General features: G+C 48.1%; 10 protein-coding genes and 1 pseudogene across 12 annotated transcripts; 1 reads left to right on the forward strand and 10 right to left on the reverse strand.

Moving 5' to 3' along the window:
• Window positions 1-3,136: 3,136 nt before the first annotated feature.
• LOC131269422 (moesin/ezrin/radixin homolog 1) lies at window positions 3,137-31,927 on the reverse strand. 3 transcript variants are annotated; one of them, XM_058271775.1, is made up of 9 exons: window positions 31,846-31,927; window positions 29,078-29,642; window positions 26,201-26,321; window positions 12,492-12,671; window positions 7,616-7,890; window positions 7,229-7,535; window positions 6,589-7,161; window positions 4,393-4,608; window positions 3,137-4,311 (listed from the first exon to the last, which is right to left on the reverse strand). In XM_058271775.1, the coding sequence occupies exons 3-9, from the start codon at window positions 26,210-26,212 to the stop codon at window positions 4,147-4,149; spliced, it is 1,728 nt and encodes a 575-aa protein (XP_058127758.1). In that variant the 5' UTR covers window positions 26,213-26,321; window positions 29,078-29,642; window positions 31,846-31,927; the 3' UTR covers window positions 3,137-4,146. The 3 variants fall into 3 exon arrangements, with proteins under 3 accessions (XP_058127758.1, XP_058127756.1, XP_058127757.1); XM_058271773.1 differs by lacking the exons at window positions 26,201-26,321; window positions 29,078-29,642; window positions 31,846-31,927 and adding exons at window positions 15,108-15,317; window positions 16,793-16,855; XM_058271774.1 differs by lacking the exons at window positions 26,201-26,321; window positions 29,078-29,642; window positions 31,846-31,927 and adding an exon at window positions 15,108-15,558.
• A 2,679-nt stretch (window positions 31,928-34,606) lies between these two features.
• LOC131269416 (kinesin heavy chain) lies at window positions 34,607-51,202 on the reverse strand. The gene is made up of 8 exons (XM_058271764.1): window positions 50,626-51,202; window positions 44,569-45,407; window positions 43,211-44,464; window positions 43,023-43,124; window positions 36,279-36,396; window positions 35,856-36,195; window positions 35,632-35,766; window positions 34,607-35,564 (listed from the first exon to the last, which is right to left on the reverse strand). Exons 1-8 carry the CDS (start codon window positions 50,770-50,772, stop codon window positions 35,551-35,553), a joined length of 2,949 nt encoding a protein of 982 aa, XP_058127747.1. The 5' UTR covers window positions 50,773-51,202; the 3' UTR covers window positions 34,607-35,550.
• A 2,991-nt stretch (window positions 51,203-54,193) lies between these two features.
• On the reverse strand, window positions 54,194-57,265 carry LOC131269418 (paraplegin). The gene is made up of 3 exons (XM_058271768.1): window positions 56,921-57,265; window positions 54,809-56,850; window positions 54,194-54,741 (listed from the first exon to the last, which is right to left on the reverse strand). Exons 2-3 carry the CDS (start codon window positions 56,822-56,824, stop codon window positions 54,388-54,390), a joined length of 2,370 nt encoding a protein of 789 aa, XP_058127751.1. The 5' UTR covers window positions 56,825-56,850; window positions 56,921-57,265; the 3' UTR covers window positions 54,194-54,387.
• Window positions 57,266-57,555: 290 nt separating this feature from the next.
• Window positions 57,556-59,838, reverse strand: LOC131268766 (uncharacterized). The gene is made up of 6 exons (XM_058271042.1): window positions 59,178-59,838; window positions 58,832-59,095; window positions 58,650-58,747; window positions 58,455-58,577; window positions 57,883-58,000; window positions 57,556-57,818 (listed from the first exon to the last, which is right to left on the reverse strand). Exons 1-6 carry the CDS (start codon window positions 59,836-59,838, stop codon window positions 57,556-57,558), a joined length of 1,527 nt encoding a protein of 508 aa, XP_058127025.1.
• Window positions 58,188-68,924, forward strand: LOC131269431 (uncharacterized). The gene is made up of 5 exons (XM_058271786.1): window positions 58,188-58,326; window positions 60,741-61,268; window positions 61,358-61,638; window positions 67,481-67,669; window positions 67,745-68,924. Exons 2-5 carry the CDS (start codon window positions 60,887-60,889, stop codon window positions 67,958-67,960), a joined length of 1,068 nt encoding a protein of 355 aa, XP_058127769.1. The 5' UTR covers window positions 58,188-58,326; window positions 60,741-60,886; the 3' UTR covers window positions 67,961-68,924.
• LOC131269435 (uncharacterized) lies at window positions 62,519-63,475 on the reverse strand. Its single transcript, XM_058271790.1, has 2 exons — window positions 63,274-63,475; window positions 62,519-63,135 (listed from the first exon to the last, which is right to left on the reverse strand). Exons 1-2 carry the CDS (start codon window positions 63,473-63,475, stop codon window positions 62,519-62,521), a joined length of 819 nt encoding a protein of 272 aa, XP_058127773.1.
• Window positions 68,925-69,224: 300 nt separating the features above from the next.
• Window positions 69,225-71,160, reverse strand: LOC131268767 (putative fatty acyl-CoA reductase CG5065). Its single transcript, XM_058271043.1, has 4 exons — window positions 70,537-71,160; window positions 70,120-70,435; window positions 69,903-70,035; window positions 69,225-69,816 (listed from the first exon to the last, which is right to left on the reverse strand). The coding sequence occupies exons 1-4, from the start codon at window positions 71,158-71,160 to the stop codon at window positions 69,225-69,227; spliced, it is 1,665 nt and encodes a 554-aa protein (XP_058127026.1).
• A 4,839-nt stretch (window positions 71,161-75,999) lies between these two features.
• LOC131268768 (sodium-independent sulfate anion transporter-like) lies at window positions 76,000-78,043 on the reverse strand. The gene is made up of 3 exons (XM_058271044.1): window positions 77,707-78,043; window positions 76,868-77,596; window positions 76,000-76,793 (listed from the first exon to the last, which is right to left on the reverse strand). Exons 1-3 carry the CDS (start codon window positions 78,041-78,043, stop codon window positions 76,000-76,002), a joined length of 1,860 nt encoding a protein of 619 aa, XP_058127027.1.
• Window positions 78,044-79,996: 1,953 nt separating this feature from the next.
• LOC131269433 (uncharacterized) lies at window positions 79,997-81,163 on the reverse strand. The gene is made up of 4 exons (XM_058271788.1): window positions 80,984-81,163; window positions 80,563-80,901; window positions 80,186-80,500; window positions 79,997-80,113 (listed from the first exon to the last, which is right to left on the reverse strand). The coding sequence occupies exons 1-4, from the start codon at window positions 81,161-81,163 to the stop codon at window positions 79,997-79,999; spliced, it is 951 nt and encodes a 316-aa protein (XP_058127771.1).
• Window positions 81,164-87,697: 6,534 nt separating this feature from the next.
• On the reverse strand, window positions 87,698-106,008 carry LOC131268769 (protein kibra). Its single transcript, XM_058271045.1, has 9 exons — window positions 105,884-106,008; window positions 91,916-92,217; window positions 91,671-91,830; window positions 89,799-91,597; window positions 89,460-89,759; window positions 88,824-89,118; window positions 88,563-88,723; window positions 88,167-88,491; window positions 87,698-88,079 (listed from the first exon to the last, which is right to left on the reverse strand). Exons 1-9 carry the CDS (start codon window positions 106,006-106,008, stop codon window positions 87,698-87,700), a joined length of 3,849 nt encoding a protein of 1,282 aa, XP_058127028.1.
• A 31,561-nt stretch (window positions 106,009-137,569) lies between these two features.
• Window positions 137,570-139,883, reverse strand: part of LOC131268770 (ionotropic receptor 25a-like) — a 2,893-nt pseudogene continuing 579 nt past the window's right edge.

Genomic DNA, 139,883 nt, shown 5'->3' on the forward strand with positions numbered 1-139,883 from the left:
CTACCATCAGCAGTTTATCAAAAAATATACTTTGTTCGGTTCGCCTAATCGGTTCGTTCTGCTAATCTTCAATCACCAGAGCTTGTCTTAAACCGCGCTTTTAAAGCCAGCGCGCGAAGGGCAGGCCGACGGAAAAGTATCGTACAAAAACATACCCTGCCATGTTTCATCCGATCATAAGCATACGGTGTTACAAACTGGTACTCGTTTTCTTCTCATTTGAATTTCCTCGCGTCCTGACAAGCCAGTGAGAGGTTCACCAAAAAGCTAATCCTATCCTTGATTTGAGAGCTAGTACAAAAAACGTTGCTTTTAGAATAAGTCAGCTCGGCTCTGCTAACTTTCCCCTCTCACTAGAAGCGGCGACCGCTTAGGCAAAGAATTAGTCTTGTCTGGTTTGTGGCTTTCAGCTTGTTCTTGTATCTCTTTGCACATCAAATGCACATTTCTTTATACGGATATTTTTGACGCATCGCGCTTGTCTTTTCTTTTCATTAGATCAAATCATGCTCGTATGTTTCTGATACCTACCAAATGCCAATAACGAAGAAGAATAATTAACGCAATCAACAAACCCAATGTGCAAACGGGACAAACGAAGCGAATGTATAAATTCAAACGAAAACAGAATAAACCAGACCTCAACCGTGAAACGAACAAACCAAAAACGAAAGGTGGAGGAAGCACGTCGACGAACATTAGAACTTTTTAAACCAAACGAATAATTACTTCATAATTAGGCATCGTTATTATCACCTTCGGAAGTTTTTGCTTAAACCTTTGCGAGCAGCTTTGTATTCCTTCGTATCCTCGACTCGACTTTTCCTTTTTTCCGATCTCTCAGCCTTTTTATATGCACGGAAATTAATATATGTAGGGGGTATGTGTTTCGTTTTGTTTTTAATATAGGTAAATATATTGAAGAATAATATAAAGATGGGCTCGCAACGGGCGTGTGTTGGGTTCCTGTGTGCATCAGTGTCAGTTGTCTCGTGTCATGCAAATTAAAGTGTGTGCTTATCTTTTCGTTCTAAAATAATCATTAAACCAACTCAAAATGGCAGATTATAATTACGCTGTTGTATGTTGTTCGCTGATAGTTTAAAGTTATCCTCCTATCTACCACTTCCACATTTCTGCACTTTCTCGATCTTACTTTCTTAGATAGTTCTTCGCTCATCCAATTAACATCTCCAAACCTGCTTTTGATTTTAAGTTTTTACCAAGAGTTTCATTTATACTTTATTGAAATTACGTCGATTGCGTTTAGTTTTGATTCTTCCCACACAGAAGGCAGACGCGTTCTCCAGTCTATTTACGCTTTGTTCGTTCACTTTCATGCTTTGGCGGGTTCGCCTATAGCTCGGCAAGGGATTGATTTATTTTGTGGGGTTTTCACTGCAGCAAAAGAAGGACCATTTGTTCTTCACATTCCTTTTTCCTTTTTTTTATTTCGAGGCTAGTTGCGACCGATTTCAATTTGATTACTTGATTACCCTTAGTCCCTATACGCGCGTCGAGTTATTTTAATGGATGGTAGGTAATGTGTTTGTGTGTTTTTCTATCTGCTTGTAATTTATTCTCCTTTTCCGGTACCCATCTCTCTATCAAACTAAGGAATACAGAGGTGTTTATCCTCGTTCTCTAACGATATATTTTGAACAAGCACGTTTTTGTTTCTATTTTATTTTTCTGCGGCTCCCGCACGGTGCACTCACAATCTCGCGACTTGGTTAAGGTATAAAGGTGCTTCTTATATCTTATACAAAAAATAAACGGAATTTCTTGCAGCCAAATTGAAAGATTCTAGTTTAAAAATGTACGGCATAATAATACAGATAAAATAAAATCAACCTGGGAAAAAGTCGAACAAGGAAACAAGGATGCAAACCTTCAAAGCCACGAACGTTTGCAATTTAAAGAGGGTTTGGGTTTTGCGCAACGCAAATTTCGAAAACCATTCTCGTAAACAACACTCTCTCACCCTTAGTTAACATGTTTTGCTCGTTGCTTGCTCTTCTTTTAATATGTTATCTATTGCTTTTTTTTCTCTATGCGCCAGCGTTTCCTCGTTCCTGCGCAACCTCTTGCTTACTTTTCTTACTTTAATTAACGGTTAACTCTAGATGCAAACACGCTCCATTCGGAAACCACATGTTTTTTTCTTTTGATTGTTTTAAGAATATATTTATGTGTCTGGGGCCAACAACGGTCCCTCTTCTACAGATGTTGGCATCACTTACAACTATCCACCCCCTCTTGCAGCAGTATGCTGCTGCAAAAGTGCACCATCTTACAAAGTACAATCAAATATAGCTCTACCTCCAGGTATATATAGTAACAAAGCCAATAGTGTATTTTCCTGGACCATTTTACGCTCATCTGATTTTCTGATATTTGTTTCTATAGTAACTCTGCGTCTATCTCGTACCAAACGTCGAACGAAAGGGGTCGAATATGCGCTCGGGCATATACTTTCGCCGAAGTTGGGTTAAGAAAAGCCCCGCCTGCTACTTATTATTGCTGCTCGTTGTGTTATCAATATGTTTAAATGTTATTTCATCCCATTCTGGACGGGGTTTTCCTCCGGAATTCTCTGTATTCAGCCGTGTGTGGTACGTATAAAGTGTAAAGAGCGTTCATTTTAATCGGGTGTATTTTCGTCGATTGAATTCGATTGAATTTGCTGACAATGGCAAAGAGCGCGTTGACAAAACAGAAAAAAAGTGCCGTTCAAGATGCAAGCAAAGGAAAGCAAATACAGGACATGAAGCCATCGGCATTTTGTGCTTCTATGACCCAAGGATGTTCGGGCAACGAAAACGCAACGGGGTCGCAAGGATTGATTTTACTAGGGAAAAAAACAAAAAGAAAGAAGGAAAAAAACACCAAGCTTCGTAAAACGACAGTTCCATTTACATCCATGATAATTCATTCGTCTACGTAAAACGGGGCAATTATTATGTTTTATCATTGTCAAAAATACATGTGTGTATATATGTATATATATATATATAGTATAGATAAGAAAACTAACATTTGTGGTCATCATGATTGCTGAGACGAAAACGACGGTATCTGTCAGTTTTCTCGACGTTGTCCATTTTTTCGCTTTTTTTCAGTGTTTCTTTGCCTTTAGCGTGGGACCCCGCCGAGAAAACTGAGAGGTACCGTCGTTTTCGGTCCTTTCAATCATGATGACCTCAATTATGGACTGTAAACCACAGGATCGTACGAGGAAGAAAAAAATAGATAATAGCAAATAGAAATCAAAATAGAAACCAAAACTTCTAACCGCATAATACCCAAACAACACCCTCGCTTGGACTAATCGTCTGTAGCTGTATTTTAAACTGTATAATCCTCTTGCCTAACACATAAGTCCACCTTGCGTCCCCTAACCCTCTCCCTAATTTGTTATGTACTTCTACAGCGTTTTTTTATTATTTTGCTGATCTTCGATGATGCTACCTCTGCCTATTTCACCATCTAACTGTGTAGAGTGTAGCGTGGTGTATAATTTTTCTGATTACTCTATCATTTCAACATGTGTGTTATCAACTCGCTTGTTGTGTCAACCTCTTTTTTGTGTTTTGTGTGTGTGTGTTAGTGTGTGTGTATCTGTCTGTAGTTTGATTACTTCGTACAATACTAATCCTAGGTGAAAAAAAAACAAAGCCAGAACACGACGCGTTCTGCTACGCTCTATATACTGTGTATGTAGTAGTTTACATCGCTAACATCATCGCCCATCGGCGCCACTGCAATGTAGTCCTGCCAGCCAGCCAGCCAGCCAACCTAATCGAACACACGTCATATTACATCCTCCATAGCGTACACCTTATCCTTTGATTCGTTCAGCCATCGTCATCACCATCACGTTAACATTCACTTGGAGGGAGAGGCTTATTTTAAGTCCTGCAGGGAAAACGGTGCGGGACATGTTCCCCCAGCCCGTTCAAACGAGGACATCGACGACGACGATGATGAAGATCGCTGCTTGTGAGTGTAAGTTGTTCCTGTCGTGATTCGGTTTCCTTGCGAATGGTTGTTGCTTGTTGTTCTGAGACGACCCAACTACATCGTATCGGGTCTGGCTGTGGTCTTGGCTGGCTGCTGGCCTGCTGCGTTCGTGGCGAAAGCCGCTTACATATTCTCGAACTGGTCGACGCGGCGCTTGGTATTGCCTTTGCGGATCTCGCGCAGCGTCTTGTACTTGTCCCGACCCTGGCGCACGTTCTCGCGATGGATCTTGTCGTTCGCCGTCTCCATCGTGTCGTCGCGTGAAAGGGCGAGATCTTGCTTGAGGGCCTGCCAACAAAAAAGGAGAAGCAAACGTTAGAGGGTTTCCTTGCAGGCGATGATTATGGTGATGGTGGTGGTACACGTTACCTTGAGCTGGTCCTGCAGGCGCTCGTTGCGCTCGGCGAGCGTGCGTCTCTCCTCGACCGGATCCTTGATATGCTCGTCCGTGTCGAAATCTTTGGAGAAATCCTGCGTACCGTTCTCGCCGTTGATCAGCTCCTCCTCGTTCTCCTCCTCTTCCTCCTCCACGTGATGATGCTTCGGGGTGGTGGTGGCGGCCTGGAGTGCAGCAGCCGCTTCGTTCTGTTATTGTGTGTGCGTTTTTTGTTGTTTGACAAATGAAAAACAAAGGGATGAGTAAACTGCCACTAAATCCAGTGCACTCACAAATTTTGTTTATCGTGCACGCCGTGCGAAACCAAAAATGTAAATTCAACTGAAGAAGAGTTAATTGAAAAGCGTGTTCTGGCAGGTAAGTAGTAACTACATACGATCTACGTGAGTTATTTGTTTGGTTTTCAATGCATAAGAATTTTGATGGGGAAAACATGATTTCGAAAAGAAACATACTTTTGTCTAATTGGGTAATTATTGGAAAGGCCGAAGCATAGCTGAATTTGGAGGTCTAAACATCTAACGTATGCATTTGAATATTTACAATTTATACGATATCCTATGTTATGGATGCACTGCTTATCAACAATTTGAGGATGAAAGATCTAGTGCTCACCATACTGGAAAAAGTTGACCAACAGAGGGTGTACAAACATTGAAATTGTACTCCTCATTTAAGGCATTATATATATATATGCTTTTTTTTTACACAAAGCAACACAGTTTAATCATCTCTCCTCCTTTTCCTCTCATGTGTTATTGACTTTTAGAATGTCTTTTAAAAGCGCAAATCCAACTGCTACTCGGTCGAGTCTGTTCCAACAAACCTGTTACACCCTGGTAAATTCGCTCTGTTCATCTTCGAATGTATAAATCCCTTTCCCCCAGTGGTTCCACCCAGACCAATTCAATAGAAAAGCATTCCGCAAATGCAAACACTCTGAAAAACAGATTAGTAACACCCAACATTTGTTTAGCATCGGCGCCAACTGGAAATGATATACGATTATTTAAGTCAACGCACTTCTGTTACACTGGAAAACATCTCACTTCAAGTACGAAAGTGAAAAAGCCCCCGGCGGAGGGGGAGGGGATCAAGCAGAAACATTTATAGTAAAAGTATTCCGCAAATACAAGAACTCTGGAAAATAAATTAGTAACAATCGATATGTTTAGCATCGGTACGAATGGAAATTAGATAACTAACAATGAACCAATGTTCCCTCAAATGGTTCGGGCGAATATCACCAAATTTTTTTGAAAAAAATGAATAGTTATAGGGCAAAGTTTCTATACCGATTTTTGTAAAAACGAAACCATAAAAAACAGAAAGAAGTTTACATCAACAAACTAAAAGTAGTGGAAACTAAAAATGAATGAATGGAGGATTATGAAATTCTCAATTGATGTGTTGTGTTGACAAATTAGGAAGAAACATTTTTACATACACCAACGTTTAGATTTGCCAGTTTTAATAGCAAAGCAAACAAACCATTTAGGTAGTATTTTGAGTATATATGAGGTGCAATTAATCGTTCAGATGATACGACTTCGAATCGGAAGCTAGTAGTTCTTCCAATAAAACAAAGCGATAGAAAATAATTACACAACCCACGAATAAATGCCCCCACCCACCCATAGCATTCCCCTTCCGTTCAACTGCTGCCTCCAAAGCCTGCCAATCCTTTCTTTTACATTCACAAAACAATCCGGACGCGAGCCAACTCTTTCGGCTGGAGGTTTTTTTTCACTTTCAAGCATCCTTCTCTAAACCTTTCGGCTGCGTGTATGAATGAGTGTGTGTTGGTTATATTGGGGTTGCTAATCCTCCCCATTTCGATTCATCAGGAATGTTACGTGTACAAGTGGCAAAGTGGAGTGTTTCGCTGAGGGGATTTGATTGTGATTTGTATTCGGTGTTTACATGTGTGCGGTGGTTGTGCAGACGAATCGGGGCACGGGCGTGTGTAGAAGGATGGAGAGAAAAACAGGGCACACACTCAAACAGTTGCACGTTAGAGAGAATGTTGGAAAGATTATTCGCCCCCCGAGAGATGGGGGGTAGGGGTGCCGGATGGTGAAACGAAAGGTGAGTGGCAGGGTAAAGCGCGTGAACGAGCGCGGAAGAAGGGAAGGGGAAGCGATACATACACTGCTGCGCCCAACTACCTGTTTCCGTATCGCCTCCTCGACCTCCTCGTGCAGGCGCTTCGTCTCCGAGTCCTTGAGCGACACCTCCTCCTGGATCTTCTGCATCTCGAGCTGCTTGATGCGGATCTCCTCCTCGAGCTTGGCCCGCTCGGTCGCCTCCATGTTCTTCGTCTCTTCCAGGCGCTGCATCATTTCGTGCAGCTCGTTCTGGCGCTGCTCGAGCTCCTCCTTGGCCGCCTGCACCTGGTTGAGCTGCTCCTGCAGCCGGCGAATCGTGTCCTGCGCCTCGCTCAGGTTCGCCTGCTTGCGCTCCATCTCCTCCTGCATCGACCGCAGCCGGTCCTCGTACTCCTGCTGCTTCTTCTCGGCCCGCTCGCGCGCCGCCAACGCCAGCTGCAGCTTCTCGCGTTCCTGCTGCTTGGCGTTCTTCTCGTCGCGCGCCTGCGCCTTCATCTGCTGCACGTCGATCGTGTCTGGCTTGCGGCGGCGCATGTACAGCTCGTGGTTGCCCATGCACAGCGCCAGGATGCGCTTGTTGATGCGAACGCGCGGTGCGAAGAACACAAAGTCCGGCGCCTTCTTGTCGATGGGCTGCAAACAAGAGAACCAACATTCATTAATACAAGGCCGGGGAAGAGGTGTCGGAGGATGCACCCACCTTGATGATGAACTTGCGATCGTTGAACGAGATGTTGCGGATCTCCGACCATGGGAAGCCGATCTTCGGTGTCAGCCGGTCCTCCTTCTCGTAGATGTTCAGGCCGAGAGCGTCAACGCCGAGCCACAGCTCCGTGCCCTTCTTGTTGCGGATCTCGAAGTAGTTCACACCGTACATCTCCAGGTCCTGGGCGATCTTGAGGTACTCCATCATGGCGTCCTCGCGCAGCAGCCCGCGATGCTCCTGCCACCAGGTCGTGATCGAGTTCTCCCACTCGTCCTTGGACATTTTGTGCTGGTCGATGACACTACAGTACACACAGATGTGTATGTGCGTGTGTGTTAGAAGGATTACAGTGGAAGAGACAAAACAACAATCGCATCTTACCGTTGCGGTAGCAGCCGATCCTTAGCGAGGAAGCCGGGAATATGGGTGCCCTTGTTGTAGTCGCCATGGCGCGCCTGGACCGCGTACGACGCGAGCAGCACCGACGTTTCCGGCGGACAGTAGATCTCGTCTGAGAGGATGGCGTTCTTCACCTGCAGGTAGAACAAGCGCAGCGTGATGTCCTGGATCAGCTCCTCGGCCACGTCCTCTGGGTAGAATTTGGCACGAAACTTAAACAGCAGCGGATCGCCCTTCTGCACGTCCTGGCTCATGACCTGGGGCGGAACGAAGAAACATTGGTCAGTCAGAGAGGAACGAAAGGTGGCATTTTCTTCGCTTGTAACTCCAATGTTTTGGTTTACTTTTTCAGTGTATTAAAGCTAAAATTTAACCAGTGTACTTCATATGCATTGTAGCTCCCCACATTCGTTTTACCCATTTGGAGAACGGTGTCGATCCTGTCTGTGCTCGCGATGTGTGTGCAAACACACATGCCATACAGAGAGCACACCAACATTCAACGTGTCAACGGATTCAAACGACGATGATGAGGTGATGAGGAAAAACATGCAGCATGCGTAAAGTAAGAGTATTGTAAAAACAGAAAACAGAAAATTAGTGCCTAGTGAAAGAACGACTACCGATTTGGGGGGGCGAAGAATTTGTCCTTCAAGTAGCTGCCCCGCAGCTGGATGATGAGGTTTGTGGTCCGGTACAAAAAGATCTTATGGTGCTAATTTGTTCGCAAAATTAGCGTCTCCTCTCACGGACAGTTGGAGGACGGCGATTCGTTCCGCGATGACGACAAAAAAGAGTCCACTACGAATTATGATTGCTTGCGATGGCGGTTTCGGTTGTTTTTCTTAGCCTTTTCTATCTTCAGGAAGAGTTCCATCGTGACGAGCGTTATCCATCCAGGTTGATGTTTGACGATATCTGTCCGGAAATTCCACACACGGAGTGACTCAAGTGCACTCTCTTCCGTGTACGAACGGCATAGACGCTCGCGATGTTAGAAGTCTTGGAAGCGCGTGGACGCAACTACCAGAAGACTTCTCCATCAGTGGCACCCACTTGGAGCGGCGCTATCAGCAAGCTATCAACGAATGCGTAGGCTTGATCCGTGAATGAAATGTGCGAACCTTGGACCTGCAATCTGCCTCTCCGGTGGCTGGAGGTGAGGTAAACCTCAAATGACCCGTCGACGTCTCCGTCATCCATGCCGCCTTATCTTAGACGTCTCTTTTTTTCCTTCTTCTTCATTGGTACTATACTGAAGGGCAATGACCAGATACCAACTTAACGTGTTTCAATAGATTAGGAGTATCGCAAAAAGTTAGAGGCGTTAGGACTTCCTAACTAACCTCAACCGTCCATGATCAGACATAGTAATATCTGGAGACCTAAACCGTATCTGCCGAGAGCGGCACAGAGTACCTCCACAGTGCTCCGTCTTCGTAGATGGTTGGATCTATGATTGCTCTTTAATTACCGTTGTATCATTCGCCATTCCACCCCACCGTCCCGCAGTTCTCTCTCTCTCTCTTTGCCTATCTGCATGTACGGTGTATGATTTTTTATTTCTCTTCTGCCATTTAGTACATGTTCCCGCAAACTCTGTCCAGTCGCCGGTGATCGTGGTGGTGGTTTGCGTCATATCTCTCGAAGAAACGTTAAATAAGTAGGAAGGAAAGCACAAACCGGAATATAACTCAAGACTGCAGATAAATTGCTGCTACCACCCCGGTTGTTGTAGGGGGCTGGCTGGGAGATCCCCTAGCGGGTGGTAGGTGTTTCTTCTAACGCTTCATTACATTGCCGCACAGCCAGCCTATTTCCGGTCCGAACAGGTTTCGTTCCACTCCAACGTTACGCCCCTACTCCAACTTCGATTCCGGTGCATCCGGGCTCCGAATGCTGCAGGTGTCACCCGCTTCGTACATCGAGAATTTTGGCTAGATCTTGCCTACCGGTTTCCCTTTAACCGGTAGGTTGCAGCTATATTGGACTGATGACGTGGGATGTCTCCTCCTCGTGAGAACCTTTGATCTATGAGGTAATGCTGCTTCAACCTGACGTCTGGTGTTGGTGGGAAGGTTACTATTGGCCCAGGCCAGCTCCGATGGCGATCGTCCGTTACGACGATCCCTGGCCCGTGTCCGATGATGCGTTTCGCCACTGCACCGTAAGCTGGTGCTGCTTCAGTTGTAACCGGTAGGTGACGTAACCGGTCTCAAATGTTTATCTCCCTCGAACCAGGTTATTTTCTTCTGGCTTGCTAGCGCTCTCAGCACGAAAAGACGTATGAGCGCGCTTTACAGCAAACATTCGTTCCGCGACAGAAACCCCACGGGGTAGGAGGAGGAGCAGGAGGCGGTACTAACAGTCTTCGTAAACATCCGGTTTTTCAGCGCACTGGAACAGCTGCCAAGGGTCTGTCGACGTTTACCCCACACACATGTGACTTTCGGCGGGTCTGCTTTTAACGCCAAGTACGCGGTTTAGGAGTCACCGGCATCACACTGCCGAAACCGTTCCTGGCTTTCTACCCGCTTGGTGGTTCCTGTCCCTCCTAATGGCTCAAGTGAGAGGGAAACCCTTACCAGATCGTCCTCGTCGGAATCGGTATCCTCTTGGACGTTGGCCGAAGAAGAGCCCGCCGTTCGATGACTTCCCCCGTTCATGTTGCTGCTACCTCCGCCGCCGCCACCACCGCTCCCGTTGCTCCCGTGCAGACTAGTGCTCAGCAGCCGATGCTGGTGATGCTCAATGTTGCGCTTGATTATTTTGCTAATCTTTTTCATATGCTTACAGATGATGTTATCCGGCTGGGAGTGCATTCGATCATTTTACATAATTGTGGCGTGGATGTTTTAGTCATTGTCAATCCACATCCCGATCCAGCGGCAGCAAGAAAGCGGGGGGAAAAGAATGGTTCGTCAGACACTGCGACCACTGGACGAGCCCGAGCGAGTCCTTGGAGTAATATCTGGCGGTACGTTGTGCCTACGCAGGAGCAATTTTTATGTTTCGAGATGGGCGGAATTCTAGAAAAATGTGCTAAGTACATCTATTCCAGTGTTCTGGTATTCAATCTACAAAACACATGCATACACACACACACAAGCCTAAAATACAGAACACAGAAACCTTCCCTCACTATATTGCATGAACACCAAAAATCCTTGTTCCATAGATTGACCCGGATCATGGGGATAATCGCTTTTGCCTGAAAAAACTTGCAACCCAAAACGAAAACATTTGCGGATACGCGGCGGCGAACCGGACTGATTGGTTTAACGGTGGGCTCCAAAGCCAAAACCAGAAAAAAACAAGAACGCCTCTAAACCTGCCTGAATCGTGCACGGATTTTCCAGCTACAGAAGTACTAACCAACGAACGCCGAATAGAATAAAAACCATTCAAGTGCCGAAAGGCAGGTTTTCGTGTAAGTGGTTCCTTTCGCACGATAGTTAACTAATGGTGAAATTTTGGGGGGAAATTAGACTGACAAATTGGATTCTGTGGTGGTATAAATGATTCCCTTCTACGTTGTAACGAAATGCGATACAGGTCCCTAGAAAAGCTGATTTCGTTGTTTCCAGCTTTTCCTCTGCTCTGTTTACAGGAATCTCAAACCTTAGTTGCAGTTTAATTAGCTGGGAATATGCAAACCGTTTTAGGTTTTCTCCAATGGGTTTTCGTTTGTTGAGGCCGTTGGCTCTGGAAAATGGTACCGTACCTTACTTATGCTGCAATCATAAATCTAATCCCACCCCACAGCAGGACCTTTTATCTCAGCCAGGGGTCCCCTGGCAACCGGGGACGGGCCCGTCGATCCAAAGTATGGTAATTAGGTTGGTAAATAAAGTGCGCATACTGCCCCATCGCGCTCCTACACCATCTTCGCACCAGACAAGGGCGTGGCGACTGAAACTACCACTGCCATTTACTTCAAGTACCAAGTCCGCTACCGACTACTACATCATCATCGTCACCGCGACCGGTAGAGAGGTGTCAAGCCTCATATACAGTAGCCTCATCCGCAGCGTGTAATTTCCGGTTCTCAAGCGAATGGTGTGTGACGGTTGATAAGACCTGCGTCGCTCGCCGCATGATGTAACTAGCTGGTGAGAAGGGTTTGCAGCCTACGAGCCAACTGCCAGCTCAGACCGGCCGCAAACAGACATAAACTGGAATTGCCGTTTGCCTACTGCATCTCCAAAACGCTCGTCAGGATAAATCAAAACAAATAGCAAGCGGCAAGAAAAGAGGTCTGTGTGGAACCGATTGGACGTGCTTGTTGAGCCAATCTGGGCAAAATTTGTCACAGCCTCGAACAGTGGATGATCTCACCGACGTTGAGCGAGAGGGCACCGGTCAGTCAGGCTGAAGCACCTGTGCACACAACAATTGCAATTAATCACCGACGGGAAAACGCGAACGACATCGTCACTCCTGGGTTCTCCGCTCGCCAACCTCGTCTCGACATTCCCGGGACGGTTTGCTAATCATCTTCTCCTTTACCGGCAATAGGCTACTACTGATCCGGTGACTTTAAAGCAAACCGGAAGGATGATTTACGATCATCGCTGGCTACGGCGAGCCTAATTAAACGAACGTTTTCGATAACCGTTTGGCGGGGTGAACCGTTTTCATCTCCCTCGCGCTTCGTTCGATTGTTGTGCGCCGCAACTGACCCCACCAAGCCTACAGCCAAGGTTTACTTCAAAGGCTACTGCTATAAAAAGGTACATAAAAAGGGTATCTACCTAAAATAAAACGTTAATCGCAACTGATGGGGGAAAAAAATGCAAACGACACACAAACTACCCGGAGAGAGCGGGGTGGTGGTTGCGTTGGATGATGCGCCTACCTTTTTGTACAGCTTGATCCACGTGTTGTCACCTTTCGAGTCTGTGTACTGTAGCCCGAAGAACCAGACCTCCCGCAGGCCGATCGTCTTCACGACCTGGTCGAACAGCTGCTTGCCTGTGGTGCCTTGCTGGATGGCGAACTCCAGCTCGGCGTCCATCGTCGTGACGCGCACGTTCATCTGCAATGGAGAGTAGAAGACATTTCATTGAAGGATTAGACGATGCTTCATAAACGATGAATCTGTGAGGTTGATTGCAAATGCTAGACAGACTCGACTCAACTTTAACGATACCGAAAACCGAGTCACACATTCCATAATGTGCGACCAAGGTGCTGGAGGCGTATATTGCACGTGTTCAGTTTTCCAGGAATTTTAATGGACACCGTGTCTCTGGCGATTTGGAGGAGTTGTAAAACGGCAGGCACGAAGTATCGATAAATAAACCCTATAGTTTGCGCAACCATCATTAACTGGCGATGGAGAGGGCGGGGGGGGGCAACCCATTCGCCGATAAGAACCGAACAGAGCGGAGTTGGGATGGTGTTTTGTGGAGTTTTTATACTTCGAGGAAAAATAGGGTGCTTGTGACAGGCGTCAAATGGCATTTGACTGCAGTGTTCGATTACTATTTTTAGTTCACTTTTTATGGCTGACCGAATGGACGATCCAGCGAACACCTTCCCGGTCACGTGCGCATTTCTCTCCCTTCCCTTCCCACACGTTTGCCCTTCCCACACGTAGGATGAATCTTCGCAAAGAAGGTGCAAATTGCTCGACTCATAAAGCACACAAACACACAAACAAATGGCGGCTCTGGTGAGCTCAGGGTGCAAATATGTGGCTCCCAATCGACACACCGCAAGGATGCGGAAAAGCTATCGGAAGAAGTGTGAGGTAAGACGACACGTCATTTGCCGCCATTTCAGCTGTATGTTTCTTTGAATTGTACCTTTTTTTTTGCACCCTCCGCAACCCACCTGATGATATCATAGCTGATGCCTTTCATTGCGAAGCGAAGTCTTGCACCATTGCTTTTTAATTAGTCAGCCGCAGAAAGCAGAGGTCGGGAATCGATACTGGGCCGCGCAAAAGACACTATAATTTTTGTTCGTGCGTGCAATTTGCGTAATCAAATCGATCGATCCACGCTCCCAGTGCCAGAGCCGTTGATAATCCTGGCGATAATAAATAAAGTACACACACACACACACACACACACACATAGACATCCTTGTCATACATCTGCGAAATGTGTCGTATGAGGGAGAAATATAATTCACCAATTCGAATGGCTCCGTGTGGTTTATCGATTACTAATTCCGGGCACATTCGGCAAATCGTGTAGCCACGGCCTGCCCTTCCCTGCGCCCAAAGCCACCATCTGTCACGTGATCGTGGCGCCAAGTAAACCGCCAAGGCTAGTCCAGAGACAAATTCCTCCAGTATCCAAGTGTCACGTTTTTGCAGCGAATGGCGCTCAAGCGGACAAGGTGCTTTCACACTTCGCTTTGTTTCACGCACGTCCGATTCATTTGGCATTGCACTGATGCTGCAGAGTGGCTCGTATCAAGGCTGGTGCTAATGGATGATAAAATGCTGTCTACATTTGCATCTTCTTAATAGCATTAGCTCTTAGCGTCGTTCTGCTAAGAGTGTAGCAACCTTTCGAGGTGATTGGGAAAAGTCCTTTTGTAAGGATACATCTTACTCTTAAAATTACGATTGGAGTAGAGAAGAGGAAGTCATGGGGCGGCATTGGCAGCCAAAAATCCTTTTATTGTGTGGAGACTCTTCTGTAACTTATGCAAATTGGTTTAAGATTGCAAATTATCCTTCACATGGAACCACATTTACAAAGGGGCACATGTGTGGGTCGTTTTATGTTTCACCCATGCTCGATCGATCTTGGCGACCTCCCGCGTATGTGGGATCCAATCCATCCAACACACACACACACCGAGATACGGAGACTTTCCATTTCGATCTGGATAGTTGGAGCCCCGATGAGGACCAAAGACCGAAGCTGACCGAGATACGTGAGACCAACTTAAAGTAACATGTGTGCGATAGCGTTGTTCGTTTGTCGACGAAAGACGCTATTTGCAGTTGGAACACTGCAAAAGAAAGGGAAGAAGCTCAATTCGAAAAATGCATCCCAGGGCGTTTTTCCCCCTTTTTCCTTTTCTTCCGATGCCGATGCATTGCGTTTCGTTATGCAGCCACAATCTTGACAGGAGGTCCAAAGAAACGATACCCTGGAAGTGAGCACATTTTTAGCAAACATATTCATGCTGAGATGGAGTGGCCCGAAAGGTAGGAGCCTCTCACAGCTGCCATGTTTTTTTTTCCGCCTCGCATCAACCATTACTTCTTCACACGGTTACGATCCTTCATTGGAATTTACCAGCATGGGCCGAATTTGCAGGGCCGAGTTTTGACCCTATCCTGCCGTTGCATGTAAATGTGAATGCGGCTTTCCGTTTCGTTTTCCAACACAATTTTCGCGCGTTCTTTCGAAACCCACGCCTTCCTGGGTTTCAGCATCCTGCGATCCACCTTTACCGTACCGTGCCTCCTTCCTGCCGCCCTTTGGCTCCACGCGATGGTTCTTACCATTTTACTGCTGGCCACCATTTTGGAGGTAAGTCAACTTCGCTCTGCTTCAACGGCACGTCGTCACGGGGGAAATGCTGTTCACTATACTGCCGGACACGCGTGTACTTTCGGCAAACGATGGTCGACACTGTGACACTCGCTACTTAGCGCAAAGGGAGAAACCCACACACACACGCACTCGCAAACAGGAAGGGCTATATTGTATTACTTAAAACATAAAAAACGACGTTTTTAACATCCAACCCGGCTGATAAATAAAAGCTGATCGATGCGCAGCGCGTGTTGAGAGCTGTTGAGAGTGGACGATGTTCTTGATCGTCGAGCTGATTGGAGATTGATGCAGACGAACACACACTCGCACGCGCAGACTCGCTGATCGTACTCAAGCACACGCATACACGTACACACGCTCCGCAGCCGAGGGATCCTGGAGGATCGAAGGACTCGTGCTTCAGTTTTTATTCCTACCGGGATCGTCTTATTAGGAACGAATGTGAACTTTTATTCTTTAACAGTGGCACGCGAAATTCACAATCCCAACAGGACACCGGCAGGCTCTTGTCTCTTCTCGTCGTTGAGCCCTTCAGTTTAGACTAGCATCCAATTGTCCCAGAACAAAGGGCGCAATAGAGACAGAGACAGAGACAGTGAGAGAGAGAGAGGGCTGGATTGAGAAAATGGCATCGAGTTGCACACGGTTGCATTATGCCAAGGTGAGAAAAGGATCCTGTGAGCAGAGGTAAAGGAAAGAACACAGACACACGCAAAGGATCCGGTGGGCCGTTCGAGTCGCCAACAATAAGGCGAACCTAACCTAAAAGGGCATCGCATCGCTGCAAGGCCATCCGTTGCGCAACCCGCGACCGGGCGCCATTGTTGCAGGGAGCCATCTTTTACATCTCGCTGGAACCCGATCGTCGATCAGGCGAGCCACGGTGATTTGAAGGTACCGCTGTCACATGGGGCTCCCCGATCCCCCTACCGCTCCCTTGGAGCTCTACGCAGGAATGATGACAGTGATGATGATGCTTCGTTTAGCAGAACGGGCCAATATTCCATAGTTTGCGTGCGTGTGCCAAAAAAGGCTGCCGAAACGCCAGTGACACGCAGCTGGCCAGCGTTGACCCGCGGTTTTACAAAACAAAAAGAAGCGGATCCCGCGTCCCGTGACGCTATTCACCGTACGGCGGATCGATTGTGTGCCGGAATCGAATGTTGTGTGCTGGAATGGAATGTTCCAAACGTTCCACTGCGCTCGGTCAATCGAATCGAATCACAATTGCAGCCGGAATGTAAGGTGAGTTATTTCCAGGGTCAAATGTAACACAATGTGCCTCGCCGATTGCTCTCGTTCTCTTGCCCTCTATCTCTCTCACTCAATCTCTATGTTATCGCCCGTACAGGTTTCGGTTTGGTCCATATTGCTCTGAACGGCACGTTACACCGCGTATAAGGGATTAGCGGAAAAAGTTGTTCAAGCATTAGGGAAAGAAAACCCCCGGTGCAAATGTAAGCGACCGTATGGATTCGGGATTCGGTTTATGTTCTTCTCCCGTCCCGCAATGGCACTGCAAAGGTTTCCCTTTTCGTTCAGCACAAACCACACAGCAAGCACCAAGCACAAAACGGGTCGACGTTCTGGTCTGGAGCTTGAAACGCACGAACAGCTAGAGCTTACGCACCACACCACAGCACGCTTTCCAAACCACGAGACTGTTCCGCACGCTCCGAGGGTTAAAGAAGCACTGACGTGCGGATGTGGGATGCCGGCTCGCAGACCGCGCGAAAACCGGTATTAGCCCAGCGCCATTTGCCAGCAGGGGGATGAGTCGCGAGTCGACGGTTCTAAAAGTGCTCGCGGTTTGGTCCAACAACCACCACAACACGATGATGATGACGACGACGACGACGACGCCAACGACGATGACGGGTTTTCTTTTGCCGCGCTACTTGCAGATGTGCGATATATCACACGGACATGATCATACACACACACACACCCGGGTGCCCTCCCTAACCATCGACCGTATTTCAATCTCCCGTAGCGAAGGTTCTGAACGAACGAACCATCTATAAAACGAAATGCAGCATCAACCGTGGTGTCTCAACATCTCGCCCGGGCTCACTTTTCTTTTCCTTGCCGTCGTACACCTTTGCCACAGTCTTAGCCGCAGTTGCGTCTGCGTGTATGTGTGTGTTTTTTCTTTTCCTCCAAAAAAGGTCTATCTTCTTCGCCTATGATCTCATCGTCGGGCAAATTCCCCCCGGAGCGCTAAACTGCAGGGAAGGCAAGCAGACAGGCAGGCCCGCGTTGCTCGCAAACGTTCTTGCATCCTTGCCGGACGAAAAGAAAACGGCCGCGCAACAACAACCCCCGAGCCGTCCCGTTTCTTCTCGTGCAGAGGACGAAAAACTGCTACGCGACAGCAAGCAACGAGCTTCGGGTGGAAGTAAAGCCAAGAAATTCAAGGGCAACCGCCCGTTCGTTCGGGGTATGTGTTTTTCTTTTCAAAACGAAATGCTAAACCAAGACTAACGTTGAATCGATGCATTTTTGCAGTTTCCATCCACAGGTGGAAAGGCTAGCTGGGAGCTTCTTGCTGTGCTTCTTCGGCATCGCGTCTGCAAGAAGGAACATTGTTGCCGACCGGACTTATTTTATCGATCTTGGCTTTTTATGGCGGAATAGAAGAAGGGGGCGTTGTACTATAACAATAATTTTCTTAAAGAACTGTTTGGAACGAGATGAAAAATTAGATATCTTATGTGAACACATCAATTACATATACGTATCGACATCTTGTGGTATTCGTTCGGACTCCAACAGCTTTCTCCTAGTGCTCAAGACCCTCAAAAGAGCTTTTCTCTGTTTGAGCCAATGATCAACTAAAACGGACAACTTAGTGGAAAATGTCTTAATGGGCTACGACAATTCCGGTGGATCGAAACAAACGACAGTTGTTGAATAAGATAAGGCAAATACATCTACACACACACACACACACACTCACACATAGACAAACGTACAGATCACACGCTCGATGGTCACAATTTGCGCGTTTACGTCACCCAGCGGTTTCGGGTACCGTCTTTTTGGAGCGCCCGAAATTACGCCAGAGAAGCACGTCTTTTATCTTTTTATGCAAACATCTTTTTTTTTGTTTCTAAAGTCTGATGAAAAAAAAAAAACTCAAAGCTTGTTGGGACGACGGTTTTTCTTTGCTGGTTGTCGTATTTATGTAACCCATTTGCTTGCTGGTTGGTCCAAAGCAAAGCAAAGCCAGCGTTGTACCAGCATTTTACCGGGCTTGGAGAGGAGGTTTGAGTAGCTTAGGTTTTGGTGTTTTTTTTTTTGTTTTGTAGCTTTGAGGATGGCTTTTTGCATGCACTATTCTCATTCTAATTAAACTTCGTGGGTAAAAAGTAGGCAATCAAAAAAAGAAAACCATGCATTAACCACTGTGCAGCTATAACGTGTTGAAATTGGTTTGTACGGTCTGCATGCAACATCTTTCCGGTGTTGCTAAGGGACCTTCCGAAGAATAAATGTTGCTTTTTGGATGTTTGTCGGGATTTAGGAAGATGTCATATTAGTTTTCCTTTTGTGCTCCCGCCTTTCTGTCGATCATTCCCTGTTCCAACGAGCCGAACGGGAGGATCTCGAACGAACGGAACTGAATCAGCCTCCGGCCAGTCAGACCATCGTGGAAGTGATGCAAGAATGTGTGTTTTTCGGCGGATTTTGTGGCGTTTCTTTTTTTACTTTCGTTGAATGACACAGCCCAGTATGTGCCGCCGTTCGCGTAAACTACACTCCATTACGTCATTAAGACAACATGGGAGGGAAAAAAAATCAACTTGATCGCACACATGTATGCACAAAATAGAGAGGAAAAATGGTAAAAAAGCGGTAAGATAATAGTCTAATTTAACTCGCTACGATTTCGGGCTACTCGACGCACAGGGCCATATGGTGCGCAGGTTTTTATCATTCGACTTTGCAGCGACGGGGTTACATTTGCGCTTCTTTCCCTTACCTACCACCCACCCCATCCCACCGACATCATTTGCGGGTTGTTGGGCGGAACAACCCGCTCATCGTCGTCACATGTTGGCCGAAGCGTAGGGCATTATTTGCTAATGGATTAGTCACGGCCAGGGTCGTGCACGAAAAGTTTCGACAGCACCAGCACCACTGCTTCGGGCAAAAAAAAAAACACTGAACGGTGATGGCGATGATGATGATGATGGGAGGGAGTGTTTTTTAAGGGATAGTTACTAAAACCAGCAGCAACAATGTGCAACTCCCCGGTTGGTGTGGTGCGTGTTGTAAGTGCCAGTGCTTTTTAAAGTATCTCGTTGCCAACAACTGCAAACAACATCAACAACACCAACGGAAAAAAAGGGCCAAACTAAATAGTTAGTATCAGGCACGCACCGGAGTGAGCGGGGAGAGAAAAAAAAATGAAATGAAAAGCCTCCCGCCAGGCACAAAGAGTGGGATCATCACGGGAACGGGGGCGAAAATTCGTGCCAGTAGCTCCTCATTACATTCACGGTCGCACGCGGGGCGGGAAAACAGCTCGTCGATTTGTTCGGCTGCCGCGCAACTGCAACTTTTCATGATAATCAATGGGAACAGTTCTTTCTCAAAGAGAAAGAAAAGGTTAACAGAAAGCACACACACGAATCCAACGGTTGGATTATATTTTGTACTGTTTTTAACATACAATTCTTCCGCAAAAACCCATAAATGTTTGTACATCCCGTGTAGCATATAAACCATGTTTAGAAATGTTTTAACAAATACAGGGATTTGCTGGTTTTTTGTTTTGGCGAATCTTATTCCAACTGGTCTAAAATTACCGTTGCACTTTCAGCGGGCGAATGGCACAAATGCAGTGCGATCTCTTCAAATACGGCACATGTTCTTGCGTTGAAGCTACTACAAAGCGAACCCGAACGAAAATATTTCAGTTGCAGCAGCAGCTTGCAGCTCCAGCTGAACCAGCAACAACAGACCGGGAAACAGAAACACACACAAATATTGGGGCCGTCTTTCTTTGAAGGATGCAGGCAACAAAGGTGAGCACAGTGAGATCAAAAACTGAAAAATAAATAATGAATCAAAATAAAAACATACGCCAGCGGAGCAACGCAAGCCGAACCGAGGAGCAGCCAACTGAGTCACGCGGATAAATTTAAAAATGATACCCAGACGGGATGCTGCTGCTGACGCTTCTCCACAGCCGAGGTTAATTAGTCAACTCATAGCGTTTGTACAGCGCAATGCAAGGAGGACAACAACGGTAGCAACAGCAGCAGCAGCGAAAGGAAAACAAACGGAATTACAGCAAACAGTGAAACGTGCGGGAAAACAGAGAAATCGTTTTATCTGCACTTCGTGTTGCCGCAGTGCAAACACCATACATCCATATTGCTGTACGCCGACCAGTGGAGGATATTTTAATCAAAGCCACAGGACATGACATCATGCTTCGCCTTTGGGGGGGGTTGTGCGAGCGACGGAAGGGGGAGGCGCTGGTGTAAGAATCAAGAATTTGACATAAATCACAATCGGATCCACACAACAACTGCAGAAAGGCCGTGCATCCGGGCACGGTTCGACAACATCATCTACACCCGGCTTCAAAACCCGGTAATCTGCAAAACGTGTCTCCCGGCCGCCGGTGGAGAAAAAAGCAAAAAAAAAAAATGGGAAACGTCAGAAGACGAACTCCTTCCTTTCTCCTTATCGTCCCGGGTGTACGAGTGCGTGTCTGTGTGGATCCAACAAGTAGCCATCAGCATCGGAAGCACGATCATTTATTCTCGATCGATGGCTTCGAGAAGCGGATCCGGTCGCGTCGCAAAAAGGCAAAAGTTCTAAAAAATTATTCGAAACATCATTTTGTTGTTTTTTACTTTTTACTGCAGCTGGCTAACCTTCGTTATCTCTGATGCCTGAGCCAGTTGTTCCCGTTATTTGGGGGCGAGAGCAGCCTTGTGGATTTGTGACTCCTCACAGTTACTGAGCGCTACATAGTGTATGCCTTCATCTACTGGAAATGACTGAGTTCGCTTTCGGTACAAGGACAGCCTTATAGAGTATAGCAGATGCTAACACTTCTTCTGGTAAGTTTCTTTCTACTCCTATGGTTGTTATATTTCATATCTTGATTACTCCAACAGTCTGATCAAAATACACATTCATCCGTTTGCTTTTCTACGCTCCGATCTCCAGGTTCTAGATCATCATCATCATTGGGGACCATCTGTCATGACAACATTTAAACATTTCCAAACAATCACAGCGGTTTTGGTAACACGGCAAGGCATTAAATAAAACCCCTGCTGTGATTGGGGAGCGTTACAAAAAAATAAAATGGGAATGGGAAAGGGAACGAAGCCGAGGAAAAGAAAACGTTACTGAAATAAAATAAAGTGCCGGGACATGCAGCGGGGCCACAGCCACGGCCGGCGATAAGATAACGATGTTCGCGCGGCTCATACACAAGACACGCACTAATCATAAATGTGCGCCAATTGCAACGGGTCCGAGGGGGGGGCGACGAGGGGAAGGAGACGCAGTGTGGACAGATGAAAGGCGAGCCTGAACGAAGACGCACCACGGGCGATAGCGCGAGCCCGATAACAGCGACGACCATGCCGCCGCCGCCGCCAACGAATGAATCGGGCGGGTTTATAAGGGAACGAAAACAAATCACTCGCGGCGCTCCGGTCCGGTGGTTGCTCGGTTCATTGTGACATAAACCCTTAGCTGCCCCCTCCGTCCACCCAACGTCCCAATGGCGTTGGGGAAAAGGTGCGAGAGCAGCTTGTTGGGGAGGCAATAACCAGCATAAACCCACTCGAACGCCACGCGTGACGTGAATGGCTTGGCTTGGATCTTCACGTCGACTTGCAACCGTCTAATGGCAATCGAGGGCCGGAGAGCCCAGAGGTGGCCGGTACGAAGCGATTGTCTCCACTCGGAGTCACTTTCCAGCCGAAGTTCGAAAAAGAGTTTCGAGTTACGCTATGTTCGGAGTTCGGGCAAGCCGTCCCTTATCAGCGGGACCAAAGAAAGATGTTATCGCCGGCATTGCTACACGTATCGATTGGTACGAGTATGTTTCGAAGTTCTTCTTCTTCCCATCTCGGCCTTTTACTGGGCGATAACAAGGAGGAAGTGGGATGTCAGAATGTAATGTAAGTAATGAAAAATGCTAGCGCTAGCGGGTGGAGTTCGGGGACTTCAGCGCCATAGGCAGGGTCTTCCACGTTCACGAAAATCCTACCCGCCAGCACTTGCCAACATGGCGGCGGTTAAGGCCAACTGGTGTTAATTATTCTTCAGAATCTCCGGAAACCAGCATCTAGTCTAATTGTCCGGTGATAAAAACATCAACCTTGTGGGAAACGCTGGCATCACCATCCGTTGATTGGACTACTCCACGGTGTAACTTAAGCCTGAGTTACACTTTTTTGGTTCATCGCGATCCCACTCAACCGGAGCTTCATTCTCGTGGTTAGCTAAATTACTCCGGAACTGTAATATGCTGTGCGTAACGCTCTATGCTGACTGTTTCCCAATCTGAACATACAGTCATTACCATGAAATTGTGTCTCATAAGAACATAAGAAGAACAACACATAGTTCCGGATAAACAAACCAACCAGGCGAGAGGATGGGAGGATATGATTCAGCAGTGTAAGAGCGGAAGCGCACCAGGAATAGAACATTATCCAACCTGATACATTTACGCGAACAATGTGTGTCATCCATCACATGTGATGGAGGCATCGGCTGGGGGTGTGGGGGGGGGGGGGGGGGGGGGTGTTTATTACGAATTAGAATATGAGCGCAACGCGGAAGTTTCCTTCCTCCCCCCCCCCCCCCTAAACGGATGCAACGACTACACGCAGAGTTACCAAGCGTTACCGACGTCAGCAAGGCGGTGACTTCTTCGGGTCAGATGAACCTTTTCGGATGGACCTGCTCGGATTAGTTTGTAGCGTTTGATGTGCGCGAGGATTCCCCGCGAGGCAGGGGGAGATTACAGTGGATCAAGGTACCTATTGTGAGCGTAAATGAGCCTTGCTATAAAAATACTTCTGTCAAACGAACTGATGATGTCATGAAAGTACGTGTCGCTCCTCCCTTCGCTGTTTATCATTTCGTCGGTTCCATTTCAGCTCTAGCAACAACACACAAACAGCACGCTATCCTTGCCTCCGATCGATCGGTAAGGTCAAACCATGCGTACGTGTGTGCGCACTGTATTTTCATTGCGTTTCCATTTCGAATTACCCGACATTCGACAATCGTGGCGGGGGGTGGTGCGGTGTAGTACAACATTCACCAACGCCCCAATGCACGGGGGGTGGTGTGGTGCTCGATCTTTGTTGATTTAAGCTGTCGCTCCAAATTCCGCTCTACGACGGGGAGGTTGGCAACGAGGCGTTGGAATATTTCAAAGAGCGTTACGTGCATTTTAATAGACGAATAATAATCCCATTTGCGATAGCAAACCGTGCAACCGGACTTCGGATGCAAGATAGTTTGTCTACGGCCCTAAAGTCCATCTTTGGCACGCTGCCATCGGCAACAACTGGCGGGCGTTAGTAGTTCGCACACCGATGCAGATGTGTTTGAATCATATTGATATTTGTCGATTTCAAAAAGGGCGCACGGCAATAAACCGGACGAACGGTTCGATCCTAAAATTAGCTGCGACGAAGCCAGATGCGACCACAGAGGGGGGGGGGGGGGGGCTGGCTGGCTTTATCTGTTTTGGATAATTAAACACGACCAACTGACGGAACACATGCGCGTCATCCGGGTGAAGGGAAGCACGAATAGACAGCCAGCCGGGCGGGGGCTTTGTGCTGTGGGTGGGGTGTGGGAGCACATTTCCATACGTCCGGCTGAAAAACGGCTGAACCCACTCCCAAGTCGCAACATAAAAAAAAACACACAAAACAAAAACCATGGGAAAACCCCCGCGAAAATGAGATAATATACGCATTCGTGGCGGGGAGGACGCCCATGTCAACACGTGATGCGAGCGACGGTCCAACTGAAACACACACTCTTCCTGGTTTTGTGCGGTGGGTGGAAAATAGCTCGTTTGTTTTCCTCCCCACAAGCAAGTACGGCTCTCTAGCGGTACACAAAGGAAATGATCTTCGAGCAACCCCTTTTTTCCGACACACATCCGGAGGAAGGCAGGCAAAAAGGAAACGAAAGTGACCCCAACACCAACCGACTCTGCTGCTGGTTTCTCCTCAGGTTGTGCACCAACCTCGTGCTCTGCTACTGCTGACTACTAATGAGCTTATGGCGCGGGTCTGCTGCCGGGACTAAGTAAGAACGGCGAGGAAACGGTGCGGAGTTGTGACAAAGAAACCTTACTTATGTGTGAAGAAAACAAGACGGTTTCCAGAGGAGGGCAGGTAAGGGGGAGGGTTGGGGTTAGGACAGTGAAGGACGTGCGAAGTTGCTAATGGCCGAGAAGAATTGATTGGAGGCCACGAAAATCGTCGTTCGTCACCAAACCGTCGTCATCACCACTACGGACTGGAGAAGTTCCCAATCCCAAGAGTCTGTGACAGACCGACGCAAGCAATCTGGCTCGTTTCCAACTCTGGTGAAGTAAGAGCTCTCCCATAATAAGATTAATGCAGTCAAATATATAGACAGGACCGAACGCAAAGGCTAAAGGCATCAGGATAGTGTCTACATCCTTTTTCCATACTCTGTTTGGATTTTTGGAACAAACCAGCGATCGATATATCCTTATATACGGCAGGCGGTTGGGTCGTCATACATACAAACGTATGTATGTTACATTGTAACCACACCAGTTCAGTTCGTATCGATTGGCAGAGTTGATGTTTGCTGCCGCAGCATCAAGGTACCAGCCCTTCGGCCCCGTGACGACTTTGACTGACGGGCAGCACAACAATAAGCACACACCGACATTAACCTCAGCCCCGCATCATGGGATGGGTTTGCCTGGCACCGTGCCATGGCCACCCGACGCCGCAAAGTGGGACAATGCCGCCGGTTTTATGTTGTTATTCTCCGCGCGCATTTCGGATGCACATTACATTTCCATTGCTTGGCACAGCAACTACAACAACACACATCTGCCAATTCGTGTCTGGTTTGCTGTGCATAGGCGTTGTTGTGCGTGTGCATAGCGTTACGTAACGAGGCTTCGCTTCATGCGAGCTGCCACAGTCCCAGTTCCAGTTCCAAGTTCTCGGATGGATTCGACGACGCTGAGCGGAGGTGATTTTCAGGTACATACTGGTATGACATTTTCGATGCAGTTTTAATAGTACCCTAGTACTATATTAAATATCCAAACTACTACAGACCACTGTGGACATGCAGCGCTTACTCCCGACCAGCTGGAGCTAATGAGTCCTGACTCATCCCCAGTAGAGGCCAGTCGGTACCGGAGGTGTAAAATGATTCCATAGGAGATAATAGCGGAAGGTCAGCCGGCGTGCCATTACGACTGATGAGATGAACGCCTTCAACCGATTGGAAGCAATCGTGGGGGTGAACAAGTTGGAGGTTGTGGATCTTACTTCAACTTGGATCGCTCGAGATATGGCTCCTCGTTTTCTAACGCTCCATTATTTATTTCAGGCAAAAGACAACTAGCAAATGAGTTCGAACTTACGTCAATGAAGCTGTTCAAACCCAAAACCTTCTACAGTCATCACAGTCAGTCACACGTAGCCTTTGTGCCTGGGAAACCCCTACGGGCACGAGAGGCAGGGTAGGGGAACCACTTGCAAACCTGCGAACCTGGGCATGGGCATCATTTCGTTCTGATTGCTTCGCAGGGGGGTTTTCCTTCGCGTGAGACGACGAAGTTTTCATGCGCTCGAGTCCGTTACTGCCTGTACTGTTTCCAGCCAGCCCGGGGTAATTTGGTGACCTTAGCACATTTCCCCCTAACCGAACCGTGTGCGTTTAGGGGGCTTAGGAGGAACTAGACCGTTTAGTGAGCGATCGAAAGTAGAATAAACATTGAACAGGGTTAACAAAAAAAAAACAGGTTACTTACTGATTTCGGCATTTTGATGCGGTTGATTGTGACGGTGAATGATCGATTGAAGAAGGAACGAAGAGAGGAGAAGCGAACTGATACGATAATACCGTCGTAGTCCCGTCGTCAGTGCTGCAATCTGGAAGAAACGAGGGAAAAATGAACGATTATACTTCAGATTTAAAGTGCAGAAAAGCTCTGGAACAAGTTCGCACATCGGTGTTTCCGTGCAGAACGCGACACCCTTAAGGTCTAGGCTAACCTCAAAACGGATACGTCGTTCGCTGAAGCGTCAAAATTCCTCGCCCTCTTATCGAAAAGGAATGTTCAACGACACCGGGGCGATTAGGCGATGCTTCACAGCTTGGATGAGTCATAGGTTTGGACAAACTCGTGTTTTCTCGGGGGGTTGCAACCCACTCCGACCTTACTTGTGGCATATTTCCTTCGCTTGTTTTTTGTTTGTGTTATTTGGTTTTGCTGTAAATCGGCATTCCAACACGGGGAATGCAACACCAGCCCATGTAAAATCGCAACGGGGAAACATTCCACAAAACGTGGAGAGAGATAGAGTGGAAACGTTCGGCTCGGTCATCAGAGGTATGACACGGGGCTCGACCCGGCCTACGAAAAAGCGGTCGATATTGTCGGGAGGATGGTGGGGTGGTTGGGAAAGGGAGACAGTGAAAAAGTCGTGTATTTTCCGCACTCCAACGGCGATATGTTAGATAACGCACCTGAAATACACACTTGAGTCAAAACAGCTCGCAACAAGGCCCACGCTTGTAGGAAGGCGGTGGAAACACTGCACACCGGCCCGAAACCGACGTGGAAATCGAAGTAGAGGAAGTGAAGAGCGCGACACACAGCAGCGCGTAAAAACGGGAAAATCGCGAATGGCAAATTTTCAGACATCCCCCTGCGTACAACAATGTAGAGGAAAAGGGAGTGTGTGTGTGATGGTGTGGTTGTCCATCAATCCCCACTATACCACCCCCCTGTGTCTGCCATCAATCCACAGCCTTTTACAACATTCGTTTAGGAGCGCGGGTTTGCTACACCTGAGGCCGGGCAGAAAATGTGCACACGTACACACACACACAGAGCACTCCGCGACTGGTTCGCGATCTCCAGCGTTGGGGACATCGCTATAACGCGGAGTCATAGTGACGATCGCGCGAATTGTTCGAGCAACAGTGTGGGCCAAACAATCGCAGATCGTTTTTCTTTTTCTGAAATCGGAAAAATGACGATTACTTCGACAAGCGGCAGCAGCGTGATCCACACTTCTACAGCGCACTTTTGCATCATTTTTCTTTCCTCCCCCAGCCGGCAGCAGTAACAACAACCGGAAGGGTGCGACCGGAGCCGTGTGTGTGTGTGTGTTAGAGTGGAGGAGGGAGGGGGGGAGGGGTTCGTCCATTGAGTGGGTAGTGGCGCCTTCTAATTGTTTTTCGTGCTCTTGCTTCCACGTATATACCTGTTGCACCGTTCAAACCGCGGCGTTGACAACGACAACGAAAGCGGACCCAAGCAACATCGGCTCGCGGCCATGTCATTCTCGGCTGAGTCAGTGTGTGCGCCATACGGGCGCACAATGCTCTCAAACCCTTTAGGGAAGCCGGGACCAACCAACTATAGTTTGAGGAACTGACTATGGATGAAAGCAAAAACGAGAGGGGTGGGCTTGAACCGTCAATTGTCGGAACCATCCTCATCATTTAAGCCCTTATTAATGGGGTCACAGGTCACAGAACACCGACGGTAGGTTGTCCGAGCTGGGTAAGCGTTACCTTATCTCGTAATTGCTCAACACTGAGACTCACGCTGCCAGGCTCTACTCAACTGTGATCACATGGATGCTAAATCTGTCATCAAGTGATGTAATCACAGAGCGATTGCCTGCGATAAGAATGAAGCTATTTCGAACGGGGTGCAGAGCTCTCCTTCTCTCTTTACCTACTTATCTTAATTTCTCTCTTTTTTCTGTATTAAAACTATTAGGTACAGTTTTCTTAAAGTTATTGCGTATTTCTAAACACAAACACACACATCGTGTGTCAATGTTATGTTACGTAATGTATTTTACAAAACGTCCCCATTGTGGTTGGCCCTGTGTGAGCGTCCTCTGCTGGCCTCCAAGTCACGTGAAAAATCGTCCCAGGTGTGGTGATCGTGATGAGCAGCAACATTTTACCAAATGAGCAAGCTCCCTTCATCCATCGCAAACGAAAGATATTGGTGCTTTCGGCGGACGTCAAGAGACGAACCTTCAGCAGAGAAAGTCACAGCAGCTTTCTGAAACCGTGGTCCGCCGTTCGTTGACAGGCGAGGAGTCAAATCAAATTTCCACGGAAACCTATTCGAGGCCTAGGCCTGGCCCGCGTTATCAGCGTGACGTGCGTACGTGTCACGTATGGGTATATTTTAAGCTAACGTAACCGACGCCGCTGGAATGTTCGACGATGTTGTTTGATTGGTTGATTGCACACGTGCCCCGCTGGCCCGTTTCCGATGCCTGGGCGGACGGAGCATGCCGGCGTTGTCAGTCAAGGATCTGATAACAGGTATGCTCCGAGGCGAGGTGCTGTTGATGCCGGTTGATTGTTATCAATGCAGGAAGGTTGTTGCCATTTTGTTCGAAGTTCATTTTCCTTTTGCCTTAATAGCACACATAATTGCTGCAGGAACAGGAGGTGATCTTCGTTTCGTTGCATTGCTTTTCTCTGCCCACTTAGTCATTCTGTCCTTCGTAAACCATTGTACCGCCTAAGAACAATCACGTGCTTTTGCAAATCGTCTATCAAGTTCGAAAAATCCATTAAATTAGACATCAACCAATGCGAATCCCTTATTCCTTCCGTTCTCTGATCGTGTGTTTGCATCTTTACTCACCTCATACAGCGCTAGATTACACCGCCGCTTTGGCAACACTTTAGTTGGCCGTTGATTTGACGTGTTGTTGATGCTGTGCTTGGCGAGTTTCCACAAGAACGGGGAAGTCGAGAAGCTGGCCTCCTTGATCTGCGTGCAGTGCTGTGCTGTTGCCCTGTTTTCCACACCGGAAAATGCTCTCGGACGAAACAGGAGTGGCTTTCGGAAAATTTTGAACAAACACGCCTGCTTCGCTTCTCTCGCGTCGATATGTGCACGCCGGGTTTGTAACCAAAACACACTCGTCGCTTCCGGTTTTTTTTTCACGCCCACACCACTACTCACATACACTCAAACACTCGCCCACACGCGCTCGCCCCCGTCAAACAACGAAAACAAAAAATAAGATAAAATTATATCTGCAACAACTCTCGACGCAAGATGGGCACACTTTTCGTTTTCCCGGAAGTCGCTGGCGGTATATACACACAGGCACACACAAGCAACTTCTATGCTGTCTCTGTATACACCGAGGATGGCGATCGCGGCACTGAGGTGCTTTACTTCTTTACTATTAGGATTTTGTCTGCCCAGTCGCGATCAGTTCGATTTTGTCGGGAGAGAGTTGGTTGGCGTTCCGAGGCGGGTGGAGGGTAAAAATAAAAAGAAACAAATTAGACAACACAATAATAAAGTAATAATTGCCGAAAATCGTTGCGGCCACCTGCAAGGAGGCGGGAAGGAAGCAAAGTGGTCTCTATTGTTTATGCTGATTTCCACAGCTTGATCGATTTTAGGCTGATTTTGTACATCTTATTGCATAAGTGTTGTGTTGTTTGATGCTCAGTACTGAAAGGTTCATGATCATTCAAAATATCATGATTCCTGCCTTCTCGTCCTCAAACGAGGCTTCCACCTGTGGCTTTCTCTCTGGCCTTTGGACAGGTGATAAAAACCTGGTGGAAGTTGTTCTCGTAACCCACCCACAGTTCGGGTGGGGGGATTCGAACTCTCGACTGCAATCGTAATGCGTCGTCGCGCTACCGTTTGCGCTATGAGCCTCGCCTGATTCAAAGCCAACAAAAGTGGATGAAAAGCTAGCCGAGCCATTTGAGTCAGCGATTTGTCGCTTTTAATTGCGCTAACTAAAAAGTGCTAGACCTACTTTCCCTTCATTTCTCCTCTCGGCTCCCTTAGCCTGGCGCTACTCGCCAGCGGTCATTGTGCGCACCCCTATGTCCAAACACGACCGACGAGCCACCCTGTGGTGCTGAAGTGACCAATGCTGCTCTTTGTGCATTCCGCTGTCCAGATAGATATGGAACTGGCGGAAGCCGTATGTGTAGGAATCCGCCGTGTGCTGTAATGTCTCCACGAGTGGTCCGCATGTGCAACGCACAAATACACACAGTTCTATGTTCCGAACCCAACAAAAAAAAAAAACAAGAAAGAAAAAACATGTCTTGGAATTATCGCAGAGCTACTTTTCCAGTGAGGTTCCCACTTTTCCCTTGGTTAAACTTGACGTGTACTGCTGTTACATCGCTCCAGCGGCGCCCTGGTAGTGTGTGTTTGTGTATGTGCGTACGTGTGTAGCCGCTTTTACTTTTTGGAATTCAAATTCCAACCCGATCGTACGTACAGCCCAGCATGAACACAACTACCAGTGCACAGCAACGAACACCACTACCAGGGCGGGCTGGAAAACATGTCCACAATTATTGGCTCCGTCATAATATGCTGTGCTATGCGAAGTGAGGTGGATGTGAAATTCCTTCGCACACACTATGCTGACGGAAAGTCAGCCTTTACGTGGAACGTGTGAAAGGGAGGGAGCGATGCGGTACGAGCAAGGGGGACGGGAAAGGAAAACCCCAAAAAACTTTCCCGGAGTGCGTGCGTGCGTGCGTACTTATTGATAGCGTAGCACCGTATTCCAGTGCGGCGTAGTCTCGAGAGAAGAAATCTGCAGGTTGGTGGAAATGGTTTTTGGTTGCATGGTTGGTTGGTTGTTGGCGTGGTGGTGGTTTCTAGTGCCCATCCTGACTCCGGTTGGTTTTTTCTCGGAATGACTACGCACCGCTTCGTTTGAAAGCAACAGAACAACAAAAGGTCGCTCCAGACATACGCTAGACAGAAAGACAGGTGTGTCGGAATTCCAGAGCGATTCCCGGCCGCTGTGCTGCAGGGTCAACAAGGGGATTTGTGGAAGCGCAACAAATCACACAGACGCGCGCACACACACAGGCACAATACACACACACACAGTTGCTCATCATCTGACACCAAGCACGCACACCGTGATCTCTTCCGTATTGTAGCCGACACAATATTGCCACCGTTCGTACCTTTCTCCATACCTCCTCGTACCTTTCTCAATCTTTTCCAACTCGATATCAATGGCTGGCAAGGGGAGTGATGGCCTGATGGACACCTACTACAAGGTGGGGTTTTCGCGAGCAAATGCTAAATGATGATAACTTTGTAACGATCCCAAATCGCCCATCGAAGATTGAACGATAGAGGTGTAACGCAACAACTTAAAAGACGAACTTAAACGCAAGATACGTGATGTGGGACCAAACAGCAAAAAAAAAGAAAAGAAAACGATTGAAAACCACCGATCGTCCAGCAGCCCAGGAGCGGACGGTCAAAGCCAGCAGCAACCACCGGACGAAACTTAACAATTTAGTAAACCAGTAACGGAAAACCGAACACAACAATACTGCAGCAGCTTGCGAGCGGGCAAAACTAACAATGAAACAAATAAAAAACTAAATAATGCGTACGATCGTTGCCGTGTTTCGGGAAATCGAAATCCACATCCGTAACCAAGTGACACCTCACACACTCTGGTAGCCAGCGGCGGTCAGACTTCAGCGCTGGGTGCTCACTGTCAAAATGCGATGAGCGTGCACTCTCCAGCTCAGCAAACTTGCACGCGCACGCGGGGGTGCGTCGGCACACGAACGGCATACCCAAGTTTTGGAGATGATTCCGGTTCCACCACGGAGCTGGTTCTACTAGGGCGCTAGACCAACTTGTTTCTGTTTGTTTTATGAACATTGCATAGGTTCGAATTAACATGCCGCCATTGAGCTGCCTCTTATACGCAGCAAGCAACTTCAAAGCTACAACTTGACTGGAGAAGAGAAGTTTCCCAAAGCAACTTACAAAGAGCAGAAGTTTCAGTGTGATTTGAACGTCTAGGAAGTATTCATGATTTTTCGGCATTCTCCTTTATGTTTATGAAACGTTATGAAAATTATTTGAAGCACAATTCCGGTTCCGATTATCCAGCTCCAATCCACTCAACTTGTCCATCTTTACTTGGCTGTGCTGAGTTGCGGTGGTTCAGCACTTGTCAGCGATTTGATGATTATTTAAAAAAATGGTTCAAAGTTTCTATAAGTTTCTGCTCTACTTCATTTATTTTTATGAAGACTACGATACATAGAATGATTGAGTTGAGGCTGCAAAAAAATGCAAAATAACTAACCATTCATCCCAATTTCTAGTATCCAACCCGTCTTTTAAATCGCACGCAGTGAGCGCTACGTAGCTCGAAGAGGCTGGTTTATACATGTACTGCAGTGGGATCGATGGACATCGTACGTACATTATAACATTATGGAACGTGTTTACTGTGAACGCCGGCATCTCCGTGATGGAGCCGGTGGTAACTTAAATGGTTTCGGTTGCGTTTCATTATGTGCTATTGAAAAGTTTGACTGGCACCCACAATTTAAGTAACTATACTATAGTTTGTATTCACGATGCCAGCTCCGATCACAATGTCTTTATTGACATATTTATTCTAATAATTCAAATCATTTCTTCGGCTAAACTCATTGTTTCATGCTGTTCATCATGTGTGGTATAATTTACAAAGGAAACAAATTGTATAACACGCCGGTCTCTTTTCAGATATCGCTATAGAAGGAATCTTCGGCAAAGCAGGAGCTGTAGCTAGGCAAAAGGAATTAAAGGTCCAGGTTGATCAAGGCAGCGTAATTCCGCTAGAACAGGGGCGCAACAGGGCACATGACTGTGCCAATGTGATCAAAACCTTCCTGGCCAAAACCTTGTTGAACTCCAATGACGCCAAGGTGGTCCGCCGGGATGACCGTGTTCTGTGTGCACTGCAGTTGTTAATCCTGCCGTTACCGGAAGAGAACCGCGTGTTGTTCCGCTCGCTAATCGAGTTACTGAACCGCGTGATTCAGTACGAGGCAACCAACAAAATGTCTGCCAAAAACTTGGCAATTTTGTTCACGCCTCATTTGGTCTGCCCACGGAGTCATGACTCGGAGAACCTAAGTAAAACGGCCAACCAAATGTTCGGGATCATAGAGTTCATGATCAAAACTGGCCCACAATTGTATGAGATTCCGGACATGCTGTCGACCGACATACGAGCGACATTCCTGGGTGAGTACGCCACGTCAGATTCGGCGACAAATACGGTCTTTACGTTTGTCGACCGGGAGAAAACGGCGGTGGCAAATTCAGGCAATTATACTGAGTGGTCACTGGAGAAGCTGCATGCCTACGCGCAAGCTATGCCTGAATCGGCAATAAAAAAAAATTCCTTAAAAACTATGAGCGTGTGCATACGAAGAAAAACTAAATTATAATAAACCTTATACTTATACTTTGATTTTAATTAATAGTATTCCATAATAAATAAATCAATAAGTCTTTCTTAACATCTGTGACGTCAATTGTATATTTGTTTGATCGCTAAAATAAGCAGTAATTATTTTCAAGGATAGGATGTTGCTCTCTACGTACATGTCTTGTTTTTATTTGTGATTTGCTTGTATTGCAGTTAGAATAAATTTATTAGCGCGCAATGATTTATTGAGGCAATGAATATTTCTTCCCTTCCATCGTCCATCTTCCCAACCGAGTCGATCGTGCGCATTTTGTTGGTTAAGAAGGACAGCGTGGCGACAACAGCAACGGCAGCTTCGGCGGCGGTGGCATTAATGCCAAGCGGTTTTGGATTGTGGCTATCATGATTTTGTCTCCTCGTGGAGCGATTACTCTTACTTCCAGCAAGTATCCTCAGTTTCTGCTGCTACTGATAACAAGAAAACAGCTATACTCTTACATACACACACCAACGAAAATTGCCGCATTTTTCCACACAGAAGAAATCCCCAAATTTATAAATAATCTGACACAAACAAAGCCAGTGCTTCAAGCTTCACACGCAATCTTATAGCAAAAAATGCCCTATTTTTATGTTGGTTACCTCACACATCACAACTACTTCAGACAACAATACTAAGTGACTGCTAACAAACAGACCACTACCTGGCATAGCTAAAACAGAGGATAGCTCTCTGAATGCAGGTGATAACCCAAGTAACAAGCGGAAAATATTGGTGTAGCATGATTTAATTTAATGTGAAACAAAAACGAATCTTTCGTGAAGAGAAAGGTGACAAGCAGATTCTACACATTCTATTCTGTGTCTATTGCACTAACTTATAACTTTGTAGTTTTTAAAAATTATTGATGGTAAAGGTAATTTTATATAGCTTTCTTTTAATTTGCTTTTGTTCTGATTAAAATCGATTAGGAGTTGACGAAATTTTTTTTTTTTTTGATAAATAACGAAAAATAGAACTGGTATTGTTATTAATAACCTGGGAAAGGTAATGTTTTGCACATATATTACGAGCGTTTCAATCTATTGTGTTTTAAGGATAACGTGCCTACTCTAGCCCGTAAAGTAATGAATGTTCGTGATTAACGCCGTCCGATCCAAGCGGAAACGTACGATTCACGGCAGGGAGTGTGTTAACAGTATGTTTAGTGATTCTGCCTTGCACCTGCAATTCGACAAAGAGCGAAGGAGGAACTGAATGGGTTGTTTTGTTACTTAGAGTGTATTTGATTGCTAGCGCTTCATATTTATGCCAAACGATTTCAATTATAAATTGCCTGAATCCCGTCGTAATATTGCGCATCATATGTTACGTTAAGCATTATTGCAAAAAAAAAAACAATAGCAAATTACAATAGTTAGCATAATCATAATATTAATATTTATAATAGTTAACTTTTCACTTTAAGCTTAACTAACGTTCGCACTTGCAGCCGACATGTAACTTTCCTCACGACACGAATCAGTTCTTTTGCTACCGTCTGTCCTTGCTCCGATGAAAATCTACCAGCACCAGTTACTCTTGAGGCTGCATAAAGAAAAATCACTTGCGTTAGCTTCTTCCTTCCATCGAAGCCTTTGGGAATCATTTCTTCTGTGTGGATTGTCGGCTCAAAAGATCTGCATGTGCATAATCGTATGTGTGTGTGGTGCGTGTGTGTCTGCGAGAGGTTATATTTTCTTTTTACTGCTCTCTGTAAAAGTTTATCCGGAATTTGTATATCAATATTCAGCTAATAATCGCCTCCCGATCTTCTTGTTTATTTTGCAGATGTAAAATAGTAGTAGTAGAATCGCTCTCTGATGATCAATTAATTCAACTATCCATATCTGCAAGGGAAAGAAATAATTATTATAGTGCGGTTGCTTCTCAGATTGCGAAAACTTAAACACCTACCCTTGATCTGGGACTTCCGCTTCTCGTCTGCCAGTGATTTCGGTGTGATGGCGGTGCTGCCTGGTGTAGTCGTAGCACCCGCGTTGCCACCGCTCTTGAACAGATACTGTCCCTGGCCGGCTCGGATAGGCTTAGCTGTTGGAGGTTGATAGGAGAACGAAAGAAAAACAAAATAGAAATTGAGCTACGTGTGCGACTTGCTTCTATCGTTGCCGCTATCGTACCGATTTGTGCTTGCGGGCCTCGGCGTGCCAGGTTCTTCTGCCGCACAGCCTCCTTGATGCGGTCCACTTCGTACTGGTAACGCTTTCGGTCGCGCATCGCGCCCTCCTTCGCCTCCTTCAGCGCCGTCTCGAGGGCCTTCACGCGCTCCACGGTGGTTCGCAGACGCTTTTCCAGCTTCGGCAGCTCGCACCGCAGGTCGGCATTATCCCGCACCAGCTGCTTGTGCACCTTGGTCAGCTGCTCGAGGTTGTTCTCGAGGAAGGAAATCTTTTGCTTCTGTGCCAGCGAACCGCCATCGTCCTCGGTGTCCTCCGAGTTGAGTGATTTTTTGATACGCGCCTAAAACATGAGAAGGGAGAGAAAGATAGTGAGTTGTTTTGTTGAGCAAACCAGCAAATCCGAATATCCCATATTGTACATACCTGCAAATCTAGGACGAACAGTTTGCGCAGTGCGTGCAGCGACTGCAGCTCCTTTGCCACCGTATCCTCCAGGCCCTTGAGATCCTTGCGTGCCTGCTCGCGGCGTTCGTCCGTCAACCTTTATAATGTTCACGAAACAAAGATAGTGGTCAGCTTAGCCATTTGTATTTTTCCGCTCCGTCCCACCATCAACCCGTGCAGTACAACGACGGTGATCGGGTGTTGAGAGTCGGACGAGTTTGTTAGTTCCAACAGCACCAATTGGACGTATGTCAGGACAGTTCACAATGGAATGAAGCTTGCTGAGAGGTGTCGAAGAGGAAATTCCGAGAGCAACTTCGACATAGTGGAACAAAAAACACTCCACAAATAAAATCGCAAACTTAAAACCAAATGAGAACAGGTATGTGTGTACGTTTTTGGTTGTTAATGCTATTTTGTTTTTTTTTTGGGATCTTGTCATTTTTTTTTGAAATAGCATTTTTTAATTTCGTTCTTAAAGTTTCGCCCTTGCTATCTCACATCATTTATCCATTTAACTATCTTTTACCTCGTTTGTGCAATAGTAGTGTTTTTCCATCTCTCTTGTTACACGTTATCAGTTTTTTTTTCACAAAATACATTTAGGTTTTATGATGATTTCGGGCTATCTTCCTCTTTAGCATCTCATTTGTATATGTAAACATGTATATAGATATATGGTCATCTGTTTTACAATGTGTAAGTGCTTAACTATCATCTCCTGTGTAGTTTTCTTTTTTTTTGTATGTTTTCTTACGCTCCACCGCCTAGCTAATCACTTGGTATGTAATTTATGAATCATTTTGCGCGTAATAGCACACTGTACAATACATGCTCTGACCCAGCGATCGTTTGTTCTATGACGGGTAACTAAAGCCTACAGCATGTCGTCAACGAGTTGCCGTTCCCCTCGCCTAATACTACTTCTATCACAATCTCAACACTTCTTCACCGCTGCAGCCTGTGATTCCTGTGGTGATCTAAGCACTTTATAAGTTGCCCCACAATCCTCTGGTTATCTGCAGATGAATCGCATAATTATATTTAACTCAGTGCTAGTGATTAGGTTACATGCTGTTAACCGACATCCGGTTGAAGCTTCACTTCTCAGCCATAACATAACTTATTGCCAATCTACACTGTTTCCATCAATCGTACACAACAGCCGCCCAGCGTACTTTATATTTTTAAGGCTTAAACTATACAAAGCGCGAGAAAAACTTCCCAAAGGCTATCGAAGTCGGTACCAACTTTCCAACCATTTTTTTTTACACCGCCTATATACTGTGGTTCATATAACCACGGCTATTATTGTCCATAAATCAGGATCTACATCCTGCCCTTTAGTGTCGAGGGCCCCCAATTTAATGTTGTGGGTGTTTTTGGGGACGAGGAGCGTGAAAGATATGGTTTCACATGATAGGACTGTACTGTAGTGTATGCACCCTTGCGTTTGAGTAGCTGTTTGATCGTGTGTCTGTCTCTTTCAAAGCAGGTGTGTATTTTCAATTTTCCAACGACGGTGTTGAGAGCCAAACAAAAACACGGGAAATTCATTGGGAAAAGTACGACTCGTGAATCTGTTTTATGCTAGTTTTGATCTGTACGTGTTTGGGTGTGTGTGTATGTATCTGGTTGTGTTACGAGCCTATTTTTAAATGGATATGCATCAAATCGAAGCTATACGCTGAACGAAAAAAGAAAGGGTAACATCAAACGCAAGGGTTTTAATAATATACAAAACTAATCAGCATACAACTTAGAAAAAAAATAATAACAGGAATCAGAAACGGAAACCTTACACTTCACTACAACTTGCTAAGCGCTCGATAACTTTTAAACAAGGATCAAGTAAAAGTAGGCAATAGGTATTAGCAGCAGCATTGCGGGAAGTAATCAGGTATGTAACAACTTTAAAAGCAGTTTAAATCGACTGCTTGCCCTCGTTGCAAAGCTTTACTTTGCTTTTCCAAGTACGATATGATGGATGTTTCATAGCTTCCCGGCCTGTTTTAGTTAAGCTTTCTCGAAAAGCCGATACTCGAATCTGGCTACTAGCGCTTCACAGCAGAATATATTCAATGAGGTTTTGGTGAGCATCTTGCGATTGTTTTAGATTCGTATCTCCTATGTCCATATGTATCCTAAATTAATATCGAGAACTCTTTTTACTGGTTTTTCGCCTACGGATCATAACAAGAAATATAAAGCTTGCTTTCCTTTAACAGTCAGTCTATTCATAAAAAAATCCTTCGGCACCATAGCATTCGTTTGTTTCGATACCCATAAGTTTTTTTTTCAAACATTCCAATGCTCGCCTCGAAAATGCATTTAGCATAATTGTGGCAGCAATATAACATCATAATGTACTTATACACACACATACTTGTTCTCATTGGATTGTTCATTTCGTTTTGTTCTTCGTTATATGGTCTGAAGAAAGCAGATAGGTTTATGTAGGCGAGTAAACATGTAAGGGGTTTGGATAAGATTGGTTTCACCAAGGAGTAGCTTCGCTTCAGGGCTTCCATTTGCACAGCAACAGCAGCTGCTCAAAAGGTAACAGAATCCAGTGCAGCTTCGTGTCTCGGAGAAGGTGCTTCAGCACATGTGCATTGCCCTCGGGTATATCTTTTGCGTTTTTGTCCTGCGTTCTTTTGCGTTCCTGTACAGGTTTCGCTTTCACTTTCAGGGAAAGCATTTCTATTCGTTTTGTATGTAGATGCTTTTCATCCGCAGCACACATCGTTGGTTCGGTTTTCTCGTCATTAGGAGATGCTGGAGGATCGGATGCTGTTTATCTTCACATGAAGAAGATATGGATTCGTACACAGTGGTACATTCCTTTGCTTCGAGCACTTCGTGTACCCATTGAGCATTTCGTTCCTAAAGGAAAAACAAAGTAGCTGGAAAAAAAGTTACAGATATTGCCAATTCATTTGGCATTTCCACCTGCGATTGGTACACAACAAGACGGAAAACGTTTTATACTTCCTAATGAGTCGGGCAAGAAAAACGAAAATACGAAAATGGAATGCAATCCCTGAAGAGCAACAATGTCGCTCTTCATGATGATAAAAAACGCTGATCCATTTTTACCTTCCCATTCACAATGTGCCTTTTTTCCGACGAGTTTTCTACCTTCTACCTTTTTCCTTGCATCCTCGCTTTTCCTATCTCTCTTGGAACAATCGTGCGCATATCCAGCGAGCTCTGCTTATGTCTTCTAGTTTTTTCATTGTTGGTAAAACAATCCTGCGCATTCACGAAGCATTTGCGGTAAACAGAACATAGTCAAGCTGCATGAATTTAAAACTAAAACTCCACTAACGTAAATGCAACACGGTTGCATCTAGCGTTCTATTGCTAGAAGCGGAGAATGCAAGCAACGGAAGAAATTATTAAAGCAACTGAGCAGCATATTGAAGTTGGTTATATGAACGAAAGTATAATATAAAGTATATGCAACCAAACCCGAAAAGGAGCAGCAGTTTTACATATTAACAATTGACAAGGAAAAAAACATATCCTAGCTCGATTAACGCATGTTTGCTATGTACAGGTGCGTTCATCCGGCGCGGATAATGGCATCTATTAGTAGGTCGTAATGTGTTGTTTTGTGGATTGTGTTGGTTACTGTTGTAGTGCTAGTGTATAGGATGTGTGCAGTAGACGAACGTCATTTAAGGAAGGGTGACAAACGGCTGGGAAAATTGGATCTATTTACGGTTAGCCTTTGGTTATCTTGTAAATAGCAGTTCGTGGCGTTCCCGGGATGCGCTTTACGATGTGGTTCTTTTTTTAAATTCATAGCAAGGTAAATTTCCATCAATTCGATAGAATTAGCTGCAGTGTATATTCAAACGGCATTACAAAATAGTTTGAGTTTAAGAGCAAGCCAAATAGAAAACCAAATTTGGGGTCCAACCAAATGTTAGCTGAACGTTTTTCGCAAACATATTTATTCTGGCGGCTTTATACATTATATGCCATTTATCACAGCTGTCGCCACCAATCTGTACCGTTTGGCTATTTCGTTAGTGAAAGCATCAGTATTCAAATGGTTTGGTTTTTCGATGTCAATATGATTTTCGCATCGATTTCCTACCATGCCAGTTGGATAACTTATTTCCATATCAACTTTGCCTTTAGTAAAATTTATCGCATATTTCTAACTTCCTAACAAATATTTTCAACAGTGCAGGAAGTCGTAATGCTAATAGACGATATTTTGTTTGGCTTCTACTTAGAAACAAAAAGAGGCAGTGTGTTATTGAAGCAAAATTTGCGCGTGCTAGCAAGCTTTACGAGGACAAGTAGTAGGTTAACTAACGAAATATGCATGAAACAATGACTGATTTCCACCACAGCCTACACCACAATGGTTTCCAGCACTCACAGCAAAGGGCGTAGCTACAACAGCTGACAAAATCCTGCCGTGTTAATTTGTCTGTCACTTAATTATGCTTAGTGCGTTTGTTTTGTTATCGTTTTTGCTATCACAGAAGCAAAAGGCTTAAAGACACAATAAAGAAAACGTGTATGACTAGCTTGTACTAAAACATATTAGAAACACGCGGCCCGTAAGACATGACACAAAAACTGATTCGTCAATTAATCGACAATGTTTCTCGTCCGGTAACGATTTCCTACGAAATAGTCAACAATGATTAAAGATATATAATTCATTCTATCTTTTGTACAAATGGTATGTGTGTTCATCAAATTTGCTGTCAGTCTAATATTATGTTGCGCAAACCCCGCCACCCACTGAATCTCCAGCTCTCTCTCTGTTTGTTTCTCTGAAACTCTCTTCTCGAAAGTGATCGAATCTAAAGAGTTTATATAAACGAAATGCATAAACAAACAAATTTATATCCTTTTACTCTGCGCTACTAGCATCAGACATTCCTATCCATATATGGAACTTAATGCTAGACCCGGAGAGAAGGAAAGAAACACCGAACAACATACATAAAGCGCAAGCTCCTTATTGTAAAAACTGAAAATTTATGCCTCCACCCGTCAAATCAATGTTTGTGGGTTAATGGTAAACATAAGCAGGGGGCTTGCATTTGACTAGTTTACGTTTCGTACAGAACCAACTTTGACAACACATAACATCATCGAATGCTCAAGCACTCCGATCTATCGAATTCGTAGTGAATTAGAAATCACTGATACATAGAAATTTAGATTTCGATTCGATGTGATCTAACAAACGTAAACAAATAATATGTAAGCCGTGCATATAACAGAACAATTTTTAAACGTATTGAATTATCTCTTTTACAGTTATTTTTAATTCAGGTAACCATAATATATGGTTTCTAGCGAATTAACCACCTTCACCTTATCCTGCACCAGCATTCTTTATCTCTTGTGCGAAAGTAGAATCAACCAAACAAAAGGAAAATTAATAGATAAGCCATACCTAAACGCCCTATGCTTATTTTACCGTTAATTAAGGAACATTGAGGAGCTTTGCCGCCCTCCTAGAATGGTCAAACCTAAACAACAGTACAACAGTGGTAATGAAATGAACAATGAAGGAGAGAGAAAAGGAGCTAACAGAGAGCAGATCTTAAGCTAAAGTTATGTTAGTTGAACTATGACAGGTTAATACATCCAACGTCTTACTCCTTGGTAACGTATGGCACGCAATGTTCCTGAAGGAAGTGAACAAATTAGGCTTGTTTTCCTTGCGCAAAGAGGCGTTTGGGGTCAGCACTCCCAAACAACAAAAAAAAAACTTGTTGGCTTATGTCTGAAGAAGTGGGGTGAGCGACCGCTTACAGCACCAGCATAAACTGCGGGCAGCGGTGCGTCAGTAGCACCATCGTGAGCGAAATGAGCAGGTGAAGTTGGAGCGTCGGGATTGGCGTTTTTGGTAGCAGCGAGCTGATCAGCCGGCTCGGCCAGCTGCAGTCGGTCTCGCCGTCGCGTGCGTCGCCCTCGTCGGCGTCGTCAGCCTCATCGTCGGACTGGTTGTCACTAATGGCACTGGCACGCGATGGCGACGAGTCTGCGGAACGGCTATACCGAGAGCGATGCACAGAGACGCACGGCGAGGGAGCCGCTACCGCCGCTGCCAATCCCGTCGCCTCCTGCTCACCGTTGATAGTGCCGCTCAAGTGAAGTGCCCGTTTGCCGCGCATCGCACGCTTGCGCTTTTGCGAGTGTTGCTGCTGTTGCTTCTGTGATTGTGTCGCCACCTTCTGCGGTGTCGATCGCTCTTGGTTGGCGCGGTTTTTGTCCCGCTTTGAGATCTTGGTCTGCTGTTGCTGCACCGTTTTGGTGGCCAGCCTCTCCGCCTCCTGCTGCTGCTGTTGCTCCTTCGGTGGTGCAGCGCCATTTTCGGCGAGAAACGCTTCCAGCACGCGTATCACCTCAAGCGCGCTGGCACCACCGTCGGTACTGCGCGCCAGCTCCCGCAGGTACTCAAGACTCGCCGGGGGCAGCGGTATGGCAGCCAGCAGCGAGGAAAAGGAAGGCGAACGGGAAAGTTTATCTCCGGACGACGGTGCCTTCAACGCAACCGAATCGTTGTTATCCTTCGACAACTGCTGAAACTGCTTCCGTTCGTAGTCCAGCTGCTGTTGCTGTTCGAGGAGCTTGTTTGAATCGAGGTTATTAGTGGGATTGATAGGTGGGTGATGGCCACGTGAATTGGTGTGCGGAGACTGCGTTAGTAGTAGCGGTTGTGGAGAGGTAAATACTGACATTAGCGTCTGCAGCTTGGCAGACTTTTCCTGCTCCTCTTGCTTGAGCTTCTCGAAGTCGGCCGTCATCTGCTGGTGGGCCAGCGTCAGCTTCTGGTTCGTGCTGCAAAAAAATAAAGCAAAGAGAAAACAAACAAATGCTAGAGTTGCGGACCGATAGAGGGAGGGCAAAGGACTGAGTGAACGTACTCCTTGATCTCGTTGATTAGCTCCTGTTTCTCGGAAATCTCGTCGCGCAGCGCGGACACCTGCTTGGTGTGGACGTCGCGCAGCTGGTCCATCTGGCTCTCGAAGGCCGCCTTCAGCTGGTCGGCGCGCTGCTTTTCCTCCGCGTTCACCGCCGACACCTGCTCGGCCGCCTTCAGCTTGGCGCACTCCTCCCTCAGCGCGTCGATGTTCTCCTCGAGCGTGCGCTTCTTGTTCTCCGCCTCGCGCATCGACTCCTGCAGCGACTTGATGCGCGCCTCCTGCTGCGAGACCAGTAGCCGGCACTCGCTTAGGTCCTTCTCCTGGTCGCCCACCTTCTTGCATGTGTCCTGCTGCAGCGACTCGAGGTTCGCGCACCGCGCCGACAGATTCTTCGCCTCCGACTTCATCTTGCTGATGTAGAGCCGCGCGACGGTGAACTCCTCCTCGACCTTGCCCGCCGACGCCTCCACGTTCATCTTCATCTCGTTCTGGTCGGCAGCCAGCGCCTGCCCGACCTCGGATAGGTCGCGCAGCAGGTTGGTCAACATCTCGTTGATGCGCTTCTTCTGGTGCGACGACATGTCCTTCAGCTGCTGCAGCTCCGACTGAACGCTGTTGAGCGTGGTCTGCTTCTGCAGCAGCTCGTCGTTCACCGTGTCGATCTCCTTGTTCTTCAGCTCGATCTCCTGCGACTTCTGGTCGTAGTTGACCGCGAGCTCCTCGAGCGCCTGCAGGACCTCCTTCACCTCCTCCTTGGCGTTTTCGTTTTCCTGCTGGATACGTGTCATCTCCGACTGGAGGTTCTCGTAGTCGCGGCGCGTGTTCGCGATCAGCTCCTCCTGCTCGATGATCTGCTCCTTCAGTTTCTCCACGTACTGCGACTGCTGGTTGATTTCCTCGTCCTTCTCGTCCAGCTGCTGGTACAGTCGCTCGCGCTCCACCTCGAGCGTGTCACGCTCGGCCGACAGCGGCAGCCCGCCGCCGCCCGGTGTCGCCGGTACCGGCAGGTCGGCCGGTTGCGCCAGTAGCACCTCAACGTTCGGCGTGCTCGCCTCCATCGTGTCCTGTTGCAGATCGAGCTGCTCCTCCACGTTGACCGTTTCACCCGCGCGCCACCGGGCCAGCTCGGCCTCCAGCTTCTCAATCTTACCCTTCAGCTTGTTGTTCTTTTCCTTTTCTCGCTCGTACCGCCGCTTCCACTCCTCAGCCGTCAGCTCCTCGTTCACGCACACGACGTTCTTGACTGTCTTCGCTCTGTGGAAATTTGGGGAGAGGAAAGAAATACCCGATGCCCGATATCAGAATCTTTTGCTGGTTCATAAAATGAATATGGCTGGAAAAGTGTAGCTGCGACCTACCTGCGACCGAAATCGAGCGTCGACTTGGTCTCGGACTCGTTGAAGCTGGCGGGCGAGCAGCAGATGACGATGGTGGTGCGTGCGTTACCACCGAGCGACTCCTGCAGGATACGCGTCAGCTTCGAGTCACGGTACGGGATGTGCGTCTTGTTGCCGTCGGCCAGGGCGGAGATCACGTTGCCCAGCGCCGACAGCGACTTGTTAATGTTCTTCGCCTCGTCCAGTACCGTGCCCTCAGCGCCGGTTTTGGACACCTTTTCCGAACCGGCCAGATCGACCAGGTACAGCTTGCCGGACAGCTTCTTCTCGTTCTCCATGTTCTCCTGCTTGACGTTGATCAGGAAGACCGAGTGCGATCGGGACGAGTGCTCGTTCATGTTCGTCACCGCGATGTGCCGGTTCGACTTGCCCTCCTCGATCACCTCGAACACCTCCTCCGGGCTCGAGACGAAGCGCTCGGAGGCGCCCTTCACGTACGGCACCCGGTTCTTGTCCTCGTGCACGCTCAGGTTCACCTTCGACACGTCCAGCAGGTCCCGGATCTTGTCCATGTAGATTTCGTAGTACGACACCTTGATGTGGAACTCGATGTTCATCTCCATCGTGTAGATGTGGTTGAAGATGTCGTTCACGATGCGCGGGATGATACCCTGCTTGGCCGGGTCGCCGATGACGCCCTCCATCGTGTGTGTCTTGCCAGACGATGTCTGGCCGTACGCGAAGATCGTACCGTTGTAGCCGGCCAACACGTCTGACACGATCGACTTGGCCGCCTCATTGTACACCTTCTCCTGTGTTGCGTTCGGTTTGAATACTTTGTCGAACAGATACACCTTGCCCTGCGCGGAACGAAACGAAGCGAAAAAAAAACGGTTCAAACAATCAGTTCGAAGTGACAGTTTGGGCAGTGTGATGTTGGAGCAGAGTGTGCGATGGAAAACAACTCAAATCTTTGCTTGCTCTCGCAACTGTCGTACGACCGAAACATCAAGTCACATGTGCATCGTAAAACTAAAGTCTTGAACATCTGCAGTACCATACAAAGCGCTATCTGGAACCGATTGAGTCCAGCATTGTATACCAGAGTGTTGTGCTATTTACCAGCAACCCTCCGAAAAACCGCCGGAATAGGAAGACATATTAGAGGAAAAGAAATATATTTCCATTAACACTGCGCGCCAGATAGCTGAACCGTCCGTCCTTCCGTCGACGATTATGGCCGCATTTTCCTTCCACTCTTTGGCAAGAGGTCCCCTTTCTTTTGCCGAAGAAAGTTAAATTTCACCCCAAAGAGGCCGCAAAAGCTGTTATTCATGCCTTTTCTTATAAATAACCAACGCATACGGTCGCTGAGTCAATTTCGGATGGAAAATCCCATGCACACACGCGTGATTTTTCCGACAAATATGTTCGGACGCTTCGACCGGTGCGTTGCCAACGCTCTGCTGCTTCGGTGTGCAAATTTCATCTGGAAACCAAGATCCATTGTTTGGTTTGTTTATTCATTTAAAAAAAACGTGGAAACGACGCAATCGCACATTCCCACATTGGGTGGCGCTTCGCAGTGGTTCGGAGATCGGCCATTTTATTTAACATTTTATAAAATCTAATTCCAAAATCGCTTTTTCAGAACAGAGTAAACTTGCGAGATTATACAGCCTGGCGTCCCATCCATTATTCCATGTTCCAGAAGGTCCGTTGTTTTTTGTTAAATACAATCGAAAACCCTCCGATGGAGCCACTTTGCGCAATGAGCTCGATTCTCGGTTATGTATATCGACCATACACATATCAACAGCGACGATGACACAGGCGGTCGTCATCCGCCGCCGTTTCCCGCTAGCATCATGCTGATGATCTCATGCGTGTTACGTGAGAGAAGGAAGCAAGAAAATCAAGTAAAAATAATAAAATAACAAGAACGTATACACACGAGAGGAAAGTGTTCGACCGTAAACGCCTCCCGGCAAGAAGCGCGGAGTTGGATCGCCGCATAGATCGGCCCAGAGTCGTCGGTTTGCCCATTTTGTGCGTTTCTTCGTTTTACTTTTCTTTTGAGAGCAGCACTCATTGTTTCACGTGCCAGCTCGCGGTTACGGTGCTTCCGTTTTTTTTCTCCAAAACGGTCAGCCGTGAAGGGAAAGCCCCAGCAGGGCAAGGGGAAAACGCCAACGCTGGAGTTACCAAACACACACACACACACGTGCTTTCCCAAATTAAAACATCGAAGGATGGCGACGTATTCCGGCGGAAAAAGTACCATGCCGAACAAGAAGCCCTACCGAATGGACAGAAGGAGCGAACACGTGACACTCCTCGGTATGGCGAATGAATAAGAGCACGGAAATGTTCTAAATCTGGCCCGCCTGGTGGTGTTGCTTCCGGTCAAGAAAATAGTATCAAATCAGGACTTCAACATACCTTTTTCTAATGATCCCACTTGGCAGTTGGAGGGTTTCTATGACGCTAACGTGCAATTAAAGCAATTTATTGTTCGGGTTCCTTAAGAGCTACACTTTATTGGGACTTGAGTTGTTTTGTGTACTCTTCTCAAACACAATTATTAAAGCAGTCTTGATTGAAGAACTTCGATCGAAAGGGAACGCCTTAGTTAGGCCATTCGAAGATCGTACCAGGAACAGAGGAATGCTATGCTTTTATGCTTTTTTGTGTTAGAAAATTGTTGTTTTGGGAACATTCCGTTGGTTGGTTTGGAGTTAAATACCCACACGCGGAACGCTCCCAACAACTGTGTATAGCTTTCTATACTTTCGTCTACTTTTCCCTGTCCCAATTCTGCAATGCATTTCATTTTTCCTTCCATTGGCTCCACTTTCGGGATTATTCTTTTCCAACGCTACATCTCACTATCGTGGTCGGTTTCTATCGTGTGTACAACGTTTTGGGTGGTGGTTTGGTTGTGGACCCACCAGAGCGTGCCGGTTTAGTAGTCTTAAGGTAATAACATAAAAAAGGGCGAACAATGTAGGAACACAAACATCCGAATAATGATCATAACAATCAACAACCAGCAACAAGTAGAAAATGGGGATTCCGCATCCCCGGTGAACGGAGTGGCTCTACGGTTGACCAGTGCCTCGCCGGAACCAGGAACCTCCACGTGGCCAAGCTGGCCTCAAAGCTGCCCCCCCTTTCGAACTCGCCCAAGAAGTTTTTCGTTCACCAAAAATCATTGCGTGCTGGGTACACACAAAAAGAAAAACCAAACGGAAGAAAAACAGAACCCGTAAGCTAAGTCGGTGAGATGCTTCAAGAGAAGAATGACGATTAAAGTAAAAAGCAAAGCAATGGCGAGCTAGGAAGAAACGAGAGAGAAAGGCGCAAACTGATCAGAAAACTGATAGACCGTTGGCGATGACTCGACCAAACACATCAACTCGGACGTCTTGTGGTTGTGGATCGACAAAACATTCGTTCCCCAGCTGAGCGAAGAGTGGTAGAATGCTAAGCTTCTTTCGCAATTAAAATGCCATTCCGACAATGTGCCACAACACCTACGTCGTTTTCGAGGCCATTTTAACTCCATGTGAGGAAGTCGGGTCTGAGATATGCCCTGGAAACAAAATGGGATTAAATTCGAGCATGCATTCGCTACTTACTTCGGCGATCGGTTATTACTCGCGGTTGTTTTTGAAATTGAAATTAGATCCAAGTGCTCTTTCATATATGTATACTTGATGTTTAAATAATGCGCTTCAAAACTCCGTTCAGTATTGCATGCCGGACCATAGTTAGGCCTTGGTCCCCGGAGTTCCCAATATCCGTAAAAAAAAAGCGGAAGTGGGCACGTCCGTACGAAATCAGCGAAGCAGAATCCGTTTGTGTGTGTATGTGAGTTGGAGCTGATGCATGACTCATGATCTCATATACCAAAGCTCACCTTTCCATCCTCAACCGCCCCAACGTTCCATCCACTTACTGGCGATATGATGCCAAAAGGGAGCGCGGTGTGCTCATATATGCTTCGGGGAAGATTTTAGGAGAAAAAAGCGCCCACAACAGTTTGCTGAAGGAGTCTGCGTGTATACGTGATTTATTCTAGGTGTACTTTCTCTCCTCAGGCATGTCTCAATCGTGTTGCGTTTATGTTGTATTTTTATGAGCTATTTTATTTTAATGATGTATCCCCCAGTTCGTCAAGCTTAGCGGCGTTAAAGTAACAGAAACGGTTCAAAAAAGGGTTTGAGTAACCAAAACGACGATTCGGCCCCGCACATACACACAACCAAAGTTGCGCTGCAACGGTAATGGATAGTTGTTAGCCTCAGACCTCACCGCACACTGCTATGATTTTGGTTATTTGAATTGTTTACTGAAGTGAGTCATCTCTGGCCGATAGTGCGGGCGTTCGACAAATTTCATCTATAGCACGAAGGAATTCAAGTTCGGTTTACTTACATTTAAAGCTAACCGATCGTACTAAGAGTTTTAATTTTTGATAAAATACATTCAATCTCCTAGTTCCCATACTTAATGTGCTTGGGCTCTGATAAAGAAGATATCAAGCTAACTAGTTGGAACATGTTTGTGAGTGCATTTTCCTCAAGGATTACGAAATTTCGAGCTAGTTTTTCTTTTGCAGTCGAAACAGTAAGTCGAAGGGGGACATACATTAAGAATGAATTCGTGCAATCGTGTTAAGCAAGGGTACGGCAACCATTTCCAACATCCGAAATCCTTTGCTGCCTTCCTTCTGTGGATATCTCCTTCCGGCTTCTTCGAGAGCGGATTAGATCAGGTTGACGTCGTTTTAGGTTGGTAGAAGTTGATGGAAGGGTGCCTCCGGTTGATCTCGTTGCTGTGTTGAAGGGTCATCGGAAAAGGTTCCAGCCGTTTTTATTGATCGATGACGAAGAGCGGCTGCTTTTGTCATCAACTACATCATGTCCCCGCAGGATGGATTTCGGTTGGTGGAAACGGGTTTTATGGTTTGACCGATTGGTGCGGGAAAAAGGAAACATGTCTCATCGATCGATCGAATAAAACCGGAAACGGTTTGGAGTGATAAAAACAACAACACAGAAAGAATTTGAAGGAGTGTCGCCACGCGCATGCACAACATCCCGCGTTGATGTTCTTTGTTTGTGTCTACATAAATGTGTGTGTGTGTGTGGGAAAACGCTACCGAAACTTCAAGGTCGTCCCCCCCGGATTTCGTCCTCCTTACCGCACGCGAGGTGCAAGCAGTCCTTTCAGCCTTTTTCGAAAAGGAATTGGAATTGAAACATGGCGGCTTCACAGTTTCCTGCGCCGAAGGTGCCTTTGTTATTGTTATTGAGGAGATGCGCAGTTTGTTGCGAAGAAAAACAAACACAAAACAAACAAATAAAAACCGTGTATCGAACATTGCCATTTTCCAAATACTGCAGCGAATCAGAAACAGTTGATGCAGAAAGATTGTGTATTTTATCGAAGTCCGGCAAACGGTCTGTTAAACTTTTAGTAGGCAACGTGATTGTTTTCTATGATTTTATGTTAACTTTTTGCCCTTTTGAAAATTAGTACTTGTCGAGGGGCTTCTTCCAAGGAAACTTCAATTTAGTTTCCAAAGTTATTCACCTACAAGAACGTTTACCAAGCCACGGAGTGTATCCTTACAAGTTACGCTCGTTCCGCTCGGGGGAAAACTTTGCCCGTAGGTCGCATTCGGTGTTGGTGTTGGGTCACGTTCATCGGACACACCATTGGAAAACATTTCAAACGTTGTATGGTTTTGCTTGCATCTGAACACTGCAGCCCTGCCAGCGAGCTTTGTTGCTTTTCCAGGGTCCCCTGTGAATGTTTCTATTCATATCTCTTTCTCCAATGCTCTCTTAGCGACCTATTACGCAAGCAAACGAAGAAAAACCACCGGGGGCAAAGTTTGTTGCTGCAAAGATGCGGTTACATAAGTTTGCAATGTGATTCTGATGGCATTTTCTATTCGATGTTGCTCCTTTGATGTGACATTTGAAAAAGTTTTGCTCAACACACTCTGGAAATGGGTAATACGGATGAAGGAAATGGTACAGGGATCTGGTGGCTGATGATACTTACCCCGATCGAGAGACAGTTTTCCTCCGGGCCGGACGGGAACTTGACGACGAACTTTGACCCCGCTAGCTCCTCGCTGTCGTTCAGTGGCCGGAAACGGCACACCACCTTGATGCTGTCCTCCGCCGGTATCTCCCGTACCCCCGACATGCTTGCCTCACTGTTATGCACTTCGCGTCGCTGATTGCTGCCGAGCCCACACTCTCACACACGACACACACACACACAGCCGAGCGCCCGCGCACTCTCACTCGACCCTAATGGGACCGATCTATGTTTTCACAACGCGGTGGCGCGGCTCCACAACCCACAACAACGTACTGATGGTGCAGCATGCACACGCATAGAATGTCCTTTTTTCAGCAGGGCGTGTGATGCGAGGGGATGGGAGGAGGAGAAAGGGATGTGGATGGGCGGGAGAGTTGTTGATGTCCGGGTGGTTAAGGTACGCCCACAAACCACTAGAGAGTACTCCACTCTGCGAACTGGGAATCGTTTGTTCTTGGTGTCTTTTAACTTTCACTTGCCTGCTGCTTTGAAACCTACTGCGCTTCGCATAGCCTCGTTCAATTCCGGCTATTGCTCATCTGAAGCACCACAATCAAAAGCAAAAACATATATAATATATTAGATTCCGCAAAATGAGTCCCTAAGGCCAGCGATAGTAACGAATCGATTTTCCTATTGTTTTTCTCTCGACATCGAGAATGAAATGTTTCTGCCGTAGCAGTGTGTTTTGAATCCAATCGCCAATGCAGGTGTGCAGAATACGAGTGTGTGCATGTGCGGAAAATTGAGAGCAAATGGGGCGAAGAGCGAGGGAGAAAACAAACCGAAGAAAACGCGAGAGTAACAACAAAGAAAATGGTACATTTGGAAAATGGAGCCAGGCCCGTCGCCACCGGGTCGCCTATAAAATCTCCAGCGGGGGTACGCGCACACATGCTTCTAGGCAGTGGGAAAACCTCTGGTAAAGAAATACTGGCCCAAAAGAGACACGGTGGAAAATCAGGCACCATAATTGTCGTAGATGGGGATATGTGATGGAAATGTTTCTCCAATTTTCTCTCACCGGAAAAAGGTGGTGAAGGAAAACTAGCAATAGGAAAATGAAGCAGTGCGACACCCAGCTGGAGTTGAGACTTGAAAGAAAAGCTTTCGCGAGCCTCCTTCATCACGAAATCACCGAATGATATCGCAACCATCGAGGGTGAAGAAAATCTTCACCTGCGGGAAAATTGCACCAACAAAGTAGTTTTAAAATACTCCACCAACTTATCGTGAATTAACATTGATTGGTGGTTTAAAAAAGATGTAGAATGTGATTTAAAAGAGAAAATCATTGAAAAGATGACAGTAAAACTTGCCTAAGCAATAACCCTCTTTTTCTTTTCTGGCGATTGGTTTTGGACTCTTGGCTAGACATGAGCTTATTGTAAGCACCGTTGACCTCCGGAAGGTAAGCACGAAGAAGACTTCTCGTATGCTCGTCTGCAGCTTTGCTCATGCCCGCAACTGCCGTTTGCTTTCCTTTTGGATGTATGTTGTGGTTGGCTGCACTTCCACTCGATGTTCCTTTTTACTTCTCTTCAAATTATGCTTCCACCGAACCGGCACGGGCTTCGAACCGTATTTGCTGCTCCAACCATGAGCAATGTGATGTGGATAGGAACCGAATGGCTGAGTCTGCTATTCGCACACATTGCGATAAAAAAGTAATCAAAGTAGATTTCTTCTACTCGACAAGCCGCATAGGCTGCCTCCTGCCAGCCACCAATCAGTCTTTCGTATAATCACAGTTTGCTGGCTGCCGACCGTTTTACAGCCCCGTTACTTTGGGGTTTCTTTAATTTTTCGACTCCATCATCGCAAGTCCCTCTCGATGGCTTTAGCTTCTAATGCCTATACAGGCTCCATTTGCAGCTATTTTTGTTGACGAAAAATGGAGAATTGGGACCATGGTTGTTATTCTGGACTGTATCGAGAAATTCTGAAGGAACTACAAAATACAATCGAAAAGAATGCTTAAGTTGAACATCAATTTCCAATAGGATCGTTGAGCCATTACTCTTTCAAGAAGGCATTTATTAGACCGTTGAAAAAAGGGGTTCAGCAATGGTTTCGCTACGACTGCAAACCCTTCATTGCGGCGAAAATCTAACTGGCACCATGTTGGAAACTAGAAAGACAGAGACGGCGATTGCTAAAGGGAAACGAGGGCGTCTGAGGGCCAGGGCAAAAAAGGAGTCCGCTTTGGGAAACGCGGCTCGTCGACCCGACAAGTTCCGTGCAGTTTTGGGAGAGCAAAAGAAAATTCAACGCACAACTATCGATTGAAGCCGCAGACGTAGAGAATGGAGAAATCGGCTACCAGCCGATGGTGACGGGGGTGCAGCGCTGCTGGAAAATCGATCCGAAATTTTTCAAAGAAAATTAGTACGGCACACATCCGCTACGGCAAAACACACGCACACGACGCGAGCAACACAATGAGTGCACACAAACACCGCTGTGCAGAACGGGCCTGCTGCTTCCGTTTTGTTGCGCGGCTGCAAACACGGCCAACTGGGAAAACGCCACAGAACGGATGAAACGTAAAGGATACTTCGGATGAATGGAGCACCGGTTGCCGAATAATGGGGGAGAAATAGTTTTCACGGCCAGTCCACTGCTACTATCGGCACCGGTGACCGCCCAGAAAACATCCGGAGAAGCGAACTTCAAGATGACAACCAGCGCACTGGGCTACAAATTATTTGCCTTAGTTTTCACTGAACTATCCAAATGATGCTATATTTCGGTGTTGTTTTCTGTTCGATCCACCGAGGGGAGGGTCCATTAGTCACTTGTCCGCAAGCTATGCTCGCGTTTTCACCAAACAAACTAAAGCGAAGCCCGGCTGCACCGCGGAGCCAAGTCAACACCTACCAACTATCTCGCGAAGACTGAAAATGTCCATTGTTTCGTGCTTATGATTTATAATATTCACTGCACTGAAGGTGTAGGTGACTTCAAGCGTGATGTGGAAAAGTCATTTTTGACAGCTCGAGCGTTTGCTGCGTTGGCAGAATTTGCTGTTTTGTGTATAGATGCGAAGAAAATTTTACAAATTTTACAACGAAAACATCATAGCATAGCAAGATTATTAAATAATTTATTTTTCAATCCCGACACCACAACTCTGGAGCCTTTCCATGAATGTAAAACACCGTAGACACAATGTGAAAATGGTATATATTGACCGATGTAGCAAATTTTGTAGCCAGAACCCAAAATGGATCAACAGCTCGCACTAGCTCGTTTGATCGGACCGTTACGTTAAATACAGAAAGACGAAAAATTTCACGGTAATTGAATTTTTGTGAAAAATAATCGTTCCTTTAAACCGACCAAGCCCGGGATAAGGCCTAATATCAGGGAGGAAATGCCCTGATAACCAAAATATCAGTTAGCGGATTTTTCCTCTGACAGTCATTGATTCCCAATCGATTGAAATACAATTTCAACAAAACTCAAAATTAGGCACCAATTAGATAGATCCATGATCAAACAACAATATAACATGTTTGAATTGTTTTAATTTTTTATTTTTATGCGAATTTGTTTAATTTACTACTGATATTTTCACTTCAAACAAATTTACAATCTGATTGCAGGCAACAAGCGATAGCATAAACGATCCTAACGGTCGCTATGTACAGTGGCCCAAACTCCTTTCGTTAGGACCATCAATAGTTTTATCTATTGTGCACTCCTAGTGCATGATTATTTTTCCTCCGTCCCATTGTTGGCTAGTCGTTTAAGGCTGTCCTCGAACTCCACCGGTTCAATCTTTCGTTTGGCGTCCTCATACTTTGGTGGCCCTATCAGTTCCACAACCTGGTCATAGTTCAGCGTTTCCTTCTCAAGTAGTGCCTCAGCCAGCTTGTTCAATAGTGCGGAGTGCTCGCGCAGGATCTCTTCGGTACGCTCGTACGCCTCGGTGATCATCTTGCGCGCTTCGAAGTCCATCAGATTGCCCAAGCTCTTCGAGTACGGCTTCTGTGCGTATGGGCTGGATTCACTTTCGTCTGCGTACGAAAGCGGACCTACCGTGCGATTCATCCCGAAATATTTGATCTGAAGAGAAGGTTAGACGGCTTGTAATCAATTGTAATAAGATTGAAATAGCCAATGCTTTACTTACTTGAGCGTATGCCATCTTAGTCACCTTCTCGAGGTCGTTCTGTGCCCCCGTTGTTATTCGGTTGAAGGTAAGATTTTCCGCTGCCCGGCCACCCAGTGCCATGCACATTTTGTCGAACAGCTGCTCGCGGGTGTAGAGCTTTTGCTCCTTCGGCGTGTATTGGGCGAAGCCGAGCGCCAGGCTTGTCCGTGGCACGATGGTTACTTTCAGCAGAACGTCCGAGTTGGGCAGCATCCAGCCGACGAGCGCGTGACCCGATTCGTGGAATGCAATTACGCGTCGTTCCGTTGGTGAAAGGGCATGCGACCGTTTTTCCGTACCGCCAACTAGTCTTTCTACCGCATATTCCAGGTTGCGAGTCGTCACTGAAGTCTGGTTCGTGCGGGCAGCGTGTAACGCTGCCTCGTTGCACACGTTTGCAATGTCAGCACCTGAAAAACCGGGAGTGAGCGTGGCTAGGCGAGCCGAGTAGGTTGCAGGTGGTCGCTCAAGCGCAATTACTGAGAGGTGCTTTTCGAAAATTTCCTTCCGCTCCGCTAGATTCGGAAGATCGATGAGAATGTGGCGATCGAAGCGTCCCGGGCGCAACAGCGCCTTGTCTAGGATGTCCGCCCGGTTGGTGCTGGCTAGCATCAACACGCCCTCCTTGCTTGCCATACCATCCATCTCCACCAACAGCTGGTTTAGCGTTTGCTCCGATTCACCCGAGTTCATGCCGCCAGCAGCACCACCACCAGAGCCCTCCCGCTGACGCCCAATGGCATCTATTTCGTCGACGTAGATAATGCAAGGTGAGCGTTTCTTCGCTTCCTTAAAAAGGTCACGCACCCGAGCCGCCCCAAGCCCTCCGATCATCTCGATAAACTCCGAGCCGTTCATGCTAAGGAACGGGACCTGTGCCTCAGTAGCTACCGCTTTGGCCAGCAGGGTCTTGCCACATCCGGGTGGACCCAACAGAAGAGCTCCTTTGGGTACTTTAGCTCCTAGTCGTTGGTATCGGTCGGGTGACTTGAGATAGTCTACGAATTCCATCACCTCCTGTTTTGCTTCCTGTAGCCCCGCGACGTCTTTAAACCACACGCCCCTTCCACCCTCGACCGGGTCCACCAGCGTAAACTTGGCGCGGCCCATTTGCGTGAAACTATCCATCGAGATTGGACCCCGCCCACCCCGGATGCGGCTTAGCAGCGCGATAATCACCCCGGTGGCAAAAAGGGTGAACAAGATCCGCCCGCTGACGTCGCCACTGCGCTCGAACTGCACCGACACTCCCTCCGTCACGCCCAAACGTTGCTCGACGGAGCGCAACTTCTCCTCGAACTTATTGACATCCGCGACGGCCATATGAAATATGTTGGACTGCACTCGCCGTCCCTTGACGATGGCACCGTCGTGTAGGATGATCGTAACCATCTCCATGTCCGGATGCACGACCACCTCTTTCACTTCGCCGACCGCCAGCATGTGGTGTACGAACTCGTGCCAGCTGACATACCGGGTTGCCGACTCCGGTCGATTTTTCGATGGTATCACCATGGTAAGAAAGCCTACCAGTAGGTAGATGGTGATCATCCAGATCAGCGTTTTCGTCACTACCGACATCATTTTCTCCTTATCATCCTCATCGTTTTTCTTATTTCCACGGTTTGGATCCCCCGGGTCCCGATCAGGCTGCTGTTTATTGCTTCCCATCAGACGCGATGCGGTTGTGTGCAGGTGTCGAGCAAACACGTACGAAGGTATCGAGCTGGAGCTGCACAGCATCCTTATAAAGGCACGTTGTTCGGTATGCAGTAGTTTCAGTTGTTTCCGTGGGTTGAATTGCTGGATGTCTCCAGCAGCGAGCTTCTCATTCCGCACGTTGGAATTTTTGTTGTGCTCACGCCATATCAAACCGCAGTCCAGTCTTTCGGTTCCCGTACTATTTGTCACAGAAACGATAGGTTGCAATCTACGAACTACATACATCAACGTGCTGTGGTTCAAAATTTGCTTGCATCTTCCCAACCGGTACATGATGATTGTTCGTTGAAATTTAGTTCCTACGGATGATGAAATTTTGTCGTAAAAATATAGCCAGTGAATCGAGAAGTGTTTTTTATTGTCACCTACCTCACCGTAAAACAGCGGTAAATGTTTACATAACCATGCACAAAAACAGCTTTAACGATGAAACGAGTTGCGTAGCATTAATAAACCTGTAACTCAATCAGTATGTCGAGCAACACATTGCAAAAGAAATTAGATTTTATGCTGGAAAACAATGGTATTTCACAACGTAACGCAGTGTCTAGAAATGATGTTGAGTCTTGCTGAACGTTCTTATTGCAACTGTAACTTTTCACAACGATTGAGAATTATTTATTTTTGGTAGGCGGCAGGGAAAATACTTTTGCATTTCAGCAATCTAATATTATTGAAATGATGTGAATCGGTGCTCTCGCAGGATCAATGTTTTTATTTGGTTGTACTCGGTAGCTATGATTTCAACAACATGATGTAAACGATGCTGGACGTCAGGTTGAACATGAACGTCCCATGCAGAAAAACGTCAAATGCTTGAACATTTTGACATGATTGGTTGTGTCAGGAACATTTACTCGGCGTTCGCACCATGATGCATTGTTTTTCGTCTATATACGCTTGCTGTATCAAATAAAAGGTGAGTATTTTGGTTGGAAATTTATAAAACAATATGGATTAGATGATTGCGGAATGGAGACGATATTTATTTGAATGAATAAAATCTACACTATCTTGTCTATGCAAACATTTTGTTTGTACGTAAGTTTAAAGCCCCTGCCAACGATAGATTCATCCGATCGTACCGCCACCAGAATGGGCCCAGCGCTGGTGTAAGAAACGGGTGTGTTTCTAGTAAAATCAGCTACAATACTACCATCGTTCAACCGCTCGCCGCACAATCGCATGTAATTGATGGCGATGTAATCGTCTGGGCAGCTGAATATTTCCACTCCCGCTTGGTTCGGTGGTACGAGGCTAGAACCGTCTGTGGCGATTCGATGTAATAATGAACGTCTGTTCGGGATGGTTAGTACTTTTCGTTTGATTACCTTCTGCGATGTTAACTAGCTGAAAAATATTTTCCTTCCCAAGGGCATTCTCGTTCGTAAATACAACGTTGCAGAACATGATGTGCCGTTTGATGCATATCGCGTAGTTCAGGTTATTCTGCAATTCAAATGTATAAAAGGAAGAAATATTTCATTAAACATTTCCACTTGACTACGCAGCCAGAATACAACACGGTACGCTGCCTAAACTAATGTTTACATGAAAATGACAACCAAACACGGGACAGTTCGTAGAATGCAGATCGAATCATATTGATACCACGCCAAAGTGGTTCGCATAGTTCTACATGTTAGTTTTGTAAAGTTAATGTAATTTTAGAACGTGTGGAAAATGAAACAATCTTCTGTAACATAAGGTGCTGGTGAAAGTGCAGTGATCGGTCAGTGTTTGCACATTTGATGTTCTTTGATGTGCTTTGGCCCGTGAGTAAACAATACGCTCCCAACTTTTGATAAGCTGTTATCTCCTTGCATGGGCGGACATATGAAATAGTCTAACGATAGAATAGGGTTCGTTTTCGATGTTCATTCTATCAACATTTTGCACATACCAGATAGCTAGCTTTTCGGTTTTTCACCACAGTGGAATAATTGTCATAGTTAAACGACTTCACGATTCCGCTCAGCCCATCGTGAAACTGAAGGCAGTTCATCGGTGCCCGGGGAGTGGATAGCTGGAGTGTAAGAAAAGTGATTCAACAACTTTCCATCTTCTCCAAATTTCTTGGTTTTAGTTTTTGCAATACCTGCGTTATCTTGACGAGGAATGCACGTGGCTGGCGGGAGCTAAAAACTGCATTCAAGAACACCAGATGGGAGTACGCTCGATCGATATCAAGGTACACTGAGGTGAGGGAAGAAAACAACCAACAGTTAATGGATGGTCTTTAAAACACACGCATGAGTTTGCGGTGTATCTAGAACGTACTGTGCTGTCCACTATTTACGCCGCAAAGCACCGGGTAGATGCGATGGTCGTTTTGTATCGATATAACAAACTGATCCTCGATGCAGTTGCCCAGCTGCGGTGGCTGTAGCTCAAAGAAGATAAACTCAAGCACCACCTGGCGCACGCTGCGATGCAGGGCAAGGGTAAAGGTACACGGCAATGGTTCTACGGCGGGTGACGGGAAGCTGGGACTGACAAAGTAACTGACGTTCTGTTCGGACCTACTGTCGCACCCGTACTGGACTGAAAATGATGAGAGAAAGGGGAAAGGTCCGTGTATTAAACATTAATGTTGCGCCAAGCCCCTGACTCCACGGTGTCTCACAAACGCAGCACACTCCAAATCCCCCGGCGCAGGTATCCATCGGAATGCCTTTCAACTGGCTGCACTCTTTTTCATGGTAGCAAATACCCATCCAGCTGACCACGAACGATGTATTGCCAGGTGCGTTCTTCCGTGGTACGCACGGCCCGTTGACGAACGTTATGATGTTGATCACGCTCAACAGTGGCACCGCAGGTGCTTTGTACTGCTTCGGTGGGATCAGCTTATTCCGCTCCCTGATGGGGCTAACGCCGGGCATTGGTAAACTAGCTTTTGTTGCATTCCAAGAAGAGGTGTTCTTTGACGACGGATGTCGTTGAACATTCGTTTTGCTTCCATCGTATCGTGGGTTGTACCTCAGGCCGTAGTGGAGCTTGTAGTCGATGTACTGCAGCTGATGCTGGTGGTTGATTGTTGGCGAGGGTTGATAGACGGGAAACGGGACCGGTTCCGAGAGTAGGATATCATGCGCCGCTAGTAACTGGTTATCTTTGGGATGAATGGTCCTGTTTGACGTGCCATGCCGATCGTTTTTCATCGTCCGACAGAGATTTAACAGCTCCGGTGTGCTGGATAGCATGGATTCGTGTGCTTTAGCAGACGACGAAGACGCGTATCCGTATTCCTGGAAGATGATCCAAACGATCCACAAGGATGGCATTTTGTTCACTATCTATCGGGTGGTTTCAGGTCGCGTGAAAAGTTAGACTTCCTTCCTTTTTGCCTGCGCCAGCAAAAAGTGCATTTGATACTGACACCATGCTCAACCGGCGCAAGCCCACTAAGTGGCCATAGAAAGAAGTGTCAGGCAAAGCGCGGCAAATGGTAGCGTAAAATTGACTTCACGCGTAGTAATCGAAACCATGCGAGAAAAGTGTCTGTTGCGAGATGTATTAAATTAAGAATCAGATCGTAACGACTGACATATCTCTGGTTGTAGTTAAACACGATAATCAGGGCTACGATGCTGGTTGCGATATAATTACCTGTACTTTAAGCGATGATTAGCCGTAAGTAACTGGGCTCATTCCAAGAGGGAAAACGGATGGCTCGGATACAAGATGCATTTGCAGATAGACTAGTGCACAGCGCCCCGAAAGCTTATGACACACCGTGTTGAGTTATGAATAATTTTGCGAACTTCAATAGGTAATACAATACAGATTACCTTGTTCTCAAACTTGTTTTTCTTATATCGTAAGATTATGCGCTCATTAAAATACTCATGTTGATTCTTTGTATGAAACATTTTTATTGTTAGCTAGAGTTCTATTCACAACAAATTACTATCAAAGTAAGAGACAGCAACATTTGATCTGCTTGAAGGAAAAGACAGGAAAAGAAACAGAATAGGATTGTACAACCGTATGTCATTTTATTACCACGTTAAGAAGTTAGACAGTTGTTAGCGTATTGGGGTTATAAATATTATCCGCATTTATTCTACGTTTTATTGGTCCGCAAGTCGTAGTACGCATTACGATTTAACAATATTATTACTCGGGTTTAAAAACAAAACAAGTCTAAACAAGTTATGAACGATAACATTTCGCTTCTTTCTAGCAACTACACTTAAACCACCAACAATCATAACGGTCATTCCTAGCTGCGCTGCAAGTCGCCAGGCCAAGGCCGCTCAGCGGTTGAAGCCCTCAATAAGTAAGTGTAAGCGAAAACAGGCCGGTTCTTAATTTTCGTTCAGCCTACGGATGGGTTCGGAACATTCGGCGCAACTGCAGCAGCAGGCGGGTGTAGCTGACGGTGCCGGCGGAGCACTCCGGGCCGGGAGTCTTCATCGGCATTCGACAACGGCAACGGCCGCGTCAGGACGCGCTACCATTGGCGGCAATGCATCCGGCGGCAAACTGCAGCGTGGCAATACGATTGCCGTGACGGGAGGGGGTGGTATCGGGTCGGCGAGCGCTGGTAGCGTTGGAGGCGCCGGAGGCATTCCGGACGATGGATACTCAACCTCGTCCGCGACACCCTCGTCGGCGTACATCTGTGATTCGCGCCCGGTCTCGCCACCGATGAGCGTCTGCTCCGACTCCGACCTGCCATACATATCATACACCGACAAACCGATCGGCGGTAAGTGTGAAAAAGCACCGTTCACTTTCTCCTCATCCCTCACCGACTCACTTGCCCGTTTTGTGTTGCTTTCGTTTCTTCGCGTCCAGATTCGCCCAAGCTGCGTAACAAGCAACAGGCAAAACAGGTGAAATCGCGGCCCAACAGTGCCATCATCATGAACCGCTCATCGCAGCAGCAGCAACAGTATCAGCACCACTATCAGCATCAGCAGCATTCCCAGCCATTCGAAAGTGGCCGCGGTGGTAGTGCGCCCAGCGGCCGCGGCAGACCGATATCGGCTGCGGGTGCGCACAGTATTGTGGTGGTGAAATCGGGCGCCGTCAAGGACGTCGGCATCGAGAAGGACGACGATATCGTGCGGTTGCAGGTAGATACCGAACGAAGACTAATTCCTCTTATCCAATCGATGACACTCTTGTGGGTAGGATTCGTAAAGGGCAAGGGTTGAAAGCTAGCATACCACGGTATGGAAGGACGTAGGTGAAGTGTCGAGATTGCCTTTAACCTCATTTCTCCAAGAAAATCCATATACGGGGGGAGAAATGATGATGTACGACAAGGGAATTGGCAAATCCATGAAACAAATGACAGTTTTAAGTACTGAACTGCCTGCGCGAAATAGAGATGAAAGACTGATGGCCTTATTTTGTTAAATAAAAAAGAGACCTTTTCCGTTACATCTCCTTACGAAAAAAGCACCAAATGCTCGATTATGCTAACTTAAATTTTGTGATGCGATTAATGGGCAATTGTTTGCATTCCGGAGTTTTTTTATATGAAAAACATTTCGAAAAGAGTCCGGATAGTGTGCTTCGAACTTTTGTTTGCTCGACGCCCACATTAACGGCGTGGACAATGTGCTGGATCACGCTGTTTATTGTCTTAACAGTGATGACTACGTGAGACAATATTTTACCGCGCGGCAAATCACTGCTTGTTATGTTTTATGTGTAACAGCTGTCCGAACCAAAAGAAAACTTCATCTTAAGTTATGGCCCCTGCGAAAGGTCTCGTATTTGCCAACTGATAGCACCCACGATTTAAGGTGATACACATTTGTGCGTGCTAGTGTGTTACACGGGAAGAATTCACCAGATGCTGTCATCTGATGCGACGTTTTGTCTCGCTTTGGGTCTGGGGGTTTCCTGCAAGTGCGGCCTCGACTGCCTGGTTGTTGGGTGGACGTATTGATTGATGCCATTGATGATGGATGATTGCAAATGAGTTGAATCTCTTGGCGGGGTGTTTTAGAGGTTGGGTAGGCCAACGCCAACGCGCGATGTGGCCGATTCGCGAACGCTCACGGTCTTCCGCGGGGCCTCGCTGTCGTCGGCGATCGTGCAGCCGTTGTGGAAGTTGATGCTCGATCGCAGGTGGCGCTGAGAGTTGCGCTTGTGCTCGGGCAGGTCAGAAACATGCGACGTCCGGCGGTAGCAGCTTGGTGCGTAGGACGATGCGCTCGAGCGTATGCTGCTGCGGTCGTCAAACTCGAACTCTTCGTCCTGGTATGTGGTGTCGATATCCTGGCGGCTGGCGGCTCTGCTCCTTGGTGGGGACTCTTGCACCGACCGGGCCGACCCACCGAACCGGTGGATGATGACGCGCGGCTCCCCGGCAGCCACCGATTCTGGCGGGTAGTCGTAGAACTCGATCTTGGATTGCAGCGTGCTGAGTCGTTTGGCGCGTGCCGCCTCGCCCGTGTCCTCTTCGGACTGCTGACGTAGAAACTGCTCGATGCGACGCCGCTCGTGTGCCTTCGAGCGCTCCAGCTCACCGAACGATGACTCGACGCCATCGTAGAACTGAATGTGTGACGCTGTGTTCTTCTGCTGGTGACCACGGGTTGCCGGTGCCGGATCTGGATCTGCTTCGCCATATCCAACCGGTTGCCTTCTGGTGTGTGCACCCACGCCTATCCTCTCGTCTACCTCATCCACACCCATCTCCTCGCTATTGCCGAACAGACGGCCGTTGATTGTTGTTGTCCTTGCTGAGCTTTGGCCACGCTGCTCGTGCTCGTGAACTTTCCCATTGATGGGCCGTTGAGGAGGATTTGGAGCATTCTCCTTCCTCTTCGGCGCTTCTACATCCGGCGCGTACTCGTCCGGCCAGAAGAAGTGTGTCTTTTGTCGATCTGGACGCTCACCGGCGGACCGATTGATCATGCCCTCCGTCAGCCCGGAGAAGAACTTTTGCTGAGCCATACCTGATCGGTTTACAGAATACGTTACGCTCCGGAACTGTTATCCGGTCGCAACCAGGAAAGCTGCTCTAAATAGCTCACGCACGTTGTCCTGCAGGTTTGGTCCTGGTCGTCGGATGCATCGGAACATCGGTTTGCGAACGAACCGGACGATTTCACGTTATGCGCACTACTCCACCATCCTGATGATGACTCCCCCCGTTGGACTCTCGTTGGTGTTCCAGAAACGGATTCTCCAACACATACACACACACACACACTCACCGCAACAAAAACAACCGCACTATTGCGCTTTAGTTTATTCACACACCGCCACCTCTCCCCTCATTTCACTTTCATTCCACTCTGTTTCTCGCGCGGTATGTTGTCACGTTTCGTTTCGGTTGTTATGGCGATGCCGCACAGTGGGCACTTTGTTGATGAGGATTTCTTGCTTATTTTTCTTTCAGAAAAATGTTGGCCCTGCGAGAGGCTTCCGATATGATCCCTACTCCCTCTAACTGGTTTTTCCCCGGTGCACCTACACACGCATACACACATCCACCCACACACTCACGAGTATTATAAATGATGGTTTTTATCGAGTGTGTTTTGCTGTCGGCCTATGCTTGTTGAGTGATGCGCTCGAAGGGGTGAGAATGCAGGGTCCGCTTTCTGAGGCGAGCTGCGTTCCGATCGATAGTGCAGCCTGTAAATTACGATACACACCGCACTAACAGCTGGAGAAGAAGGAACACGCAACAGTACAATAACGCAGAGGGATTGGAAAATAAGACAAACTGTTGCTGCGGCGGGCTTCTCCACGACGAGCGATCTTTCGGCCGTGGCTTTCTTAAGCGCCGGTTCGATGTCTTCAATCTCTCCTGGTTGCTTTTCTCCTTCCTCTGGTGGGTTTTTGTTTTCCCTCTACCTCCGAATGGACACCGCGGAACCGACAGATCCGTACCGTTCCACTGCGTTGGGTCGAGTGAACGCCCGACTGCTTCGCGGAACGGCCCAACCGTTGGATTCGTGGCTGAATCGGTCCAAATTGCGGGGGTGGTAGATACCGCTTTTGGAAGGGAATGGTGATGGTTGAAGAAGGACAGCGCAGGGCAAGGTGTGGGGAAGGGAGAAGGCGATCGCTGTCGTGCGCGGTTTCTTTCACTCATTCGTGCCGTCAATTCCAACTCAGGCCGACCCGACTTCTCGATTCAGCAAGATTGATCTTGGGAGCAAGTTGATCCTACAAAGGTATTATTACTTTATTCTATTCCTGCTCCTCCATCCCTTACTCCCCTGCATTCCGCTTTTATCTGCTACTTTGCTCTTACTCCGTGCCCTTTTCTATCGGTGTAAAATTAGCATCCATCCAAAATGTGTCCTATACTAAGCTGAGCAGTAAGTCTTGGAATGGGAGATGCCTGGCCCCCTCTGTCCAATAGATGCCCTTTTTCTGACCTATTTTTATAGTTCCCTTTTTCCACCTTGTCAACACAGGGTCCACAACTCGGTGGTGAGTGTGTTTTTTCCAATTTTAAACTTATTCCTTGGCCTATTATGCACTAGACTACATTCTTCCATATTTGATGGTGGCCCTGTACCCTTACGTCTCACCCTCGGTGCAGTGGGGGGACAACTTTAGCGTCTCACTCTCACTTTCTACACGAAACACGGTTCACCTCCTGACTCGTGGCCAGTACGCCTCGCCCTACCAGCCACCCGCGTGTCCCGTGCATCAACCCACGCGAACGGTTACTGATGAACTCAGCTCCGACTGCACAGTGGGCCGAAAGGTGCTCTTAGGCTCCGAAAACAACCATATGCTGCACATGCTGATTTCATATGAGCTGAGGTGTACAAACACTACTTGCTAGTTGGGTAAAAGTTATTTGAAACACATTGTGACAATCAAAGTAACTGAAATGTCACTGCATAGCCAATGATCCACTAGTTTCTGTCCACTGTGCGCTTCATCGACATGGCATTTCATTGCCCTGCAACATCTCGAAATGCTACCCGGGACGGAATGGATAATGACCTAGGGGCTTCTCTTATGCATCTGGTGTTGCAATCGGTGTACGGTGCGATCGTATCAGCAGATGTGTTAGAGGATCCAACAGCGGATGATTTTGATTGTAGCCCATTGTCCCGAGTGGAATTTACTTCTGGTCGTTTTCGTGTTACTCTTCCGCGCTCAAAATTTACAGTGCCAACCAAATAGACGACATGCCAACCGTGGGTACTTGTATACTCCGCAAGCAGCACACCTCCAGGTTTTAATTTGCATAGCAGCGCAAACACCGTAACCGGCGACCACTTTCCGTTAAACGAAGCGGAGCATAGCGTTGCCCCTACCGCCACCATGGCGCCCACGTGAAGAACAAGAACCAGTTGTGCCGTTCAATTCCAATCCCACACGCCACCAGGGGGAATAAGAACTTACCGGTAAAGCCAGCAGTGAGTCTGTAGGCTAATGCAAAACAATCCGCGACTATGAGCTTAAAAGCAAAGTAGTCCGTCAGCATCCTCATGTCACTTACCGCCCAACTGTTCTGGAACATCTGGCTGGAAGTTCATCATCGCAATTCTTCTTACGGGAGGGAACTTGCGAGAACTAATAGGCGAAAGTGGGGCAAGATGTGCTTGATGTCAAAAATTTACGAGTTAAAACAAACGGAGAATGAGATTTCGTCACCATATTTGAAGTGTACTCTTGGTGCGGAAATGGGATCATAATTCTTGCATCCTCATCCTACCTCACATGTGTTTTTGATTTGGTTTGGTGTCAGAAAACCCCAATTCATTAGGGGGGGGTCAACATTGCTTGAGCAAATAATCTCCATTTTGGAGTCAAACACAGTCGGCTCAGTTCTCCCCGGTTCTCCTTAAGAAGGTCCAGCAGTGTGTGAGTGCCGACTTCTTAGCCCGAGTGGAGGAGTCCGGACGGGCGGGTTCGGCTCAAACGGCCGGTGCACAAATATGGTTCGAGTTTATTTTTGGGGATTTTTCGTTGGTAAAGTGTCCCCCTTTGACCGCTCGGTCCCGGACTAGACTTCTTTCCGCGCAGTAGAGTTACGAGCTCTAGCGAGGCGAGGCAAACAATCACGGCCGTTTTGCCGAACGCAACCATATTTATCGCCCCCGGACCGGCAACCGAAACGCCTTGTAACGCCTGGTAACCTTGACACTCCGTGACGGCTTTCCGCGCCTGTCCGTGTACGGCTGTGTGTGCCGTAAGCCATCGCCCACGCACCAAAGTGGACTCGGCCCCTGGCTGGATGACTCCGTTTGGTCAGGGCCGTATGCATAAAGACTGCTCTCCAGCAAACCGCACCGAGAAAAGGGTCATGTACAGTAAGCGTTACCGAGTTTTGCCATACGCACCGAGGCATTTCATCTTCTTAACTGCAAATCCGTCTGGGTATTGTCTGGCCGTACGATTTAAGTACGATTTACGATACGTAGTGAAGCAAGAGCATTTGGTGTGCGCAAAATATTTGAATTTTTAATAGTTCCCGAATGATCTGGATAAACACATTTCTGGATCAACTCACTCTGTGTGGAGATGTTTGAAGCAGGCCTCTTTGGATGCAATGAATCATGCACATTAAGTGATATAATAATTGCACCTAAATGTCCATACTGATTGTGCTATTTCCGGTTCAGAATGATATTAAAATCAGTTTCACAGCTTTTGCTTGAACATTACAATCTGAAAATAGCACAAGTGGTACGGAGCTTCTGACTATTACTAATGATACTCCAGTCGTTGTATGTGAATTATTTCGTAATACAGTGAGCGATTAACCTACGCCAATGATTGTCACGCTTCAGCCGCTCAGTTGAGTAATACATGTACGGGCTGTGTGACGAAATAACTTCATGAATGGTGCTTTGCAGCGGATACAGTCATGCGCTATGGAGAGGGTGTGAACTGAGATACAAAGAATGTAAATGGGGTGCTACGGGGTCTGGTAGCGGGTAAGAGTGCAATTAATCTAACTTCCTCTTCATCGTTTGACAGAGTGTCCCGATGTTTCTTCCGGTGATGCGCGGTACACTGACGCTGCCGGCCAACCGCGACCCGGACGTGCTGGAACGGCTGCAGCCCACGCACCTCATCAACATGTGCAGCCGGTTGCAGTCGCACTTCAACACCTGCGCCATGCACGTCTCATCCGAGCAGCAGCAGATCACCAACAAAATCAAAGAGGTAAGCAGTCTCTCGAACTATCCCCCCGTGCGTTGGACGCTAATCTGTTCGTGTGTTTTGTTTGGTTGTGCTTAGGTGGACCAGGAAATCTCTAGCGCGCTGGCGCAGCTGGTGCAGAAGCAGAAGCTGTACACCTCGTACGCGGAAACGTTCTCCAAGGTGCGGCAGATTTCGCAACAGCTGACGCGCTGCAACGACATACTCAACCAGAACATCGAGAGTATGGAGTATCTGAACAATTTGCTTAGCGTCGACGATCGCCTGGAGCCGTTCGTGTGGAAAACCGAGTAGGGACAGTGTGTGCTACGAGTTTCAGTCCCGTTGTTGTTCGGATGAAGGAGGACGAGCAGTAAGGATGACACGACGGGCGCTGGGAGGTTGTTGATGCACCCGTTAATGATGCGGCTGCGGTTTGTGATGGAGCAAGAGGACCGCCTTTCCAAAACAAGCGATGTGCCATCGCTCGCTCTTCCCGGAGGATATGTTCGTCAGTCTTAGCAATATTTTGCCCTATGCGCAAATGACGGGGTTGGCAGTGTTGTCATGCACAAGATTACAGATGATTGTTCCACTCTGTGATTTACCAACTAAAGTATGGAGGTTGCACTTCGCTAAAGGCTAATGCAACGGTGTCGCTGCGGTCATTGCAAAGTGTGTGGAGTTATGACGCCTTTGATCGAGAAATCGCAGTACTGTTGTGACTGGCTGCCCGTAGTCCGATGGTACGAATTTATTTATTTAACATTTTTGGGAGTTTGCCATACTTTTATTTTCACCTGCGGTGGTTCACCCCGTCGCTCATCCGTCGCATACGCTTGCACGCGCGGGAAATACTAAAACAAGTTTCGCAACCGAAGTGAAGCAATAGTCGCTGCAATAACTGTACTGTCTCCAAAGTCCACAATGTATTAGGATAAGAGCTATCGGTGCTTCTCCCACTGGCTGTTAGTCATTGCGTTTAAATGTTGGTTGTGTTTTAAATTGCAGATGCAGATATTTCGACTTTAAGAATCAAGAATGAAGACATCCTACCCAGGATCGATAGAAATAGGGGTAAGCTAAAAGGGAGGGCCAAGTATTGTACACAAAAGAAAACCCATTGTTTTGCTATCGACATAGAAAGTGCTCTTGGAACGGACAAATAATGGTCCGATCCGAAAGGCCAACAGCAACGTGCTATTATTATCAAGAGTAAGATACCAACTTTCTTTCTTTGTATAAAAATAAAGGTTCATAAAGTTCAGCTTAAAGCAAAAGAGAATGAAACCACAACTCCGGCAATGATGATATGGGCAGCAAGACGAATGTGTTTCCTCTTAGTCATGTGAGTTCCCGCGAAGAAATCGGGTGTCTTACGTGCTAGTAAAGGATATACAGTAGTACAGCGTTTGACCCTTGCTATTTTCGACCCCAAACTTAACAAAAATTTACTTATAACGAAGAAAAATGATGACATGACATGGATGTGTTTTGCGCTTCTACCATTGCAGTGGCTTCCCCATCCCACCTATGCATGTATATGCCCTCCCCAGTACAATCCCGTAGATGATAGATGCTAGATGTGATGCATCCGAAACAGGAGCCCGCAGAAGTAGTACAGCAACAGAAGCGCACCGAGCTGCAGGAAGCGCTTGAACCAGAGCAACCGCTGGAGTTTGGAGCGCGCCTGGCTCATGCTATCGAGTTCGTCCTTCAGTACGAAGCGCCTGATGCCGAGCATGTAGTTCTCGATGTACGCTGCCCAGTCGAGCCCCTGGACGTCACAGGGGAAGTCGGCGCCGGCCCGGTCTCGACGCACGCGCCGCCCCAGCCCGAGCAGGTTATCGTTGCGGAAGTTCCACTCGTGCATCGCAAAGTACTCGCCTGTGTCGGCCGCCTTCTGGAAGCGCTTGGCGATCTTAGCCATGATCGGCTTGGCGCCCTGGGCGCGCATCAGCACGTCGAACAGGTACGCCGGCAGGAAGTGCAGCAGCACCTCGACCAGCTTGTGCATCAGCCGGTTGGTGCGGAACCGGAAGCCTGGATAGAGCATCACGTACTTGGTCGGGTTGCGGACGGCGCACTGCTGCGTTATGCGGCCGTATTCGTGCCACTTGATGCCGTTCACCTGCCCCGAGGTGCAGTTGTACACACGTATCGGCGTTGCACTGTCAAAGGGATAAAACTCATCCGTCATCAGACGCAGCAGAAACACTAACAATGGACGGCCCGCCCTCCATACGAAAACACTTACATTTTTTGGGCGTTCTCCCAGGCGGCTGCGATCAGCGTGTTGCACACGATGTCGACCGGTATGACGTCCATCGTGCACCGTTCGTCGCACATTATGCTGCTGATGGTACCGCGTCCGATCTCCATCATGATGCCTACCGAAAAATAGGAATCCGACCATCAATCAATCATTCGACCATGGCTCTGTTGCCATGCCACGAGGACACGGTACTACCTACCAGTGATGCCGTACACGTTGTCGATCCAACCGGGGTACGGTTCGGCCACCGCACCCGTCACTATGGATGGGCGGACGATGCAGAGCGGTAGCCGGTCGGCGTACTGCGCCACGAGCTGCTCGGTGATGGACTTCGTTAGCGTGTAGGTGTTCGGATGGGTGCCCTGGAGCTTGCCGGCGATGGCGTTGATGACATCGCCCGGCAGCAGCTGTATGCACTGCATGAATTGTTCCGGATCCATCGGCGGTGGGTAGACCGCCTCGTCGACCTCGCTCCTACACGGGTTGCTGTAGGCGGTCGAGACGTGGACTACACTCTGCAATGTGGTAGGAAAATCGAACCCCGGTAAGTCCCAATCATGTCCTTTATTAAGTCAAACTTCTGGAGCAAGTTCTGGGAACATCGAACAGTACTCACCTGTAGCTGTTGCATGTTGGCGCAAAGGTCCAGTAGTCGCTTGGTGCCGATCGTGTTAAGCAGTGCGGCCTCGATGAGTCCCTCGTTGAAGCGCACGGTGGCCGCGACGTGGAACACCACCTGCACCTGGTCGAGCAGTGTGCGATGGTCGCGCTCGGACAGTCCAAGAAGCGGCAGCGAGATATCGCCCCCGACGCACACCAGCTTTTCGAGGAGCTGGGGCGTCTTGCTGCGCAGCCGGTCGAACACCGGATGCCGGACGAACTCCTTGTAGCGCTGCTCGCTGGTGAGGCCTCGCTTCGGGCGCAGTAGGATGTAGATGGTGCGTAGGCCCTCGCAGGCGCGCAGTAGCTTCTCGATCAGCACCTTACCGAGGAACCCGGTGCCACCGGTCACGAACACGCTCTTACCATCGTAGAACGGTCGTAGCGTATCCGTGGTGGCCGGCTCGGGTACGAGCTCCAGGTCCTCGCCGACGCTCGGGAGGAACTCGTTATTGTTCTCGTCGATCACGGCCAGCGGCCGAGCGTCTTTCGGGCGCACCTGCTCACCGTGCGCTATCAGAGCCGGCCGCTTAAGGCTCAACACCGATGAGACGGTGCTTTCCAAGCTTTTCACGATCATTTTAGGGATCCCTTCGTTCGCCAACTGCTAGAGGATGCTCCGTGTACTAGAATCTCTCGCGAGGATACCGTGGAATCTGTGAATCTCAACCCAGCCTCGGCGGGTTTCGAATCGCTGAAAATCGGGAAAAGAATTAGCGTGTTGTCCCACAAATTGACCTTCGTGCTTCGGCGCATATGAGCTCGTGTTCGGAGCTTTTCACGGTCAACGGGTAATGAACTGAACCGGTAAGATGCTTTTGCTGAGATTAGGAATTCATCACTCTTTGCCGAGCGTTGTTTTGTTTGTTCGAATAATCATAGCCTCATTAACGTCGTGTTGTTATGGGAGACGATTCTGGAGCTCATCGGGCTATCTAGTTTATCTGTCAACCATCGGAAACCTATCCACCGAGAGGTGTCGCTAATATTCCTTCGCGCGTTGCGATTGAGGTCGCACGTTCAACTCAATCAGCCCGTCCCGACCATGCTGGTTATTATTTTATCTATTTATGTCCCACATTTCAAGTACGGACCTCCGCTTCCTCGCTCCTCCCTGGATTCCCCCGGCTTGCTCAAGCCATGCAACTTTGGACCGGTTAGCAATCGTAGCATCAAAGAAGAAAGCGGACTTCTGGTATCAGCCTGAAAAGAAATGGCAATTCCAGCCACCCCAGCGTGCAGTACGTGCAAACGAGATCCCCACACAAGCGGGCTGGTTCCCCCATGCACCCTCCTGCCCACCCTTGTTGCAGTGGCACTGCATTTCTAATGCCGTTCGCCGTTAGTGGCCAGTAGCTTGCGCAGGACTTGCAGCTCTGTTACGCTAGGTACGCCTCTGTGCTCGACGGGTTGGAATGTTGCGTAACGGTCTGGGAAAGCCAACACCACATCAGCTAGCCAGCCAGCCAGCCAGGCAGGCCATTGCAGAAGAGAGTGCACCCGTAACCGGGCACGTACGTACGGCTCGAGAATCTGCCCCCGGGGACGAGGACGAGGACGAGGACGAGTGCGGTGCGTTACATTTTCCTCGCGCCAAGGAACCCGGTGCCATAATCGTTGCTGATGCCCAAATCCCCTCTGCGCAAAGCGCGAAGAGCGTAAGCACTGGATGTCGATCCGGTTGTATAACCGGGAGCTTGGTGGTGCTGTGTAGCAAAGAGGCAAACATGGTTGGCGAGATGGGGTTGCTCCCGTGCGTCCCGAACCCGAAGGAAAGTTCTTGCTGGTGCCACAAAACCACACTTTCTGGGCGATTCAGTAATCGATTCTGGATCTGTACCCTTTGACAACAATTTGTGTTCCAAACAGACTCTTGTTAAGGCTTGCAATAACCTTATTGCACTGTGGGTTTGGACTCTGGGAGATCCTACCAGTACCTATTCTTCTTTAATTTGGTACAAGATATGCCCAGGGACCAGGTCACGGGTGAACGTAGACTTCAGGTGAAAAGATCCACTAATGAGGCACTGATATCATGACAGGTTGCGGGTTGATAGGCAATCGGTAGTTCGGTTTTGGAACAAATCTTCCACATCCTGATGCTTAGTGATTGGTTGATGGGTGTCGCTAGATGAACTGCCGATCTATGTGAGGCATGCAATGTCTGTCCGGTGTGTAGTTCGCGTGATCCCTTCGGGACAGTCTTTCTAACACACTTGCGCCAGAGTCCCTTTGGCTTTCGTAGCCCGGGACTACATTCACTCCACTGCCCCCTTACTTCCCCGTCACTCTCACTCAATCCTTCCCTCGCATCTGCCTCTTTCCCCCGTCTTATCAGGCAACCCTGTTGGTTTGTTTCTTTTATCACACCACACTCACTCTGTAGTTCGCTCGGAAGCGTCACACTTGCACGGGAAAACGGGGGTTTTCTCCGGCGGGTCGGGGGTAGCGGGTTGTGGGTACGTTTGGGGGCCGTCGTACTCGACTCTCCTCCTCGCTGGTGAGGACGCCTCTGGGGTGATGGACGCCGATCCGTTTGTGGCGCGCTCCGAAACTTAACTGACCGCACCGACCGGGTGCACCGTTGCAGCAAGCCCGCACCTGGGCCGCAGTGGGCCCCTCGGGGAGGGTCCGCGAAATATGCCACCCGAAGCCACACATTCAACCACCCTTCTTTGCGCACGCCATCTCCCACCCAAAAAAAAAGAAAAGAAAAAAAGAAAAAAGCAGCGCCCGATCGCTCGCGGTTGCATTATGCACTATTGCATGCACGGGATACGCAGCCACTTGCAGACGCTGCCGTCCGCCGGCGCCTCGACGCTGCGTGCGAAAGAAAGCCTTTTTCGAGCGCGGAGGAAAAACAAAACCAGTTTTTGTTTTTCCACCTCGGGCGCAAAGTCGCCTTCTGCGGCGGCGAGCGTGTTTCTTCACTTCTGCTCAAGCCAAAAACTCCTAATCTCCGCCGCGTGTCTGCATGAGTACTTAAACGTAAATAATTAAACAAGCATAAATATGCAGATTTTAGTGACCTGTTGATAGAAGGAAAAGTCGTCAAAGTAGAGACAACATTTTTGGTAATTGGATAAAAATGGATTTATATGGCGTTATGGCGATTTCCTGTTGTACAATAGGAGTCAACACTCACCATATGGTTGGATAATAGTTGATGGTTCTAAGTTCTGAACAAAGGCTAAAAGGCTAAGGGAGGGCCTAGATGGATGGAAACATTAATGAAACACAACACGCACACGGCATCCAACACGTTCGCAGGCTCAAAACATCAGGCTGTTGATGACGGAGACGTGTGATCTAGATGAAATGAAATATCGGATTCCAAGTGTTGTCCCTAGCTACGCATTACTCCACTCCTGGTGCTGCTGCTTTCCACTCACCCCCGCCGTCCACCCTCCCTTGTACGAGAAAACCCTAACTTTTCGTTCACGCCACATTCATTTATTCTGCTGCTCGCTCGCCGTCGTTCACGTACTTGGTTTCTAAGCGCCTGCGGTACGGATTTGGACGGTTTTGGCGCATCTGGTGTCTGATGTGTAGATCGATTTCTTCGTTTTCATGCCGTCCTCCTTTCTCACCTCTTACCCAACCTTCGACCATTGCAGCAATGTGTCTCTTCCCGAGGCGGTTGAACTGTGTAACGTGCTTGGCGAACGTTCTTGGCGGAGTTTGTTGACCAAGATTTGCCAGCTTCTTCGGTCTTTCACTCTAAACTGCCTTTTAATTGCGCTGCATCGTCGCCATGCGGGCCACAAACCGCTCCATACTTTCCGGCGGGAAATTGCTGCCCAAAGGACATGGCGCAGTGACCTTGGGAAGGAAGTGATGGCGAAATGGTGACCATTCCCAGACGCTAGCGCTGCAGACATGGGCATCATTGAGTTAACATCCATAAGGATGCGTTAGCAAACAACATTACCAACTTGGGCCGGCTTCTTCGTTAGGCAAACAGTAGACAATTCTCTGTGAAAAGAGGTACTTGGTTTGGGCTGGCCGAGTGTCAGAAATCTGCCTCCAACTTTAAGCTGACCCTCCATAGGCCTTTTGCTGCGAGCCTACACGATTACGAATGATTGGCAACTTTTGGCAAAAGAGCCCTTTCAGTTGCGCATACACATTCACATAGCCATGGTTTATTGAAAAGTGAAGGAAAATCACATTTACAGTGGCTGAAATGTTGTTAAGTGCAACCTTCCTTTTCTTCGAGTATTTTGGCAAACATTACGTTCAGGTGAAGACAAATCCATATAAGGGATTTTACTAATTTTCTAACTATAAATAATAATTAATGTATTAATTGTAATTGAAGATAATCAGGCGAAGATCTTACATCTATAATCTTATGTGTACTTGTATGAATCCGGGCCACTGTATATTTGACGCCGCACTGGACACGTGTGCATTAAAACGATCGATTTGAAAATAGAAACGAAAAAAGAAAAGAAAGGTAAAACCCACAAAACTGCCTTTTGACGCAAAAGTGCATCAAAGTGCAAAGTCCGCCCCCCCCCCCCCTCCCCCCTCGCGATTCCTGCAACACAGATTCGGAGTTTGATGCAACTTTTACCCATGGTTTAGTGGCGTTTTGAATGATCGGCTGTTGGATGGTGTTTGCCTGGGTTTTTTTTGCCTAAACATAATTTATTTTCACCCCCACCCCGAATTGTGGAGATGATTGCACAAAGCATGCACTTGCACCTCCGCTGACTTGGGGAGTGGGGTGGTAGTGGTGCATCGCCTATGCCAACCAGTGGGGCACCACAACCCCCTCGCACTGGAGGGGGGGAGAAGTGCATCAAATGCACACGTTGGTGTTACCTTTTCCTTCAATTTCTTTCACTCGTTCTCTAGTGCTTTCTTTCTGTTGCATTTTATGTTAGCTGCAGGGCAAAGCGCGGGGGGGGGGGGGGAACGCAGGGGTGGGCATAGAAAGCAAAAGCTATATGTGTGTTTCCTGCGTTATGCACGTTGGCTGCTGCACCGGACTAATTCACCTGTTTTTCCACCCACACAACCACAAACTAGCGTATCTCAACCGGTGGAGAAACACGAGTGATCTATTTTAACAAATGCCTCCGCTTGCATACAAATGTAACCTAAAGCATTGGCAGTAAAAGAGTTCTTAGGCTGCAAAAATAAAAAACTGGAAGGTATCAAAACATGGGCTCAAACTATCATCATAGGTGATTATTTCTGGCTTGTCCAAATTAGTTCTAACCAAGACTATATGGCAAGCGTATGTTTTACTTAATGTTAAAACAATTTAATTTTATTAAACATTCATAGTTAGGTTCACTGTTTAAAGCTCTAGGACTCATAGGACTAAAGATGCAGATTTGGAACTAGAAAGATTGCCATACAAATTGCTGATCGCGTTCATCCGCACAGGGTTTTGGGCGTATGGACATTAGGGTATGGCAAGACCGTAGGTCGTTTCGGTGAGCTGCAGGGAGCTGCGCCACGCCGAAGGTACGTCTCGCAGGTACAGGGTGCCCCCGAGTTGGTGTACTTGCTGGGTGAGCTCCCGAAGGGCACGGGCGGAGCTGAAGTCTAGCGCCACGAGACGCTCGCAGTCGAGTACGAGTGGCAACGGCAACGTGACGCCGGGAGTTCCGGATACATCGGCCAGCTGACGATGCGCCTCGGCCAGCACGAGCTTTCGGAGTCGGTCGACGCCGGGGTAGAGCAGGGCTGGCACGTTACGCGGACGGATTCGGCGGTAGCGGGTGTCGGTGGTGGGATCGGTTTCGGTGGTACAGTCGGCACGCGGCCACACCGAGTGCCTCAGAGGTTCGAGCAGACTGACGCCCATCCCGCACAGGAGTCCCAGCTCGACGCCCAGGATCAGACACACGGCGAAGCAGAGCGTCCAGGAGAGGAGATCGGCGGGTGAGTGGCGTGGGGGACGCGGAAGTCGGCGCACGATTCCGAAGTCCACCATGGAGGTGACGGCGGCGATCAGTACGGCGGCGAGGGTGGCCCGCGGAATGTAGTAGAAGTAGGGCGTGAGGACTCCGAGGGCGAGCAGCGTGAGGAGGGCCGAGTACAGGCCGGAGAGGGGCGTACGGACACCACTGGCGTGGCTAACGGCGGACCGTGTGAAGGCACCGGTGGTTGGCATGGCGCGGAAGCACGAGCCTACCAAGTTGCAGAGTCCAAGCGCCAAAAGTTCTTGAGTGGCGTCGACAACCGTCTCCGAGGCTGGTGAAGAAGCAAAGAAGAAGGGACAAGTCCGGATGGTAGTTCATGAGGGTTCTAGGGTACACCAAGCTTACCGAACGCTTTGGCGATGGCTACATTCGCCAGGACAGCCACTAGGGGCACAAGCAGCAGACCACTCCCAAGTTGCGCGGTGACTTCGAGGAAGGGAACGGTCGTGTTGCCGACGGTAACTCCTCGCATCGGCCACTCAAACGAAGGCAAGCCAGGCTCAACGTTGCCGGACAGTCGAAAAGGCACCGAACCGTCAGCGGAAGATGCTGACAGATGGTAGGCGAGAATGGCCGATGCGAGAACCACCAGCGCATTGCGGGCAAGCGACACGTACCACAGCGTGCGACGCAAAAACGGGTAGCCCCTGGCCGGAGCGCACTTGGGTAGCTGCTGGAGGGCGATCAGCAGCACGATGCAGAAAACGCCAAGCGCAGTGTCACCCAATTTGGCCTCATTGAGCCTGCCCAGCACATTCATCACCGTCCCGAAGAATCCACCATCGCCGGTAGCCAGCCGGGGAATGCCGAGCAGATTGCGCAGCTGGACGCCAATGATGATGAGGGCTGTGGCGGAGGTGAACGCAGATGTGACGGGCGCCGAGATTAAGCACACGAGAAACCCCAGCCGGAAGATACCCATTGCCAGTTCGACCAATCCGGAGGCGAACGCAAGCACTATCACGTAGCCGGGAGGGCGTCCGGCAGTGTACTGTAAGGTCAGCAGTGACATCAGGCTGGTCGGACCAATGGAGACTTCCTTCACCGTACCGAAAAACACGTACACCAGCGAACCTGGTCCAAGGGAAGAGGAATTAGTTACCGGGAACTCTCATGCTCTTTGTCGAGGTACCTCATTATATTGAAATAACAAAAACCATTAGGAGAACCATTCACTAACTCACCCATGAAAGCTGCATAGAGACCGTACTGTGTGGGAAGTCCCGCTATGGTAGCGTAAGCGATACTCTGCGGGATCATCGTCAGTCCGAGGGTTATGCCAGCAATAAGATCAGAGATGAAATCCTCACTGTCATACCGTCGGATCCAGGACAAAATCGGTATTCGTCTCGTGGGCGAACAAAAGTGTAATCCTCGGCGTATCCAGGACTCCGAGTTGACATCGGAACCGGGTGGTGACAGAGGGACCTCTTTTCCGGAGCGCCCAGCAGGGTTGATTGTGGCGGACTGTGTTTCCGCATCACCTCGCAGATAGCGAAGTTCTTCTTCCTCGTGCACCATTCTGTACCAGAATAGATTGATTTTCATTAATCACCTGCCTGGTTGTCATACATTCACTTTACTTTGTTTTTGTGTATATTTCACCAACCTTTTCACTTCGTTAAAGTCCAAACCTTCAATGTTGCCATATGAAATTTGATTGCTCCAGTTAGCTTCACTTCATGCAGCAGATTTGCTCCCGGACACCACTCTGTTATACTGAAGGACACAGACCCTTTGGGTGTAGCAAATCCCTGGGCGAAAAACTTCGGCTACCGCCGACCCTCTGGTTTGATACTGAGCAGGCTGTTGAACTCGCGGGAAAGTGTCACCCAATTGAACACCTCATTGTTGATTAATTCGGCACTCGCTGCTTCTGCTGCCGTACTGATACGCTGTGCCCTAAGGGGTGAGATCCAATTTCGAGCAAACGGAGATAAAGATACTTCCTCCTTCCTCTTCTCCTTACACTGCACAGGTGCGATTGAGCAAAACATAGCCGAGAGTACGACTGGAGCAAACAGATACCATCGTAGCCTGTTTGCTCTACTGTGCATGATATCTACAATGAAAATCTCCTCCCGCACATCTCGTGACACCGTGGCGCAGCTTCACTGGCCCAGATTCTATCCTCTTGTACTTTATCACTGCTTATCATATGCACATTTGGCTTACCATCATTCCACACCCTCAATGCTTTCAGATTAGTGTACGTTTAATGAAGCCAATGCACCGACGTTCCCGGAACTGCATCTAATGGACAGCAAATTGAGGTTAGGGTCTATAATCTGCCCTTCGTCCTTCGCTTCTCCGTTTTCTTGTTGGTTGATATGCGTTTTAAATCAGTGCTACTGTGCGTGTGCGTATGTGCCGCGATATCGAGGGTAGTGTCACTGTTTGGGCAGGTGCGTAAAAGATGCTACTGTCGACCCTGAAGTATCTCGGTTAACTCTTGCGTTCTAGACATTTTTCTTTCTCAGTATTTGTTAGATTTTATCTGATGATTGGGAATTACGAACGCACACCATACTGTTTTCACATCATCTATTTATTGTACGTAATTAAAGGTTACTGTAACTTCTCCTCTTCTTCATTGTCGGTCTTCGTCTTAATTTTTGTATGTTTCATCTAGCGATTTTGTGTCTCTTTATATAGTATCAATCTTGATAAAAGCTGCTTGTCGCTTGCTTCCTTCTTTTAACTGCAATTTAATTTCACTACCCTTCTACATAAGCGCCCGATCGAATCTGAAAAACTAAGAAGAAGATCTACGACAGCAGCCAAAGCCTTGCTGTGCTGATCGTTTAGATATGTTAGAAATATGACAAATGGGCCATTCTTCAAAACTCAAAACATCTCCGTTGGAAAGCGTCTAGAGTGTCCGCACCAACATCAAGAGAAGGAAAGATGTAAACACCTATTCTCTAGAATCGAAACCAAGTACTAAGTAAGGGCAAAGAGTAGATGAGACGAAAAATTAAAAATGCTGCTGCCTCACAGTGAACTAATGCAATCGTTACTGGTCCTGCGCCCCCGTCCTGATGGAAGGTGTAACTGCACGTTTGTACCTTGTTTTCATCTCAATGCACTCTCTCTCCCTCTTTCCTTATCTTTTCATTTTCAGCTATTTTTGTTTAAGTGTTGGGATTTAAATCTAGTTTGCCGGCATCTTATCTGCCGCATGCGTTTTTGCCTTTTTGGATCCAGCTAGTGCGGAAAGGCCAATTTTATGATAGGTTATGGAACAAAACAAAAAGAAAATAAACGCAAGAAAACGAAATGCTTGCCGTCAGTGCACCGTGTGTTGAAACCTCTTTGGAGTTCACGCCCACACCAAGTAGATCAACCTACGCAAACGTGCGCAGTGATGCGGGGTGGTGGCGAGTTGGGTAAATTTAGAACAACGGGTAGGCCAGTGCAACCGATCCGTTATGGACGGTGCACCTGGATGTAGCAGTACTGTACGCGACCTGCTCAGCGTATCTTCTTGCTGATCTGGTCGATCAGTACATCCACCCGTTCGCTTTTGCCCTTGAAGTTCTTTGGGTGCGGTCCGATCATCTGCACGAACTGCGGCACATCCGGCGAAACCTGTTGGAAAAAGGGGATCCTGATTAGCCTGGTGGGCACTTCGCTATCGGTGTCTGGCTCGGAGGTACTTGCCTGCACGAACTTCGCCAGCGCCTTCATCGTGCGGAACAGGTGCTCCTCGGTCGGCGAACTGTTGAAGAACTGTAGTAGCGCCATCGAGATCTCGACCGCGACGTCGTCGAACACGACCGTTTTCACCTCCTTGCAGGCGATGTTGTGCACCAGCGCAGTCCCGATGTCCAGCAGGCGGGGACAGGTGGCGAGCAGACAGTGGACCGCCACCTTCGTCGTCGCCCGAATGTTGGATGTCGTCTGACCATTGTAGCTCCACTCGGAGATATACAGTAGCCACTCCGATGCGTTGTTGTTCTCGAACAGGTTACACATCTGTAGAAGCGATAGTAGTAAGCTGAATAGTAATCTTCCTCTCGGTACGGCGTGATACTTACGAAGAGTGCGATCGACTGCTGCTCCTCTGGTGGGTGTCGGTCGATGTCCTGGGCAAAGTTCATCAGAACGTGCTCCTTGCGGTCCTGGTGTAGTAGCAGAATGATGTCTTCCTTGAGCGCGGCGTTTGCCAGCGCTCGCAGCAGATGTACGCGCACGTCCGTGGAGAAGCACGTCTGGTCGCGGAAGATGCGGCCCACGAACACTAGGAAGCAGTCACCGAACGTCCAGGCACCTTCGCCGAGTAGCAGATACTGGTGCAACTGGTCGACAGCCTCCTGCTCCTCCTCAGACAGCTTACCGTCGACAAAGTCTACCAGCCGTTCCAACTCGAGCTTCGACTGTAGACACACCGGACCGGAAACCCACAGTTAGGAATTTAATGTTTCGAAACGGGGATCGGACCTTCATCTAGCTACTCACGTCAACTTCGTTGAAGATGATCGGGGGCTCGCGGTTGCGCTTTCGCTCCTCCTCCGCCAGTCGCTCCGCTTCTTCCTCCTCGAGGACCTTCTGTGAGGGAAGCAGGTGAGGGGAGGAACCGTTTGCGGTTGGGCCTCCGTTTGTGCTGGCGTGTGCCAACTCCGCCTCGGTATCTGACATTGCTAGTACCGGGTTTGAAGACTTCTATTCCGCACTGGTATCACCTCCTTGAGTTCCTGGTGGTGGAAGAGACACCCAACATGAGTAAAACCTACGGCCATACCTTGGATGCCTGTAATTTGGATATTCGGTTTGACACCCACTTAGTTTTACTAAATGGCGTAGTACTCCTTCTGTCGTTTTTCTCTGTCTCTCCTATACTCTAGTTTCGCCAGAATGTTTGACTCTATGTCATCCCGTTACTTCTACGCCAGTTCCTACCCGGAGGGCATTGCCACGCTCACAACCGGCACGAGTTGTCACCTTTAAAACCGTCACGCCTCAGTCGTGCGCCGATTTGGGTTTTAGTTAGATGTTTTTCTTTTTGGCAAGAGCGGAGAGCTCTCTCTCCTCCCATCCCTCACCACCGTTGTTGCTGCTTTGTTCCGCGATCCCATCTGCCATGTTGTGTCCCGTGCTCTATTTATAGCGTGCTGTGTTCTGCTCGGAATTCGGCAAAACACATCTTCCTACCAGCCTACCATGTGTTACAGACAGAGATAGAAGATATGAAACCGTTGCGATCCCCATCAAAAACCAACCTTAAAAAGACATGTGCATTGTCAAAAGAACGAAATTGCCTGCACTTTCCCTTCACTGTTCCGACTTACAGGTAGACTTCCTGACATTCTGCCTTTCTCAAGCTAACTTCAATTTTTACCGTCTGCAATTGGATGACGGAGTTAGAGTAATGACGGACGGTTGTCGCTAGGGGTTTCCGCAATTGGCGACACATATGCCGGCTTAATTCACCCCCATCTTCTTCCCCTTCTCCTCTCTACCTCCAAACCACATGCATCCACCTTTATGGTGCACTCGGCGGGAGGGTTTGCGCTGTCTAAATGGGCCAGAACCTTCCTGCACACAGTCCGTTAAACCTCGGTGTCTCGGTGCACCTGAGACGTCCTCCCCTCTCCGTTCCTGCTCAAAATTTCACCCAATTTCGAACCGCCCGTCCGTGTGTCGAGTCCGTGCCGTGTGGGCATGTGGTCGCTATTTTTAGGGTCCCCAATTTTCCGCGCTCCCGATTTCCGAAAAAAAATACGGTAGGCGAACGGACGCACTCACGCAAGACACCGGTGACCGCGGTGCCTGATAGCAAGGCACGGAACTCACATAAGCACACGATGCCGGTTATTTGTGCCGCTCAGAACTTAGTCCTTCAGATTTTCTCGCTCGCTTTTAAAGCCCTTTTTGGGGATTCTAATGCCGTTGGTCCATTTCGGTTCGTTTATACGTCAATCTGTAGCACGTAGGCCTGAAGTACACTCGCATTCGCGCAGGCATCTGTCACACACTAGATCTTTAAGACATCCAACCAATGCACATACACGAGCGGTCACAGGATAAGATTTGGTAACCTTTCCCTTTTGAATCGGTTTTGCGTTTTCCTCGGTTGATTGCGATTCATTTATGCTTGTTTTCCCAGTTTTTGTACAAGTTTTCCCGGACCATACACTTCCGCACGGTTCGGGTTGTGCTAGCAAGAAAAACCAGTAACCGCACTGTGGTGTATTGCAGTGGCTCCGATGTTCCTCCGATGGGCTGGAACTGAGGATGTTTCTTTCGGATGTCAATGTTCTTCCCCCTTACTCGGTGGTACATAACGCTTCTCATCGAAGCGAATTGTTGAAGCTCCAGGCTGCTGTACTCACCACGGCTTGCGGCTCCACGCTCTTTTGTTGACTGGAATTCCGGATCACGGTTTCGGTATGGCCGCGCGCGCGTTTCCCGGGCTGGTGAGGTGTGGTGGGTGTGTGTTTGTGTGTGCCTGCCTGTTCCGAAGCCGCAACCGAACCAACCGGACGAACCAAACTGCGCCACTAGTGCTCCGCTACTGAGTCTGTCTGCTTTCGGTAGCTTTCTTCGGCGCTGTTGTCCGTCCCGGGTCCGGGGTCCTTGAGGGAAGGCGGATAGTGTGCGTATGTGTGGAGGGTACCGAATGCTGAATGGTGGAATGTGCCCGACGTCGACTGAGCCGCACCGACCGGTGTCATCGTCCACCGGGTGCATCAGGTTGTCACGGCGTTCGATTGACATCTTTTTCGGGACAAAAATGCGCACACACCTGCGAAAATTATATTGTCAAAATTTCATATCCATTTTATTGCAAGCGATAAAGACTCTAAAATAATTTGCTCCAAAATGTTCCCAATTTCCCAAATGTGCCGGAGGTATTGCGGGTTTTGTCCATCCCGGTTAACCACTGTGCCGTGGTGTGATTACACCGACACGTTCGGCAGAAAGGCCACGATTGGCGCACGCGCGCATGCATCGATATGAAGACATAGACGACGGTACGAGGCTTGCGCCTGCGTCCTTTTCCCGGGCCGAGGTTTTCCTTGTGTTTTTTTTCCCTTTCCAGCGCCGACCCACGCACGGCACTCTTCGTCGCGCCACCGTTTTTTTTTCTTTCCGGCGGAGGATGGAAATATCGAATCAAACAGACACAAACACCTACACGCGTGCCCATCATATTATCACGGCACGTGACGATCGCAGGTTTTTCTTTCAATGGAAAAATGAAATGAGAGTAGGCTAGAGAAGAAAACTTTTCACAACTCACACTTGACGACATCGGGAAAATGCCTCCGGAGCGTTGGTGTGGTGATGCTTGTGAAATTGTTATTGCATTCCGAAACGCCATCAGGGGCGATCGGAACTTAGCTTGGTTAAAATTCCATTTTCCAAAATATTATGTGGCTTACAGAAATAATCAACACACAGGTTTGGGAATACATTTCGGGGTTTGCTGGGCAATGTCTCCCAATTTTCTCCCATGCCATGTGTGTGTGTTTGTATGCTCGATGGCACATAAATGCATAGGCAGTACGTGTGCATCCGTTCAGGTGGCATTCGTGCATGATTAAGATTTTATTTTCAAACGACAATTTATAAGGTGTCATGTCGTTGGAGGAATATAAACACACCGCGAGTGACTCACGCGGCGAAATAAAGATGCAATAAAGCATTCCAACGGAATGGGGAAAAAACAAACCCAACCGTCAATAAAATTGTTTTCCAAATCTATTAATAGAGCACCCCCTTCCCACTTGGGAGGTGAAGAATGTGCAATCCGCAGGCGGAAAACATCTCCCTCCGAAGGGAGAGTGCAGCATTCCGAACCCGGGGCTGGTACGGAAAAATTTTTGGACACTTTTTCGTCCGTTGTCGTAGGTACGTTCGCCTCCGTTGTCCGTCTAAGTTGCCCTAGCGGAAGACTTCAAAGGCCCGAGGAGGAGGTAAACTCCAGATGTACGCCACATTCTCTGCGGGAAATTCTATTTTCGATACGTAGCCGAGACGGACAGGTAGCTTTTGCCGGATCGCTGGTACCCTCCAGATGGAATCCGGAAGTCTGTTAGTTTTGAAGAAAATACATTTGAAAAAATGTTCATATTTTTCATGCACCAAATGCACTCCAGATAAAATAGACGGCTATTGCCGTCAAATGATCGAAGTTTTGTGCATGCTTTCATTCTGATATACGCTTTACAAAATAGATAAACATTGCATTCAAAAACAATCGCTCGGCAAATATGTATAAAACGTAGCATAATACTCAAGGGAAAGGAAAAACAAGCTGCACTATAGGAGTACGTTTATATATGCTGTATATGTATTTGTTTATGAAACTATATACATATATATTAGTATGTATATATACCTCTCTAAAGTTTGTGGTTCGCTCTTTATTACGCAAATAAGTTTGCCTGCTAGAAGTGAGTTTTTACGCCCGGTTTTTTGTTTTTGTTTTCGTTTCGTGCTTGCTGGCTTGTATCGCTTCTCTTAAAACAATTTCAACACAACTATGACTGAGCTCTGTTTTCCGTTCCTACTTCCGCCGTTCTTTGCTAAAGCTCTGCTGCTAACACTGGCGTGGAGGTTAGCTATCATGTTCCCTTCGCCCCGCTGCTGCTTTCCCCTAGTATTACGTTTAAAATTTGCATAAAATCAATTACAACACCTGATCCTTCCACTTGACACCACGTTAGTTCTGTTTTTGTTTTATCTTCGGTTTTTCCTCCACATAAAACAAACGTGTATGTATATCTCATCCTCCGCCACGCTTCATTTTACTTTCGTGGAAACTCCTCTATTTCCTAATTCATTTCGTTACCAATAACAGCAACCCAACAGCAACGTTTCTCTCCCGGCTTGCTACTACTAAGGCACATATTTGATGATAATGATGGTCTCGACTGAACCCCAACTGCCCCCAACATTTCTCGGCAGCAGAATTAATTAAAAAAACAATTTCCTATTAATGTTTCCTTACCAGCTAGGCTTTCCGCGCACGATTTACTAACGACAGATACGCACAACCACTCAAACATTCAAAACACAACGGCACAGTGTGTTTCTCCCCCCAAAGGTTAGCTTTCGTCCATCCCTAAACTAATCTCCCTTTCCACCTTTTTTTGCATTCGTTTGTTGTTTGCTTTGCTTGCGGTTAATCGTTACCAAAAAAGTTAATAATAATAAAATAATAAAGCACACATTCCCTCCGTACTTTTTAACTCGCTTAGATTCTTCAGGTTGCATCCTTTTGCGAACCTTCCACTTTCGCTTATTTTTTTTTTAACATCCGTCTACACTATGAGAGACTTCCGCCAAAGGCTCGGCTTTAGTATGCTTTGCTGTTTGTATGTTTTTATGTATGTGTGTGCGTGTGTGTGTGTATGTGTGTGTATGACTACCTCCTGGTGCTCCCATTTCCATTAAAATCCTTTCCATCCTCTAAGGCATCCTACCACTATATGCCATTACGTTTGCTATGTTGTGTCTTGCTCAATTGTATGTATGCCTGGTGTGTCTATGCGTGTGTGTGTGTGTGTGTGTGTGTGTTACTATAACGTGAATGGGGAAGAAGAGAGGCTCAGCCGTGTGATAATCGAATAGTTCTACACTAGCACTAAAATAATAATAATCGTGTATAATAAGAATAATATAATTAGAATAAAAATAATCAGATGTAACAAACTTGAAGATATTCTCGCTATTGCACGTATGGATTTGACTCTTATATAGAAAAACTAAACCCCAGCAGCTCCCACTCACGCCCCACCCATTCGCACACACATACACACACACACAACACACTAGCACGCACGCACAAACCGGATGCTGCCCTTTTTGCGCCCTCTTTCTCTCTCTCCCTCCCCAATACCTGTTTTCCTTTCGATTGATCCTCTTTCGTGTCCTAGTCTTTTGGATTCCCCGTTTGTTCATGTTTCTACTTTATGCCCTACTGCGGTTTGTGTCTGATATTGCCTGTTGGCGTGCTGTGTTTCTCTTTGGGCATACTCACGCACGCACACGCAGCTGGCTAACGTTTCGATTCGTCTACTAGCGTGTCCCTATCCGTGTTCCAGTTTTCTCGTTGAAATAGAACATTGATCGACACTTACTCGCTCCCGTTGCCAAACTCATTCGCAAAGAAAAAGAGTAAGAAGTAGGAAAAAGGGACTTGGTGCTGCACTTAACTAACACTAATATACGCGTTGCCCTCTAGAAAGGAAATAAGTGTTTTCGAGAAAGAGAAAGGAACGGAAGGACACTTTTCCATCACGTTATTTCATGTGTCCGTCAAAGTGTCCCTAAATTACATACACACACATACACAAACACGTGCACATTCTTCTTATGCTTAGTAGGGCGTAACAAAATGCCAATCGAGTTCATATAAGTTGCTTTTCCATCTAAGCTCCACTCGCTGCATGTTGTACGTGTAATAGAAAGGGCGTGAAGGGCGGGAGAGAAAGCGGAGTGTCCGAAAGGTTCCCTATCGAGTTTAGGCGACACTAACGTAACGTAAAATTATAATAATCATTACTTAAAGAGCAAAAAAAAATATATATATATATATACCAAAAAGGGAAAACAACCTACACTTAACGATTAAATGCATGCAAGACCTTTGGTCAATCTTCTTTTGTTGTTTTGTTCTTGTCGCGTTTGTCTACGTGCGTGCGCGCGTGCTTTTGTGTGTGTGTGTGTGTGTGGTATGTGTTTGAGAGCGTTAGTCTGTTTTTCCTGAATTTGTAGTACTACTTTTGGGTTTTTGTTTTCCTATAAATGGGATTTTCTTTGCCTGCGCTGTTCAGAAATTCTCATTCGACAAGACTTCTTTTATCATTCCCTTGTGTGTGTGTGTGTGTGTTTGTGTGTGTGTGTGTATGTGTTTAATGTAGGAGAAATTTCTATAGTAATCTTAATTAAGTCCTTAGGACCGAAGACCGGGGAGTTGTTTCCTTCCCGACCGTTACTTGTCATATAGTGTTAATCTTTTTTTTTTCCCGGTGAGTTTTTCATCGTTTCTGGCAGCGTTTTAGGGGATGATGCATACCCGTTCTCTATCTCTATCTCGGCCACTCGAGCGGCGCTTAGCTACACGGGTGTATTGGGGGGAGAATGGAAAGTCTAATTAACGTTAACGTTAAAATAAAATAAAAAAACAACAATCTAATAACAGACACAGGCCACGGACGGCGCTCACACCTCAACGCCGTACGTGCGGTCGACGTCGCTGTACGAGAATGATGACGACGGATCCGAACCGCGATGGTCGTCCATGGCGTCCCCGTCGGTCCCGGTGCCGGTCGACGTCGTCTGCATCTCGCCACTGTTGGTCGGCGTGGTGCTGCCACCGTAGTCTTCGCCTCTTTCCGACGAACTGCGCTTGCCAGCCGCCGCCGCTATCGAGCGAAACGACGCTCCCAGCCTCGTTTCCACCAAATCTGGTGTCAGCTGATCGAACCCGTCCTGCTGGATCGACTGGGTCTGCTGCGACTGCGATTGGGACTGAGGTTGGAATATCTCCGACGGCAGCTCCGGTACGGAAACGCCGCGGCGTGTGAAGAACGCCATCTTTTCCCTACAAGCGAATGGGGGAAAAAATGGTTTTAAATGAGTCGTTCAACCGACGCCGGATCGGACGAACTTCTTCGGAGGGACTACTCACTTGAACGATATCGAATCGAGCTTGCCCTTGCCGACCTTCGTCTTGCGCAGCTTGTAGATCTCCTTGGAAGTCTTCATGAGCAGCTTGGCCAGATGGCGCTCCTCCGGCGTGGCTGCGTTCACCGTCTTCACCAGGCGCAGGAAGTCCTCGTTCTCAAGCGCCCAGGCCGCGACCTTCACGTCGTTGTTGTCGCGTGCTTGCTCCAGCCGGTGCTTAAGCTCCCGCAGCCGCCCAATCTCGTCCGTCAGCGTCTCGAGCTTCGTCTGTTGCGCCTTCAGGTCGAGCTCGAGATCGAGGCTGGTGCGCGGTACTGCCGGGTGCATTTCTACGGGTACAGTGAAAATCCATGCTTAATTAGTACACCGGCCCTAGCGCCCCAAACCTACAAACACTCACTGTGGTAGATTTTCGACACGCGATTGTGGTAGCGCAACGAGCGCCGTTCCACCGAGCCGCGCTTGAACGGGTGCGGCGTCACCTGGTTGTTAAAGTGCATGGCCGAGTCGGAGTCGCTCCGGTTGAGCCGGCAGATGTAGCGCGTCTTGCTTGCAACGGCACTGTGTTGTGACACGAAGGCACGCAAGAAAAGATATAAAAAAAAAACGTTACATTAGGCGAACAGGAAACAACCGATCCGAACAGTCCAACTAGACGCACCTAGGCGAAAACGTTTGCGATCGTTTCACCAGCCGATCGTCGACAACCGAACCCTCCTCGATGGTTGACGAGCGATGGCTGTGCTGGTGTTGATGGTGGGGGTGATGATGGTGGTTGATAGAGTTGGGATCGGGGAACCGCCGGCGGCTCCGCTCGGGCAGGAAGGCGCACTCGGTGTTGGTCTCCTTATCCACACGCTCCACCGGTTCCGGGAGGCTTTCGACTACCCCCGGGACACTACTGCTCTGCTCCTTCACACTGTTCATGTACTCTTGTATCATTAGCTCGGTGGCTTCTGTAAGTGAAAATGAGTAGGTATTACAACACAGGATATTGCGCCATACTTTTGTGTTAGCCTATGACATTTCATAGTCCTAGTTATCATAGTCGAATTCTTCATATGCCTATCTGTGCAGGCTTAGTACCAATAGTCAGACGAGTATGAAAATGTACGTTCGTAGTGCTCTTAGTCTTGTAATGACATGGCTAGGTGGAAGAATTCCTTAAGTGACTTAGTTGTTGAAGTCTGTTGTATGCTGTAGGTGGAGTGAGTTGTCAAGACACAACAATTGTAGATAGTGAACCTCGTGACTGTAATGACTCAGATTTAAAAGTTGCACCCTCGCGAATACTAACCCGCTGAAGCGCAACCATCTTCCTGCAGCTCGTCGTCCGTTTGCTGCCGCTGCACGACAGTCTGCTTCTGCGATCGAGCTCCCGCGCCATTCTCCACGTCCTCTCCGCCATCCTCCTCGTCGTCCTCATCATCTTCGTCGTCCTCGTCGTCCTCTTCCTCCTCGTAGTCCTCATTCGACAGCTCGTCGTACACCATCTCAAGCACGGCCTGCAGTTCCTCCTGGCCCTGGTTGCGCGTCAGCGTGGACGTCTGCGACGAGATGATCGTCGACTCGTCGGATGACTCCTCCTTGATACCGGCTACGCCGTGACTTTGCGCGTAGCTTCCGGTGGCACTACTGCTGCCCGCTGCGCCGCCCTCGAGCAGCTCGGATTCGTTCATTGACTTGCGGCTGATAATGTTGTACCAGCGGCTGGTGGCATCGGCCGGATTGAACTCGGCCAGGCTGATCTGCGCACTGCCTACCCAGTCCTCGCGCTGTCCGATTAGCACCATCACCTTGACGTGCAGTGATTTCGCGTATACTTTGTCGAGCGGCAGCTGCACGAGCAGGAGTGTCTTGAAGAGTGGTCGGGCAAAGTCCGTCACGGTGTTGGTGCGCACCACACCGGCACCCGCGCCCGCACTCACCGAGGCGCTTCCGGGAGGCAGCAGCATGGCCCGGATGTACAGTTGGCAGCCGTCGGGCAGGCAGAGTGCGGTCAGATTGCTACCCCGCTCGATCGCAATGCACAGTGTCGAGTCACCGGTCGAGTAGCGGATGCCGATCTGCACCTGCGCACACTCCTTGGTCGCCAGCAGTGGCGCCCGCGATGCCTCGAAGACGCCCGAGTCGCCCGCCACGGATTCGTCGCTCACGGTCGTGGAGACGGAGCGTGTATTGGAGGTGGAGGACGAGCGGCTGAGCAGTACGGCGGGGGCGATGTCAAGGTACGAGGGCTTTTCGTAGATCGGCGACAGTGGGCCGGCGATGCCGAGCTGGCGGATCTTCAGCTCCTGCAGTTGCTCCTCCAGCCGCTGCCGGTCGAGGTTGTACTCGGCGGCTGCAACAGCGGCTGCCGAAGTCGCGTTGGATGACGTGGCGACGGCGTAGCTGGGCACGGCCGACGCATAGCTCGGGGCGGTGGCGGCCGTCAGTGCCATCGCTCCACTCTTTGCAATCGCAGCCGCCACGGCCGCTGCCGCCGCACCACCGTTAGCCGCCGCGGCAGCCGCCATCGCCCAGTCGAGCTTGAGTGGTGAGGCGGGCGGCGTCTCGGCGGAGAGACTACTGCGTGGGGACAGCGACACCTCGGAGCTGGGGTGGAACAAGCGCTGGACGCGCCGATTCATGTCGACCATGTCGATCTGCGGCTCGGCCGACAGTGGATCGCCGTAGATGTCGGTGAAGCTGAGCCCGCTCAGTGAACCCTTGCTCGATGCGGTCGACAGCGAGCCGAGACTGGAGCTGCTGCTGATCGACAGCGTGCTGGCTGACAGTGACTTGAGCTGGTTCTCCAGGTGCGTAAACTCCTTCAGCGCCTCGAGCAACTGCTGCAACAGCGCCTGCTTCTCCTCGTGCAGCTTCAGCCGGTTGGCGATGCACTGGTTCGACTCCTCGTACGCCATGTTGAGGTCCGCTTCGAGCTGCTTGCACACGTTCTGGATGCGGCGCATTTCCGTCTGCGAGCGCGACTTCGGCGTGATGCTGCGGTACTCCAGCAGCAGCTGCTTCTTCTCCTGGAACAGCAACAGCCGGTCCTGGTCCGACTCGAGCTCACCCGGCCGGATCTTCTCCTCCAGTGCTGCCAGCTGCTCCTGGATCTCCTTGACGCGCTTGCGCCACTCGTCGTACCGCTGGCGCATCTTCGCCATCTCGCGCGCCCCCATCGGGAAGTTCTCCGACGAGAGGTCGGTCTGCGAGGCTGCACAGATGCGGTCCTGCGCTAGATTGAACGTTGATGCGTCCGGGCTCTCCTGGCGCAGCTGGAGCCGCGTAAGGTCGTCCTTCACCTGCGCCAGGCTCTTCATCAGCTCCTTCTTCTCCCGCTCGCCGGTGATCAATGACTTCTGGATCTTCTTCACCTCCTCCATGATGGCTTGCGCCTCGCTGATGTTGTAGCAGCCGTTCACGTGCGAGTTCAGCTTCTGCTCCACACTATAAAAACAAACACCACGTGTGAAAACGATGGCCCATCGTGCGCGTCGTTTGCTACTGACTACGGCCTTACCTTGCCAGCGTGTCGACGCCCTTCTGAGTACTACGCATCTCCTTCTGTATCCGCGACAGTTCCTTCTTGAGCCGGAAGACACGCTCCTTTGCGATGGCCAGATCGGCCCGGAGCAACTCCGGATCGAACTTGGTGCTGCACGAGCTTGTAGAGGAGCACACTAGCAGAGGGAGGGAGAATGGAGAAGAGAGAGAGAGAGAGTTAGGTAACGTCCTATGAGGTGAAGAGGCGTACACGTAACGTACAGCTCGTGCGGCTCGCGGCGAGCGCATTCAGGTGGTTGTACTCCTCCTGCGCGAGATGTAGCCGCTGCGTCTTGACGTTCAGGATCTCCTTCTTAGCCTCCAGTGTGTCCTGTGCGGAGCACAGGTACTCGCGCAGCATCTCGTCCTGCTTGCTCTTCCATTGCAACCGGGGGTCCTCGAGCTGGGTCGTCTGCGTGTTGTGGTTGATGTAGTAGGTGCCGATCTGCGAGTCGTAGCTCTCCTCCCAGCCAAAAGGCAGCTCGTTACCGATGCAGTCGGCGAACGTTTCCGGTTTCGTATGCCTAACATAGGAAAGGAGGGAGGAGTTTCGAATGAAACCGAATATTTCACCATTGTGTCTAGGGAACAACTTCTTCAGATGATGATTCAACCGTGTTCAATCACCACCATCAGTCCGCGAACCAAAATAACCATACGAGAAGCTCAATGAATCACGATCCCAAAAACAAAAAACATGTGCCCCCGGTCTAATTGGTACTAATCTGTTGTAGTGTATGCCATCTCCAACCTCTTCTGAGACGCCATTTCCTTGATTTGAGAATGCCCAAAACAATTACATACATTGCAACCGACCAGCCTACGCTTATGCTACGCGTCGCAGAGCGTTCCGAACCCTGCACGCCATGATACATATTTACGATGAACAGAGTGATCCGTTCGTCAACCATCCCAAACCATCCCAGCGTTCCGCCATCAAACGGGGAGGGAGTCTCCATCCGCAGGAAAGACTTGAGACTAGAAACAATAAACCAATGCCGTGGAATGGGCGAGACGACGAAGAAGAAAAACAGCCCGTGGAATGCCAAATATTTTCCCAGACGCAGACTCGGGCGGACAAATATTTATCCAAGTCCCAACAACCGGGGACAGATTTCCGCCGAAGATGGTGGTGCAGGTGTGTGCTCGATAGGCGAACGACGGTGCGGTATGTGCGGTTGTTGTATGCTATGCGGGGGAACCTTATTTTTATCCACCAAATATTGCACGGGCCGCGTGTGATGAACACCGAACACCGACCACTCTGGAAGGTTCCGCCATGATGTGATGATGATTGCAGTTTGACATGTGTCTCTGCGGTAGCCATGTGAAGTAGTTGAGGTTATGGTGGACTCAGCTTATCGTACGCTTTGCTTTGCGTAATGTAACATTTTTACGTTTGCTTTTTTCTCCCGAGACCAGTGCCCGGTGGAGTTGGTTGAAATTAAACTAGTGTCGAGTTATACACCCTCCCCTCCCGCTCGCTTCACACCCCTACGCAGTCCATGCTTCCTCGCTGCCCTAATTTACGCTGGGTTGCATTTGCGAGAGAACAATATCGCTTTGGCGCCGTCCATGCCGGAAACTTTGGCGGCACTGAAAAGTGCATTTGGCGTGCATTGGCGTTTCTATTTCGGGAACTCCACTATTCAAACTCGCCAGCTCTATTGACCCGCAATACGGTACAAGCAAAACTTCTTCTCCTGCCCGCGGACGGCGTTGCTCGTGACCGGTGGACCGCAAGGAAGTATTGGACCGAGCAGCAAAATAGATGCGGAAAGAAAGTAAACAACAAAGAAACAACTGAAACCGCACACATAAATACTCAGAAGCGAGTAGTGACTCAGAAGACTATATCCGCAACCGAGCGGCGGCGGTTGGCTCGAACACTCGACATTTAGTGCAAGGTTCTTGCCGTCCCAGCTGCAGCCGAACATACGTATATATTTGTGGGAATATATAGCGATGACGACTGTGGGTCATTGCGAAACATAGGCGAGAGCATGTTGTGCATAGTATGACGCATCGGTACCGCTGGTACGTAGTGGAATCCCATCCTTGAAGTCAAGTACTCAGGTAATTGATTTGGCAACTCGTATAGACCATCGCTGAACTCTTCCTTCGCCAAACAGCATTAGGGCATTTATGAAATGTAGAATTCATGATTGTAGCTAGATGAAATTAAGAGGATTTGACACCGATTCTTTGCCCTTTGCCAGTTGTGGTGCTCTCTAAGAAGCATTATGTGGTACCCGTCTAAAAAGACAACTCTCCAGAACGCATTTGTTAAACCGCAATTGGTTGCGGGATTAAGGGACACACAGACACACACACGCACACATTCGCTGGGTTGTTCTAATCAACTCGGTTCCACCAAAAGCGCGTGCGAACCTGTTTTCCACTGTGGCAACACTTTGCGCGCTGGTAATTGCAGACCCGGACCCCGGAGACCCTCGCACCGGAAACGACGAATCGTTAATTAAAAGCGAGGGCAAGAAATTAATACAAAGGGCGGGACAGGGCGGGGCAGGTGGGCAAGCGGTGCACGAGATCAGCGGGAAGAATTCGCGACTCCAGAAAGCATACCGCTTGCAGCATGGAAGGTGACAGTCCGAAAGTAAAAATAATACACGCAAAGTCGCAGCGGAGCGCAAAGGAAAAAAACAAGGAAGAAGAACGGTCGGCAGTGATTGGGGAGGATGGAAAAATAGTCCACGTCCACACGACACCCTTCCAGTTAGCTTCTCCTTCTCCTCTGCTTCTTGCGACCTCTTTTTTCCCTTCCCAAAAGTATGGAAAGATGGGAAAGGAGAAGTAGGAAACTATGTTGTGTAAAGAAGAAAAAAAGCATAACCGGACTTGGCGCGTTCCGGAATTTTTATGTTCTGCTTATCAAAACCAGACCCCAGATCGGGAATACTCACACATACACACACACACACCGATACAAACGTATTCACGGTTCACAAAACGGTTCACCCTCAGCATAACCTCCTTGGGACGGGCGGGCGGTGAACAGGATTGTCCTCCCGCGGACCACCGTTTGCTCGCAGCGAATGGACGAATTGGTTTCCATATTTCAAGAAAAGAGCTTTCTACAAAATATCTAGTTTACAGAGGACATGCTAACACAAACTTAAGGGACAATTTTGGTGTCAAGGGTACAAAACAATGAGTTACAATTTTATCAAATATTTGCTCGCACCTCGTTTGCGTTGTGCGTTTCAAAAGAAACAGCATAATTTTATAGAAAAAGTAAAGAGTTTTGTCAACTGTTCATAGCAGTTCAGTAAAGTAGTTACATTTGCTCATATCATCAAGTAAAACCGGGGAAAAGAAATCGTTTGGCAGAATTAAACCACCCGACCGGAGGCGAAGAAGTGGTGAGGTGGGTCACGAGTGTGTAGGAGAGGAAGGGGTGAGGAGGTGGAGGGGTTGTATCGACGAAACGATGAGATTTGATGGGCAACCGGAAATTAGCTCTAATGAAGATGTGACATCGAGAAACGCGCCTTGTCGGATTCCAGCCGGGGTGAGGGGGTGGGGGGGTTAGTGTGCGGGGGGTTAAATAAACGCCACTGAGCATGGGTGCGCCGGGGGGGTGGGAGGAGGTCGGTTGGTTTGCGCAAGGCAAATAAAATAACCACACATTCACCGGATTGGCGCATGGCGCGGCCAGGATTAAAAAGGCGCCGTCCGCAAAACGCCGTCGGGGGTGGGTGGGGGGTGGCCAGGGTTGCTGCCGTGATGGTATGTCTCGTTTTGTGTTTTTTTTTTCGTTTGTTTCATTTTAACGACCTAGCTGGTGACCCATCTTTCGCTGCATTCTATATATCGTGTGCACATTTTTATTACCATAATAATCCCGCGCCAGTTGCAATGTGTCCCGTTTGGAACGGGGTCGGACGAACCGGGTGGGAAAGTGGGTGGGGAATAAGCAGGAAACAAACCAAAAAAAAATAAAAAATGTTCAAACATAAAAATTGCCAAGACGCAGGCGATTAATTATAAAGAGCAAAAGAGAAGGGAAGAAGCAAAAGAAAGGAACAACAAACGTTAGATGATGGGGCGATCGGGGGGAGGTTTTGCGCAAGTAAAGTGCAGAAAAGGATGCGGTTAACGTGGAGGAATTTAGTGGCAGGGCAGGGAAAGGAGTGGGGGGGGGGGGAGGCGTAACGACACCGCAAGGGGGAATACGGGCAACATTTGCTTTAATTAACGCTTTAGCGAACAAATAACAGAAAGTTGTTTTCATGTCAGCGCGCCACCATAGCCTTCTCCGCATCTCTTTCTTTCTCCCTCTCCCTCTCTCTCTTTCTCTCCCTCTTTCTCCCTCCACCTGTCTGGTTGGCTTTTTGAAGTTTATTACTTTTATTCGCCTGGCTCGTCTGGCCTGGGCCGACTTCTGCGCGAAATGGCAAGGCTCAATGGCTAAGCTCTTTCGCGATCATCTGCCACATCTGCATGTGTGGGTCCTTGGGGGGGGGGGGGGGGGGGGGGGGGGGGGGGGAGGAAGAGGAGAATGTGCGGCCAGCTGCAAGCATCGCGATGCACTTGTGGTGCAACGATGGGGAAGTGAGGGGGGGGAGGGGTTCAGAAAAGGGTGACGCAAATCATAAAACGCCTTTTTACGACCCGTGAACCGGAGGAACCTCGAGAGCCAATAATAAAGTAGTGATGGCCGCACTATGCAACTACCCCCTTGCTCACCCCCCCCCCCTCCCCCCCTCCCCCCACTCATCCCATTTCTTCGGCGCTGCGTAACACCAGGCACCACCAGAAGCCACCTCTTGTGCTCATCATCCTCGGCTGCAGAAACTACTGCAGACCGATATGCGAAGTGAACAACAAAACCAAAAACTTGCTGTAAAATAGCAACTAAAACCATAAAACAAAGGGGTCTGTGTGCAGGGGGGATGTGGGAGCCGGAGGTCATAAACGCAGCAAAATGCAGGCAGTGAAATTAAAATAAACGATGCCTGGCCTCTCGCGAAGTGGAAGCCGTCGCCGTCGGTCGTAAATCGAGGTCCTGGTCATCAAATTTGAAAACACCACTTGTTGTCCGGGAGAGTTGGGCCATAAATTGCACATCGTTGGAATTTGCTACCCACAACGCACAACGCATCGAAAACCTTGCTCGGGCAGAGGAGTTATCCTTCGTGGATAGAACACCGTATGCGCGTGTTCTTTTATTTTAATTATCATCTGCATTCCAACTCGGATAGGGAGGTTGTGTGTTATTAAACACATCTTTAACTTCCTTCTTTAATGCTCAATTAATCCCAGGAAGTTTTAATCCTTTGCTCATAGTGCACTTCTGTCTTGATCACCATCCCAGTCTGTGCTATTTATTCCTTTCTTATGCACCAGGAACATATTTATTTAATGATATTGATCTTAAGAAATACTCAAAGACTCAAATCATATTTATTCCATGTTTTTGTTTTTGCATTGAGTTCGATGCCTTTACATTAACTACAACTCGTGTAGAGTTGGAAGAAAAATATTTCGCTTCGCAAGTGCTCAACGGGTTGCACTGAAGTCGCTTGCCAAAATATATCATCTAACTGCCTTCGTTTCGATGTGAATATTAACAAAGCTTACGTTAATTTTTGCGATTTAATTTCCCTTCTGACACATCGTAAATCATTCATTCCAAGGTTCTCACTCGCTCTAAATGCGGCATTGGCCGTCATTCCCGAGTTGGGGGTGGGCAAATAGACCTAAAGCTGTTTGTAATTAGATGTGTACACCCGTTTATTTTATTTTTCCACCGAACCAACGGCCCTTGCTAACAAACACACACTCTTCGGCACAAAGAAAAGCCGTCCGTCATTGCAGTGGGTCTGGGTTTTCCCCGATGACGAGTGGCTGGCCGATCGCCAGAAAAGGCCGAAGGAAATGTGGCGTACAATTATGTCACCAGTTCAAAATTTTCCCCATTTTTCCCACCCACACGCGAACACGTTGGCACGAAGGGCAGTGCGACACCATTCTTAGAAGGGAGGGGGTGGGGGATGTTGTGGGAAAACTTCAATCTTTCCCTTCATTCCATCTGTTTTTCTGTTTGCTCCAAGAAAAAAAAAACAGTAAACCAATGCAACCAAACGCTGGGAATGCACAATAAATGCATAAGCGGGTGAAAATAGGAAAGAGGAGTAAAATTGAAATGAAAAAAAGGGTGGAATTGAAGGGAGAAAGAAACAAGATCAAACCGATCGGTAGGAACGGTGAATGAACAGCGCGAATGTGGGAAATAAGTATGGGTGAAAAATATCTTACCGTCAGCAACAATCACCCTTACGGAATAGAAGAAAACCGGAGAATGAAAAGCCTCAAACGCGAGAGGGAAATACCAAAAGCCCTTCGCTAGCAAAAGATGGAATAAGGTGAAACATGTATGGGTGTATGTGTGTGTATGTGTGTATGTAAGTGAGCGAGATAGAGCAAATGTGGAAGGGAAAAACAAAAAGGTATATGATAAAACATGATGCACAAGCGAACGACAGACAACAGTGGTACAGGACGCCGGTGAAAAGAACGCGCGGCCAATGAACCTTTCCCGCGGTCCCTTCATTCTCTCCCACCCGCCCTCTTTTCCACCCTTTTCCCACCTTTCTGCTAGTGGACTAGACAACAGCAGCAAAAAAACATAAAAATACCTTCAGAACGGAAAACACAAGCAGAGGGAAACAAATCGTCGTCGTCGTCGTCGCCATCGTTGGCGGCGTCTTCTGACCAAGAAAACTATTCCAAACAAACGGGTCAATAACACGGCAAGAATGTGTGCTGGCCGGTCGTCAGCAGAGCTCCGTCCATTGGTTGCCCTGCCCCCCAACTCTCAACTCACACCGACGAACTGTCGAGGCCGGATGCTCTCGACGACGGAAATCGAGCCTCAAGCAACTACCGCGCACTGGATAATAAATTCTGGATTTCCTCCATCGCGTTTTCCAGCCAATAGCGTTAAACAAGAAAAAACAGAAAAATCATTTAAAAAATGCCAAAGGGTGGAAAACGGATGCGAAGGATACGCGGGATAGTGGAATGGAAGGGCCCTCTGGTGTGGAGGCTTTTACCTAACCAGGTGATGCTACATTTTTTTTTTTTTTTTTTTTTTTATTTAAGAGATTTTGCGCCTTAACGGCGACATTCATCTCTAAGTAGGTGATGCTACAGATGTGCTGAACATTGGACGCCTAGAGTTCCACCTAACTCTTTCTTTCGGGTAGTTTCTTCTACTTTGCACAGTGGTATTTGGGTCGATTGTCTTTTGTTTGTCTTTGTTTTGCCTTTTGATTGGTTTGTTATTAATTTGTTTGTTTGTTATGTTTCATTTTAAAATGGAATAATTTGCTTTAGAATTTTTCCTTTCTATTGGTTTTGTATTAAAAGTGACTCTTAGTACAGGTTGTGACTCACAAAAGAGTTACTAGGAAGTATCGAAAAAGATCTATGCTTTAAAAAGAGGGATTAATAGTTAGTAAGGAGATAACACAAGGGAAAATGTGTCCAAGGTGATCGCAAGATCGATGAAGAGCAAATGCGGAACGAAACAAACAGGAAGCGTGTTTCAAGTGCGTGGCACCGGAACCGTATGAGCGAAGGCGCAAGATTTCGATTACGTTTGCATAGGATTAGCGCTGTACAGACCAAAGTGACAGAGAAATGTCCTTTCTGCTACTTTCGTTTCGTTTGTGAATTGGTTCGTTAGCGCTCTCGTTTTGTTTGTCATACCAAGCGTTTCCCGTTTTCTCTTGTTCTTGCTATTTGTAGTTTTGCATCTTTACTTAAGATATTTCCTTATGTAATTAGTCTTCTGTTGTTATTTTCTCTTTATTTTTTTTCCCGATGGCTTTTAGTTTCACATCGATCTTGGGTTTGTTTTGTCAGTGCATTTGCTACCCTGTCCCCGTATATGTGTGAAGTGCATATTTGAACTTGCGTTAAAATGCATGTGCTAATGGACCAATACAAACGAAGCATCTACAAAGGGCGCGAAGGGTAGGGGGGAGAGAGTGAACAGTGAAACTAAAGAAAAGAAGGTTTTATTCTGTCAATGAACTCCGCCCGGAAAAGGGGGATCTAGAAGGGATTGGAAAGGCGCCCGTCTTTCTCTACCCAGCTACTCACGATGGGGAGGGAAAGAAGGGACATTCACACACACACACACACAATCACAGAAACAACGATATTAAAATCTGTTTGTCGAAGAAGACTGCTAAAGGAAGGAGAAAAGAAGCTCGTCTTTAACGCCTTCCTTTGATGCAGCTGCGAAACAACGATGCAACTGTTTATAACCGCAACCTGTTGCACTGTTCTGGGCTCATCGTACCCGCCATCCCTCCCCTCCCCATAATGGGGCGCGGGTTGGCCTTTTAGCCGCTTCATTGTCTGCCCGTCTTCGACTGTTCGTGTTGAGGATACAACATAAAGCGAGGAGAACGAAACTAAAAGGAAGTCGGGTGTGTGTGCCTGCAGGAGTTGCGAAAGATTCATTCATTATCAGGTCGCGAGAAGCTTGTAGAAGGTCGGATGGGAAGGGATGTGGGATGGGAGGAAGGGCAGAAGCAGGTGCGCGGATATAAAGACGTTTTCTTGCCCTTTTTTTTCGTTCCTACTGTTTCTAATACTGCTTGATGCGTTTGCGTTTCTTGGAGATCCTCAAGATTTCGCCCCCCCCCTCTCCATCTCTCTCGCGCTCTCTCTCTCACCACTTCCCGTTCGTGTATGTTTCAATGCTTTCCTCTTATTTCCCATCCGATTCCTCCTCCCCCCTCCCTTGTTTCTTGGACTGCACATTTCTTACTTCTTGTCGTAGGTCAGGGTAGCGAATGTCGGCGCGAAGGCGCAAAGATGAAGGCGCGAATCCACCACCACCAGGTGCCTCTTCATTTGCCAAACTGATTCGCAGATCGCTCCCCCCCTTCTCCCGTCTCTTTTATTTAATTCCCTTACCTCTGTACACCCTGTTGGTGCTATGTTTATTGCGCTTTTAATTCTCTGTCTTTGCGGAGGTTTGAAAGCCTTGTCCGGGATGTTTCACGACCAGTGGATTCTCAATCATTTCTTCATGACAGCGCATGCAGAAGTAGAAGCCTTTCTCATTCTGCTTCGCAAAAGGGGGTAAACAACAAATCTTTGCCGATTCAAAGCGTCCACCAAGCGCGGCCGTATGTCAAAACATAAACAAAAAACCACCCAACGAAACGATATCTGCAATCAGAATACGAAACATCAAACAAACGCTGAGCAATGGAGCCTCGTTTGCAGTTCTCGTTTTTGCAACCCTTATTTTGCAACGAATTCTCACGCACGCGAAAAACCACACGAGCGAGAGATTTTGGTGCCCAACCGCCATCTTTCTTTGCTTGGTTGTTTTGTTTCTTAATCAACCATTCCCAACATTGCTATTTTTCCTCTCTGCGAAACGTCTGTTATCAAAAACGTGTTCCGGCCGCTGTCTCCCACCCCAGCTTGTTGGTGCTGTTGTTGTTCTGTCTTATGTGAGCTTCTTCTCGCCCTCCGTTGGAATCTTTTTTCGGGGTTGTGCCTTCCTCACAGTCGTGTCCACCTCGTGCTTATGTCTCTGGCTGATTAGCAGGCTTGCTTCGGCACATTCCACTCGTATATGTCGTTTGCAGAATACATACGAACACACACACACATGCCCGAGCGATACGATAAGGCGCTGGCTGCAAAAGATGAATATTTCAACGCGAGGAACGCGGAGCAAATGAAAAAAAAAAAAAACAACGGAGTCAAAAGATAAAGATGCCTCTTGGCTGCCGGAAAGACGGGTCTCGCAAGTACGAGAAGGCGAGGGCCGAAATAATAAAATACATTCTCTCAGTCCGATCAGGAAAACTTTCCCAATTTTCCCAACACGGTGGTTGGACATCTTTTCTACTGATAAAAGAGCTCTTTTCACATGTAAAAATTGTCACATAATTGGAAAACACGCATTAGATGTAAGGAATACGATAAGTTCTTATCAATTGCTATACATTTTGTGAGTTTCCAAAGATTCTTGGGTTCAGCTTTTGTCAATGTATAGGCTGATCGTGAAGGAACGTGCCTTGGGCCCATATTCTAGGACGGAAAATCGCATCATCTGTTCCGTTTCTTCTCGTGTGAGGAAAAAAGGGCCACCCTTATCCCGTTATCCCTTTGCGTTGCGCTCCACGGAAAACCTTCGGCCAGCTGACTGATTCCCCGTTTCCTGTTCCTGCCGGCAAAGCGTGCCCGATCCGAGGGCGGCTTCCTGGGTTTGAGATAGTAGTTTAGTGACCTTTGCGGCCTCGTCGGAAAAGCTCCCAGCACGGGAAACAGGATGCTGGGATGGAGGGGTTGACAGCGCCGCCTGTCTGGGAGTGCTTTGAAGCGGGATCTCGGAAGAAATTCCATCACAAACAAACCGCAAGAGATGCACGGCAATTATGCTAATTTGCCTTTGGTACGCAAGTGCAAGTATGTGTAAGAGTGTGGTGAGGTGGAGGAGGGGGGGGGGGGGGAGGAATGTGGTCGTGTATGGATAGAGTGAGTTTAAAGAACCATCGCTCAATGTGCGGGGTCCTCCTTGGAATGGCCCCCATCGTGCTGGAGGGACTCTTGAGCGGTGAATAATATCTGAACCGAAAGGAGGGAGGGCTGCACTGGATGGGAAGGGCGGAAGCGGCGAGGCGAGGCCTTCTGCAAGTGGTGGGAGTCAGATAAGGGGGTCGTGCTGTGCGCCCACCGAGGCTAGGTTCCGCGGCGAGTCAAGATATTTCTTATTTAAAAACTGATAAAACTGATATAAAGTGAAACTCGCTCGCGCTCGATGGTGCTCGGTGCTTTCCTCACGTATCTGGAGTGTCCAGGGCAGGGCAAGGGAGAGGATATTTGATGAAACACTTCGGTGTGACACGCGGGCGGGTGGAGCGGGGGGCAGAAAGGAGGGCAGTGTTGCTCAGAAGGTGAAGGTGTGCTGATAAGAATGGAATGTGTTGATTGTTTACTCAGAGGTTTTTCCTTTTTTTTCTTGTTTACTGCTCCCACCCTCTCCTCTCCCGCTCATTGATACGCCTTGTCAGACCACCCAAAACCCCTCTCCGCCCCCACCGGTAGGTCTACCGCTCCTTTTCTGTTGCATGTCTGAATCAGCGGCAACTCAAGTGAGACGCGTTAGAGAGCCTAACGTCGGAAGCAAAACGTGGTTCCTTCGACGACCCATCTGAATCAACGTCCATTCCCTCCTCTCCCCTCCCCATTTCCTCACCCCGCACATCCGCATGAAGTTCATAAGTGTCAAATTTACTTCGCCCTTGGCCCGAGCTGCTCGCTGCGTCAAATATGAAGCCGGCTTTTCCGATTCCGGCGAGTCACACTGACGACTCCCAAAGGGAATTTACAGGGTTTGAAGGATTGCAAAGAAGCGCAACAAGTGAATCGGGAACCCCGCGTGTGTCCTCCAACGTGCTTATCGTTTGCACCAAGCACGTGTCTTTGGATGAATTCGATCAACATGCAACTAGGACTCCGATCGATTGAAACCGTCGTAAGATTGCATTCTTGAACGCGATAAACATTTTCTAACCATGGAAAAGTAAACAGTAAAGTTGGAAAAAGGTAAAACTACATAGTGATATGTTAATGTTGTTTTCTCTTTACCTTAATGCACACAAAATGACTAACATTATGCATTCATCCATTTTATCATGACAATTTTGAACTTCAACTACAGTTACCCTTTTGTTTTCTCAGTGTTCGAATCACTTCTTCACAGTGTTCACAGTTTTCCTAATGCTATTGTTAAATTTCTCTTGTGTTTTTCAAGGAACTCTTCTTGTTGGCACATTTTCATTTTGTTGTGTCCAGCAAAAAACATTTTTATCGAAAAATCGATTCCAAATTCAATTTATTTCGATTACAAAATAGGAGCCATCGGAAAAGGCGTGCGGGGAACAACTTAATTGTCTTCTGTTTTGTTTGATAACGAGCAATTGGGGAGGTTTTGATAACATTAATTTGAAACCAAACATAACTAGTGATAAATCGTTCGGCTAGTTGCTTAAGAAATCGATGGAAATGAACATTAATAATGGGAAGCAAACTTGAAATTGTTATTTTCATCAATGTGCTACTATCTGGAATGAACTCTAGTAGATGCAATTTTAAATCACCTTATCGCGAAGCCCGAAATGTGTTTTATGTTTCCTGCAAGCATTTGAGCGGGAATCACACACACGATGTTACGAGCACAAACAAATATCACCCGGTAGGTGGTATATTGCTTGGTTTGGAATTCCATTTCGTGCTGTGTTTTTTGTTTTCTCCTGGGATTCTGTGGGTTTTCTTTTTATGATGCTGCACTTTGGAGTGGATCCGACGCTATTTGAAGAGATGATGCTGAAATTCCGATCGAGGGCCAAAACACAAGTAAAACGTAAAGAAATTAACGCTTCAGAGTTGCACTCGCGCACGACGAGCTGCGCGCAGTAATCAGTGGAGTTTTTATTTTTGGTTTTTTAAATTGTCTTTTACGAGCCCCGTTCTTAATTGTCGCTCTTATTTTGGTTGATTTTGTTTTATATTTTACGCTTGATAACTCCACCTCGCCGTGTGTTGGAACGAACGCACAACATGCTTTCATGCTCCGAGAAAGTTTCGGGGGGAAAAAAAATTGCACCAAACGGAGCAGAGAAGACTAAACAACATCGCTGAAAATTCTCCGCCGAACGGTTTTTCGAGTGCGCGACGCGAGATAATGGGACGCATAAATTCGTGCAAAGTGCGAGGGGCGAGGCTCGGGGAGGTTCGAGAGGCAACCGTTCAAGACGCAAATCGAACTTTTGCGGCGAACGAGAATTTCATTTTATTTCGCCTTCATCGGCAACGATTGGCTCGGTCTCTGGTATAATCCAAGCAGACCGGTGCCTAGGAATCAGACCATTCTAGGCGGGAGAGTCCGGCGAACCGCGGTGTAAGTCGGTGTCATCGAAAATTACTGATAGGTTGCAAAAGGGAAGGGGGGGGGGGGGGGGGGGGGGATCGGAGGATGGGGAGTCCAAAATCAGCAAGCGGAAAAACAAAACGTACGGCTGGTGGGGAAAAAACCACACTCAACCAACTCGGCAGACACTATCGCTCGCCTTAAGCTGGCGTTTGACCTCTTACAAAACTGAAGACGGTGGACGAAACCAAAGTACGTGGGTCATCGTTTTGTTTAGTACGCCTTTTTTTCCTAGCGATTGAGTAATTTGTGCAAGTGGAAGCAATGATTCACGGTGTGCCCTAGTTCAATCGATTAAAATTGAATGCAGAAGAATGAAATTGGCAAGGAACGCCCAAGGTATTCGTGCATCAAGTATTCGACATATTAGATCATTTCTGCTACTTTGGGAACACTCGATGCATTTGGAGACAGCAGCTGGGTTCATCATAGAATGTCTGTTTTCATACACTCAGAGTATTACACATCTACAGCGCCAGAAATTCCTATTTAAGCACTCCCATCTTCTATCTAGTTATGAACATGGAATTACTTAGAACTTTATGCCTCCTCCCCAGCAAGATGTATCCAACAACATGTCCCAAAAGTTGTGTTATATAATGAAAGCAAATTCATCCTCGATACTGCGCCTACTAGTAGAATAATCTACGTACAAATTTTGAGGATCGAGTCTCATTGTATCATGTGCCGTATCTTCTATAAATGTTAGAACACCAGTTGAGACAATTGCTTGCAGAATTAGTTCTCAAAACTGTTTGGAACTTCTTGACATCGTTTATGAATGCCTCGATCCACATAAGCAAACATCGAAACAGTGGATTCCCCTACGAAATATTACTTAGTCTTAGAATTAGTCAGAACGAAGTCTTCTGACAAGAGGAAGCAGTTCTGGACGGTTTAAGAGCTCCAAGTGTAGCTTGGAAAATATCCAGATATTCCAGTATTGGTGAATATTTGCCCGGATGGTACCATGATATGTCTTCAGAACGTTTGAAGGCCCGGTTTTGCCATCTTCTAGCTCTACACACTTCAGTTTTGTAGTCCTTAACAACCGACCAAGCCCGGGATAAGGCCTAATGGCAGGGAGGAAATGCCCTGCTCCAAAACGTCAGTTAGTGCATATCTGCTCTAACGACAGTACGGCAATGCCTTTGGTATGGTTTGGAGGATTTTGTTCTACGTATTACGCTACTCACTTGTCGCGTGGATCGATCCAGGTCGTCTTCTTGTTGATATGGTCGATGAAGTAAACCTTGCCATCGTAGTCGGTGTTAATTTCCCAGCCAAGCGGTAGATCTGCATTGTTGGAGCTTTTTGGCATAATTCGCACTTTCGTTCGTACGTGCACACGTGGGTGCGCGCACACGTCCAGAGGGGTGGGGTGGGGTGGGGAGGGTTTAAGAACCGGAAGGGATGAGGGAGAGTTCTCTAGCTTCACTCAACGGCGGATGGCTGATTGGCGAAAATTGGCGGGGTGGTTGACGGAAGTGGAACCACCGTGCGCGATATGCCGGAGTCGCTGTTCGGAGGCTCCCTGAGCCTGCACGTGAAGCGCTGGTGCTCCCTGGCACAAGTGGCTGTAACTCCTTCCTCCTGCTGCTGTTGCGCCGCTTTGTTGCTTGCTTCGCGCCTGTCTGACTCCTCTCGGGGCACTTTCCTTTTTTTTCTTCCACGCTTACAATTGGCTTTCGTATGCTTTTGCTACAAACTTTTTCGGTGCTTCGGTGCCACCCTACTGGCGACGTTTCACTTCTTTTCGCTCGCGCGTCTGTGTTTGCGTTGCACCGGCGAACAACAATCCAAAACTCATGCTGGAGCCAAGCGCCGCCGAACTGCGAATCGGGAATCGATATTCGATGTGCGAGAAAACAAAAGAACAGAATCAAAAACCAAACCAAACGATCAAACGAACCGCACGCACGCACGCACAGAGTGAGCACTCGATTGGGAGTGAGTTCGCGAATGCACTTCCGGGCGGAGTCCTCGCGAGATTATTCCGGCTCCACCACCAGCAGAGCATAATCGTCAGGAGACCTCGGTTCGAGCGGTGCATCTGTCGCGTCCCGTGTTGCGGGTTGCAGAATGCCGGCGCAGAGCGCTGGCCGAATTCCCGAGAGCCGAGCGAACTTTCTGTCACCAGAAGCAAAAACAAAAAAACAAAAAAAACTAAACAAAAAAAAAGCGCACACGCTGACACGGCTCACACACGCGCACCGAACGCACCGAAGAAGCTGAGACCGCGGAACCGTGCACCGCGCACACACACAAAGTGCTGACGCTGCTGTTGTTGCTGCTGCTGCTGCTGGCGCTGACGGTTGTGAAATCCAACCTGTTCGACCGAGCTGGCGGTGGTTCGAGGGGCGAGCGAGGCGAGTGCGAGGGACGGCAACGACAACGGCGGTGGCGGCGACGGTGACGTTTCGGCCATGATAGTGTGCTGCTGCACCGCGTAAACCCCGCGAGGATGCGTACTCGCGTGTGGTGGTCGTGTGATGGCAGCCGCCCGCGCACACCGAGCGACGGATCGCCTCGCAGCCGCGTGAGTGGCCGCAGATTTCACTTTTCTTTGCTCACGCGTGTCTCACCGGCGGCTCACGCGCGTCTCATCGGCGCGTCTCGCGAGCCGCGGCACCGTACCCGCGGACAAGGGAGGCTGGAGTTGTGGGTGGGTGTGCGTGGGACGCGAGAATGCTCTCGAAAATATGCTTGCCCTCGCGAGATTTGTTGTCAATCTATTTGTGCGCACCCACTGCGGTACCGCTGCTTTTTCTACCTCGCTCGCGACCCGTTCAAAAAGCTACAACTTTCGCGACGTTTCCTTTTAGCGTTGGGTTGATCGTGGAGGTTCTTTAATTTCCGCTCGAACCGCAGCTTTAGGTTGTTTATTTTGTTTTCCTCGCGGCACAGCTCGCGACAGGGGGAGAAAAAAAAGGTTGATCACGACGAGTGGCTGCGTGTGTGTGCGTGTACGAAAGTGTGTAACGCTGTTGTGTGTGTGTGTGTGTGTGTCTCGCAAAGACGTGCGCGTTCCTCGCGCTGAGAAGTTTTGGAATTTGTTCCCTTGGGGTTGATTGAAGACGTCGGACGTGAGAATGCGTACACAGGGGCAACCCCGAAAACACCCACACCCGCACTGCACACACGTTCACACCACGGCGCAGCGAGCGAACCCATCCATTGCTCAATACCTTTTTTGCCCCGTTGTTTTTTCTTCGTTTTTAGCTTTTCACTTGCACAGCGAACCACAGCGAGCTCGCGCATCGATCGGTCGACTTCTCACTCGCGCTTTGCTCACGGATCTCGCGGGTGCGCGCGCGCGCGCGCCTTCGCGGGCCACGCAGGGTCCGCGAACCACCGCTTCTCACACACCAGCAGCCGATCGCGATTGGGTGTGGGTTTTGCTGCGCGGCACTGCGGCTGTTGTACGGGCGAAACCGCGGAGCGCTTGCACTGCACGCCTAGAGGACGCGACGAGACTAACCAGAGGCCAGGGTGGACGCGACTCTACTAGATTCTAGTGTTCCGTGCGCCAGCCCCTGAGATGATGCGCCCAGCAGCCACTCTCGCCCCGCTGTATGTGTGCTACACCCGTGCTACATACACCCGGTGCCTCGGTGTGTGTGTGTGTGTGTGTGAGAGTAGGTACGCGCCGCGATGCTGTCTCTTTGTGTACGTACGGCGGGGTGTTTTGTAACGCGAGCGGTTCGCGATCGCGCCCCGAACATGAGATCCCTTTCCCTTTACCCCACTCGGCCGCTTCTTACCATTGCCCTTTTACCTCCTTCTTCCTTCCTTATCACCGCTCCTCTCCGCTGGCCTGCAACGCAGCGGTATGTTTTATATCAATATTTATATTTTTCTACATGCTTCTCCCGCTCTGTCGCCATCTTTTTGCTGAACGCGAACCGACTCCAAAACCGCGCACCGACTCCGGATCGAAACGAGAACGCGAGCGCGCGCGCGCGCTCCCAAGGGGGTGCTCCAAGGGGTGCTCCAAAACGGCTCTGGAATCCGCGCGCACTGCTGGAAGAAGACCGGGTCCACAAGAGAAGATCCGAAAGAGAGAGAGAAAGAGAGGGAGAAAAAGCTATGAAAATCAATGATCAACGGGCGAACGGCGGGAAGAGGAGGCGCACTTGACCGCCCTTTCTGGGACAAGGAAAGTGTCAGTCGTTTCGTGTTTTCTAAGCGGTGGAAGAAAACGACAAAACAAAAACCCCTGAAGAAACAGTCTAAATGCCTGTACATGCACCGTTTAGTAAAAATATAACGGGCTACAACAACACAGCTTGCCTTGCCTTTGCAAGCTTAGAGATTGAGATGTCCCCCGCGAAGCTCCGAAGAAGCCAGGGGGGAAGAGACGCGCATCGGGCTGCGCGGGGAGGGACTGGGATCGGATGACTCTCGGGTTCATGATTTCCAAGCTGCAATTGCACACGTTGCATTAAATGGTTGCTAGCAGCACAATGTTGCACTGCTCCGCGCTATGGATAGTTGGTTTGTTTCCATTTACTCGACCGGGGTTTGGACTCAATTCCTGGTCCCGCGGGGGAAAGGGACGGAGCAGGAGACGGTTTGGGTCTTGGAATGCCCTTTATACGATGGTGGCAATTGACAGAGCAACGTATGCAATAACGCCTATGTGTTTTCCTTTCCACTATCCAGTACCAGAAGCTATTTGCACCTATTATCGCATGCATCACAATCGATACTGATGTGAGTTAGCTTTAGCATCACATAGCAACATCACTGCCACATTGAGATGTATTAAAGCCAAAACAACAACCCGAGGACTTCATAAGGCCCGAGGAATTCTTACTTTCCGCTGTTGTTCCCCGAGATGGCTAGGGTCTAACGAACTAATGTTAAAGATCGGAGAAGATATGTGCAACGAGGTTAGAACCCACGGCGTACCGGCTGAGAGTCGAACCTGAGCTCAACGGAGGTCTTACAGTGTAGTTAGAGTTGCGTACGTAAAGTTATCCGTCTACCGAAAACCTAACCTTTGATCTGTTTGCCTGCGTACAGCTGAGTCCATAAAGTTCTGGATCATCTTCCAACCATCAAAGCGCGATGTGGATCAAGGTTGCCGAATGGTGGAGTATTTTATATGCCATTATTAACAAGAAACTATAAAACTCTTCCACTGATCGTTAAAAGCGACTGTTCGCTGCTCTCATCTGTTTACTTGCGTTTTATGCACTGCCAGCTTTTTATGTACTCGATGTTCGTTCGAACTGTTTACATGTGGACCGGTTGAGAGGATCTCGCGTGAAAATAAAACAAAATGTTCTTTTCCAGAGCGGGCCCCTTCAGGCATGCGAGGGGGGGAGTGCGCGAGGTTTGAGGTAATAGTATTCCGGAAAATCTGGATGTTTGCCACCATGATGCCCGCTGCCAAAAGCTGGGCGAGTGCCGCATTTCGCGGCAAAACGATTCCCGGAATATTCGCTCGTTAAATTCTATCCCCTTCACGCTAGGGGATCGGGCAAGATCATCAGCACGATTTCTGCATCTCCAGCGAGCGCGATCGCGAAAGCCATGGCGACGACGCCGCCGCCGCCGCGTGCTCAATTATCTCAAGCCATGCTGCCCGAGAGCACTCAATTATCCTCCCAACTGTCGTCACGCAGCAACCGATAAAGGGCTGCACTCCCCAGCCTGCTGCACCAAGCCGCGTAACGACGCGAAACTAACGGGTCTTTCTTTTCCCCTGCTGCCATCCCTGCCCCCACCGTCGTCACCCGTCCCCGTGAACCGGCTATCAGGCATCTTCAGCCTCCCCCTAACGGTTTGTGCAGCCTGTGGTTGTGTGGTGGCCTTTTTGTCTCCGGTTTGTGGGCCAGGCCAGCGGATGCAGCAGGAAAAACGGGGAATCAACATGCATGCATGCTGGAGCTCATATGGCTTGAGCGGTTGCGCTGCACGGTGGCTTTAGGATGTAAGATTCCTCTTATTATCTACCATATGTCGGAGTAGAACCTATGACAAAAGTCATATTAGCCACACTAAGTTCTTTCTTACGGGCAAAGTACCCGATTCTGGAAAGGAATTCTATTATATACCAACCTATCACAAGATCCTCTGCAGGGATCGCTATTCGCACCTTTGGACAAGTCTCAACGATCACTCTTATATGATCTCTAGGTGATACTAGGTTTAAAAGTAGATCAGGACTAATGGTTGGAACATCGATCGGGGATATATAAGTTGAGGTTATGACAGTTTATAAAAAGGATTAAATGTATGTCGTTCTCTTATATCTAATGCCTCAAAAGTTCTGGAAAAACTGCATTTTGGCCCAACACTCTCTTATCACCACTATTCGGTCAACATTTTTCGATAGTTTCTCCCCCCCCCCCCCCCTCCCCCACGATTCACCCCTCGGTCGTACGATTGGACCCAATTTCGTCCACCGTCCCGCAATGCGCATTTTACCCGTGATGTGATGTGTGGAAGCGGGCGAATGATCGGGGAACGCGCGATGCTGCGATCGCGTTGTGGCCGCGACTTGCTCAACGCGAATCATGGGTGCCCCAACAACACACACGCGTTCGTATTATTGGCCGCGAATGCGTGGAGTATGTGTATGTTGCGCGCTGTTGCCATGCTTTTCTGTTCGGATTTTAATGAACCGACCGCATCGCGGGATACGCCGCTGACCGGAGAGCCGCGAATTGTTTCCCCTCCCATGCGGGGACCCTGTTGGTCCACCCTCCCCACCCCTCTCCGTGCTCCTCCTCTCAACACAACGTCAACAACAAGAAAGAAGAGGGCGAAAAAAGTGTCCACTAGTGGCAAAATCGGATCCTTAAGTATTAACACATCTGTCAGAAGCAGTATACGTGTTTGTGTGTATGTGGCTGCGTGATTTTGTATATATGTCACTCGCACAGTGTATCCGCACGCGTTGTGTGGAAATGTGGACCAGTCGCATTCCAGCCCGATTCGATTTATATTATTAACCTGAGACCTCTCTGGGCAGCAGAGTCTCCGTCGCCATATAATGAGACCTCGGTGGAGGGATGTGTTGGCGGTACTGGGGCGAGCCGGACGAGGCCAGGATGTGGTGCACGAGGTTTGATTGGCAATATCTGCCTGTGGACTGTAGACGGTCGAATAATTGCGTCCAATGAAGAAATGATCAACTATGTTTTAACTTATCTTTACGCATGAATATATGATGGCTTTCGTCGCATATCTCTTGGGTTTGGGGTAATGTAACCTTTACTGAACCATAAGCGAACAGCAAGATGGGTAAACACTACTAAACGATGTTAGCACGATTCGAACCTAAGGAAATGAAAGGATACACGCGAAACAGTGGCAAAACTGATAGCCGTCTACTGATAAGCTGTTCGAGAAGTGAGCGAGCGATTGCGAGGAGTCAACGGTTGTAATAAAATGTTGACCATTTCCCAAATGTAGGCCAATGAATGTCAAGGCCAACAGAGGGAAAGATTAAGAGAGCGACGCTAAGACAACATTTCTCACATCGGTTCGACCTGTCATGCTTATCACAGGTTTAGATAGTTTGGTTGTTTAAAGGCAGTATATCTGGAATACCTTGCGCTGATGACAAACCCTGTATCAACGCAGTGGTATGCGGAGACCCCGTGAACTTTAACGTGAAGAGCGTGAAAAGGACGTTGAATGAGTAATCGCCATCAATGGCTTACATAAAGGACATCCCTGGAAGGAGTCACGATTCGGCTGTGCGGTGTATAATAGCCGAAAGGATGTTGGTGTTGTCATTTCTAGCTGACAAGACGTGAGACCGATAGGTCTGCTGGTGTGTGATGATTGCAGCCGTGGTCCATCTCACCGTCGGCTCACAAAGACTCTGCGATTTGCGAGGTACAGCCATTAAGTAACATGTGTGATACGACTTCGCCAGGAGACCTGAGCTTTGCTTCCCCGAAGCGTACATTTAAAAAAAAAAAACTAGAGTAACTTCCTTGAAGAAGGGCCTTAAAGAAGCCTCCTATGTTCAGTGGCCGTTGAGTGTGTGGGTGTTTGTTTGAGCCTGGCACCTTTGGCACATTGATCCAGGTACCTTTGTAAGGTACGTTTGGCCGCTTGGTGACTCGCTGGGACCTCATCCAGCTGACACTCACTGCGCCCGAAAGGTGAAGGCGCGATTGGAACGACGCGATAATCGCGTGAGCAGCCGCGGACCCACACACACACACACACACAAGCACAAACCCGTGGCACACCAAGGCGAGCTCTGGCCTAGGTCTTCTCCTCTGCCCTCGCCCAGCCCCTCGGATGCCTTCACCAACCTTCCGCCCACGATAGACGAGCTGTGGCGAGCTGGTGTTGAGTATTGTTCCCTTCCCAAACTTTGTGCAGCATAAAGGCAGCCAGCGACACGCATACACGCCCGGATCCGCATACCTTACGCTGGATCCGAGCTGCCCAGCGTGAGCGTCCCGTGTGGAAAACCGTTTTCCTTCGGCCTTCGTAAACGCATCCTAGCCCCTCTTCCTAGCCCGATGTGTGTGTATGTGGCCTGGCTTTCTTCTGATTTGACGCGACCTTTTTCGCCTCACCCGAGATTCGTGCACCCTTTGCACGGCATGCACTTGTTGGCTTACATAGGCATTTGTATATACCTTCATGTACAGACCCATTTTCCGGCCGCACGCTGCACCCCTTGTTTCTGCCTCCAGCTTCTATCGCCGTCTTCCTTGCACCGGTGAGCCCTTATTTCCCCATCTCTTTTCCGCTCTATCTCCTTCGCACACAGACACCACCGATGCAGTTAATTCTCCTCGTAGGTTTCTTATTCTACCTGGGTCACTTAACGGGGCAAGCGGTGCAACGGTGCTACGGCGACAGGTGCATCGTTCGTGGTTTCGGATGGGACCCGGTTCTACCAGCCCGAGCCCGTGGTCAGCCCACGGGGAAACGGGAAAAGAAAATGCAGTGGCTGGTGGGTCGGTGGCAAACGACCCACGAGAAAACCCCCCAAGGGCAAGGCTACGCATGCCGCACGGCTACGTTTATGCAGCGGGCAGCATCGTCAACATTTGACAAAAGGCGAACGTTATACAGTTTGGGACGCGGCGGCCATAACATTGGGCGGGCGATCGATACGACTTCGAGGGAAGCCCGACAGGTACTCGAGGAAACTACACGTGCTATTGACTGATGCATTTGCTTGTAGATAGCATGGAGTCCCTAACACTTTAATGGCCGCACGACCGATTCACGTTCGTCGCCCGTTCGCCGGTTTGTTTTGACGTCCTAACCTAACGTTTCGTCACCGTCTAATGGTACATTTCGATCGTTTTCCAAAAGACAAAGTTACCATCGGCTGTCAGCTAGAGGTAAAATAGACCTTTACCGTTACAAAAAGTCCTCACGGGACGTGGGATCCGATGTACGGGACTCGAGATCCTGATGGACAGACCCCCGATTTGGTGCCTTCATTTCTTTAAACCAACAAACACTGGACGCAAAATGCTTTTGGTTTTGTGGCCGATCTATGTCTCCTTGAAAGCATGCTTGATCCAAATCGACGGTTTACGTCGAAGTTCCCAGCAGCTCTCACCCCGCCTTTCGACCGACCCGCTTGACTTTTATTGGCGTCACGCTGGACGCAACCGGAGCTCGTTTGAATATGCTCTGTTGTTGTATGTTTGTGTTCCGTTGAATGCTGATCCTCTGCGACTGTTTAACCACTTTAGGCGAAAGAATAAAAGCGAGTTTATGTGTATGGGTGAGCGAGAGAGAGAGACAGAGAGTGAGAGAAGGAGAAGGACACAGGACAGTGTGTGAGAGTATTTGTGTGTGTGTTTACTGGTAATAGTGGATCGGTATCGAGCACTTCCACTCATCGCAAACCACTGCCGCAATTGACGTCCAATGATAAATATTGGAAAGCAATAGAGTATTTACAGAGCCATATGTGTGTGCTGCCTGTCACTTTCCCAAATATATCCCCTACACGCATTCGATTCCAAAACAGTGGGCGCTCACGGGTGAAGGTTTTTGGCGAGGGTCTCGAACCTCGGACCTTGCGGACGCGGGTACCTGGGCACCTGCCCGACCAGGACAATCGGCAGGTACCGATGGTATACCATCCGCGGAGGGTTTAAATGCAATCGAGCTCGAATGGAGAGTCATCGTCTATACGCTGGATTGTTTACATACGCGCATACGGCTCGGTAGAAGTTGCGCGCAATTGGTTGTAAATTACAGTGTGTTGCATACGCAACATGAGACGTTGCCGACAGATTTTCAACCTGTGTGATTGCCTGATCTTGTTGCTTTTGGGAGTGTGTGGTGAAAAGTAAAATTAACCACTACCAGTTGAGGTTGATGGGTGGGTTGGCATGCGGGAAATTCGGTCGGCTCGAAGAAAACCCTTGACAGAGAAACACGAAATAGCATATCCCATCGCGAAAGAAAGGAGAAATGAATGTGCTGTGTTGCTCGCTTCAGTCTCTTTCTGCCTCGCTGTATTGCTACGTCTACGTGCTGGGACGCTATCTCGCACTGTTTGCCTCTCTATTTCTAAAATCCAACAGCAATACTCGCGTGCTATTTCGTCGCGATGTTAATGGTGTGTGCATGCACTGGTGCACGGTGGTGTTGTACCTTCGGCTCGTCCGGTGGTTTGCAGGTTTTTAGGAAACTGGTTTTGTTGCGCCAAGTCGGCGAGTCGCTGGAGCTTCAGGGTGTGTGACGCCACAGGGTTGGTTGGCCCGAGCCGGCTCGAGGGAACGTAGCGAGGGTGGGTGGGGAGGGGGAGAAAAGCTGTGTGCACACACTCGGCGGCTACTGGCGGCCTTAATTGGAGTGTACCGACGGTGACGACACGGCCACTGCGCGCAGCGGCGGGCGGGCGAGCGAGCGAGCGAACGAACGCACAAGCACTGACAAATGACACATTCTTCCCGAGCCGCACGCCCGAACTAACTGACTGGCGGGTCGAGTCCGTGGCTGGTATTCCGCGGCCGACGGTCCACCAGACTGCGATGCGCACGCTGCGCCTTTGCCGTCGTCGTCGTCGCCACACACCGCCGCGGTTCGCGTACAGCCGCTGGCCCGAAAAAACACCGCGGCGCCTCGTGAGTGCCCCCGCGGTTTTGCCCGTGAGTGGCCGCGGGCTTCCAACGCGCGGTTTGTATGTAAAAACACACACTCGAGCGTGTGCGGAATGTTGAGCTGCGAACGCGCTGTATATACAGCAGCTTGCTCTCGCGTGGTACGCACAGCTGTGGCGCTATGCTGCACTGTGTTGGTAACGTGCACATACCAGGAACGGCTTTGCGATCGCGAGTGCTCGGAGCAGAGATCGCTGATGCTTCTCGCGAGGCCAGCTGGAGCTAAGGTAGCGTTCGGGCCGTGAAATACCAGCACACTTGTGGAAAATAACTCGCCATGCCGCATTTCAAGCACCGACCCGAACCAACCGGCAATCGTGCATGGTCAGCACGGTTTAAGCCGCGACTCGAAAGAGCGCTGGGCAGCCTCCAAACCCCGGAGACAGGGACACAACATACACAAGAAAGACAAAAACCAGCTATCCCCACCCCTATGTCATACTAAGCATTACGCCGCCATCATAAAACTGGCCCGCGCTCACACCGTTCGCCATCCGATCGCTCGGTAAGCGAGAAATTGTTTTCTTCTTCCCCTCCCCAGCCCCTGGTGCGACGGTGCGGGGTCGCCGCGGGCCGTGGAGATGTTCGCGGTGCGTGCGTGGCATACTTATCGCTGCGTTACTAGGCAGATCGCATAGCTTCTACCAGAGGTCGCTGGAGTAGCGTGGCTCAACTATTTCGCGGGAGTACCCATACGGCCTAACCCAATCTTCCGCTCGTCGCCTCGGCTCGGCTGAAATGTTAGCTAACTCCTCCCTCCAGTATCGCGGATGGTATGCCTCACTGGAGTTGAAGGCCAATTGGAATAACTTCAGTATTCAAACATACATAAAACTCACGAAAAGCTTGTTTTATGCAAGTTGCATACAAATTGTGAGTCCGGACAAGGCTGACAGAGCTCTGCGCCGAAAACAACTGTTTTAGCTCTACACTCAAGCGCCAATATTCATTGAGTATCTCAATTTCCTGCTGGGGGGGGAGTGTTAAATGTTACCGCAGGTCTACACGACGCTGCGACTTTCCTGCGACGCTTTTGACATACGAGATAGCCAATATTGTTTGATTACTTTGACACTTCCGTGGTCGCAGAAACCCCGCTCGCAGGAAAGTCGCAGCGCCGGGTAGACCTGCGGTTATACCCTTATTAGACGAGGACTTTATCTGTCATATTTTCCCTGTGTTTCAAGTTGCAATCACCATTGTTTCGCAGTCGCCGCTGGACACCAACTACCCAAGACACAAACCATTTTCTTGGACGCAACATTCCATGCAAAGCTTGCATGTAAAAGCATTTTCCTTCACATTTCCTTGGGAACTTTGATTGAGCTTTATAAAACGAATCGATGGTGGTGTTTTTTTCAAAGAACTATTTGATTTCATCAAAATCATACCTTAGATATTGTTTTGCATATTACACCTAATGTCTAGCTTAATATCTAGTGTGTATGCTTCATTGGACGTGTGACAATCGTGCCTGATATACAAACGAGAAAAACAAATAAGAAAAACCGTGAAAACAAATCAATTTGTGTGAGGGAGCGGATGAAATTGCGGTGCAGCGATAAGAATTAGACGATACAAGCAACTTTTCCGCAAAGCTGCTGTCTAGAATGGGCCGTCCATCTCGTTCCGCACCTCCTCCCACAACCACGAGTGTTTCTGGTACGTTTGCTGCCATTCCGACATCCTGACATTAGGCAGTGACGGTTCTTTTTCGGTTTTCCGGAAAACTTTTGAACAACTCCCAGACCCCCGCCCAAGATCGGCTGCTTTCGCTATCGTGCCATTTATCTTGATTGGTTAGAAGCGGGAACCCTTTTTCACTCCCCCCTCCTACCCCTTCACTCTCTTGGGAATGTCGACGAAATGCCTACTTTTCCTGCTTCTTCTGTGAAGTTGGAATTAAATTATTTCACTATTCCGATTAGAGAACCATTTTAAATAAATTCCTCTACTATGTGTGTGTGTGTTCGTAGGTGATGGTGCGTGGTGAAAAATGAACTTTCGAGCAGTGTGGCAAATCCCGTCGGACCCTTCGAGGGGTGCCGAGGGGGCCCGCTGGTCAAATAATAAATCGCTCCCTCGAGGCGCTCCGGATGTTTTGGTCAGAAGTTTTTCCGAAGGGTAGCCAGGGAGTCGTTTCTTTTTGGCTACGGTTGAGGATGAAAGATGGTTAACGTAAAAGGGGAAAGCACCTTCCCGTAGGGTAAGCAAAAACAAAAACAAACAAGAAAAAACCATCAACGTTTGTGCAAGCGGAACCTCTCAGATGAGATGGGGAAACATTATCTCAGCCGCAAAACAAAATGCTTACCGGTTTAATTATAGAACTGCCAAGTGGAAGGTGATCTTCTGCATGTTGTTCCAGTTGGTTGTGCAGATATCGGATCTACTACTGCTTCTCCTGAGGAGATCTCAAGCTCCGGCGGATCAAAACATAGGTTGAGATAACCAGTGTTCTGAACAGGTGAACTCCCCCCAGGCAGGAGGTCATGCTACCACTAATTCAAACCCCATCGGAACGCTAAATGGCTCCGATAGAAGAGAGTCGTGATGACGATCTACATTCCTGCATGCGCTCGAGTGGAACGGATTCCACTGGCTTTCAAATAACCCAGCTTCCCAGTTCGAAAGGATCGAAAAGAAAGGATACCTTACTTCTAGAAAACTAAGAGCATGGGGAAGGGACCGGGAAGTGGAGGTGAATACTGATAGCGCCACGCGGGGGTGGTGTAAATCTTGAGAAGATTTATAATGACACTAAAAGTGTTTTATGGTCGAAACCGAGCGGGCCGGCGCGCGGCAACACTTTCGCCGGGGCCATGTGGCGTGCTGTTTTTCTTCACGAGTTTTCCACACGCGCGTTTGCCGGCACGCCGCGCTAACGAAGGGAACAAGGAAACGCGCAGTCCGGATCTGATTATCAAGAGTAGTAGATTTTCCGCAACTGAGTCTGCTTCCAAAGTCGACCGAAATATGAATTCTTCCATGAATCCCCAAGTTCTGGTTCATATTTCAGAAAGATTTTTGCTTTTTGTAACTGGAAGGTCTTTAGCATCTCAATCACATCCTTGGGACATAAAGGAATTTAGTTGGTGAAGGGAACTTCCCGAGCATCTTGATGAAAACTCATTTTCGGATAGTCTAGTCTATTTTCAATGATACTTGCATCAATATATTGCTCTAAACCCTTTTTTAGTTTGTTTTTGAGTTCCCCCGGTGAATCTCTAGTGCTCAGTATAGCCTAGAACACAGGTGCGTCGTCACACATTACCTCTCGAAGACAACGCGCGAGGGAAAATTGAAGCAAAAATCAACCAGTAAGTGAAAACCGTCACGTACCACTCCAGCGTCGTACTCCGTGGAGGATGAGGGAACATAAATATTCAATTAAAATCGACGTTCCGAACCATTTTCAGCCATTTACCTTCCAAAATCCGGGGCCTCGCCCAGGAGTTCCAGCGTTGGCGAGGGTTTGAAATCTTACCAATCGTCGTCGTCGTCGTCGGCGTCTTCGTCGGTGGCAAACTTTTAGGCAAACTACAATCTATTATTAATCGAGTGCCAGATTTTTCCCTGTGGATTGGGGGAAGCAGGAGTTACAGCTACAATCGGATCGACGCGCCCGAAATCACTCACTCATTTTCAGTCCGGTTTGGGGGATGACTGTGCAAAAGTGTTTGGTTTGTCGCTGAGAGGCCTGTTTTAGGAGGAAAACGATTCTTAGTATGATGGGCTTATTTTCTTTATCGGTCCCAAGATTTCCACCAGCTTTGTTTGACCAAGAACCTACAGTTTGAAGTTACTTCGTGGACCAAATTGTCATCGAATTCAAGCTAGCTATAGTATCTACCAAAATATTTCTAGAATCAAACCTCTTCTGGAAAGTTTTCCTTCAAATCTCGATTGCAAGGGTTTGGGAAATACTTACATCCTTTGAGAAGTGACAGCTACTAATGCAAAGGCAACAAGTTTTCAACTTAAATACCATATCAACTACGGGTTTAAAGATTTGCTTTCCCCAACATGCTAAAAGAGATGTCAAATGATGTACTAAGAAACAAATATCGAACTAAAAGAGTAAACGGTGGAGAAACTTAAAGTGGTAAAAACACAAAAATGAGAGACGAATGAAAGAGGAGTGTGGAAAATGGTTTTCCCGTGCAATATTAATAACATTCACAAACGTTCCTTTAGTAGTCTTATGGTATCGGGGGGTTTTTAACAATTCTGCCACCGCGGAGACGGGATTCCGGACGTGATGCTTTCGCACTTCCTCTCTCGGCAAGCATCTCCTCCAAGGGTCTAGTATCATTACCTGCCTTTTCACACAACTCAATTCACCTATTTTCCAGCTTTGAGATGACACGAACTGTCACCTCCGCAAGCCGTGATTCGGCATTCTCTAGCTGCGGGTTCTTCTCTTAATCCCACCTTCGAAATATTTTCCAAGCATACAGAATGCTCTGCGGAAGGTCAAACCGAAGCTAGTGAACGAGGTCTGCTTCATAATAGATATAGCAAATAAAATCCACCATCCATCCTGGTAGTGGAACCATCCGCCGCGCCGAAAAATGAGAAACATTTCAAACGAAACGCTGGAGTAGAGCGTAGCAAACAGAAACGAGAAAACAAAACAAAAAACGGAACGAGTAAATCCACCATAAATCAGGCCCACCGACACACACACACACACAAGCTCACCTTCACTGCACAGTCCCGGTTCGTATCGGAATGATTTAGCGTCGCACGTAACATTTGTTTGTAATTTCCTTTTCTACCACCGCCCCCCCCCCCCCCCTCTCCACGTTTCACCGTAAACCCTTTCGGAGGAAAACCCCAAAACGAAAGCGGCACGAGTAAATGAACGGAACAAGTGGCATTTTCCGGCCAATCTAGAAGTGGTAGTCGCTCCGTCGTAGTGTTTTCCGTTTAAATGAGCTGGCTACTGGGATGGGGGGGTGGAATGGGGGAGGGAGGGAGGGTGTGTATGTGTGTAAAATAATATGAAAAACTGGTGTACGAGAGAGACGGAGTTTGACGCTCACGTCGCCTTATCAGAGAAGAGGGCAGTTCAAACGCTCTTCCCTCCTCCCATCACATTTATCCTTGGCATTCCCTCCTCTAGGAAAGGACCCTTTTCCCTCATCCAACCACCCAAAGCACAGCTGCGACTCGTGGAAAAAGCTTTTCCGGGGTTGTCCGGGATGGGACTGCGATCGAAATTATTACATACATGACGAGTGCGGTCAGCCATTCTCCAACAGTGCAAACGGGGTGGGAGGAGGGAAGGGTAACGGAGCTGCCAAGAAAAGGATTTTCTCCCCCGATGAAAACTCCGCCCAGGGGGGAGGGGGGGGGGGGGGAAGGATTATCAAACAGCATAAATGTTAGCTTCTCCCGAACGTGGGCAACCATTCGTAAACTTCTATCCATGCCTTTCTCTGTGTGTGTATGTATGTGTGTAACAATAAGGGTGGATGGGGGGTGGCATGGTGGACACCGGAAAAGGAAATGGTCCTTCAAATTTTCCCTTTAATTAAGTTATACGCCGGGGCTTGGAGTCGATGATAACACGCCACGCTGGCTTTGAATCCTTATAAAACACATACTTAAAAACAACTTTCACCTCGTGAGAGCCGTCCCCTTTTCCGCCCCTCCCCCCTCCTCACCCTCCTCTGCAGCCCCCGGATACACAAGTGCGGCTGGGATTTTCCGCCTGACGGTGCAATTTCGCCGCAAATTCGTCGGAAAAGTAACCGAAATGTCTACTCAACTGTACTACTTGCCAGGGAAAAGTGTGTGTGTGTGTGTGTATTTGTGTGTAAGAGAGAGAGGGAGAGAGAAGGAAACCATCGACCGTCCGGGAAGTGGCACGTCGCTCTGGCATAATGATAATATATAGGCCAAGAAACGGGTAGTTTGTTTAAACACAAATTACTCTTCGGACGGAGCTGTAATGCGAAGGAGCCGGGAAAACGGAAGGGGAACGCACGTCAGGACGACACCGCCACACGCCACTGTCGGACATTTGTTTCCTCGCTACCCGCTTCCCCCCGCTTTCCACCTTTCTCTCCAACGTTAGGGCCAATAAGACACATCCTAAACGAAAGGGTTACCCTAAGCGGGGTGTGCGGGCGGGCGGGCCGGCGAGTCGGCAAAGTGTCCGAAAAGATCCCCGGGACACGGCTCCTTGCCCGAAGCCCCTTTTATCAAAAGGGTTGCGGCTCGCTCGCAACATCGCCCGGCAGCCCATAAAGATTAAGATAAATTACTTTAACAAACTAATTATTAAGCTGTTATCAGAATTATATTATTCCATTCGGTTCGGTACTTTTCCAACCACGACCTCCTCCCCCCCCCCTCGTTTTTCCCGAGCGTGGATGGAAAACTTCTTCGGGTGCACGGGAAAGCGACCTCCATCCGGTCAACTTGGTTTGTCCATTTTAAGGTTGTACGAAAGTTAACTGAGTTGTTGTGTAACGTGGAAACGAAGAAAATCACACAAGGAAAGAGTAGTGTGTGTTCGTTATTTACGGAGCACCCAACATAACGCAGGTGCACGTTATTTTCCTGCTGATATCAAGAGACCGGAACGAAAGTAAAACTTCGATAGTTCTGTACCATTTATTTCTAGCAATATTTCTTGCTTCATATTTGTTATTATTATATTCATAAACCATCGTTATTTTCTCGATCGTATTCAATTTGCATTTCACATAGCTTTAATCGAGCGGAAAACCAAATGTAGGAAAACCATTGACCAACAAAGTGGAAGAATCACAACAACCACACCAGGAGGCGAGGTTATACTAATCAATGAAATTAGATCTTACCAGGCCGAGGCCGAGGACGAGATCGGCTTCTCATGGTGGCGGCTTTTCCACCGACGACGGTGATGATGATGATGACGATGCTGTTGATGTTGCGGTTCTTGTGCCTGATGCCTTTGCGGTTCGTTCACACCGATTCCGTTGGCGTTTCTCGCCGAGTTTTCCCGTGCGTTTGGCCACCGGATGGTCCGACATTTTCACAGCGAATCAAACAAAAAAAAAAAAAAACCCGCTGGAAACAGAAAAGCACGGGAAAATTGCTGACGGGTGGGGGTGGGGTGGTGGTCTGGGCGGGGAGGGCTCTTTGTGCGCCCGTTTATTTAGCCGAACGCGCAGTGATTGAAGCGTAAAGTAGATAAGCGCAGATTATCGTTTTTGTTTGCATGCATGTAACGGAAACGCATAAACATACGAACGGAAAACCCGCGCACACACACACACATATCATCCGCATCACCATCATGACCATCATCATCATCATCGTCGGCCTGTCCTTTTGTTGTGGTGAAGACATGGGCGAAAGGAATCCGATTTTTTCTGCCTTTCAACTCCACCGATTGCGCCATCAGAAGTTTTTCCCCGATTCGTTTTCCCCGCATTCGACATGTTTTTTTTTCCTTCATCCCAGCAATGCCATACCGCCACATTTTTAAAGTTTTCCAGCGTCCGCTGGTGGTTCAGTTTTCCGATGGAAATTGCTCGCTTGTTGATAACTCTCTGGTGTTCCAGCTGTAAACTTTTTGCTTTCCCATTTGTTCCCGCGTTTTTTCCTCTCTTTCGACGTTTTTTAGTCTGCCGCTTGACCCGCAGCCAGCCAGAGGAAAACGGCGTCCGCCGGTGAAAATGGGTTCCCACTTTTTATTTTTGTTTTGTTCTTCTGCTCCCTCCATCCAAAAGGCATCCATCGTCCTGTGATGACCGTTGAACCGTAGCCGGCTGACATTTGTTTTCGACTGTGTGCTTTGTTTGTTTGGTCACTTTGCGCTTTTCATCCGCGTCCGAGGGCGATGTGAGGGTTTTGTTTTCGCTGGTTTCGGGATGGATTCGAAACCATCATATGAGGCACAATCGTGGATGGGTGCTAGTGGGTGGAAATAAGAAAAGGATTGTGTTTGTTTGTCACAATGTTTGCTAGAGTGTGTTGGAAAATAGAAGGTTTGAAAGTAGCTTAGAAACAATTTAATGGAACGAATAGTAAAGTTACTATTGCTTTTATATTCCCAATTTAAAAAAGTCCTAATCGAGCATTATACAAATCGAGATACACCGACATCCACAAATCTATTCAAAGCTGGAGAACAATTTAAGGTGGGAAAACTAGTTGGCTGCCTTAAAACCTAGTCCAGTTTCCGAGATTCACCGACAACAAGCAAATCGTAAATCTTTCGCAGCTTGAGGCTACGACTCAATCATAACCGAAGGCCAAGCAGAAATCAAATCCTCAAGCCGCCGGGTAAAGTCGAAGACAAACAAAGAACAACACACACACACACGCACACACCCATCCATTGCCGGGAGGCGAATCGGGAGATTTATGTTCCTTTAGCCGTTGGCTAACGGTTTCGGAATGTGTCGCTAAGTAAGTAAAGACGGGAAGTAAATCAACGCCTGCCCCTTCCTCCTCCTCCACACAAAGACGCCCTTTCGTCCCCTCCCCTCCGCACCTCGCTCCTCGGGGGCATCGAAGCGAATAATGAAAGAAAAATTGTCGCGTCGCTGCAAAGATTACCGTCATTTTTTTATCACCTCCAACATCGTCGAGGCGAAACAATCACGTGCCGGAGGCGAAGGACACATATTAGCCGACCGGATGAGCCCCACAGACACACACACACACACACAAAGAGATTGTCGACGAACGACTGGCAAGGAGCAGGGAAATCGATCTTAATTTCCACCAGCTGCGGGTGACAAAGAAAATAATGTTTTGTCATCATTTTCATTATGTGATTTGCGACCATTTCCGCCATGAGGTGTGGCGATAGGCGAAGGAGGGGGTGGGAGGGAGAAGATATGTTCTACAGGAGAAATGGTTAGATGGCAACATGATCATCAATGATTTGTTTTCCCATGTTGGCATTTGTTGTTGTTGTCCGGTCCGGGAAAAAGTGCCATCGGGCAAGTTTTCTTTCTTCTTCGTCATCTTCTTCTTCTTCTAGTTTTTATCTTTCGGTCAACTTTGGGGTCAAACCGGGAACAGTAGCGCAGGAAGCGAGCAACTCGAAAACCAGTTACTGGAAGGGAAAAATCCGCCGAAACGATGGGATTAAATGAAAATGGAGAATCACCACCGAAAAGGATCCATCAATTTTTTGTTTGAAGTAAAGGAGAAAACATGGGAAGGTTGCTGATAGGAAAAGCCCATCGGGAGAGGAAAAGAAAGAAGAAAAAAACCCCAAGGACGAACAACATTAAGAGAAGCGAGGAAAACAACCGTTTAATCCATTACCACCGCAAGGACACGTGCACCGGCTTGATGAGAAGGGGGAGGAAGGAGAGGCTCATTGTGGGAAGGCAGGAGAAGCTAAGAAAAATAGATCCACTGCAGGGGGCGGCGCAGCGGGGGGATGCCGGTGGGACGGTGGAGATATAGTTTTCCCATCACGGTAAAGTGGACCCTTCTCGGGCGAATGCTGCACCTTTTCCACCATTTGCGTTTTTCCGACCGCTTTTCCCGCTACCGGTGGTGTTTTGTTTCTTTTCTTTTCTCGACGCCGCTCGAGATCGGACACAACTCGAACGCAAACCACCCCCCCCCCCCCCCCCCCCCCCCCCCCCCCCCCAGTGGGTGGAAGTTAGGTGAAGAAAAATGTTTTCGGACGGGAGAGGGGGCAGGAAAGCGCTGGGTGCAGATTAGTTTAGCGAAGGATGGATTAGAAAGAAATTAGGCACCGGCTACCGTGACGGAACATTTTTCCGTGCTTCGTCCTTCGTCCACTCGGTGTTTGTTTTGTTTTGTTTTGTTTTGTTTTGTCGTTCGGGGTTTTGGTTTTCGATCTTTGCCTCTGTTTTCCCTGCTTCCCGGGTGGGTTTGGGCGGGACGAGACAGGAAGCATCAAGAGGGAGTGGGGGCGACCGATGTCGGAATGGGAAAAAACCCGCTGCCCCGAGCGAAATGCCGATGCCGAATTGCAATTAGCAATTAATCACCGGAGTTCGCATTTTTCCGGATATTTTCCCGGGTGAGCATCGTCGTCGTCGTCGTCGTCGTCGCCGGTGCTGCTACTTGGAGCGAAAACCCAACCCTCCTCATCCTCATCCCTCCCCCCCTTCCTCTATTTCGCCTTTTCCCCCGCATTTGGAGAGGGATGTTTTCGAGTGTATCTATTTTCAGGATAAATAAACATGTAAATCGATTACCATTAATTACGATCGTTTGACCACCATCAAGCCGTGGATTAAGTGTGTGGTAAGGGCGAAGGTATGTGTGCTGGTGTGTGTGTGTGTGTGTGTCCTTAAAGCGCTGTACCCGTGGTTCGGCGTGAAAATGGGAATGCTGGGAATGTCGGGTCGATTCTCGACTCATCGCCCGGAATTCGATTCGATTCGCTTTCCACCAGCTGCCGCAGGGATTACGGGGAATGAGGGAAAGGGGGGAAAGCGGAAAGGTGGTGGAGAGGAAAATTAATTGCCCATACGATAACTCAATTTACCTTCAGCCGTTTAGCCGCCCGTTTCGGGCGGGTGCTTTTCCGGGCCGAATAGATTGTTGCTTTGGTGCTTTTGGGTAGCCGGCGGTGGTTTTTCCCTCCTCTCTCGGCCGTTTTCCCCGCCGTGCGCCGGGAAATTCCTGCCATACCGGGTGGTAGCGGAGGCTATCGGGATGATTTGTGGCGTCCGAGCGCTGACCACGATCGTTTCCACTTTACCGGTCAATCCACGGTTTTCGTTTGCATTTTTCCGACAAACCTCCCCTTCCAACACAAACTCACCGTCAGGGGTGCTGTGTGAAGTTGATAAAATATGTTCCCAGTGCAGCTTTTGATTGCAGCACATCCATTCCGGCTGAACGCGTTACTCAATCAACGGACATAAAATGAACCGCTTAAATTGCCAGCAAAACCCCAAACGGTTCGTTTGAAAGTGGGAAATGTCAAACCGAATGGGAGTGTTTTACTTCAGGTGTGCTAAACTAAAACAAATTGATCTTTGCTAAATAACAAACACAGTTTGATTGCCGATATTCCCCTTTTGTTTATTGCACAACAAATCAAAACAAACACTTTCCGAGCAACAACAAATCAACCTCACGTACGTCAAATCGTGAACTTGTGTTCATTCCGACAATCTTAACAAAAAACAAAACCTAGAATATCTGAGTTGAAGTTGATCTGATCAAAAGTTCCAAGCAAAGTTGTGTTGCGAATGTACCAACAAATACATAAACAAATACAGTTTTTCCACCGCAAGCAATCAAATAATAAACAAATACGGCAAGAAGTACGTACGTTCTTTCGTACTGGTAGAACATCCTTGAACAAAGGAAGAAACATCAACAACACTCCCACACCAAGCCTTCCGCGGTTCGCAGTGACGTACGCGAGTGTTTTTCCGCTTTTAATAATGAAAGTAAAAACCCGCACAACGCGCCCCCGTGATTGCGGAAAGTGCGGAAAATTATCATATTACAGCTCAGTTTCCCTTGTCAAAACCCGTCAGCCATTCATCAGCAGCCCTTCCGGAGTGGTGGTGGGGCCGCGGGAGGATGGTTCATTTTTCACGCGCCAGGATTCACCCGAACACCCTCTTCCACCCCCTAACTCCTGCCCCCTTCGCACCCTCTAATAATCGTTTAATTAATTGTAATGGAGGACGAAGGTGTTGCGCTTGATTTGAGTACACTTCAAAGATGGAGTGGTTGCCGCTGCCTCCGAGGAGAAAACACTCCGAGCACACAGAGTCAAAGGAAGAGATAGAGGTAAAAAAAAATCTTCACCCTGGGATAATAAACCGACACACTGCTGTACGCCGTGTCTGCCGTTGATTGAAAAATGAAGCTCCATCCTAATGAAGATCCCTTCTGTATTCTCTCCTTTTTTTTTGTTTGTATTGCTCTATTTACCGCACGAGGAGGGGTGGCGGAAAAGGCCGCACAAACAGAAGCTGTAAAAATACTCATATATTTGAAGATGTAAATATCATATGATGTAAGAGCACTCTACGCTTTCCGTCTCTTCCAAATTTATGGAAACGTAGGGTGAAGAAACGGCGAGAAAAAATAATACAATTATTTTACGGCTTTGGCTATTGACGTTCATGAATAATATGTTAATATTCCCGTTGGCTACCAACAACCTATCGAGGGAACATTGTGCAATTTAAGATGTTTCAATCAAAAACACATTTTCACTAACAGTGAAAACAGCTCTGATTAGAAATGTCGTCTATCTTTTCACAGCGTTTTTAATTACCGATAAACCGTAACGTAAACGACTTAAAATAACAAGATGCTTTCAAAGAAAAAAGTATGCGTATATTATATTCTAGCCATCGTAAGTTGGCTTTTAATACTTGTTTCCAATAGACATAACGATTAAACCATTTGATACGAAGAAACTTAATAGTAATTAAAGAAAACTTTACGCTAGCATTAAACATACAACAACCAGTGTTCCTCTTGCTTACCACCGAGAGCTGAATTATTGACACTCAAGTGAAAATGAATGGATGCAAATGGGAAAACAGGAAAAATCGCCTACGAAAAGGAAACGAAACATAATAATGGCAGTGCGCTGCGTGCATGCGATACTTTTTCCAGGATTGCACAATTTTTCTCATTCTCTCTTTCTCTCTCTCTCTTTGTCTCTTTCGTTTGATGGATGATAATGATGACGATGATGGTGATGATGATGATGAAGCCAGATCCTGGCTTTTCGGACCCGGATTGGAAAATTCAACAACCTTTCCAGTTGCCTTTTATTCTTTTGGTTCTGGTGTTTGTTGTTGTTTTATCTTTATCGTGCCCATTTTTTCTTTCCGAACTTCAGCCTTTCCCGTTAGTTGAGAGACATTTGATTTTGTTACGAACGTGTGTGTTTGTGTGTGTGTGTGTGTGTGTGTGGTGCAGCGGTGCATCATCATCAACAACATTATTCGCACAAGCCATCGGCTTTTCACTCACTCGATTTCGGCTTGCAGACTGCATTGCTTGCGTTGTTCTACTCTGTTGTTGTTCCGCTCCCTTCCACAGGGTTTTTGTTTTACGCCCGGAAAAGTCGCTGCAGTCGCGGGGAACGTGTGTGTGTGTTCGGGACGTTGTCGAGCATGCCGGTGGAAAATGCGGAAAAAGCGACGGCACGGCGCTCTGTGGGAATGATAATAAATCGGTGTCGCTTATGGTTTTAATTGCGCTTCGTATTTTCCCCGTGATTCCTTCGCTGCGTGCGGGTGCGTATGCGTGTGGGGTCAACGGGGGGGAGGAGGGGGGGTGGGGGTTCCCCCGGCCGGGGTGTAGAAAACCCCCCTCAGGCGGGGGTGGGGTTGGCTTTGGCTGGCGGAAAACGATGCGATATGAGTCGCGCGTTTCCGTGCACTGTTTTTCCGTGCATAAATGCGTGTTATAGGGGTTTCGGAGGGGAGGGAGGGGGAGGAAGGCGGATGTGATGGCCGGCATGCTCGGCAGAACGTAAATTCCAACTGACGGCCGCTCCGGAAACCGGAGCCGATACGGGAGAGTTATGAGGTTCGGCTCGCGCTTTCCACTTCGTTTTCCGGTTGTTCCACGCTGTGCAGAAACTGGGGGGGGGGAGGGTGAGGGATGCTTTGTGGGGGCGGTAAAGGGTTAACGGAGCTACGGGTGAGCGTGGGCGTGAGTACACTAATTTTAATATGATTAATGAGCAACATGTTGACAATAAATTGGTGTCGAATGCATGCTTGCTCCTCAAGCCGTCGTGCGGCTTTCAATACAACACGTGTATACATGTGCGTGTGTGTGTGTATGTGTGTTACAAAGAGGCGCGACAGGGGACATTTGTTTATGTGTGTGTGTGTGCGTTTGTGTGTGAGTGGCGGTTACAAAAGGGTTGCCACAAAGTGTTTGCGTGCAGCAAAAGCCGCACCATTTCCCGGGAAACCAATTATCAATCTTGAAGCGCAAGGAGGCACCGGAAGCTCCCCCAAATGCCCCCTCCCCCCGCTTGTTCCTTCTCCCATTCACCGCTCTAAGGGTCTTGTTTATCGAGCTCTCGGGGGAGGAGGGCTAGCGGCATTAGGCTCAATGCACACGAACAACGGGCCCAAAACCGAAACCGGAAGCAAAACATCGGACATCGGTCAAAGGGAAGGTTGCAGTTCTCGCCACCGTTTTTCCGGATTTTCTTGCGCCATCCCTTAACGTGGCCCTTACGACCATTACGAGAGGGCGTGGGGCGAGTGGGAAATTGAAATAAATCATCACTTAATACTTAAAACTCTGTTACACCATATGGTGACACGTTCACGTCCCGGGCCGACTTTCCCCGGTCCCGTTTTCCTGTTCGCCTCCCCCCCCCCCCTCCGATTCGGCCAATGAGTGAAATTATCTTCCACCCCTCTGGCAGATCCCAGTCCCCATCCATCTTTCATCTTTCCCAGGTTCCGGCAAAAAAGGGTTGCAAACAACGGTGACGCGAGGAGAGCGCGCCCAGAGGAGGGAGTTTGGTCAGTTTCAGCAAATGCCACATTTTCCCGTCTTTTCCAAACCGTTGGAGAAGCGCATCCGGCCGAGGTACGAGGGTTTTTTCCCCGCCAGCCGGACACGGTTGTCTCGGTATCGTACTCCGTGATTTGCTTTACATGCGGGACGTGTTGGACGTAAACGTGGCCAAATTTGTTCATTCCATCAGCGATCCGTCCCGGCGAGCGCACAGTGGGCCAACGGTGGACGGTGGTACGGTGGTCAATTTTGAACGCTTCGGAAAATTGCCAGTATTTACGAGGGAAGGTATGTTAGTTGGTTTGTGGAACTATAAACACAAACTGGTGGCTCCTCTAGTTACAATGTTTATCTACGGAAAGCACAAGCTTAAACACGTTGAGTGTACCTTTAAACATTGAAAACAAATGCGTTACACCTGCGTTGGACATCGTCAAACGGCGCCGGCCGAGGCCCATTGTGCGGCGACTCCAGCTTAGGTGTCCGAACAGCTACCGGGGGCTACGGTTCATTTCGACAGATAGCACTCAGGCATATCAAAACAGCCCCATACCGTTTGCTAAAGGCTCGGATGAAACCGACACACCAGTGACAGGATAGAAGCAAAAACGAGCCGAAAACAGAGCGGAGGAGTAGCTGCCGAAAGTGGGTTTGTAGTTCGGATTAGGCGATGACCGGGTTCGACTGGGTCCTCGCAGACAGTGTGTGTGTGTGTGTGTGTGTTTACTAAAAGGAACCGACCACGAACAGTGCCTCTGTCCGTTGGCGTTGATTTGTTGTTTGTGCCCCTTTGCCCCCGGACCGAGGGTCTGACCAACCGACCTTTGCCCGTTTTGCTGCTTCGACGTAAATAAAACGTTTAGGGTAAATGCACCAACGAGCGAGCGAGGGATATTCAATGTCGACGTTTGGAGTAGGGATAGCACACCTTTTAGATAGATAAGTCGAGAGTATGTAGTTTTAAATTTGGTTTACATTTAACGAAGGTATATTTACTAAAACTGCACCTTTTACATCTTTTCAGAATTCATTGCCTTTCAACAGTTGTTGGATCGATTCGGAATATTTTGATATTATTTTGAAATTTGTCTTCTTGTTAAATATCTTCTAGAGATCCTCCATCGATAACATAACACACGCTCCTTAACTGAGAAGAATGGAAAAATACTGTAGCAACATCGAACACGACAACAAGTGGTTGGAAGTTATGTAAACTACGGCCATCAATCAATCGTAGGTTGATGCGCTGTTGTATCGAAGCAATCCTTGGGGAGAACGTCGTCAATCCCGTTCACCGGAAGGATCAAATGCAAGCGGATTGAGGCACTTAACTCGTGCGGATTGGATGTCGCCTGCAACAGTGAAAACAAACGATAAACACGAATCGACGGACTCGCAAGCAACAGGAACGAAATGACGAGTAAAAGAGGTATGCAAAAGCGCAAAAATGATATCGGAAGGAGGAGGAGGACCAACTCAAAAAAGGAAAAGCAAAGACACGGGCAGCTAATGCTACAGTAAACAATACACTTCCGCCGGTTCGTCCTTTCCGCTGTTTACCTTTTTTTTTACTCTCTGTCTCTCTCTCTGTTTCGTGTTTGGTTTGTGTCAGGTCTGGTGACTTTTCACTACGTCGGTCGGGCGTTGTGCGCGAGACGTCTCGCCGTTTCCAATACCGTACATCGAGTTCGATGTTGGGTGAGTGTCGCTCGTTTGTTTGCCTCCGTTCGGAACCGTAAATCACACGGACTCAGAGTTCGATTGCCGATTCGTCCTTCGTACGAGTACGGCGGGAGAGATAGCACAGAGCCACAACACTGTCCAATCCAAGATCGACGCATCGAACGTCAGGCGGAACAAAAAACGAGCCAAAAGAAATTATATGCCCGCATGAGTCAACGTTCGTCGCATCGTTAACGATCGAATATAGTATGCAGATGAAGTCTCCTATCGTTTTGGCATGCTCTTTTTGGAGCGATGTTTATTTTGGGTTTTTTTTCATTATTTGTTTCTTTTCTTTTTGCCTCATATCGTTGGTCTGTTCGGCTTCCAGTGTTTGCTTCGAAGGCGCCATATATTGAAGCTTACAACTTCATTCACATCTGTTGCCAACGATGATCGGCCTTTTGGTAAACGAAAACTGGATACTTCGCGCTTATATGTAAGTTATCTTTGTGACTCTGAACAGCAAATTCAAAGTCTTGAAAGTATGAATTGACTTCGGCGAAGTATGAGAAAGGAGAAAGACAAAGACAAAGCAATTAACCAGGATAGATATTTTCAAAACGGAAGCAAAACACTTGAATATGTTGTGGAGCCTTTTTCCCGGGTCGGTAACGAATGCGGTTTGAATTATCGGTGGAATGCGTAAGGTAAAGCACTGACACATCATGTTCATGTAAAATAATTCCCCATACATCATCCTGGACCGGACGTCGGGTGGTTCCAAAGGCGGTTCGAAACACGACACGATCTTCAGAACTTCTCTCTTTGCAGGTACTCGAGATCGTGTTGTGCATTCTTGGGATAATTACGTCGGGTGAAGGCGAAATTCGGATGTGGAAAGACCGGCCGTGGGTAAGCCGTCAGCTCTTTTGAAGCTACATCTGAAGATGCACGCTTCCTCGCCCTCGTTTGAAGAAGATGTACATTCAACATTCCGAGCGGCATTGCACAATGTTTACTTGTACAGGAAGGTCTTAGAGCTTGTTGCTACTTTCGGTCCAGTGAGGTGCTCGAGTTCAGGAACGTGTTGCAGCACGATAATGTTCAACACACACACGCACACACAGCAAGGGTTTCCCGCAAGTGTTGCAAATGGCAGACGACACTTGCTTGACAAGACAATTTCCCTGCCCGAAGTCGGCATGTTCTTGCGTGTGGTTCTTGCGGTGACTTTGCGCTGTCGTTGTTCCGAACGGCGTGTCGAAACACCTCCTCCGCATCGAACCTGGAATCAGGTGGAAAAGGTCATCACCGGCGCTGAACGGGTGTCATTAGATTTGACATTTTCACTTGCGGCCGGTTGAAAGGTGAAGAAGGTTAGCTTTTTACTAGAGGTTACTCATCGGTAGTGCCCGGAATAAAGCCTTTAAAGCGTATTTAAAAGCCTTGCTCGAGACGCTATCGAAACATTGAGCCACAGTTTACGGAGAGATGCACTTCAAGTTTATTATTGAAGTGTTCACATCGAAAAGCGAAGGTAAAATGTGAAAAAAGAAACACACGTAAGGTTTCACTTTGCCTGTCTGTCGACTGCATTTGTTCCTTCCCTTGCTCTTCCGTTATTTTCCATTTGTTTCCTTTGGAATCCTCCCTCCATCCCTCTGCCGACACGTTCGAGAAGCGTTTAGCACGATTGAAAATTGCTTTTCAAATGTCATCCACTCATTTTCGCGCGTGTCCCCACGCGGGTTTCTTTCCACGGGCAGAGGAAAACAAACCCTCGCGCTCTCGGCTTCCCCATCCCACTTTTTCCACTGTGCCCTTCAGGCGAAGCTAAATGCCAACCGTCCCCAAACTCCTGTGTCCCGCACCGGTGTGCTCTTTTCTTAGATCTCCCCCACTTTTGTTTCCCGCTGGAGTTTTCCCGTGTTGAAGCGTTTCCAGTTCATACACGTGACTCTCGGCGCGGCCTGCATGAACTGCGCAGACGCGGCACGCGGAGGGGAAAAAGGCGACTTTCCACCTCCACCGGTGTTGGAGCGAGTGCGAGAGAGCGTGTGTGCTGCCGTGCTTGTCTGCTGCAACGCTCCGGGAAAAAGGTCCACCGTGTGAATGACCAGGCGTCTCCATTGGGTCATTCGGCGGCATTTCCACCGCATACGGTGTGCTCTTTCTTTCACGAGCGCGAGAAACGATACGCTGTCCGACGGGTGCGAACAAAAAATAATCCACCAAGACGAGCGGTCCATAGCGGCCGAGCGATGGAAAACCACTGGCCCCCCCACTCCGAAAGGAGGAGCCTTGGCGCGAGCTTAGCTCTGGCTGGAAAATTGGGCTCCGCAGTGCAGACGGGACGCGCTGATTTGCTGCTCCGGTGTTTCTGCCCTTCTGTGTTGTGTGTGGGAAAATAAAAATGGATGACATCAGAGTGGAAAAACAAAAACTCCAAAGCGGGGCCAGGGAAAAGGGGGCTAGTCACAAGTTTGGCTATTTCTAGACAAACACATAATGCAGTTCAGAAACATTTGTTTGGGTTGAAAAGAACGTTTAAAGTTTAATTGCTGCGTACTTTAAACGATTTCACACAAGCTACAGGATAAAATGCCATTTTTTTACAACTCCATTAAAATTGATTGGAGAGGCTTTACTTTTAATAAATCTAATTACTTAGGTGTGAGTAAAAACATATGAAATATTCGTGTTTAAAGTAATTCTAAATGAATATTTAAAAACAATCCGATTGAAAGGTATACAAGGTTATTTGGTTACAAGGTTATCGAAAAATGTTGTGTCAAGGAACGTCTTTAGCTCGTCATCGAAGTGGCAAAGATATAAAATAGATTAATTTACTTATTTGCGCAAAGGAATATGGAATATTTCATTATTTATCCTTTCGAATGTGTAGCTTCTGCAGATTATACGGTAATAAGATAAGTTTTAATATATTCTTTAGTTTTCATTTGTTTAATTTGGTAGGTTTTGCTGTGATCTATAAATTAGAACAGGTGAGTATTGAAAATGAAACGATTTCAGATTAGAAACCACATGTTAACTACTTTCCTTTAATTTTTTATCGGTGATTTATAAGGAGATAGGTCAAAGTGTTCACAAATATTGAGACATTTTCACGAATAACGTGCAACGACAAAAAAAAACTAATTTCAAGCATATCGTGTCCACATAATGACCCAAGCCAAAGAGTAATTGGCGTTTATTAAAATTTATTATCAAATGCTGCTCCCTTTCGGACCTGAATAAAGAAAAAGGGTTGCCAAGTAAAAGGTAAAAGATTCCCAGAGAAACATATTTGAGAAAGAAGTGTGTAAAAAACTGTACTTCTTGAGATACAAAAAAGGAATCCAATCATCTTTCTTCATTTTCTAGCCGGCGTGAAATGTTGGATTTCACTTTTTCTTACCTACAAATATTTTTTTCTTTTCTTTCCTTTTCTTTTCTTTACTTGCGCGCGAAATATGAAATGATACACCTCTTTTTTCTTAACAGCCGACCAATAAACCCAGCCAGGGTCGGGTTTGGGGTTGAAGGAAATGGGTTTAAAAATGTCATTAATTTAAATTTCTTAGGAGCCAGCGACGGCAGGCCGATCATTCCAAACGCGGGCAGTTCTCCGGGGGGAAAACGAAAGGATGGCAGGTCAAAAATATCCGGGCCCGAGGACACCCAAGGGGGTAGTTTGGTGCAGCACGCAGAGGCAGCGAAAATAAAAAAAAAAGGAAGAATCATCGCTTCGGTCACCTCCGGAGTCTTAGCGCGCTTTGTCCTTTGCGGAATTAAATCGAACCCCTGTTCAACCCCTTTTTTCCTCCGCGACATGCTCTAATGAAGTAACAACTAGCAATTTTAATGCAAATGAATTACCCCGGCCGGAAATTAATCTGCCGGAGTTAGTTAAAGTCTTATTGGGCTCATTTTTCTTTTTCTTCGTTCCGTTATGCGTGCTGGGCTCCGTAAATGGATTTTTCCTCGGAGATTTTCCTCTTTTTTGTGATCTATTTCTTCCTACCGTAGCATTCGTATTTCTTCCTGAGTTTTTCTCATGCATGTAATGTGTACAAAATTAGAAATAGATAGATAACGCAAAATAACATGTCTTTACATACCAAAAACTTCATTAATTAATATCATTCTAGATGAAAATCCCGCATAAAACCACATCCTAGTTTTGGAAGCATTCAACTGAATGAAAAAGATCAATCAAGAAGCCGGCGAGCATGGAAAGGGTAAAACGCTCAAACTATATAGAGAAGGAAAAGTTTCTTAAAAAATGGCTTGCCTCCTGTATTTTGCGGAGTGCATTCGATCGGGAGGAATTTTCCTTTATGCTGAAGAAAAGAAAAACAACATCGAAACCTTTAAACAGGCAAACAAACAAACAAACAAACAAACAAATACAACCAACCGGTTGCAAAACACAGCGAAACAATGCCAAACCCACAAGGCGGAAACTCCAAAAAAGCACTCAATCAAGCGGCAGCATCGGCATCGCTCGCTTTATGCTTGGAGTTATGCGAAACATGCTGGGCTTCGAGGCGGGAAAATGGTGAAAACTCATCGCATCGAGTAAGGAAAAAGTTTCTCCGGCACGTTTGTGTTTTGCTTGCTTGTGGTCGTTGGGGGAGGGAGGGGGAAAGCGGTCGGTGTGATGGTGGTGGAAGTTAACCTCTTCTCCCGTTAATCCTTTTCCAGTTTTCCATCCCCCCGGGGGTTTACAACCGTGTGTTGGACTCGCCTGCAGTTTCAGTTCTGGAAGTTCGGGCATAGCTTTGGAAAGTTTTCCAAGTAGCCCTTTAGGGGCGAGTGGAAATTCCCAGCCCTCCTGGGGGTTTCCCCTCATTCCCGCTGGCATGATAAGGTAACGATTTTCTAACAGCCATTTTTTCTCTCCCATTCACAGTGAATGAAAGGAAACGGAATAAAACTAAACCAACAACGGATTCAAACCGAGAGGCGAGTGTCTTTGTGTTGAGCGCACCGCGAGGAAACCGTAATGTTGCAGTGTTGTAGTGCTTCGCCGACGGAAACGAAACGATACCGGAGCAGTTTTCCAACGTCGAGAAGTCGAGAAAAAGGAATTGATTGAGGACGAGAAAAAGCCAAAATCGTACAATCACGACAATCGAGTAGACAAGTGGAAATGGCTGGCGGGGTAGCGCAACGGGGAGGAAGCAAAGGGAGAAGGTAAAACAATTCACCGCCACTTGAGTTTGCATTCAATGGCGCAATGGGGACGTATGCAAATGTTCTAAACGGTCGGGAAATGGGACGGAAAATAGCGTGAGCCTGAACCGGAACCACAAAACCCGGGAGCAAAAACAATGCCAGAAACGAAACAACGAACGAACGAACGAAGGGGAAAACTCACGGATGCATGTCCATTGCAAGCGGGGGAGAGGGAAATTGCCGTCAGAAACAACGAGTTCGATGGTTGGGAAAAACCGGCGCGGCATTGCATTGTCGTTGGATGCAGTTTTGGAATGGGATGCTTATTACCTTCCACTGTTTGCATCGCATGTTTATTCTATTGGCTCATGTGTTATGCTCCTGTGTCGCAAACACCATTACGTCCACGATATGCCACCGAGGGTGATCCAACTAATTTTTTCATAAAATCTAGGTCCACTTTAAGGAGAGACGAATGATCAAACTGTCGGAGGAATGGAAGATCGATAATTAAATGGTGAAAAACAGGTTGCAGGAAACATATAGTTTTTGTAAATGTGATATCAGCTTTTCCAACAAGCCACAAAATAACTTACGATGTTAGTAGAAGGATAAAAATATCCTTTAGTTAGTTATTTTATCTGCACCCTAAGTTCGGAGAAATATCATTGTAAAAATCGTTCGATCCTGTTTATATCTAACGAAAACATCACCAAAATGTAACAGCGATTGCAACATTGTCCGTCATAGTGTGATAACGGTTTGATTTGAACACCTATCACTAAGCCTTCTCACCTTTCACTACGCCATCTCACCTGTCACTAAGCCTTCTCACCTATCACTAAACCCTCTCACCTGTCACTAACCCCTCTCACTTGTCACCGCCACTCTGTCAAAGTGACTTCCTCTGAAACCATGTGCTTTTACTAACCTACAAAGCTACTAACTTCTCACGTAAGTTTTACGTTCTTTTAATGTCTATCACGGCATTTTTACTTGCCAGAAGGACATAATTGCCCCCTACCGTGTCCTGTTCATCAAATATTAAGGTATGTTACATAAATACCCCAAGATACCTACATGATTGAGTACACCTAACCTTCCTACACCTAATCCTCGCTCGATCCTTTTTCGGCATTCTAAGATGGTTCTGGCCCGCTCTTTGCGCCGATAGCACCTTTGCACCTCGCCGAACAGCGTGATCATGGCCAGCGCCAGCCCGACCAGCGTCCAGATGAACACCCCACCGAGGCTCTCCTCGCCCCAAAACCGGCAAACACATAGCCCACCTCGGTGAAGTTGCGATTGCGCAGAATCTCGTACTTGATCTCGGCCGAATCATGGATGAAGGCAAAGTCCGCATCGAGCCGCTCGTTTACCCGCCGAAAGCCGTCCGCCGCACTCGCCACCGGCTCCTTGATCGGATAGTCCCAGACGCGGTACTGCGCCGGATCGTTGCCGCTCGAGAGCATCAGATTGCGCCACATCTGGTACAGCACGTCCTCGACGTTCTTCATGTTGCGGAAGTATTCATGTGTGTCCGAGTTCTGCACGACCGTGTACTTGATGCGGTTCTGGCGCGACAGTTGCTCAAGGGGCTGGACCGGTGTTTGCATGCGCTCCACCGTGAGGAACGCGTCCAGGTTTACGGTAAACGTTGCAAGCATGAGCACCACGAACAGCCAGTAGGCAGCGACCAGAGTTCGCCCGGAGAGTGCCTTCGGAGCTTCATCACCACGCAGAATCTCGTACTTGATTTCGTCCGAATCGTGGATGAAGGCAAAGTCCGCATCGAGACGCTCGTGTACCCGACGGAAGCCGTCCGCCGCACTCGATGGCGGCGATAATGTTGATGTACTGCTCCTTGATCAGATAGTCCAAGAACTGCGCCTGATCGTTGCCGCTCGAGAACGTCAGATTGCGCCACATCTGGTATAGCACGTCCTCGGCGTTCTTCATGTTCCGGAAGTAGTCATGTCAAGGGACTGGATGAGGTCAACGCAAACCAGCAGCTTTCCTTCATCGTAAAGTTCCTGCGTGTGGGAAAGTCAGTGGAGTAATCGGAAACGAACACAGTGGAGGAGTTACAATATCTTTAGGGAACCTGATCTCTTACCTTCTTGCATTGTAGGGCGAGAACTTGTCCAGCAACCGATGCGAAAGCGAGCCCCAAAGCTACAGCCAGTGGTCCATACAAATAGACGTACTTGCTGATGCTTTACCGGTGATCATAAGATATCTATCCGGCCGATACCGATCGGTTTATGGCCAGCCGGAAAGTCCATGCAGATCAGTAGCTGGGATCCTTTGCACAACTTTGACCGCCCGGATCTGGACCACCTTCAAGCGGAGAGCGTCGTCAAAGAGAAACAACGGCAGCAACTCGTCCTTGGTTTGGTGCCCGTCACAAACGCTCCGCTGCGTGGCAAGCGAAACCGCCAGCCTCGTGACGTCGTCCGTGTGACTAAGTTTGCTGGACCTAAATGGTTACTTCAATCATCCTCGCCTCCTTCCGATCAACCTCCACTTCCTGAGTGCATGATGACAGACCGGTTGTTCTGTGACCTCTCCAATCTTCGATTTCCAGAGTGTGAACACCCCACCGAGGCTCTCCAGCGTGGTGCCCTCGCTGTCGTCCGTGTTCGGGCACTGGCCGTGCGCCGAGTTATTCCAGAATTTTGTCGTGAGCGACTCGAAGACGTGCTCCTGCAGCTCCAGTATGAAATAGCTCAGATCTTCCTGCAGATGGCTGTCCTGCTATCCC

This window comes from Anopheles coustani, chromosome X (assembly GCF_943734705.1).
Source record: "Anopheles coustani chromosome X, idAnoCousDA_361_x.2, whole genome shotgun sequence".
Classification (NCBI taxonomy): Eukaryota; Metazoa; Arthropoda; class Insecta; order Diptera; family Culicidae; genus Anopheles; species Anopheles coustani.

What these genes read in the sequence shown, in the direction of transcription:
- LOC131269422 (XM_058271773.1), bottom strand. Translation starts at nt 15,128, where the DNA reads ATGGTGGCCAGCAGTAAAATG. An exon ending in GATCGGCTGCTACCGCAACG is followed by an intron (nt 7,536 to 7,615) that starts GTAAGATGCGAT and finishes TGTGTACTGTAG; the next exon opens with TGTCATCGACCAGCACAAAA. An exon ending in ATCGCAAGTTCATCATCAAG is followed by an intron (nt 7,162 to 7,228) that starts GTGGGTGCATCC and finishes TCTTGTTTGCAG; the next exon opens with CCCATCGACAAGAAGGCGCC.
- LOC131269416 (XM_058271764.1), bottom strand. Translation starts at nt 50,772, where the DNA reads ATGTCGGGGGTACGGGAGATACCGGCGGAGGACAGCATCAAGGTGGTG. An exon ending in AAAACTGTCTCTCGATCGGG is followed by an intron (nt 45,408 to 50,625) that starts GTAAGTATCATC and finishes CGTTCCGCGCAG; the next exon opens with GGCAAGGTGTATCTGTTCGA. An exon ending in GCCAAGCTGCAGACGCTAAT is followed by an intron (nt 36,397 to 43,022) that starts GTCAGTATTTAC and finishes AACATTATAAAG; the next exon opens with GTTGACGGACGAACGCCGCG.
- LOC131269418 (XM_058271768.1), bottom strand. Translation starts at nt 56,824, where the DNA reads ATGTACCGGTTGGGAAGATGCAAGCAAATTTTGAACCACAGCACGTTG. An exon ending in CTAAGATGGCATACGCTCAA is followed by an intron (nt 54,742 to 54,808) that starts GTAAGTAAAGCA and finishes CCTTCTCTTCAG; the next exon opens with ATCAAATATTTCGGGATGAA.
- LOC131268766 (XM_058271042.1), bottom strand. Translation starts at nt 59,838, where the DNA reads ATGCCATCCTTGTGGATCGTTTGGATCATCTTCCAGGAATACGGATAC. An exon ending in ATTTGGAGTGTGCTGCGTTT is followed by an intron (nt 59,096 to 59,177) that starts GTGAGACACCGT and finishes CATCATTTTCAG; the next exon opens with TCCAGTACGGGTGCGACAGT. An exon ending in CGTAAATAGTGGACAGCACA is followed by an intron (nt 58,748 to 58,831) that starts GTACGTTCTAGA and finishes CCCTCACCTCAG; the next exon opens with TGTACCTTGATATCGATCGA.
- LOC131269431 (XM_058271786.1), top strand. Translation starts at nt 60,887, where the DNA reads ATGGGTTCGGAACATTCGGCGCAACTGCAGCAGCAGGCGGGTGTAGCT. An exon ending in ACGATATCGTGCGGTTGCAG is followed by an intron (nt 61,639 to 67,480) that starts GTAGATACCGAA and finishes ATCGTTTGACAG; the next exon opens with AGTGTCCCGATGTTTCTTCC. An exon ending in TCACCAACAAAATCAAAGAG is followed by an intron (nt 67,670 to 67,744) that starts GTAAGCAGTCTC and finishes GGTTGTGCTTAG; the next exon opens with GTGGACCAGGAAATCTCTAG.
- LOC131269435 (XM_058271790.1), bottom strand. Translation starts at nt 63,475, where the DNA reads ATGGCTCAGCAAAAGTTCTTCTCCGGGCTGACGGAGGGCATGATCAAT. An exon ending in TCACGAGCACGAGCAGCGTG is followed by an intron (nt 63,136 to 63,273) that starts GCCAAAGCTCAG and finishes ATGGCGAAGCAG; the next exon opens with ATCCAGATCCGGCACCGGCA.
- LOC131268767 (XM_058271043.1), bottom strand. Translation starts at nt 71,160, where the DNA reads ATGATCGTGAAAAGCTTGGAAAGCACCGTCTCATCGGTGTTGAGCCTT. An exon ending in CAACGTGTACGGCATCACTG is followed by an intron (nt 70,036 to 70,119) that starts GTAGGTAGTACC and finishes ATTTTTCGGTAG; the next exon opens with GCATCATGATGGAGATCGGA. An exon ending in TGGGAGAACGCCCAAAAAAT is followed by an intron (nt 69,817 to 69,902) that starts GTAAGTGTTTTC and finishes TCCCTTTGACAG; the next exon opens with TGCAACGCCGATACGTGTGT.
- LOC131268768 (XM_058271044.1), bottom strand. Translation starts at nt 78,043, where the DNA reads ATGGTGCACGAGGAAGAAGAACTTCGCTATCTGCGAGGTGATGCGGAA. An exon ending in TCTCTATGCAGCTTTCATGG is followed by an intron (nt 77,597 to 77,706) that starts GTGAGTTAGTGA and finishes CCCTTGGACCAG; the next exon opens with GTTCGCTGGTGTACGTGTTT. An exon ending in AGCCATCGCCAAAGCGTTCG is followed by an intron (nt 76,794 to 76,867) that starts GTAAGCTTGGTG and finishes CTTCTTCACCAG; the next exon opens with CCTCGGAGACGGTTGTCGAC.
- LOC131269433 (XM_058271788.1), bottom strand. Translation starts at nt 81,163, where the DNA reads ATGTCAGATACCGAGGCGGAGTTGGCACACGCCAGCACAAACGGAGGC. An exon ending in TCATCTTCAACGAAGTTGAC is followed by an intron (nt 80,902 to 80,983) that starts GTGAGTAGCTAG and finishes GTGTGTCTACAG; the next exon opens with TCGAAGCTCGAGTTGGAACG. An exon ending in CGCTGGCGAAGTTCGTGCAG is followed by an intron (nt 80,114 to 80,185) that starts GCAAGTACCTCC and finishes TTTTTCCAACAG; the next exon opens with GTTTCGCCGGATGTGCCGCA.
- LOC131268769 (XM_058271045.1), bottom strand. Translation starts at nt 106,008, where the DNA reads ATGCCAAAAAGCTCCAACAATGCAGATCTACCGCTTGGCTGGGAAATT. An exon ending in TGGATCGATCCACGCGACAA is followed by an intron (nt 92,218 to 105,883) that starts GTGAGTAGCGTA and finishes TTCCTATGTTAG; the next exon opens with GCATACGAAACCGGAAACGT. An exon ending in AGATGGTTGCGCTTCAGCGG is followed by an intron (nt 89,119 to 89,459) that starts GTTAGTATTCGC and finishes TTTCACTTACAG; the next exon opens with AAGCCACCGAGCTAATGATA.